The sequence below is a fragment of the Lotus japonicus genome, chromosome 5 (genome assembly GCF_012489685.1).
Source record: "Lotus japonicus ecotype B-129 chromosome 5, LjGifu_v1.2".
NCBI lineage: Eukaryota > Viridiplantae > Streptophyta > Magnoliopsida > Fabales > Fabaceae > Lotus > Lotus japonicus.
In genome coordinates, this window is record NC_080045.1 from 4,845,444 (window position 1) to 4,989,622 (window position 144,179).

General features: G+C 35.2%; 11 protein-coding genes, 2 long non-coding RNA genes and 1 pseudogene across 18 annotated transcripts; 6 read left to right on the top strand and 8 right to left on the bottom strand.

The window, feature by feature from the left end:
* Positions 1-1,160: 1,160 nt before the first annotated feature.
* On the top strand, positions 1,161-12,780 carry LOC130716825 (kinesin-like protein KIN-4A). 5 transcript variants are annotated; one of them, XM_057566833.1, is made up of 27 exons: positions 1,373-1,504; positions 2,267-2,473; positions 2,589-2,620; positions 2,703-2,852; positions 2,999-3,258; positions 3,955-4,136; positions 4,286-4,410; positions 4,728-4,764; positions 5,224-5,315; positions 5,426-5,533; positions 5,730-5,843; positions 5,934-6,021; positions 6,173-6,282; positions 6,599-6,697; positions 6,775-6,867; positions 6,965-7,081; positions 7,165-7,245; positions 7,503-7,574; positions 8,715-8,805; positions 9,052-9,083; positions 9,168-9,265; positions 9,355-9,453; positions 9,566-9,787; positions 10,531-10,693; positions 11,363-11,518; positions 11,598-11,928; positions 12,170-12,780. In XM_057566833.1, exons 2-26 carry the CDS (start codon positions 2,287-2,289, stop codon positions 11,811-11,813), a joined length of 3,024 nt encoding a protein of 1,007 aa, XP_057422816.1. In that variant the 5' UTR covers positions 1,373-1,504; positions 2,267-2,286; the 3' UTR covers positions 11,814-11,928; positions 12,170-12,780. The 5 variants fall into 5 exon arrangements, with proteins under 5 accessions (XP_057422818.1, XP_057422814.1, XP_057422815.1 ...); XM_057566831.1 differs by lacking the exon at positions 2,267-2,473 and having other exon boundaries at positions 1,222-1,504; positions 2,474-2,620; XM_057566832.1 differs by lacking the exon at positions 2,267-2,473 and having other exon boundaries at positions 1,222-1,504; positions 2,474-2,620; positions 12,176-12,780.
* Positions 12,781-13,415: 635 nt separating this feature from the next.
* LOC130716827 (uncharacterized) lies at positions 13,416-14,794 on the bottom strand. Its single transcript, XR_009012204.1, has 2 exons — positions 14,492-14,794; positions 13,416-14,002 (listed from the first exon to the last, which is right to left on the bottom strand). It is a non-coding gene; the product is annotated as an uncharacterized LOC130716827 (long non-coding RNA).
* A 1,936-nt stretch (positions 14,795-16,730) lies between these two features.
* On the bottom strand, positions 16,731-20,780 carry LOC130716968 (uncharacterized). The gene is made up of 2 exons (XM_057567040.1): positions 20,459-20,780; positions 16,731-17,446 (listed from the first exon to the last, which is right to left on the bottom strand). Exons 1-2 carry the CDS (start codon positions 20,600-20,602, stop codon positions 17,084-17,086), a joined length of 507 nt encoding a protein of 168 aa, XP_057423023.1. The 5' UTR covers positions 20,603-20,780; the 3' UTR covers positions 16,731-17,083.
* A 1,361-nt stretch (positions 20,781-22,141) lies between these two features.
* LOC130716969 (probable small nuclear ribonucleoprotein F) lies at positions 22,142-23,828 on the top strand. Its single transcript, XM_057567041.1, has 3 exons — positions 22,142-22,551; positions 22,644-22,834; positions 23,467-23,828. Exons 1-3 carry the CDS (start codon positions 22,546-22,548, stop codon positions 23,534-23,536), a joined length of 267 nt encoding a protein of 88 aa, XP_057423024.1. The 5' UTR covers positions 22,142-22,545; the 3' UTR covers positions 23,537-23,828.
* A 2,346-nt stretch (positions 23,829-26,174) lies between these two features.
* LOC130716967 (uncharacterized protein At4g06744-like) lies at positions 26,175-27,914 on the bottom strand. The gene has a single exon (XM_057567039.1). It carries the CDS (start codon positions 27,683-27,685, stop codon positions 26,420-26,422), a length of 1,266 nt encoding a protein of 421 aa, XP_057423022.1. The 5' UTR covers positions 27,686-27,914; the 3' UTR covers positions 26,175-26,419.
* Positions 27,915-32,366: 4,452 nt separating this feature from the next.
* Positions 32,367-34,776, top strand: LOC130720330 (uncharacterized). The gene is made up of 3 exons (XR_009013039.1): positions 32,367-33,351; positions 33,471-33,583; positions 34,347-34,776. It is a non-coding gene; the product is annotated as an uncharacterized LOC130720330 (long non-coding RNA).
* A 3,115-nt stretch (positions 34,777-37,891) lies between these two features.
* On the bottom strand, positions 37,892-40,075 carry LOC130720784 (probable WRKY transcription factor 7). Its single transcript, XM_057571481.1, has 3 exons — positions 39,039-40,075; positions 38,501-38,626; positions 37,892-38,227 (listed from the first exon to the last, which is right to left on the bottom strand). The coding sequence occupies exons 1-3, from the start codon at positions 39,842-39,844 to the stop codon at positions 38,059-38,061; spliced, it is 1,101 nt and encodes a 366-aa protein (XP_057427464.1). The 5' UTR covers positions 39,845-40,075; the 3' UTR covers positions 37,892-38,058.
* A 19,770-nt stretch (positions 40,076-59,845) lies between these two features.
* Positions 59,846-64,251, top strand: LOC130720890 (cysteine proteinase mucunain-like). The gene is made up of 5 exons (XM_057571594.1): positions 59,846-60,448; positions 61,803-62,038; positions 62,149-62,289; positions 62,741-63,193; positions 63,807-64,251. The coding sequence occupies exons 1-5, from the start codon at positions 59,974-59,976 to the stop codon at positions 63,903-63,905; spliced, it is 1,404 nt and encodes a 467-aa protein (XP_057427577.1). The 5' UTR covers positions 59,846-59,973; the 3' UTR covers positions 63,906-64,251.
* A 732-nt stretch (positions 64,252-64,983) lies between these two features.
* Positions 64,984-67,043, bottom strand: LOC130720891 (uncharacterized). Of its 2 annotated transcripts, XM_057571596.1 has the most exons (7): positions 66,821-67,043; positions 66,682-66,735; positions 66,430-66,561; positions 66,218-66,326; positions 66,048-66,089; positions 65,860-65,916; positions 64,984-65,651 (listed from the first exon to the last, which is right to left on the bottom strand). In XM_057571596.1, exons 1-7 carry the CDS (start codon positions 66,961-66,963, stop codon positions 65,148-65,150), a joined length of 1,041 nt encoding a protein of 346 aa, XP_057427579.1. In that variant the 5' UTR covers positions 66,964-67,043; the 3' UTR covers positions 64,984-65,147. The 2 variants fall into 2 exon arrangements, with proteins under 2 accessions (XP_057427579.1, XP_057427580.1); XM_057571597.1 differs by lacking the exon at positions 65,860-65,916.
* A 1,552-nt stretch (positions 67,044-68,595) lies between these two features.
* Positions 68,596-73,850, top strand: LOC130717280 (mannose-P-dolichol utilization defect 1 protein homolog 2). Its single transcript, XM_057567453.1, has 8 exons — positions 68,596-68,737; positions 68,829-68,987; positions 70,915-70,987; positions 71,081-71,147; positions 71,507-71,566; positions 72,009-72,069; positions 72,151-72,192; positions 73,398-73,850. Exons 1-8 carry the CDS (start codon positions 68,596-68,598, stop codon positions 73,499-73,501), a joined length of 708 nt encoding a protein of 235 aa, XP_057423436.1. The 3' UTR covers positions 73,502-73,850.
* Positions 73,851-82,552: 8,702 nt separating this feature from the next.
* On the bottom strand, positions 82,553-84,666 carry LOC130717279 (F-box protein At1g47056-like). The gene has a single exon (XM_057567452.1). It carries the CDS (start codon positions 84,382-84,384, stop codon positions 82,738-82,740), a length of 1,647 nt encoding a protein of 548 aa, XP_057423435.1. The 5' UTR covers positions 84,385-84,666; the 3' UTR covers positions 82,553-82,737.
* Positions 84,667-103,180: 18,514 nt separating this feature from the next.
* LOC130720309 (phytolongin Phyl2.2-like) lies at positions 103,181-105,035 on the bottom strand. Its single transcript, XM_057570938.1, has one exon. It carries the CDS (start codon positions 103,986-103,988, stop codon positions 103,458-103,460), a length of 531 nt encoding a protein of 176 aa, XP_057426921.1. The 5' UTR covers positions 103,989-105,035; the 3' UTR covers positions 103,181-103,457.
* A 22,964-nt stretch (positions 105,036-127,999) lies between these two features.
* LOC130721065 (uncharacterized) lies at positions 128,000-130,441 on the bottom strand (annotated as a pseudogene).
* A 6,357-nt stretch (positions 130,442-136,798) lies between these two features.
* Positions 136,799-139,373, top strand: LOC130717934 (probable isoaspartyl peptidase/L-asparaginase 2). Its single transcript, XM_057568347.1, has 4 exons — positions 136,799-137,047; positions 137,431-137,664; positions 137,909-137,995; positions 138,527-139,373. Exons 1-4 carry the CDS (start codon positions 136,886-136,888, stop codon positions 139,022-139,024), a joined length of 981 nt encoding a protein of 326 aa, XP_057424330.1. The 5' UTR covers positions 136,799-136,885; the 3' UTR covers positions 139,025-139,373.
* The last annotated feature ends 4,806 nt before the right edge of the window (positions 139,374-144,179 follow it).

Sequence of the window (144,179 nt, forward strand, 5' to 3'; positions counted from 1 at the left end):
GATCCAAAAATTAACATACAATAACTATAAGGGGTGACACAAGTGGTGAATGTGCATTTCCTTAAGGGATTTCGCCTAGGCTCCTGGCCCGGGTTCGATCCCCTCTGAGGTAAAAAAAAATACTCTTGTAGCCAGAAACATCATTACTGTATCCCGAGCCAGATTAGTCACGTGGGGTCCCTTTCCCCGTGGACACCGGTGGTCAAAGGAAAAAAAAAATTTAACCTACAATCAATTACATCATCTCCAATTTCATAACCATCTTTGTCATATTTTTCACCTTAGCCATTATAAAAAAGTTTTATGAAAGTAGGACTCATGCAGCAGGTTGAACTATTGTTTATCTAATTATCTCCACACCCATCCTTAAATTATATGTTTCGATTTCCATTAAAGTCAAGATGAGGTGAACTTTCCATAAAAAAAACAAAAAGATGAGGTGAACTTTTTTTTTTAAACTAGGTGAACTTAATTATACTTCATTCATATATTCTTTTTGAAAGGGAAAAAACAGAATTAGAGAAGCACATGGATGCAATATCCAAAATATTAATTTGTAAATGTAGGATTATATAGAAATATAAAATGGATGGAAATAATGCATCTACGCCAAATTTCCACCTCCACCTAGTGAGAAATAAAAAAAGAGTGAAATTGATGGTAGAGAAAATTTAGTGTAAATATGTCAAAATTGTAAAATGAAAATGAAAACACTATTCATTCATTATAGCATTTCCCTATTTTATTTTTCGGTTAGAACCTAAAAAAGGTAAAAAAAAAAAAAAAAGTAAAGAGTTTGGGGCTGAAATGGTAATTAGACCGAGAGAACCTTTTTCTGGGAGAAGCACAGGGCCGTTGTCAAAAGAAAAAGGGCAGTTTGGGAAAGAGGGTCCCAAAAGAGTAAGAGCACGCAACCGTTTGGACAGGCACAGCACAGTACAGTGAAGGCAAAGAGAAAATGATAGTGTCTGGGAATCATGAAACTAATTCTTTGACACTTAGAAATCGCAGCAGGTCTCTCGCAACAAATATTTCTCCATACACACAAACTGATCGAACCCTAAACTAGATGCGAGTTCAACTATCTACCATTTACGCCACATGGCACGCTATTGGTTAAAATGATAGTGGTGGTTGTTGTCCATACAGTTAGTTATCTGGAGCACGTTGATATTTCCACAACTACCCTTTCCCTTTCTCTCTCCTTCAACTATAACTACTCTCTTTCCTTCTCCTCTTCCTCTGTAGTTACTGCAACAACTCTAACACACAATGAGAACGATTGCACGAGCTCATTGATCTTCTTCTTCTTCTTCTTCTTCTTCTTCTTCTTCTTCTCTTCACACTGATCTTCTTCTTCTTCTCTCGCTCCCTTGCATTGATGGTGATGGAAGCAGGGGAAGATTGTTGCGTGAAGGTTGCAGTCCACGTTCGACCGCTCATAAGCGAAGAGAAGCTTCAAGGTTGCAAAGACTGCGTAACCGTTGTTCCAGGGAAGCCTCAGGTGCGTCGTTACACTCTTCAACAATGTGAAACTCAATTTGCCTTTTTCGTGAATGAACGAACGATTCGCTCTTGCATTGTGTTTTCACTTTTCGTATTATTGATTTTTCAATCCATGTGAACTCAATTGGTGAATCGCTCAATCTAGGAGAGATCTGGATCCGAGATTGCTTGCGTAATTGGAATTTTTTTGATTCTTCTGAAATTAGACTTGTTTTTGTGATCTCAATCTGTTGCTTGCTTGATTGGGAATTGAAATATTTCACTTCTTTCTATTTCGGGTTCCGTCGTGGGAAAATAATTAAGTACTAGTACTGAAAATGTGTTCTTCATGGAAATTTTTTCACTACTACACACTATATAACATTGCTACATGTCCTTATATGGTTAGTTTTTGTGTGTGATTTATTTAGAGGGAAAATGTAACTGTCAATTTATGAGAAAGGGAGCTTCCGAAGACCGAAGATTTGTTTGTCATTATCGACTTGAGAGCGCTTATTAATGCTTGGAAAGCTTTAACTTTAGAACTGGGAAAAAATTAATTTCAAATGAAATGATTTAGGAAATCCTAAATGGTGACATTTAGAAATCTGCATAATCTTGCCTGCCAAGTCAATTTGTAAAATGTAAATGAATGGAATCCATAAAACTGAACAACTTTTGTGATAAATGCACTCAGTTACAAATGAAATGAACTGTATTTTTTGTTTGTATTTTTGTTACTGTTGTTGTTGTTATATTGGAGTTACAAACACCTTGATAGAGAAGGGGAAAGGTTGCCTGATGGAGGATTGCAACTCAAACTTCAACATCGCACCCAAGGAAGCGTTTAGTATCTTTCCATGTAAACCGAATGTGTGGATGGCGACGACTTTGGAAACCTCCCTCTGTAGTTCCAATTGGTTAATAGTATCCTTAGGTAGCTGGAAATTTTGGGTGGGATCATATGCTAATTGTGACTATAATACAGGTACAAATTGGTACTCATTCCTTTACATTTGATCATGTTTATGGGAGTACTGGTTCTCCCCCGTCTGCCATGTTTGATGAATGTGTTGCTTCTCTTGTTGATGGCTTGTTCCAAGGATATAATGCTACTGTTCTTGCATATGGTCAGGTATAGTTATAGCTAAAGGAAACAGAAGTTACATGCCAATAAACTTATTTCTCTGTTACCTGACATTTTCTCTCCATTGCAGACTGGTTCTGGAAAAACATACACCATGGGCACTGGATTTAAAGATGGTTGCCAGACAGGAATAATACCTCAAGTTATGAGTGTCTTGTTTAGCCAAATTGAGACCTTAAAGCATCAGATTGAGTTTCAGCTGCATGTTTCCTTTATTGAGGTCTGTAGCTAACTTTGTTACAGCTTACAACCATGGTTTTGAAAGTCTAATCTTGCTTTAACATCTGAAAGAGTGAAAGTAATAAATGCCATATTTGTGAAGTTGTTTAGACTAAACATCTAACAACAAATTTTAATTGTTAAAAGATTCTTAAAGAAGAAGTAAGAGACTTGCTGGATCCATCCTCAATGAACAAACAAGATACTGCAAATGGAAATGGACATGCAGGAAAAGTGACTATTCCTGGGAAACCGCCAATACAAATTCGTGAGACGTCAAATGGTGTAATCACCTTAGCAGGATCTACTGAAGTCAGCGTTACATCACTAAAAGAAATGGCTGCTTGCCTAGTACAAGGATCATTGAATAGAGCAACTGGGAGCACAAATATGAACAACCAATCCAGGTTTCTTATGCATTTATCATATCTTGTTTTGATTGCACAAATTCATTATCTGTTACGCATATAAATAGGGATTGGCCTTGTAATTGAGATATGTTGAATATTGTTGAGATATGTTGAATATTGTTGAGATAATGAAACCCCTTCTATCCCTTTGTTCTCTCTTCTCTGTCCCTATTCCCTCTCTTCTCCCTCTCTCAGATTCTGGTTATATCATTATCATTCATGAAATGCTTTCTTAACTCACTTTTGGATTCATAAACCAAGTGTTGATAGATATGCTTCGAAATTATTATTAGAGGATGAGTTTTGTACGATAGATATGCTTATAAAAAATTAATTGAGGATGAGTTTTGTAATGTGACATTTAGATAATAAAGAAAAATATACAAAAGATATGATGTTTATATTACTTTTTGGTTTTAAACCCTGCTGATGGTTTAAACTTTAGCAGTCAGACTGAAAATTGTATCATTTCCTTTAAAACCAGTTCCACATCAGTTGTTTTGGATTTCTTATTAGAATGGTTAGTAGATGGAACTTTAGGCATTGCAAGAATGCAGTTTGCTGCACCTGTTGATTTTTGTCATCGAATCTTCCAGAAATTTACTAGTTGTGTCAGTGTTTAAATTCTGTTGCTGTTAATTTTGCTGGACTTCTCATCCATAAATTTTTGTTCTTCTGTTATTGTCCATCTAGTCGCTCACATGCCATCTTCACCATCACATTAGAGCAAATGCGGAAGCTCAGTAGTCCTACCGAGATCAGTTCAAATGATACCATGAATGAAGAGTATCTTTGTGCCAAGTTGCACTTAGTAGATCTTGCTGGATCAGAACGAGCTAAAAGAACAGGTTCTGATGGTCTGCGTTTTAAGGAAGGTTAGGTGGTGGCATTTTTCATTTGCATCTTCTAAAATTGCCTTTGGATCATTATGTATTCCTAATAATTTTCTTTCATTTTTCACTTGCATCTTCTAAACATTCCTTTTGATCATTATGTATTCCTAATAATTTTCTGTTTCTAACAGGAGTTCACATTAACAAAGGCCTTCTAGCACTCGGTAATGTAATCAGTGCGCTTGGTGATGAAAAGAAGAGAAAGGAAGGCGCTCATGTTCCTTATAGGGATAGTAAACTCACTAGGCTTTTACAGGTTTCATATCTATATATGTAGCTTCCTTAATGCAACATACACTCTTCAATATTATGATGATGGCATACATTTCTCGTTTTTTGGAGTTAATCAATGCAAGATCTGGATCATACAGGACTGAAATTTGTGATTTATCTTGATAACTATGTCTACAATTAGAGAAAAAGAAGAAATTATTATTATTTGAATAAAAAACAAATAAAACTGGAAATACATATGAAAGATTTTGTATTCGATTTTTCTTTCTTTAATCATTTTAGTGTAATAATTATTTTCTTTTTCTATTTTTTTACAAATCAAGTTACATAATTTTGCAGGATTCTCTTGGTGGTAACAGCCGTACTGTTATGATAGGTTGGTTGTTTTCCTAGCTTCAGTCCCAATTTTTATACTTTTCTTTCTGCTCATCATTGGCCTCAAAAGATAAGATTCAAGCAAACATTTGTAATTGGTTTCTGCTCTTAATATCCATGCTTGTCAACACAGTTGTGTCTTTTTGTATGAACAGAAGTACCAGGGAGGCAAGAAACATTAGAAACTGATTAAAACATGCCTTGGTAATGCACAAGCTTAGGGTTTTGAATATGGAATTCTCAAATAGTTCTCCCTACTCTGGGAATGATTTTTCAGAATATTTGAACTTCTTGCAACTTCTTTAGTAGTTTATCCTAAATGATAGATGGAAAGTATTAAATGCTGTTTGATTGCTCTCGTTCCCTTCCAAACCTGCCAATATGCATCATGCATCGTAGACAATCTTTTGATGAATTTGTAATTTTTCTTCTTACATAAAAAAATACATTTCTGTTCCAGCCTGCATAAGTCCTGCTGATATTAATGCCGAAGAAACCCTTAACACTTTGAAGTATGCAAATCGTGCACGCAATATCCAAAATAAGCCTGTTGTAAGTAACTGCATAACTTTTATGTTTCCTTTCATTCATTTGGCAAATTTGAGATGCCTGGGCCCTTTATGAATGAAATTGATGCTTATTTTTTGTTTATTCTTCCATAGGTCAATAGAGATCCCATGTCCAATGAGATGCTAAAAATGCGACAACAACTAGAGTGTTTGCAAGCAGAACTTTGTGCTCGTTCTGGTGGCTCTTCTGGGGAAGTTCAGGTAATTGGTTTCTGTTATTATGCACAGTTGGAAATCAGTCAGTGTTCGTCATGTTTGAGATTTAAAGAAAAATATCCTTGTCTTGACCTTACAAAGTGATTTAAAAGAAAGATAATGTTATTTGAATCAATTGCATGTATTGATATGGCTGTATATGTATGCATAAAATATAATCATTTTAGAACTCATCATGTAGGTCCTCAAGGAAAGGATTGCTCGGCTCGAAGCAGCCAATGAGGGTCTTTGCCGTGAACTTCATGAATACCGTAGCAGATGCTCTGTGGTAGTACCAAGCGAAAAGGATGATTATGTATGACTCTAATTTTTCTGTTGATAATCTTTGAGTCAAGTAATCTTTTTCCAAATGTTCAGCACCTAGATATTTGGTTTCATTTTTCAGGATGATAGCACATGCAAAGTAAAGACTGATGGGCTTAAAAGGGGCTTGCCTATCACAACCTCTGATTATCCAATGAGTGAAACAACAGGTAAGACTCTTCAACCTGGATCTAGTAATCTGTTTTTTATTGCCACCTTCTTGCTTCAACCAGTTTTTTCTCTATCACTTTGTCTTCCAATTCTTAAATTTAGTCAACTGTAGTGTAATCATGATACAGATTACTATTACCAATTTTGCAGGGGGTTCAAGGGAAATTGAAGAAGTAGCAAAAGAGTGGGAGCATGCACTTCTGCAAAATAGCATGGATAGAGAGTTACATGAACTGAATAAACGATTGGAGGAGAAGGAGGTTGTTTTATTACATATGTAAAATTAAGCACATCTCCATGATGTATTTATTATGCATCAACCAATTACTCATTTAAATTAACATAAGCACTTATAACTTCTGCTCTAAGATTTGATTATCTTTAGTTACGGAGAGAAATTTATGATTGCAATGCTTGATATTCTTCTCTGCATTAGCATTGAGAATGACTTCATTATTTAGCATACTACTTTACAGTAAGACATGGCTAATCAAATAACAACCATGAAAGAGCATTGAGTTTCTCTCTCTCTCTGCTATTTTACTAATGTAAATATTGGGATTGACATCCGTACAGTCTGAGATGAAGCTTTTTGGAGTGCCTGATGCTGAAGCACTCAAGCAGCACTTTGGAAGGAAGATAGTAGAACTTGAGGATGAGAAGAGAGCTGTCCAGGTTCAATACAAGCTCTGCTAAGTTATTTTCTCCTACAGAAAATTCATATTCTTATATGCACCTGATTTATGATGCAGCAAGAGAGGGACCATCTTTTGGCTGAAGTTAATGGACAAACACAGAAATCAGAGGATATCCATGCCCAAAAATTAAAAGCACTTGAAGCCCAGGTGAAATAGTCTTTTTTATTTCAATTTTTTCTTCCTTTATAAAATTTTATTTGGAACAACCCTGAATTATCGAAAGCTATTTAAACATAAATGCTAGATTCTGGATCTGAAGAAGAAACAGGAGAGCCAGGTCCAGCTTCTGAAGCAAAAGCAAAAAAGTGATGAAGCAGCCAAGCGTCTGCAAGATGAAATACAATCTATAAAAGCTCAAAAGGTTGATTGATTTTCCTTTTCAAATCCATATTTGAGATCACTTAATATGCTTGCTCTCTGCTATAAACTGAATTATTGTTGCAGGTTCAATTACAACAAAGGATAAAACAAGAGGCAGAACAGTTTCGGCAGTGGAAGGCTTCTAGAGAGAAAGAGCTGCTGCAAGTATGTTAAGCTTCCTATCTTCTTATAATTTAATTGACCCACGATACTCGTTAGCTTTATTTTAAGTTAATGAAAGTTCAGCAGTTGATTTCCTCCCCATAATGAAACAAATATTTCATTATCAGTTGAATGCTTCTTGAAATAAAAATGAACATGAATTAATGGTAAGTTTAAAGATTACGGACATAATTTACTTGCCTTCACTGGATATATGCATAATGACATGGTATTCACTATATGTCTTGTCCGCTAAACAGTTAAGGAAAGAAGGAAGAAGAAACGAGTTCGAGAGGCATAAGCTGCAAGCTCTGAATCAGCGCCAGAAAATGGTGAGTATTGGAAAGTTGTTGATGGAATTCCTGCTCTATTTTATAATCTTGTCATAACATAATTTTCAAAAAGAATCTCTTGTCATATTGTGATTGGACTTTTCTGATATCATTGGAGATTTCAGATGAGTGCAAGTCTTTTTTCTTATATTTTCAGTTAACATGTACTCCTATCAGTAATTTAAACATGCCCAATTTTCAGCACTAGTAACTGCTGTATTCCAAAGGAGTATCTTGTGCAGTATAAAAGCTTTGAACCTGAAACTTTTGGTTGATATTAGGGATAAATGTTGTTGATACTAGGGTTTGGTAGGCCGAGAGAGATATGGCAGAATATGCTTTCTGTTATTTTAAAGGAACTCTTCTCACGAAATGAATTTGAAATCTACAGAGAATTGACTATAAATTCCGAAGTCTATACTCTATACTGTGCTTATTGTTCAATTAGTTGTAGATTGGTTACTAAGTTGTATTAGATATGGAAATTGCAAGTGCATGGTGTTGGTTCACACTTCTTTGTCAATTTAAGGAACATTTGCCGGCTAGGTGCTAAAGCTGAATCAAGATATGTTATACCTTTGTTATCCAGACATTATTTTATAAATTGATATCCAGTAATGCATAAAATTAAACTGCGCCTCAAGAATATGTCAAGTTTTCACAAATACATCTGTTATTGAAAGTTAAGTAAAACATTGTTTTATGATGCGATCTTAGGAAGCCAAATCAAAATGACATGTTGTAATTTGTAAATACATATTTTCTGCTTTTCCTACATGCATCTCTGGAAAGGTAAGTGTATGTCATGGATTGTTTCTGGAAACAATTCATGATTCATGTTTTCATAGGTTCATAGCATTTTTATTATTTATCTTGTCAATATAAGTTACATTTACTTCCATGTGTATATAAATATCATAATTTTTTATTGTTATTAGCTGCAAGTCAGGAAGTCTTTTTCTCTAAAATTATGAGGCCCTTGTTCTTCATTCTTCAGCTATTTTGACAGGTTAAAAAAATTGAAGGTTTAGAGAAACACCTATCATCAATTTTATTGTTGACTTTTGTGGTTATTCATTATTGTGAATGATACTTGGTAAAAATAAATAATTATACTTAACAACTGAAGATTTTCTTCAGGTCCTTCAGAGAAAGACAGAAGAAGCTGCAATGGCCACCAAGAGGTTAAAGGAGTTGTTAGAAGCTCGTAAATCTTCCAGAGACACTTCAGGTATCATTTCTTTAACAGATAATGATGTTAAGCTTTTCAGTATAAGGAGAAAGAAGATGCTCACTTTTAATAATTAGCATGCCTTGATGTTTGAGACATAGAAAAATCAGGTGAAGAAAAGGGTGATCTCTTAAAATGCCTTAAGCAGAGGAAAACGTCACTTTGTGAATAAAATGAGGGTTTCAGTAATCAGTACATTAGCTCTTTTTATGTTTTAAAATTCTAAATTATATTTTCATGTTCCAGTTACAATGAACGGAAATGGAACAAATGGACAGGTAATGAACTTTCCTTCCCCTTCTTAGATTTTCTTGATTATCCATTCTATCTTAAATAAGTAAGTTTCTGATTTGATTCCATAGAGAAATGATAAGTCCTTACAACGGTGGCTTGATCACGAGCTAGAAGTCATGGTAAAGGAGCATGAAGTTCGTTTTGAGTATGAGAAGCAGAGCCAAGTGTACGCAACATATCCTCCTAAATTATGTTTGTTAGTCATTTGAACAGTATTGCAAAATTTAACATTTAACATTGTGATACAATCTTCAGACGGGCTGCTCTTGCAGAAGAGTTAGCCATGCTGAAACAAGTAAATGAGTTTGCTGCCAAGGGTTTCAGTCCACCAAGAGGAAAGAATGGATTTGCAAGGTCTGCTTTATACATACATACACATGTATAGAAATATTTGCTCTTTCAAATAACAATGCACGGAATATATAATCTCTTTCTCGCTGCTTTTAACACCTTTTATACTTCTCAGAGCATCCTCTATGTCGGTAAATGCAAGAATGGCTAGAATAGCTTCACTTGAGAACATGATGAGCATATCATCTAATTCACTAGTGGCAATGGCTTCTCAACTTTCTGAGGCAGAAGAAAGAGAACGGGCCTTCACTAATCGTGGCCACTGGAACCAGTTGCGCTCAATGGGGGAAGCCAAGAATTTGCTTCAATATATGTTTAATTCTCTTGCAGACAACAGGTATTTTGTTTTACCTAAACACTTATAATCTTTTCTCCTTTAAAGAGAAATCAGCTTTCATTCTAAGTTGCCAAATTTTGAATATTTTTAACCTGCATATCTGGTTCTATTTAATAAACAATTTTTTCTTTAATTTAATTATAGGAAGTTCAGCAATTCATGCAAAATATTAGACCAATAATTTGTCACTTTGTGCTCACTTTTGTAATTAATGAAATAAGGAAGTAGAGATAAGGAGGAGAAGGGTTCCAAGATCCGCATGTGCACAAGTTTCTTTAATGGGTTTACCATTTACATAATTTGGTCTTGCTCTCTTTCATGTGCATAAATCTTGACTTGAAAACTTTTTAAGTTCAATGGTTTTGTTAGAGTTGTTTTACAGAATAGAGTGGAAAAGGTGCCTTTTAGTGCTTTAGAGTTTTCCTTAATTCCTAGGATCGTGATGGTTTAAATTCAGCTTACATGATGACAGGTTTCCAGAACTTGACCAGCAATGAACAAGCCAGAAAAGAATTACTGCAGATTCTTGATTGTTTTGAATTGTCTTTTTTCCTCCCTGCTAATGTCAGAATATTTAGATTTTGTGGAGTGTGGTTTATTTTCCTCGCCACTACAAAATTAATGGAATGTATGACTATTAATCATGTTAAATTACTATTTATGCTCATTCATGTTTTTACTGTGAGGTATATAATGTGCTAGTAACTTGTAAGTTGCACATACACTTGAAATTTGAACTACAGGTGCCAAGCGTGGGAGAAGGACATGGAGATCAGAGAGATGAAAGATCAAATCAAAGAACTCGTAGGTCTGTTACGGCAAAGTGAGATTAAGAGAAAGGAAGTTGAGAAGGAACTAAAAGTGAGAGAGCAAGCTGTTGCAACCACATTGGCTACACCAATTTCTGTAAGATATTGAGTGCTTACAATTAATCAAATTCAATTGAGATCTTGAAAAAAAATTTTGTGGTGGTGCTCACTGCTATTAGGTCCGACTTGGCCACTTGATAACAGTGATGAAAAGTAATTAAGACTTGTGAACAGAAGAAACTAACCTCAGCATAGCGCCTAGAGACTATAGGTATCGTATAAAAATTCATCAAATCTTGGGAGCCGTGTTGAGTATGAAACTCTTCATTACTCACTGATCAAGTAGACCAAACTTGAAGCTCAAGTTGAATAATTATTATCTAGCAAATAAAATAAAATCCAAATGCCAATGAGCTTGTCCCTCAACTGAATCTTTAGAGTGGAACAGAAAGGTTTGATAATAAAGGATGGAGAATCATAGTATTTGGGAAATTGTTAAGGAAGTGTGTTGGTAGAATTCCTCTTGTTTAAATTGTCAAAAAAGTATGATTCTGAGGTTTTTATATATTATAGTGACCATCTCCTTTAGAGGGAATTCTGTTTACCATTGTCTTTGTTTTCCGTGTAGCTCATATTTTTATGATTATTGTTGTGACATACTTCTGATCAGAATCATATATCTCTTACTTTTGTGAGTCAAAGTAACTGTCATCAGCATAGTACTTTCACTGTCGGTAGTTAATTTATCGTCACTTGATGTAAACAGGGAAACTCTCCAAATTTATTGAAACAACATGTTGAAGACATTCAGGAACATTTATCTCCAGATTCTGTGCCAGTGCAGAAACAGCGCAAATATACACCAGGCATTGCTAATGGCCAACTGAGGGAATCTGCTGCATATATAGATCAGAGTAGAATGGTAATTCATTCTCCATTTATATTAAACTGGTAAATGTCTTTCAATTGGTCTAAGGATTTTAGATTTGCTATCAATGCAGATGGTACCCATTGGGCAACTCTCAATGAAAAAACTAGCAGTTGCAGGACAAGCTTCTGGCAAGCTATGGAGGTGGAAAAGAAGCCATCATCAATGGCTGTTACAATTCAAATGGAAGTGGCAGAAGCCCTGGAGACTTTCTGAACGGATCCGACACAGTGATGAGACGATCATGAGAGCAAGGCCACGTTCACAGGCTTTGCCGCATGTCGTGTGAATCTGATCCTTATTGTGATCAGCCATTTGCTGTGGCTCCCTTTTCATTATTTAACCTGCAATGATCCTAGACACAAGGCATTGGAAAGAACCGGAAACTAGGTGCAGCCGTACAGGTAATAGCCCTTTCTATTTATTTAAACTTCAAACTAAGCCTTGCGCCATTTATACAAGCTTTCCAATTATTTCTTCCATAGCCTTTTGATATAAATATTTATTCACTCATTATTTCATTTTTTTATCGACTAATTCTATGCTAAGTATTATGCGTGACGGGTTTATAAGTTTACAACTATGTTTCTTTTATTGGTGAATAAAGATGCACTGATCTAACATTCTGACGTTCCTTGTTTGTAGCTGCAGTTTGATGTAAATGGTTGCTAACAATACATACATCCCCATCAGTCTCGGTTTATAATGTCCAAATATTGGAAGCGTTTCTGTAGTTACTGCATATGGAGCATCTTGTGAGGTGTGTTAAAATGTAGCCGAAAGCTACGCAAAAAATTAAAGCATAGGAGATAGTTGCTTGCTTGAAGGCATTGGTAAAGATCTTTCCAGACAAATTATCTTGGAAGATTAACTGTCATACATAATACACTGGAAGGGAAGAAAAAAGAGGAAATACTCTTTTGTCAAGTCTTTGTATTGAGGGTTTTCTATTTTTTGGTTTACAGAAATGGTGACATCTCTAGGAAGGAGATGACACCTCTAATCTTATTAGTGGGTAGGGCCTGTATTGAGGGTTTTAAATTCCTTAGTGCAAGTTTTTATGATCTTACTGTGTTTGAGTCAATCATTAATTTTTGTTGATATGAACATTGTACCATTCATCTGTCACATAGCAACAAAAGGAAATTCTCTATTTTTTATTCTTAGGGCTTGTGTGTGAAGAACATTACTTACTATATTGACAGAGGTTGTAATCTACCATACAGATTTTGTAGCAAGAGGGTGATGATAAACAACATCTTAGTTATTTGTACTTATTAATCTTTTTTTTTTTTTTTTACTTTAGCTGGGATATTGTTTTCAAAGAAATGTGAAACTTTAGAGTGTTTGTTTTAAAGTGAAATCACGTTGAACGTTAACTGACCCATGACCATGGATTTGGTATCCCAATGTAAGAACTCATGGAGTCTAATACGATTAAGAGCATCTACAATCATACTCACTAAAGTATCTACACTTCATTTTTTACAATTCTCCATAATGTCACATCATTTACACTACTTTACTAACTTTTTACTCAAACCCAACAACTCTTAAAAGTTTCTATAGTGGATCTCATCATTAACATCACATTTGTATGTTTTATTATTTATCTTCATTTTAATCTAACTAGATTTTCTGCCCGTGCGTTGCACGGCGGAATTTACTATTATTTAATTATATAAGCGAAAATAATATTTATAAGTAAATCAATTTTTTTTTTTGAAAGAAATCCCAATTTTAATAAGAAATGATTAGATTATTTAAAGTCAAACAGAGATATGTCAACCTTAAAGACTCCAAAATAAAACATTAACATGCACAATATTTCAATTCAATTTCTATTAAAATCAAATTGAATGTATTTTAATGTAAAATATTTCTCCCCGTATGAACCTGTAGAACCAATCATATAAAAGTATAAAAGATATGAATCTACATTTTAATATTTCACCCCGTATGAACCTGTAGAACCAATCGTATAAAAGATAGGTATCTACATTTTAACACAAATACAATTTCATATAAAAGTAACTATAAGAACTTAAAGGGGAAAACAAAACGTTGGGGCTCATGCTTGAAGTGCATGTTGTTGTGTCATCTGCATCTCTCATTTCGCATTCCCTGTAGTGTATATCTAGACTGCATCTCTCATTATAAACATACATTATTGGCATTGTTGCTGAAAAAAAGTGATGAAACACCAATTCAATTAAACATCCACAAAATAAGAAATACATGTATTGGTTCCAGGAAGAATACAGCATGATACATTGAAAATCATCCTCAAGAGTCAAACCTCTTCAAAAATCAAAGCAGATTCATAGAAAGGAGACTAACAGGAATATCTCTAGCTTCAAGAGTCAAACCTCTTCAAAAATCCATCAATACTACTCGTCATGGACATGATTTCACTTAGAAAAGAAACTGTCTGTATCAAAATCAGACGTTCAAATAGCAGTAACTTTATTAGGGGGCCTGAAACATTGATCAAACTAAAGTTTCAATACACAAATTATTGACTAAATATATAATAGAAACAAAAAACTAACAAAAAAAAAACCATAATTTGTACAGTCGTGTTCAAATAGTAGAACCATAATTCATCATTGAACCATTTTCTTATCAGGTATTCAACATCAGATAAAAACCAGTAATGAAAATCATGGGTAGAGTCCTATTTGAAAGCAAAAAATGTGTAGAAAGATAACCATATGAAGATTAAGAGTAAATCTAACGTAATATTTGAAACAAATCAGACATAAGACTACAAAGGGCGATATAATAGCAACAAAATGTCAGGTAATGAATTAGATGGAGGATGACAGAAAATAGGAAGCCAAGGTTGATGGTTTCAACAGCAGAGTGGGTCCTTAAATAGGGCAATTAGAGGGAGGATGGCAGCATAAACAAATTCGAATTAGGGTTCAACAAAATCAATTAGGGTTTAGAGTTCCAAAAGCTCACCTTGGGTAAGGGTGAGGGACGACTCCAATCAAATAAATGGCGACCTCGGGTAAGGGTGAGGAGCGCTGCAATCGAATAAAACCAAGGATTTGGATCGCCAGTTCTAGGGAGATGGTGGAGAAGAATCACGCTTGATTGATTTAGGTTAGGGAAAATTGAATTGGGGAAAGGGATGATGATGGGAATCGAGATACGTTTAATGCTGCGTGAGTGAATTATTGTAAGCGTTGGAGAGAGAAACCAAATGAATAGGGGAGTGATTTATTTATCACGTTAAAAAATAAAAGAATACATAAAGGTTTTTTTTTTACGGGAAGGAACACAGAAAGGTTTGGAGAGATTAACTATTATTGATTTCATTTTTTAAAATAAAAAGAATTGAAAAATATTTGTTTATTTGAAGTTCAATTACTAAGTCAAAGTTTTCCAAGGAAGATATAACAAACTATTTTTCAAAAAAAAAAACTCCGTATAGGGTAAGTGAAAAATATGAAATCTGAAGTAAATTTGTTTTTAAAAGATTTTTTTAATTTAAATTGAAGAAGGATTTGATATTTTAAGATGATAAAATAAATTTGAGAAGGAAATTTGTTACATTGAAAAACTTTTAAAAAACGGTTACTAATATTTTATTAATTATTATTCAAATAAAAATTAGTATTAAATTATATTTAATATTTTTAGATTAATTATATTTCAGATTAACAATTATTTAAACTATTAAAAGTGAAAAGAAGGAAAAAAGTGACTTTTTTTTAAAGTGAATTGAAGTAATGTTTGTTGATAATATTATGAGGTTACAGGGGTAGTTTGGAACATATGAAAAAAGAGTCAAAAGGAGAATTGATTGATGGTATTAATTGCATAGTAAACCGAGAAAGTAATAATTTTGGAGCATAATTCACATGTTGAGTTCAAAGGATATAGCAAGCCTCATTAAAGATTTTAATTGAAATCAGGAAGAGGGAGAGAAGAGTTTGTAGAATGCCATGTGGAATTCCACTAAGTCTAAGATTGCATGAGAGAGCAGAATGCTTGTGGTTGCGACACATCAGCATTTAGGTCTTTGAACCTTTGTTCTTTTAATAGTATTATTGATTATATTAATTGTAAGTGCTTGTAATAAATACAAGCTCACTTCTCAAGTCTAGTGTAGAGTATCTATTCCCACATACTCATCTTTGCCATGTTGGAATTGAATATGTACTCCAATAGTAATAGATACTCATATGAGTATGTATTTAACATTAGATACTACCATTGGAGATGCTCTAACACCCCATGAAATTGTGCACTTTGACAAGAAGGATAATAAATACCGTGGGAAATTTCAAAGCTGTTGTATTATTATATGTTCTCTAATGTATTCAAATATAAATCACGTAATTCAATTGAAACTCATTAATACAAAATCGCAAAGAACCAAACCATTCTACACTTATTGTACCCACTGGTGCACTACGAATTGATAGTAGCTAAATTATGAGCATTGTTATATCCTCCTACTCCATCCTCCTACAAATCCTCCTACACACTAAATGGAGAAAGAATTAAGTGTTTTTTACATTTCCAAGATACCAAAGGCAATAACGTCTTACTTCATTTAGTGTGTAGGAGGATAAGTAGGATGATAAAACATTTTATTTTTTTAGAAAACAAAATGTATTAATCACAACTTAGAGAACAAAGCTAAAAATGAGACAGAGCAGGCAATGGTGATTAGTGTCATAAAAAAGATAATCACCCACAGTGAAGGACGGTCCCAAAAAAAGAAACTCAAGGCTATACAATAGGCAAGAAACCACAAGCAACCAAAAACAAAGGACCCCCAATAGAGAAAAACCAACCTAAAAACTAAAAGACCTAAAAGCTAAAGATAAGAAGAACACGAAATCAGAAAAACACAAAGGCCACGAGACAGCCTGCCACACCAACACCAAAGGAAAAAGCAATCGACTCCGACTAGAAACACTAAGCCACCAACCACCACCCCTAAGGAGGCCTCTGTGCACGGATCTGGGCCGCAATTTAGTTCACAACAACCTTTCATATGGACAATCAAACCTCATGCCCAAGTATTTCCCCATCAGCAAAGCACTCCTCGCCCTAGTCATAACACCTTGTAGGAGGATAAATCATTTTCCGCTAAATCATTATTCTCAATACGATACAAAATTGCGAGAATAAAACTTTGTTAAATTTTACCCTTATCTTTCTAGATTCTTAAAAAAGAAACGAGTAAAAATATAAGTATGGTTTTTATAATTATTAATTAAGAAATAAAACAAAATATACTGACCATTACATAAGGTGCAGTTGGCTCCAAATGTAACATTAGAGTCAACATATGGACACCAAGTCCTTACTCAGACTTTTCTGTATTGGTAACTAATCACTATGGTTTACAGCATTCTAGTCTTCAAAGGAGACACTTTGGTAATTCACTCCAATAAGACCATAGCATGGCTAAGGCAGTGAGAACCCAAAAGTTCCCTTGTCGGACCAGTTCATCTTGACGATGCATGGAAAAACACAGCACCACCATAGCAGATGTACAACAAGCTACAACCCCATAGCCAAGCATCAAGATGATTAACAACACCAGTATGCATAGTGCTCGTCTTTGCGATGGTTACTAACAAGGCCTCCACACTTCAAACAGATGAAGCTGCTTCCGTCTGAAACTGCATCCAACACCACTTGCATCCTGCCACTTTCCGCCAGTATGGAGCTCCCATGAACATCTGGGGTAACTGGTTGACTGGAAATGTTACTATTTGCAGATGGTTCCATCATTCCAGGCTGAGCTTCAGCAATGGCACACTCGGCAAACAGAGAAGCCAGCTGATCAACCGCAGCATTCTCTTGCAGCCTACCTCTATACAGCTCGCGAGCACGGTGCAAGGACTGAAAGACAGCTTCATCCCCACCTCTATTCTTCATTGCTACAATCACCTGTTCCAATTATAGGTAAATATCAACAGCCAAAAAGATACACACATATTTAGGGGGTGTTGGGTTTGTTTCCTGATTTCAGCCTTAGTTGATACACATTTACTAATAACTATAAAATGCAACAAATGATTTCATTTTGTTACATGCTTTCTAAATCTTGTGAGGGAAATGGGAAGAAGTTTTTCTTTTTCTTTTCATTATTTAATTTACAAAAAACAGAAAACAAAATGAAGACAAAGATATTAGATGTGTTTTGTTATGATAAGATTAGATATGAGATATGTATTGATGAGATAAGATTAGATATAGTGAGTATGATCATGTACTAGATAGGATTAGTTTTGTAGGTAATATACTAATATTTGAGATTGACTAGGAATTAGGAAACCTATTGTTAAGATGGACTAGGACACTTGTCTATATATTGTACTTCGATGTATGTGTATTACATATAAAATTACTCAAATTATTCAAATACTTTAAGTTTTAATATGGTATCAATCTATTCAAGATCCATTTATTGGGCCACACATATATGAGTCACCCGCAGATGTCTAGTTCTGCAAACTTCATGCTCCAAATATCCAGTCTTAGACGTGAGAGGAAGTATAAAGTACCGCATTGATTATAGATATAGCTAGATTAATCCTTATAAAAAGTAGAGCAATCCTCACGCCTGAGCTAGCTTTTGGGGTAGAGTTAAGCAAGCCTACTCGAATTCTAAGAGTTAATAAAAACATATAAACTAAGATTGAAATCCTATAACAAACCAGAGACTCTTGGCATCGACCAAAGTTTTATCCTTTGGCAAGTATTAAGTATATTGCACTTTCTACAAATATGTTCCATGTTTCAAACATATATTGCACTTCTACAAACATCTTCCATGTTTCAAACATCAGAACCAAAAGATATAACTGTCACATGTCCCCGAGCAGTTCATCGTATTAGAGTATTGGACAAGGTTTCAAATTGCGATTGCGGGCAATGCGATGAGTGTTGTTGCGGGGTGAATTTCACACTCGCAACGTATCTACAAAATTAATAATTATTTGACTTATTACTAAACATTTTATGCATAACTATTGTAATTCTTTTCTCAAAACATTTTCCCATTCCCTCTAATGATTTTATCTCAATTACTTTTTCCATATGGGCATTTCCACAAAATGATGCCATTTCCTCTAATGATTCCCTTAAAATAATTTCTATTCCCTTTCCCATTTAAATAATAGATCCTAAAATCCAACATTAAATGGAAATACATTAAATGCATATCCTCTAACATGAATCACCTTCCTTAAGAAAATGTGAATGACAACTACCCCAACTTCATGTAACTTCCAATTAAATTAATGAAAATTAGTTTTCAAATCCGATACTTAAATCTTTCTCTCTTAATCTCTGTTTCCCTCATCAATAACACAATGACAGTCAATTCATTTTCTAATTTCTCCCAAGACCAGCCAACCCAAATCTTTCTGGAAACACAGATCCGAATCAAACCCAGAAGAACAAATCCCTCTTCCTTGGTTCCTCAGTCCCACGAAACAGAACACTCAGAGAGGCCTCGCTGCACCAACACGACGACACCATACAAACAGCGACGAGCGTGTCCTCATCGGCGCAAAGAGGCGAGGCCGCTCAGAAGCTTACCCAACTACCTGATCGGGAGGCAAATCTGAGTCTGAAATTGGTTAAGAGCTTACCGCTAAGGGGCATTTGGGCTATAGTGGCAGCAGAACAGGTCAGACTTTTGAGAGCCACATCTGACAACTACGAGAACCTCGTTGCGGTCAGAACGGTGTGCTACGGGAGCGCTGCGGTCGAATTGCGGTTTCGTAACAGCTGTTGAGTGTGAATTATACTCACACTGCAATTGTGGTCCGATGCGGATGCGGAGGGTGCTGCGGCCGCAATATTGCGGCTGCAACACGTGTTGCGGTCCGCAATTTAAAACAATGTTATTGGACTGTGTTTATTGACAATGCATAAGGTAATTTTGGGAGTTGTGAGAGGTAGAGGTAGGAAGGAAGGAATCAAAAGAAAATGTTGGGGGAAGGAAAGGAAAAGTACAGGGATTCTAGATGTTAAGATTCCTCCAACCTCCTGAAAATTTTGGAACTTCAAAATGATCATAAAACTTAATGAGGGAAGGTTTTGGGAGTTACATGATAATCACCCATTTTCCTCAAATTCTTATAAAAATTCCCAAACAAGGGCTGTGCAGGTTAGGTTTTGATTGATTTTAAAGAAAATATCACTTCTCTCCCCCCCCCCTCCAATAGCTCTGTTAGTAAGATTTTTTATTAGTAGTTTTAAGATTAAAAAAAATCAATTCGAACACAAACTTAATGTACTTATAGCATTTTTGGATATGTTTTTCTTAGAAGCTACTCACGGAAACATTTCCTCATAATTGATTTCGATTTCGAATCAATTGACAGAGCGGTTTCCAAACTTGAACTTAAAACGGAGTAGACCGCAAATATTTCGCACTAAAAGGAAGCATTCAAAGGAATTTGGCCCACAAGACAAGTAACATATCCGACAAGATCAAACTTCAAATCCGCCGAAAGTTATAGAAAATAAATAAACAAACTAACAAATACAGATCATAGAAACAAAAGAATTTTCAGGCATATGCTAACATTTTCACCAAACTTGCACTGTACTACAAACTGCAACAAATCAATGAATCCGAATCGGGACACAACCATGCAAAGTTTTATTCTTTTGTTCAAATTCAACTATTTAGCAACTGACAAACAAGCTACTCACTTGAATAAACAATTGAAACAACATTGTTTCTTGTTTGTATGCTATGCCAATGAGCCTCAGATACATAACAAAACCATATCATACCAACCATTGAGCGAAAAGCTAAAAACTAAACAACCCAGATAACATTTCAGACAAAAGTTTTCATCTTCAAAACAAAAATCATGAAAAGGGGCGAAAATAAAAAATGAAGATTATGCAAATTCCATGAGAATAGTAATAGAAGATTACCGCTTGAAGGGCCTGTGAGGGTTTCCCTTGATTGATAAGCTGCCGAGCCAATGTCAGCAAATCACGAACGGCGCCTTCGTCGTGGCCGCCGGAGCTAGATGCCACCGTGACCTGCGATGCTTCGGTTTCCATGGCGTCCATCATCGGTTTCGAGTTTCCGGGTAGCAAGAAGTTTATCAATCATATATCAAATCAAATCAAATCAAAGGGTAGAATGAACCGAAAGGAAAGGAATGAATAATTAATAATTGGAGTATATAGGTAACAATGTAATTCTAGTTCTAGCACATTCTTCAACTTTCTCAACTTTCTTTCTGCATTTCTCACCACACCAAACCAATAGAATTTGAAGATGTACTCATGATTTACAAACATTGGGCTGGGCTGGATTTAGACCCAAAGGTTAAGCCCAACAATATTTCTGATCTAGGTTCAACAAAGAACTTTCGTGTAAAAAAAAAAATGTGTAAACTGTAAGACTCCAAATTCAATAAATGGTTTATGTATTTAATCGAAAAATTTATATTTGAATTAATTCATAATTCACGCCATAAGGCGGGAAATTTTATGTGGCTTGTGTAATTTGTGATGATTTTAATTGGGTGAATTTAATTTGACATTTCTATAATTTTCCTGACGAAGAAAAATATGTCGTTGTTGACGTGCTGTTTTATGCACTATGCGTGGGGTGTGCAAATTACACGTGCGTATTTCCTAACCCGGATTTAATTTATTATCTTGTGTGAATGTTATACCATAGGGACACAATAAAGGGATTGGATTGTGTCCATGTAATTCGTTCGCAATTGATTAGATTGTGCTAGACGTTGCAAGATGTTATCGGCAATCAAGTGCTTCGCCTAGAAACACGTTGCACTGAAGACAAAGTAAAGAGATAGGAATCGAACAATGCACACAACTCTATCGAACAATGCACACAACTCTTTTATCCTGATTCACCCTATATCGATGGGCTACGTCCAATTCCTTAGCAACTTCTAAGATTTCCAAAATCTATGTCAAAGACTTCTCCTTACAAATATTATTGTATGTGTCTCTTCATACACAAATAAGTATTCTTAACCATTGCCTCTCTAGACATTGTTGAGTATTATTGTACAAGCCTTTTCAGTCTCAACAAGTATTTTTTTCACTCTGCCTCTCCGGACATAAGGAGTATTCTTTTCGCTATGCTTCTCTAGGCATAGAGAGTATTCTTTTAAACTATATTTTCAGGCATTGTTGGGTATTCTTTGGCATTGTATCTTTAAGTATTGTTGAGTATTCTTTGACACTGCCTCTTCAAGCAAAATAAATATTCTTGAACCCTACCTCTTCAGGCAAAACAAGCATTCTTTTCCATGCATATGTAATATGTAATATGATTCCATCCTATACCTCTCAATTTGGGGTGAGTTATTATTGGTGTCACCTTCACATCTAATTATGTCACTCATAAAGTAGCGAAAATGCGAAAATACTCTTAATGAAAAATAGTCACCTCAATTCCCCACCACTCACCCTCACCACTTGCCATCCTCGTTCATCCATCCTCATTCTACCATCACCCGCACCACCCATACCTATACCTATTTCCATACCCATCTCCACTAGTCATCCTTCCTCTTCTCCATCGCTCTATGTCGCACCCATCAAAATCTTTAGAATCTTGGGCACCCAATCATTTCCATTTCATCTCACCCTTCATTAATATTGCCAAACAATTGAATATAAAATATTTCATCCCATCTTATCTCATCTCACTCTCTACCATGAATTCAAACATAGCCTTTTCTTTTTTGTCAACAATTCAAACATACCTAAAGATATAAAAATCTCTAGCACATCAATCAGAAAAAATAAATAAACCCTTTTTTTGTTATATATAAAAAGATATTTTGGTCCAACCAAAGAGGGTTGTTGGGTTTTGATTACCAGACACACAGGCCCAGTGGTTCTTCCATATTGGGGTCTACTCGTTCCCTTCCATATTTGCCGTGAAAGTGTGAAACCAAACCCTATTTCGTTCCGTGTCAAGCTGAAGCAGAGAGAGCAGAAGAAGAGAGTGTGTCTCCGCGCGTGCGTTAATGGCGGTGAGCTCTTGCATCCCTCCCTCATCGAATCATGTTCTTTACATTCATTGAATTTACTTATAAGGCTGTGTTTGGTTCCTCTTGTTTTGCAGACTATACCTGTTAATCCAAAGCCATTCTTGAACAATTTGACTGGGAAGCCAGTTATTGTCAAACTCAAGTGGGGAATGGAGTACAAGGGATATCTTGTTTCAGTTGACTCCTACATGAACTTGCAGCTGGCCAACACTGAAGAGTACATTGAGGGTCAGTTTACTGGAAATTTAGGAGAGATTTTAATCAGGTAACTTGCATCATTCTCAACTATTCCATTTGCTATGTTTTGAATTTGATGTTAAAGAATTGGAAGCTAGGTTTTGTTTCCCTAGGCATTTGATATTTTTAAATATAAAAAACTATGTGCTTTGTTACATGTTTTGAGAGCTACAAGATGACATGATATATGATTCTGTAATCATGTTAGTTTAATTCAACAAAGTGATCTTGGCGTAGGTGATTTATATTGCCCGAACTGCTTTTTAGTGTTTGTTTTTGTTTCTCTTGTTTCAATTACATGGTTTGAAGCTATTGGATTGTGTCATCACACTAGTCAATTCTGAAAAAAAGGGGGTTTCTACAATTTATGTTATGGCTTTGTTTCGATATCAGGATTTGTAACTAAAATATTATTTGGGTCATATTCCAGATAAAAAATTTTAAAGGCAGTAACACTGGTGGTGTTCTTTCATATTTCTCAACATTGCTGAATGTCTGACCAGGAATACTGTTACACTTTTGAAACTTGAAAGCAATATATGCATCTCTTCTTTTGTGCCTGTTGTGCTTTTATTCTCTTAATTAGATGTAAGATTGTTTCCTTTCAGAATGTCATTTTTTGAATACCATTGTTAAATTTTATTTCACTTATATTTATAGATGCAACAACGTCCTCTACCTTCGTGGAGTACCAGAGGATGAAGAAATTGAAGATGCTCCAGAAGACTAGAATGATAAAAACTGCTATTTTTTATGACATAATTAAAAGTTAAAACTATTTTTTCTGTCATTGTATCTTCACTTAAATGCAGGTTTGCATTTTGTAGTTATGTGTAGAGATATGGATCCATGATGCACTCGAAAACAGCGTGCCTATCTTTAGACTGTTCACATTTCTTGTGGTGATTATAGGGAAATCTGACATTGCTTAATGCTCTTCATATATTTCGGTTAGAACTAGAAAAGAGCAGGTTGGGGCTTGTTATGTTTGCAACTCAAAAAATTATTAGTTTTGTGTGCCTGGTTGTGCTTGTGTTACAAGCTGTAGGGTTGCTCTCGACATGCTTTGGTTTGGTGTGCTAATCCAAAAATGCAATTGGCATGGTTCATGGTTGGTGTTACTGTTAAATCACCTCAAATTGTTACTCTTGGAATGGTTCATACCTTTGCAGAAAAGCAAAAGATTGTCTCCCAAGCAAGCACTAGCCTCTCCTTCTAGAGAAAACGGCTCAGAAAAACACTTTAGAATGCCAAAGATAGGTCAAAATTGCAAATATCCCTTTTGGACTGCAGATGGCGCGGTCGCGCCAGAAACAAAGGAAAAAAATGGCGACTTGTCTTGACAACTACGAATTTCTTCCCTTTTTTTTCCTGATTTTCTCCATTTTTCCTAATTCTTTTGTGAAATAAAATAGCAAAAAGATAATAGAAAGTAGAAAGTAACGACCTTCAATAAAAACTTCTAAACTCTAATCAAACAAATAAAAAGGCCTAACAAAATCTAGAAATAAAATATACTAAATTAAAATAGAGAAAATTTACCAAATCCAACCAAAATAAACTCCAGAAAAATCATAAAAATGCACAATATGCTTGAAAACACTTAAAATGCTAAATAAAACTACACAAATAAAGTAAAAGACATAAAATTACTCTTATATCTCCGGGTCAATAGTCAATTGACAAGGTTTTGTATCGGTCTCGACCACATGCCTGAGTCAACTGGCAGAGTTATGTTTCAACCTCGGTAACATGGCTTGAGTCGGCTGACAAAGTTATGTTTGGCCTCATCCCTCAGCTATATAGCCATGAGTCGGCCGACAAAGTAACATGGTGCCAAAATGGACACCGGAGCAATAGTCCCTCACTCCCTTAGCTCTAGCCTTCACTAAGACTTTATGAGTGATGGCATGCGATACATGGCATGTTCGTTGAGGCTCAAGATGTTAAACCAGACACGGGAACCGTTTGGATCGGATAACACTAATGCAAAATCAATTCTATTTCTTAATAGTTATAAAAAGATCAATTTTTATCATGTTTGTTCATTCAATTGAGAGCTCTGTAATTACTTATAGAGAAAAGTCATAAAATGTAGTTTCCGGAATAATTATGAACAATGCACCCCTTAAACTTTGTGACATTTCATATGTATATATAATTGACTTCTTGAGATTAAAACAACAAAAAGGGCTTCCCACTTGAGTTATCTGCGGCTGCCACTAGCATCTAAAACCTTACAAAACAAGGAACAGTGCCCGGTGACAAGGCTTCTTAATGAATATTATACTGTTAATTATAAAATTATACATTGCTATGTTCTTTTTGAGCTGGAACGCATGCCCATGTATGGCTGCAGTGCAAACCTCCATATCAATAACAGACATCGCTACCAAATTATGGGAGTAGTTGTGTTGTGTCAATTTGCCTTCCCTCTTTTTTCTCTTCTTTTTCTTTTGTCAAATGAGCAGGATACTGTCTGAATGTTTCATCAATCAGTGCGATAAGTTTGTCAAGGATACAAAATCATACAATATATCAATAAATATACTATTTTTATAAGTGATGAACAGTTTTGGAACACCTTATTTCTCTCTTATTATCTCATGTATCATATTAGCGCTGATTTATGTACATTTTTTTTTATATACTAACAACACCAGAAATTTGTGATGGTTATTAACAATTACAAACTACGAGTGAAAAGGCTTTGCCATTTGTGGTGGTGAAAAATCGCCACAAACTACTGGTGTCTCAAAATAAAAAAGTGTGCATGAATCGTTTTTGTTATTATATATCACATATATCCTTCTCTTCTCTTTTTTTCTCCATTCCGGATGTTTGTTGTATATTTGTGTCATTTTCCCTTTTTGATTTAGAAGTCTCATTACGAAATATTGTAAGTTAACTAATTTGTCTTCACTTGCCACATGAGAACCATTTTCTGCATGAGGGGGCCATTTGCTATTCAGAAGCAAGGAGAAGACAGTGTGGTAGCTAAGAAAAACAAAAAAGTGACTTTGGCACCGCCAGTAGTAGCAGGTGCTTACCACTGCATTAACACTAATTTTGGGACCATAAACTTTGTAAAAGTCCCTTTTCTTGTCAATTTAGATTCCAAAAACCTTTTCTTCACAACCTTGGAACATAAACGTTAGCAAAATTATTTGAGTGTGAAAGTATTTTGTTTGTAATATGATAGTTAAGGTAACATCCTCAATATGGTAGCCACAATTCTAGTGGCTCAGTGCTAAGAAATCACCATGTGTCAAAATAATATGCTATATGCATAACCCAATTGGAAAACATAAAATTATGATAAAATGGTTATGTTACATGACTTTGAAGAAAATTTTCATTTGCACACATTGACATCAAGTGCAGAAATTATTAGACAATCACAAAGTTCAGTACAAATTATACATTACAATGAAGAAGGGGAAACAAAACAAAAGGAAGATAAAGAATTGCAACCCAAATGCCTTGTTTGGTTTCATGATTTACACATAATTCAATACACGTTTACTCAGAAGCTAAGACTTCTAGGTTTTGATCGGAAATGATTCTTCAGCATTTCACTGTGGAACCAAACACGTTAAAGGAGAAGGATAATCTAAGGAATTGAAGTAGCTGGGGAGTTTTGATGAAAAGGAAGCTGACAAGGGATGAAACTATGAGACCACATGAAGGGACACATCCTAGGGTGTGCAAAGAAATCTGCACACTCAACCACTGATCTCTGAAATGGAAGATCAGGAACACAATTGTTTCTAACATCAAGAACTCCTCTCTGAATCAAGATCCTACACAGAGGCCCCACATTGGTAAAATAGTTATCTGACAGTGAAAAGTTAACCAAATTCCCCAACTCTCCACACACCACTTCTGGCACCATCCCAAACAAAAGATTACCAGCCAAATTGAGAAGCTCCACTTTCTCAAGACAACTCAAAGAAAATGGTAAAGGACCTGTTAACTGGTTATTTCCAGCATCAAACACTGTGGCCTCTTGAAGGAACCCAATCTCATAAGGCAAACAACCTGTGAGCTGGTTATTCAGAAAAAGCACTTCAGTGAGAGTTGAAAGTGCTTTTGGAAGGCTTCTAGGAATTGGACCCTTGAACTTGTTGTTTGCCAAAGTGAGCAAGAGAATATGAGTGTTGTCAAGATTATCAGGTAAATTCTGAGTGAAAAGGTTGTCATTGATGAAGAGAACTTCAAGGTCCTGTGTGAAAATCTGTGGTGGGACTGCCCCAGAGAAAAAATTAAACCTGATATCCAAGAATGTCAAAGTTTTCATGCCTAGAACAGAATTGGGAAATGGACCAGAAAGTTTGTTGTTGCTAACATCAAGCTCATACAGATAAGGGAGCTTGGTGATTTGAGGGGAAATTGTGCCTGAAAATTTGTTGGAATTTGCATGGAAGAGAGCAATATCAGGGAGTTTATCGAGAAACCCATCAAGGGAAGGAGCACTGAGCTGGAAACCATTGAAGTCAACTGAAGCCAGAGCAATAGCAGAGTTGTTTCCTGGTGGGTTATCACAGAAAAATCCTCTGTAGCTGCATATATCTGAGCCTACCCATGATTTGGTTACTCCTAAGGGATCTGAAGTGATAGTGGACTTGAATTTTTGGATCACTGGGTACACTACTGCAAGTCTTTGATCTGCAAATACCAAAGCATTTGTTTTAGCTTTTGTTGCTTGAACTGTTGTTGATTTTGGACATGGGGTTGTCACTGATGTTGTTTTGTCTACTTGGCTATTGTTGTTGTTGCAACCTTTGTTTTTGTTTGTGTCATGTGCTGACATGAGGAAAGGAAGAAACAGCAAGAGGATGTGCAAAGTTGAGACCAATTTTACAGTGATACTACACATTTTGTTTGCACCTCAATTCCACTCTCTAGTTTTAAAGGCAAGTGGGCAGAAAGCAGTGCAGATATAGGCCAGCTTTTGAAAACTCTCTTTAGTATGTGCATAAGCAAAATGATTGGGGCTGATAGCAGTCCAAAAAAGTGCATGGAATACTATATACTAAGATATACATGGTTATATATCCACTGCTATTGCTTATCTGGATCCTAATCCTCTCCACTTTGAAGCCTCTGCAGCAAGAAATTGGCAATCATGTGCTGGTTTAAATCAATTTTCTTGTGTGCACCAAATGTATTTTCTTCCATGATAGGTAATTATTTTCGAGCAGATGATGTTTACATTATAGTGGGATTAGCTTTCTTAGCAAAATTTTCTTCATCTACAAAACTTGAACTTCATAATTAAATGGAAAGTCAATCAAACATGTATATTTCTATTTGGTATAACCAAGATATCACTAATGAGTAGCCGTTTGATAAACTTTTAGTCTCATAATCAGCGCACTAAGCAGCAGTAGACTGGCCAACGAGTTTTTCTATTGACAAATAATTAAAAGTCGATACTTAAGTGATAAAGTGATAAAGTGCTGAATCATTATGTTGTTAATCAGATATTTACTAGTGTTTGCTATATATATTTTTCTTTTTGAAAGGAGCTTTAATCAATTTAATTTGCCATTAGTCTTTTTTTTATTGACCCATCTTAACAATTTAATATAAAAATTAATGACCAAGATTTTATTGGACAATGGATCATTTTGGTTCTACACACTACATTAGTGTTCGGTTTCGTCACACGCGCATCATATTAGGCTGTCGGCATGATCCATATTTCTGAAACCAAACCATTTGTAAATTATTTGTTGAAAAATAATTGTTATCTAGTTATCGAAATGATAATTTAATCTTGTTCTGGGAAGCCCGAAAGTGCCACAAGGCACAACATTGTTTCTAGTCGCCTAAAAGATCATAATCAAATGAACATGTTGGTACAGTCATTATTTTGGAAGCAATTCACAATAGTCAAACTAAGGTTAAATGTCTTCATTATTGTTTATTTTGAACGACAAGTTTGATATTCTTAAACTTAAATGTTGCTCATTTGCTACATATTATTCTTCTAAGACTTTAAACTTTAAAGCATTCTTTTAAATCTTAAGCTAACTTGCATATCCCCTGCCGTAGAATCACACTACTTTGTCGCCCTCTCCACCTCAATCTTTTTCGTGCACCACCACACTTAAAGCAGGTAAACTTCTTCCTCATTTTCTGGAAGAACAGGTCTCAGTTTATTGATATGATATTTATTAGCTAATAATTTCCATATAGTTTTTTTTTAAAGTTCTATATAGTTAAGAGACATATAAAGGGTATAGAATATGAAAATTGAAAATTGATATACAAAGTATTGATAACAGATCAATATAAGAAAATAGAGACGATATTTTCATTTTTTTTTTTTGAAATGTATATTTTCATATCTTAAAATCTAATTGTTTTTAAAGGTTTTATTTGGAAGAAGAAAATTACATAGAAATTTTTTAAAAATATTATTTTTTGGTACATAAAAATATGTTTTTTTAAAGTAGCCCTTTAGCCCATGCAATGCAATGCACGGGAAATATAATCTTAAAATGATTAAAATATAATTTCAAAATAAATTTATATTATATATTTCAAATGAAATAGATATTAAAGTATAGTTTTCTAAATACATGTTTTTAAAATTTATATATTTCTAAATACATGTTTGTAAATACTAGCCTCATAGTAATAACACGAGTCTCTCAAAGCTTTGTCCTTATTCATGTGTTTTCTGAGAAAACTTTTCAAGAGGTCACTCATCCCAATACTTTTCCAAGTCAAACACACTTTACCTTAGATGTTTTATAAGTTTGACTCCCGAAAAGAGTATGCATCTTGTTGTCATGTGTAGTACCAATCAAATCTTATAAGGGATCCTCAAGTGTTAGTCTCATACCTACAAAGTCTTGAAACACCTCTCGTTCTAGTTCGGGATCGATACAGTCATGTGTCCTACATATAGAAGAAGCTCCTTGTCCATGCTTTCTCATTGCAATACCGGCTACTTCTCGCCTTTCTCGGCCTCGGATGTTACATGTGTTGTTTGGATGAAGGTGAGGCCAGGGTCTCGTGATGGATTTCTAGTATGGGTGGAGGGCTAGAGTGAGGAGGGATGGTGGGAGAGGTTTGGAAGGTTCGATTTCTGGTCTAGTTGGGTTCTTCCGTGATGCAGAGAGAGGCTTGGAAGGTTTAATTTTTGACTGGTAGTGGTCGAGTGGTGAGAATGGGTAAACTGGATGGATGTTTGGAAGGGGTGTTGTGGTAAGGGAGGGCGGGTGGAAGGAAGAAGAGATACGTGAGATGTTGACAATGACATGACAGAGGAAGGGAGGGGTGGATAAGGTGGTAGTGGAAAATCAAGCATGTACTACCTGAACCAATTACTTGAACAAATTACATTCAACAGCTATGAGACTGATCGCTCGAGGCTCTGAGATCATTTTAAGTGCGTATGTCTCCCCAATAAAGTTTTTTCTCCATAAGCACCACCTAGGAAGAGAATCATGGACTAGATGCTTAAGAAGTTTAACTATCTACCAACTTTGCTGGTAGTTGAGTTTATGTCCATTTTATGAATATCTAAAAATATGTCTCCAAATGAATTTCAAAATGAGTTTTAACAATAATCGGTCGGAATTTTCAGAAATTGTTTAATAGTTTTCATGATCCACATACCTCTCTTTTTTCTTTTGGTCCTTTTAAGTTTTTTAGAGTTGAATTTTCAAAAACAAAGTTTTTAGAGTTGATCAAGTTCTTTCTTTCTGATGTACCAAAAAAAAAAAGAGTTGATCAAGTTCCTTAACTTTTGAAATTAGCTAGTCTCTCATTTTAAAAAATTCCAAAAATCATTAAATCTTAATTTTATTTTTAAAGTATTTTAGGGATTTATGATAATACACGACATATTGGATATAAGAAACAATTTTAAAAGAAATAAATTAGTGAGGTATTTGTAAACTTTGAAAGGTTTTGAAGAATATGATGAGTGAACATCTTCAAAAAATACAAAAGATGAGGAATATGAAAGTACTCCTAATATACAAAAATCAGAATTGATTGACTTGTTGCTTATCTTGGTAGGATGAGGATTCTCAAAAGTCAATGAATCTCTTGTTAGGTTGTCCTAAATTCTCAAAAGTCAAACTCATCTATTGGCCATTGCTTTATCCTCTCATTCAAACGCAAATAACCAAAATTGGAATAACGTGGGCTTCACCCATGATGTTTCCCCTTCAACTTTCAAACTTGAAAAGTACACGAAACCTACTCATCAATTCGAAGCAATGCAACATTTTTCTCCTTCTCTTGTCCCCATATTCAAATTTACTCAAGGAGCATATATGACACATCTTATGCAAGGAAAATAATATCCATAAAAACAAAAAAGTACCATGCCTCAAACTCCTTCATCCGAATTCAACGTCTCTATATATGTTGTTCATACTGTCAAATCAATCAATATCAATATATATTAGAAAAGAACAACTTCTAGCATGACATGTCGCTCTCACAGGCCAAGTTAGTGACGTGTCGCTCCCAGATTAATTCTCACCTAATATTTTACATGTAAGCTCTTTCTCCTTGGCCCCACTTACCACATGTGTCCTGATTTATCCTTACCTTATTTCTCCTTAATAAAAAAATACATTTTTAAATTTTAGATTTGATTAGGATTTAGGTTTTTTATTTCTTGATTTTATCTTAATTTATTTTTGATTTATTTTTAGAGTATTAATAAATTTTTATGGTATTTTTATTGAATTTTCGGATTTTTAATTAATTCCGGATTTTATGAGTTTTTATTGTGATTTGCTAGATTTTGATAGTTTTTATCTATTTTTATTTAGTACATTTTTAAATTTTAGATTTGATTAGGATTTATGTTGTTTATTTCTGTATTTTAACTTAATTTATATTATTATTTATTTTTAGAGTATTAATTATTTTTTATGGTATTTTTATTGAATTTTCGGATTTTTAATTAATTCCGAATTTTATGAGTTTTTATTGTGATTTGCTAGATTTTGATAGTTTTTATCTATATTTATTTAGTACATTTTTTAATTTTATATATATTAGAAAAGAACAACTTCTAGCATGACGTGTCGCTCTCACGGGCCAAGTTAGTGACGTGTCGCTCCCAGATTAATTCTCACCTAATATTTTACATGTAAGCTTTTTCTCCTTGGCCCCACTTGCCACATGTGCCCTGATTTTTCCTTACCTTATTTCTCCTTAATAAAAAAATATATTTTTAAATTTTAGATTTGATTAGGATTTAGGTTTTTTATTTCTTGATTTTATCTTAATCTATTTTTGATTTATTTTTAGAGTATTAATTAATTTTTATGGTATTTTTATTGAATTTTCGGATTTTTAATTAATTCTGGATTTTATGAGTTTTTATTGTGATTTGCTAGATTTTGATAGTTTTTATCTATTTTTATTTAGTACATTTTTAAATTTTAGATTTGATTAGGATTTATGTTGTTTATTTCTGTATTTTATCTTAATTTATATTATTATTTATTTTTAGAGTATTAATTATTTTTATGGTATTTTTATTGAATTTTCGGATTTTTAATTAATTCCGGATTTTATGAGTTTTTATTGTGATTTGCTAGATTTTGATAGTTTTTATCTATATTTATTTAGTACATTTTTAAATTTTAGATTTGATTAGGATTTATGTTGTTTATTTCATGATTTTATCTTAATATAAAATCTGTGATAAGTGATTTAAATCAATAATACATCTCATCAGCAAAAACCCTCTTAAAACCCTGCCTACCTCTACTATCTCCTCCATGGAATTCATCTCCTCCATGCAATTTTCATCTCATCTCTCCACTGAACGGAACCACCCCCACAAAATCGTCCCATCTCTCAACGGAACCACTTTGCCATCGACTTGCAATCGCGTCCCTTCGATTTGCTGCCTTGGACTGATTGGGAAGGTTGCAGATGGAGGTTTCAAATTATTTTCTTCCTTTGCTTGCATAATATGTTATGGTTTTTTTCAATTTTATTTTACTTTACCTTTAACTTTCATTCACTCATGTTTGACTTCAAGGTCAATTTCGTTCATCACTTGCCATGCTAATTTCAAATTCTTTTCTTCAGGTTTCTTTTTTATAGATATTCCACCAAAAGAGATTCTTTGGAAGCCATGGATGGTGAGTCCATTTTATATTCTATATGGAATTTTGCAATATTTTGATTTGTTTTTCATGTTTTCTGATTCTCCTTTGTATGTGATTCTATTTTATTTGTTTTTCTTAATTTGCATCTAAAATTTGTGTCCTATGTTATAGGAGGTGAAACATTGATCTGTGTATGTTTTGATTAACCTAATCATTGTCAGTGAAGTAGATTGAGGGAGTGAAAGAATTTAGGGGAGAGAAAGGAGAAGTTGTAGATTTTTTTCCTTGCAACTTTTTTATTTGGTAATTTTTTCTTTTTGCCTGCTTCTTACACCGAGGAAATTAATTATTATTGTTGGTGCTTGCCGTTACAACTACAAAACTACATATTATGGATGAGATTTTACTGCTTATCTTTGTTCGCTCAAGCTATACTATTGAGGTTAGACTTTTAAAACTTGTGCTATCCTTTCTAATATGTTAAACGCCTAAACCAATGTTATAACAATAAATTGATTTCCTTGGCTTCGCTGGAAACATTTGACATGAATTTATCCGTAGGTACAGAACAACAATGAGGTACATACCTCTTTCTGACTACACTCTCTGATTCTCAGCTAGCTGAAGATGAAACATGATTGATGACTCAAGATCTTATCTTGCTCTCATTTCAAGTAAGCCACGAAACATGTGAGACCAGTACTCATGGAGGTTTTTCTCAGTCCATTATATGTATATATTCACCAGATAAGAGATAGAGATGTGTGTTTGGTGTTGCACTACTGTGATGCATATGTATATATTCACCAGATAAGAGATAGAGATGTGTGTTTGGTGTTGTACTACTGTGATGCATATATAGTTTTACTGACTTAGTTCATCAATTCTACATCTATCTATCATCATTACATATATTAAAAGTCACTTTTCGAAGGCAATATTAGATTTTATAATTAATCATTGTTCTACTATGGTTCAATTAATCAAACTTTAGTGTGATTGGAAGTTTTGCTTGCATGAGTGTGTAATTATCACATTACGATTTAGTATCAGCATATGTTTTTTATTTGGTTATTGTACTTTCAACAATAGTGCTACATAAAGCAAAGAGTTGTTTTAGCCGTTCAACAAATATAATGGGTCTAAAATTTCTAGAGGAGTTTTCTTCCATTCATCTTCTTTAGTAGCATGTGATTAGTTTCCCCTTACAAATAGATCTGATTGGTTATGGAAACCACTGGAAGGCCATAGCCAAAAAGTGGCTTCAATTCATTCTTTGACTTTCATATCTGTCTGCAAATTTGATTGCTATCTTTGCACTATCATAGCTAGATTGATGTTGCACATATTGCTATTATGTTTGGTGGTCTTTAGTCTATCCTACTCTAACATGTCTATCAATCTCACTTCATGAGTTCTTGATTTTCTGTTACTTAGAATGCAGATACTGCTGGAAGCTGCTGATTTGGAAGCAAGTTTCATTTGAATTAGCATGAGTTCATATTAATTCATGTTAAAGTTGGACAACAATCAGGAATAGCACCTAGGATTGCTGCTGATTTGAAAGCAAGTTTCATTTGATTTTTTAATTATAAATAAATATTTTAATGATTTAAATTCAAAATGTGATACCTTCTTACTTTATGAAGTGCTTTTTTATGCCAGAGAACAGACTCTGGTTGCAGTGAAAACAAAATTTGCATATGATGTTAGGTACTGTGTGAAATTTGTGAGTGTGTTTGTGGATAATTTATAAGAAAATGGTGGTGATAGTGAGGTAGAGAAATCTGAGAGAGATTTTGATGTAAATGGAGATTTTTCTTTCTTATGAGATTGGACTTTTAACCCTTATCTACACCATTCGAAATTTCCATTACTATTATTTTCGACACTTATGTCACTGACAAATAATAATTAGGTTCTGATGTAATGTATATTCTTTGTAATGGAGAATTAAGTAGTTGTTTTTAATAGTCTTTTATATATAATTCAGATGCAAACAGTATGCACTCAGCTATCACTTGAGCACTAGAGCAAGTAAAGGGAGAATACTACGACTGCTTTACTATTCTGAATTTTTTTATCGCAGAAATGGTCCGGTAAGTACAACAAGCTCAAAAGCAGAATAGCATGATAAAACTACTAGATATTATTAATGAACCAAACCTTTCAGTTCCAAGCTGTCAAAACCTTCGCTAGAAATTTGTTCTAAAGTACGCCCATTAGTACTACTATAAGAGCAAAGCAACATGCTTCTTATATTGGGAGATAGACAAAAGCAGAGGTTGCCTTAGTAAGCTTTCTCACCTGGATCAACAGAAAAAGTAACTGAAACTCGATCGATGAAAGTTGGAATGGCAAGGTTTACTCTTAAAGTCTTCGGCAGGAGGAGGATACAAGAGATCGACTTTGAAGCAAGCAAGGTATGGTGGGTGTCATCATCTTCATCGATATTACCCACCAGATAGACTTGAGAAAAGACTTTCAGGCATCCTGAGAGTAAGGAGAAGCTGGATCTAAATGTATTAGAAAGAGCCTAAAAGCTTTTATATATAGGAAGAATATTTTACATGAAAATACTTCTACATAAAAATAAATGTTAATAAGATTTCATCGGAATTTTTTTTATTACAAGAAAAACATAATATAATATAGTTTGATGTTAATTTTTTACTACATAATAATATAGTCCACTTTAATTTTTTTGTACAAATTATTATAGGAATTAAATTCTCCTACGGGAAGAAATATATTTTAACAAGAAAGTACCTTCATTAAGTATTAATTAATGTATCAAATACAATAACAAATTTCGCGGTACATTCTTTTTTTTTTCTAAGATTAAAATGTGTTCTGAATGCTTTATTGGTGATTCTTCATATCTATAATTTGTGTTATTGTCTTTAGGCTCATGAAGAATGTGAAACGACTTCATGTTGATATAGGTCAAACTTAGTTTATTTTATTGTGTAAAAAATGAACTCGCATAATCACGTACATAAAAAATCTTTTCTCTTTTTTTCATTGTAGATTAAATCAACTATTGTTTATTAGCCATCATTAAACCACATCCCCTAATATGTTTTGCATAATTTGAGATTTGGTTAACCAATTTTTTTTATTAGTTATTCAATTGTACGAAGTTCAATCTATGCAACAAGGGTTTTAATTTAAGACTATTTGTCCACTTTGCTCATCATTTCATACTCTTCTATTTCATCAGTTGTTTATTATATTTTTAGTGATTAAGGTATTAATTGACCTATCAAATATAATAGATGTATTCCCCGTGCAACGCGCGGGTAAAAAACACTAGTAACCACTTAATCCCAAAAGCTTAAGCTGTTGGGTAAGGGCCACTTTAATGGTTTTATATTATATTCTAACACGCTCCCTCACGCAAGAGCCCTTTGGGCTTGAAGCGTGGATAAATGCACAGGCCCACCAACCATGTGCTTAATTAAATTCCACTTTTTAATTAGAAAGTGAGGGGAGCAAGGATCGAACTCTAGACCTTTCGGCCATAGAGACTCTGATACCATATCAAAAAACCACTTAATCTCAAAAGCTTAAGCTATTGGGTAAGGGCCACTTTAATGGTTTTATATTATATTCTAACACATGCTATTTACCCTTTCCTATAAACAAGTCTTAAAAAAAATACCAACTAATACCCTTTGTATATATAGGCATTTCAATTGAATTTTAAAACAACTACATAATAAGGAAAGAAAAAGGACTAAAAGAAAAGGACACATATATATATATACTACAAGACATCCAATATATATCTGAACTATAAGCATTGACACTAAGTTTGAGCATTGAATAATAACATAGCTAATTGAATATATTCTAAACGAACTACTATATGCAATACATGGGGAAAGTTGGGGTTGGTAAGAACAAGGCTTAATTGCACTTTTGGTCCCCCAACTATTACCTTCCTGCGAAAATCGTACCCAAACTTCAAAATTAGCAAAAAACGTCCTCCAACTATACATGTCGTTGCACTTTTGGTTTTCCGTCCAACTTACATCCAAAACTTAACAGATTGCTGGAAAATAAAATAAAAAATTCAAAAACCCAAGTATTGATTGGTTCTTCATCTTTTTCAAACTTCTTCATCATTAAATCTTATAAAACCCAGAATCTTCATCTTCATAAAACAAAACCCATAATTTTTTTTTATAAAAAAATCTACAAATCCATGTTCCCCCACTTCAAAAATCCCTCTTCCCGTCTCTCTTCTCCACCACATCCTCTTCTTGCTCCCTCACCTTTCCTCACCCACCTCCCTTGCTGTTGTTGCCGGAAGTTCGCAGAAAAAGAAGAAGACGGGGTCGGTGGCGAATTTGAACAGTATGATGACGAAACAGAGACTGAAGACGAGGATTTGGAAACAGAAAGAGGCGAATTTGAAGATGCACAAGTTGTTGCTTGCAGATCTACATGCTCCGTCGCAGATCGAAGCAGTATAGGTTCAGATCAATGGATGGGCCGACTTCGCCGAGGAGGTGGGGGACGGCGTTGCGCTGGTGGGGTGAGATCTTGTTGGTTGTGATTTCAGGTATGAAGTTCAAAGTCTTTGGATCTAGGAAAGTTGGAGTCTTTGGACCTGGGAAATTTGATTTGAAAAGAGGAAGAAAAATAAAGGGAGAAGAAGGAAGATGGAAGATGTGAGGGTGTTTTAAGATTTCAGAATTTATGCTTGTTTAATTGTTAGTTTGTAATGAGATTCTTGAATCTGGATTTGATTTTTGTCTTTTCTGAAATTCTCTGGGTTTGAAGGTATGAAGATGATGAAGTTTTTTATTATTTTTTTTATCCACGTTTTCTCACGGAATGGTAACGGCAGACCAAAAGTGCAACGACGTGTATAGTTGGAGGACGTTTTTTGCTAATTTTGAAGTTTGGGGACGATTTTCGCAGGAAGACAATAGTTGGGGGACCAAAAGTGCAATTAAGCCTAAGAACAAAACTTTTGAAGGATCAACAGTAATTGGGATCAACCAATACTTTTAGCACATTAATCTGCATTTGATTCATCAAAATCAATTCTGATACCAAAAACTTCTACCAACACAAGTTTCTCTGCATAATTGAATTTGATTTCAGAATTAATAGTTGAAAGATTTGCAAACATGTACTAAGACGATGATTTAGGAACACCAACATTTGCAGCCACCTCAGATGCTGTGTGCGAGTGATTATGTTCTCCTTCGTAGGTGACCACAAGCATGTTGGAATCGTCTACAGCGCGCTCCACATGTTTGCGTGCAGGGCATCCTCTCACGCTGGTGCACTTGTAATAACCTCTGCATTGTCCATAACAAATTCACATTTCAGTGAACATAGATATTCTCATTTAATAATTTCACATGATTTTTGTAATGTTAAGATTTTACTGACTCACGGTTTTAATGTTAGATACATAGGGAAAAATACGTTCAACCGAAATCATAGTGAACAGATGCAATTTCTCTTAACTTTTGTAATTGTCCATCATGATTTTAGTTGATTTTTCAACATGTACCCAAACATGCACTATAAAATATAGTATATTGTTCTTGCAACATTAGCATATATACCTAGGATGAGGAGAGCCCTTGATGGGTTTCTGTCCATATTTTCTCCAGGAATATTCATCAGGTGGGATATCAGCAGTTTTAGAACTAATAGCTGCCACTCTTATCACTCGCTTCAACTTCAATTTCCTGCATCATTTAAACCTTATATTATATATGTGCCATATGTAATGTAATGTAACAAATAGTGACAACAATACCAAGATTAATTATAATAAAAATAGTGTATTGCTTGAAATACTTCTATGAAGCTAAAATTATTTATGGTGAGTAGCATATGTCACATTAATTTTTTAGTGTTCGAATTGATTCTGCGAATATATTATTATAGGCTAGAGTAAAATTGGTTTCAAACCCAAAATTAGTAGATTTTGCATTGAACATAATCAATTTTAAAATTTAAAAGTAAATTTTACATTACTCAACAAAAATCACTTTACTTTCAACTCACTTGTACTCTAATCAATTTTACTAAATTCAATTTTCACAAACACTAATCCAAACACACTCTAAATTGCATAGTAATAGCATTGGAGCATACCTTTTCTTGGAGCAATGACACTGTGCAGAGGAAGATCCACATTTGATACCAGGAAATTCCATAGAATTGCACTTCCTCTTCATAGAATTTGAAGACAGTGGCGGTTTACCCATATAAGAATTTCCTTGCAGGGACACATGAGTAATCTGGAACCCAGAAGAACGACAGGGTCGTTGAAAACCTTCACTCTCCCCTGTTAACGTTGAGATATACGAGTTAGCAGCAGAAACTGATGGTGAAACCGAAAAATTCACAGAACCACGAGCTTCATTCTTCTCTGGCGGTGGCAAAGGTTGATGCAAAGGGTGGTGGTGGTGATTTTGCAGCGGTGGAGGAGGGTGGCGTATAAGTGGGGTGCGGCAATAAGCCTTGAAAGCAGAGACTTGCTCTGTTTTCCCCTGTTCTGGCTTCACAAGAGAAGAAGAAAAAGGGGTTTTGGGTTTTGAATTTTCCTCCACCGTTTGCTGCAATTGAAGAAGAGGAACAGATTGTACTGTTGGTGGAGGAGCTCTTCTGAAACGAGCGTGACCAGTTCTTGGCTTGTCAAGGAGAGAAATCATCTCTCTGAACCTCTTCACAGCCATGTCAACAACAGTTCCAAGTTCAGAACCATTGTTATCATTACTCTGTTCTTCTTGTTGAGGTTGATCATGATTTTTCTGTTCTGAAATCATATTCATGAGCTTCTCCACGCTATGAATACCAGCAGAAGCTGCTTCTTCCACGGAAATTGCATTGTTATCTCTGACACTGCTCCTACCTTCAAAGCTATCACCCCCATAACCTGTTATAAGCTCAATAGCCATGCTTCCTGTACCATAAACAGATACAGAGGAAAAGGGTGGAGGAAAGATCAAAAGAAGAACCAAGTTACAATCTTTTTTTACTTTCTGAATGACCCTTTTGAGGTTTCTTGGAGATCGGTTGGGGAGAAGGAATAATCATGGGGTTGAAATTGAAATGTTGAAGCTTTTTTTAATGCAGGGGAATGGAGAAAAAGAGGGAAAGAAAGGGATTGAGAAAGAAGAGTTGAAGGAAGGGTGTTGTTGTAGTCAAAGGGATGTCTCATCAATGCCAAAGGGTCAAACTTGAAAACGAATGAGTGTTGGACACGTGGAAATTTTCTTAGGGCATAGACCTTCTTTTAGGTGGGTCCATTTATAACGGGATAGAGTGAGTTGAGTACAAATGGGTTGAGTTGGTGGGAAGGTCAAAAGGTTGTGATTAGCCGTTGGATTTTATGATGGTAGAGGAGGTAAAGGGTCAGTTGAGGACAGTGAGGTATTGAGAGAAAGAGAGAGAGAGAGAGAGAGTTGACCCTTTAACTTCTTTTAATGCAAGATGGGATGGGACCAAACCTATGCGTCAGATTAAAGATTAGATACCCTTCCTCTCATCTCAAGTCACATGGGATTCTTCAATTTTCAGGCTTTCCTTTCACTCTTGTGTGATCAATTCTCCTGAATAACAAAAACATGTTGTTGACTCCTTTACCAAACATAGAAGTTTTGACAGCACACAAGATTAAGAAATTATAAATAAATAAAAATTTTGAATCAAAAGAAATTATAAATTAGAAGGATTGAAAATTAATTTGTGTGGGTTTGCATATCAAGTGAACTCAAAACATACACCCCGTGTTGAAAGTAACATGTCAAAATTGTGATTTTTGATTCATGTTAATTTTCTTTATTGGTGTATTGAGATACATGAAATCACAATAGTGTTGACTCTAACATCAAACCAAACATGGACTTTGTATGCTCTAATTTGAAACCCCAAAATCGGCTTTGAGAAGGAGCTACACTTGCTCAAACTTAGGATTTGGAGGGTTGTGTGCACTTCAACTCAAATTATTATGTCTATTGTCGAGATGCGACAAAACAGATTCATGGTATATTGATTTGGGTTTTATTTTTAACTAGTCTCATTTCGCATTTTCCAACATTGTATCATTTTATGGTCTCCTTCATTGTTGCCTGGTGGTTCTTTATCATCGCATATTAGGTCAAAATTGGTTAAAGTCTAGTGAAATTAAACGATGCACCAACTACTTTGATGTGTTATCACAGACCAAGATGACACACATGGGTGTGGATGTCATTTGTATGAGGAGGAATTACACGTTAAAATGTCAGAGGGTTGCCGGTGCACAAAAAATCAGAGATTAATGCTGCGATGGAGAGGCTACCAGAAACATAAGGAGTATAGAGATGAGTGGGGAAGACTTTCACAACAAATCAAAGTAGATGGGTTTATGGTTATAGGTGGTGTTGTTGGGCGGAGATTTTGATGGCCGGTGTTGTTGGGCGGAGATTTTGATGGCCGGTGTTGTTGGGTTCTAGGGGAATGAGGAAGAATGGGAAGAGAAGGAAGCGGGTGGGGCCGGTGGTGGAGGAAAGTAGGGTGGTGATTGGTGGGGAAGGAGGAAATGATCTGGTGGCGGTGGCGGTGGCGGTGGCGGTGGCGGATGGTGTAGAGGTTGAGGGAATGGAGGTGGTGGAAAGAGAAGGAAGTAAACATATAATTTTTTATATGTGAAAAAATAGTGTTTTTTTATAAGCAAAATGAAAATATAGTGTGACTTGGGAACCTACAATTTTCTTGTGTATAATAAATGAACCGCATAGATATATAAAGTTGGATAAAATATGTTTTTATAGATCTAAGTTACAAAGAATTAGAAAAAAAAAATGATGGATATAATGAATTTATGTTTTATATGATGTTATAAAAGTAAATAAAAATATTAAGATGGTAAAATAAAAATTACTCTTAGTATAACTATATTGTATTTTATGATTTTCTTACATAAAATGATTTTTTTAAAATAATCTTTTTACTTTTGCAGTAATAAAAGCTTCTTCCACAAACTGACTTTTGAAAAGAAAAAAGAATTTGCCACACAAACAATTGCTTTTGCACCTTATAAGCCCCCTAATTTTTGTATTGCTTTTTTTTAATCAGTTGTAACATTCTGAAATTACTCACAATAGCTTTCCATCATAATATTTTAGCTTTATGATTAATGGCAGAAATATTTCCAAGCATGTTAATGGTATTTTACTAACTGAAATGGAATTCTAGCAGCTTTGCAAACAGAAACTTAATAATAGGAAAACGATAAGAGTACACGAAACGAAAAATATTACATGATTCAAAGACATCCTATGGGTGTCTTCCTCTGGTAAAAAATAAAAAATAAAAAAGACATCCTATGGAGTATGCACTATGGATGTTTCTTCCTTTTTTTGCTGAAATTTTGAGCATCTTTTTTTTTTTTCATTGAATTGTGAATGAGGTGAATCCTTGCTTTTGTTTTGCATCAATACAAAATAATCCACGCCTTTTAAGACACCAAAATGATTGTTTAGACTTTACACTAAACATAGTTTTGACCACTTGTTTTGAAAAGTTTAAAGAAAAAACGAAACACAAGAAGAAATTTTTTATACTGCCTTTGTTTCATAGCCAATTCAATGTACTATAAACGTAGTTTTTCATTTAAATTTGTACCTCAGTGTTTGGTTGGGCTGATTCACAAAAAAAAAAAAAAAAAAAAAAACTAGGTAGTCATGTAGGTGGGTTGCGAAACTAATGTAATGATTCTTTAGTCAAGCGATTATTTGAGGAAGAAACTTTGTTCTTCAATGCAGGTTTCTAAGACACTCCAACAAGTTCTTACTGATCGCTACTGAGAAGTTGTGTATGGAACAAGGCTATTGAACTAAGGTAAAGACTAAAATGGAGGAATAAAAGGCTTAAACGGCTAAAGATAAAATGGTTGAGGCGATTGTGAGGGGGTGGTGGAGTTGGTTGTCGTGGTGGTGGTAGCAGTGTTGCAGGGTGGTGGTGGCGGCAATGACGGTATTGGTAGTGGTGGTGAGTTGTGGTAGTAAAGTGTGGTGGTGTGGTAGTGACGATGAGGTTCTAGAGGCATGGTTAGGGTGATGGTGGAGTTGGTTGTGGTGGTGACAGTAGTGGTGGTGGTAGAAACGGTGGTGGTGGCAAAAGTGGAGGGTGGTAGTTGTGCCAGTAGTGGTGGCGGAGATGACTGTGAGAGGGTGGTGGAGTTGGTTGTGGTGATGGTGGCGACGGCGGTGGTGCTAGTGTTGTAGGGTGTGGCGGTGGTCCCAACAACATTGGTAGTGGTGACGAAGGGTGGTGGCGGCAGTGGTGGCGGTGGTAGTAGAGTGTAGTGGTGGTAACGATGGTAAAGGCGTGGTGATGGTGGTGGTGGAGTTGGTTGTGGTGGAACAGTGGTGGTGGTGGCGGCGACGACAGTGTTGTAGGTGGTGGTGGGTGGTGGTGATTATGGTAGTGGATGGCAGTGGTAATGGCAACAATGACGGTGGTGGATAATGGTGTTAGTGGTGGTTGTGACGTGAATTAAATAATTTCAAGTAGCTTATACGTCACAATTTTATCAAACATTATCTATCCTCTATATGCTAGATTAAATAATTCATCATTTTAATGTATAAGAGTGAATTGATGGATAGATCTATAATACAATGTTAGCAACTTAGCATCAAACAACGAATAAACAAGTTTTTACTATCATGTATAATACAACGTACCAAACAAGTCGAGAAGATAACTTGAGGGGATGTGAGTGTATTAGGGTTTTTTGTGGGCTAATATAGTATTTTATTGCTAGGCTTTATTATCAATGAAGTTGCAGAATAAGGAGGTCCTAATATGACTCATCCTCGAATGGTCCAGTCTATTCATCATTTAGTTGTTGGGTGTGCCTAAATATCAAAAGTCACTTAGTTTTGTTTTAGTCAAAACACTTATAATATAATATAAACCATTAAGGCGACTATTACCCTTGCAACTTAAGTTAAGTATTTGAGATAATTGATTGTTTGATACAATATTAGAGTCTCTATTTTATCGGTCTAGAGTTCGATCCTTTTTTTTAGGAGAGAGTTCGATCCTTACTCCTTTCACTTTCTAATTAAATAGTGTAATTTAAGCACATGGTAGGCGCGTTGTGCATTTATCCACGTTTCAAGCCCAAATGGCTCTTGCGTGAGGGGACGTGTTAGAATAGAATATAATATAAACCATTAAGGTGACCTCCACCCAACAATTTAAACTTTTGGAATAATTGGTTGCTCGACATAATTTTCTTAAATGTAATACTAATTTATTTTTATTTTTTTGTCAAAAGAACTTGATTTCCTTTTTTTTTTTGGTCAATAACTTGATTTCCTTTTGATTGATAACAAAAGAACTTGATTTCATTTTGATTGATAACAGGGTTTTGTAATTACAGTGTTAATTTTTGTTGGGCTTTTATTGTTTGTTTGTTGGGCTTTTAAATTGTAAATGTTGTAAAGTTTTTTTTTTTTTTTTTTATTATAACAAAAGAAATTATAGAATCACTTTCAACGTCTCCTTTTTTCTATAGGAGAAGAAAGGCTCGTTTCTTACTCTGCTAGGGCAAACTAACAGCTGCGCCGTCTCCCCCCCTTTGGGGGTTTCTTCCCCCATTGGGGGGTTTTCTCTTCCTCTAGGATAGTTTTTCAGCTTGATAGAAGCTTGTCTTCCCACATCAGGTGGGTTTTCTTCCACAATAGGTGGATTTCTACCCAAATAAGTGGGTTTGTTTCTCTTGCTTTGTCTGGGTTTTCTCCCCTTTCCTTGGCCTCTTCCATCCTCCTCCACCCACCACCACGCTTGCCTCCACCTTGGCCACCTCCAACCGCCACCATCTACCACCGGGTGCTCAACAGCAGATCAATGTTCGGTTTGTCTTTTACAGAGGATACTAGAGCTCGGTTTTAGCCTCTGTGTTTCTAGTTGCTAGATCTGCAGCCGTGATGCTCGCCGCTACCCAAGCCTGTGGCCTTATTCCTCATCTCTTTATGGCGGCTTTTTAGGGTGTAAGAGAGTGGCTTTTGGACCTGTTCTGCAGCTTTTGGGGTTTTGGCCTGGCGCTTCACCGTCGTCAGCAACAGCTCCGATCGCCTCCTCAGCTCCGGCTACGGATCTGCCTTGGTCGCCACCCGTTGGACTCCGCGCTCTGTCTCTGCTCCATTTGGCATCCCGACCACTTCCACTGCTCCAGCGTTCCTCTGTCAGCTTTTGCTGCTGCTGTTTGGAATCTACAGAAGCTCCCATCTTTTCCCTGCTCTCAGAGATGCTAGTTTGACCCCTATTTGCGCCTCCGAAGCCACGCCGCTGGTTTCCTTTTCGTCGCACTACAACTCCGGCAGAGCCGCTTGTTGTATAAAGGGAGCGCTGGTTAAAGCCTTTCATGATCTTCTTCGCTCAGAAGTTAATTGGCTCTCTGTCTTTGGGATTTAGGGGGTTTTGTACGTCCCTATGGATTTTACTTCATGTTTTTAGCTGGTGTATTCAGCTGAGTGGCATGCTTGTTCTTCATTTGTTTAGGGTTTTGTGCATTGTGTAACACTCTTATAGATTATATCTCGCATGTTGTAAGTGCCGTGAGGCAATCCTTTGGGTTTTATTCCATACATCATTGACAAAAAAAAAAATTATAGATATAATACTTTTATTGTTAAACACTATTTAAAAACTTTAAAATATTATTTCATTACCACTAGTTTGACCATGATTCATTCGCAGTATGATCATTGAATCTTGAACCGGGGACTCTACCGCTCTAATGATCGATTCAGCTGAGAACATTGTTTGTACGTGAAAGAGAGGGGATTATATTTTAATATTTTACTAGAAAAGTATTTATAAACTTAATGAGATTTGTGGGGTTCGCAACAAGTATTATATGCACGAGCTAACTCAATTTGAGCCAGAAACATCAAAATCATGGTGGAGTTAACTCCCTCAACCAAGAAAAATCATCCATAAGTCTTGAACCCCAGTTTTTGCTTAACAAAGAGAAACATGCACAATAAACCAACCTTTTTTATTGTTTTTTATGGCATCAGAACTCAGAACATACATTGAAAATTTAGGGAAAGTAAAACTAAATCAAAACCTTTTATTAGGAATTCAATAAATTGTCATTTTTTATTTTGTATAAGTATTAAAAATAATAAATATGTTGTTGTCAGATGATATAAATATCTATAAAGAAGAATATAAATATTTTATGACTTTATTTTGATGCACATGTTAGTGTAATATTCAAACTTGAAATATGCAGAAGTAAAGTTAACAGCGATGATATAGTGAAGGAAAACAGAACTGCAGGTTGTGGTGGGGTTTTCTGAGATGAGAATGGAGGTTGGATTGCTAGGTTTTGCAATAATCTGGGCACCTCAAACCCCCTTCTTACTGAGCTTCCTGCTATCTCGACCACAATTCATCTCTTTCTTAAGCGTTCCTTCCCTCACGTTATAGTGGAAAGCAACTCCTTGGAAGTGATTTATCTAATGTCCTCTAGTAGCAAGTCAACTAAGATCATCTGTACTGATGTACTTGGCCAAATAGATAGGGGAGTTGTGTTTCATGGCAATGTTAAGTTTTCATTTTTCTCCAAAGACTGCAATGTTGTAACGAATTGGTTTGCAAGCAACTTTTTTATCTTTTGTTTTGGAGACCTATGTTTCCCCTTTCCCTTTTGGGGTTATCATCGTCGTCATAGGATGGATGCCGAGGGAGGTTATCCTCTTGTCTGTTCGAACTTGGTGCCTAATTTCTCTATCAAGTCTTAGCCCGTTATAATTTATTTTTTCATTGTACAAAAAAAAAGTGCATACACATTATATTTATATTTTAACATTTTATTATAAGATCTTTGATAAAAGATCCATTTCTGTCTCTGTGTTTTTTTCTTTGTGGGGATCATGACGCCTGTCTCTTTCTTGAAATTGCGTTGGATAATGGACACTATAGCGTATTTTAATATTTTTGGTCGAAATGATGAGTAAGGTATAGCCACCAAGGGTCCACATGGCATGGACAGATCCGTTGATTAAGTCCAACAATATGAAGGCCCATATCCTATGCCGTTAACAGGCTTAATTAGTTTCTGTGGTGACCAGTGCAATAAGTGCTGTTGGAACCCAAAATATCCTTGAAAGAAAAAAAACTAAAATATGCTTCCTAATTGTGTGATCTCTCATGTAGCATTGAGCTACTACCCACAATCTAATTGTTTAAGCTCTTTATTTGGTATACATCACTGATTCATGTGTGATAGACATCATACACTAATATAAAAACTACCACAAGTTACTGGTGTATGATATGTGTCACTATATTAGTGTACACAGATTATTTTTGTTAGGCATATAATGGCAACATGTCTTAGCTAGCTGCTTAAAATTTGAAACTCCTACCCCTTAAAAAAATGTTAAGAGTAGCTTAATTATTGTTGTAAACCGGATAATATTATTTTTTCAATGGCATGGTAAAAATGTCAATATATTTCGTATCGTATATGATAAAGTGGATCCCACAAATTGAGTGGTGGTGTTATAATACAAGTGTGTATATGTATATATAATTAGTGGGAATCAAGAACATGACAAGGAGGTGAGGAGGAAGGTTCCCTCCCATACTTGTTTGCTGCACAACACAACAAACGGGAATCTTTGGAATCCGAGTGAGTACACATCATCATCTTCATCATGTCATAGCATGCTATTGTTATGGCGAACTCAACTTCAAACACCTTCCGTGTATTTCTGAACTTCTGATCCAATATCCATCACCATTCAACTGGTTTCAACTGTTTACAACCGTACATATGTTTCTCATACTTCAACCACATTAGGATTTTTTTATTACATTTTATGACTTATTATTTCCTTTAATTCTAAATTATATAGATAAGATTTTATTTTTTTGTTAAATTGAAGTTATAGTAGAAATAATTTATGTGTACCGTTCGTTTAAAATTTCTCTACCCAGACATCTAGTAATTATTTGTCACATTAGAAAATAGGTTTTAAACTTAATTAAAATAAAACATATTGTAATTGTTTGAATATGTGTGTGACGTTAAATAATTGAATGCCTGTGTAGAGATGTTTAATTCTTTTTATTAACCAAAACTAAATAATAATGTATATTAATTTATAAAATTTAAATAACTTATTATATTTTTGCATTAACTTGCTTATATATAATTTCTAAAATTTATATTACTTTGATCAGTTTGATGTGAAGGTGCAAAGCAGAAAAGTGGGAAAGTGCATGGCAAAGTCAGAAAGAGACACAGAAAGAACCAAATGAAAAGAAAAGGGTAGCAACCATTACGTAAGTGCAGGCTTCTTGTTGCACGAGTGTATTTACAATATTTTTAAATTGTTTAAAAACTATTATACTTTGAATATTAAAATAAATTTTAATTGCAATTATTATTAAACTAAAAATAATTATCTTGAGACATTTTAATAAATATTATTAGAGTTCTCTTTGTGTAAAAAAAATATATACTCAACTTTAATAATTAACATTGAATTAGTTTTAATATTTTTTTTTCGAAAATAAAATATTATATATATATATAAGAAGTTGAGATACATCCTCTCTCAACATTGGTACAGTAACCACACCAATAACAAGCAAAAACTCAGACCCTACGGTAATAACCTCCCAAAAACCTCTCAATAGGCAGATAGGAAAGTCATACCAAAAACCTACCGTCTACTCCGCTAGTTTTAATAATTTAATAATTCTTTAATTTTTTTATATTTACAATAATTATGTAAATTTGAAATATTTTATATGAAATAATAAGTTTTTAATATCATCAAATAAGTTCTAGTAATATGTGTGCTTTTTATAAAAAATTCTTTTAAAAATAAATAAAAAAGTAACTTTAACTTTTAAAATTATAATAAATTATAAATTTAATAGCTCTTTCAAAAAAACTTTAATAACGTAAAATATGCATTCTCAAGTCATTTGTAATTTATTCAACATTTTTGCATTATTTTTCTGCATTCTCAAGTCTTTTTCACTAATATATAATAGATCGAAATTTTTTTCAAATAATAAACACATACCTGATGGCGAAACTTTTTTGAATTTTAAAACTACCTTGTCAAGATTAGTTATTACTTTTTCATATTTTATTATTAATTAATTTTTATTCTTAATATTTGTTCACATATGAAAACATTACCTAGTTTCATTTTAATTATAAGTGTCTAATTTGTTTACAAAAGTAAATTTTAGTTTTTTATTATGAAGGATAGTGAGTAATTTCTATGAAAAATGAAAAGTCATGACTTAAATTTTTTTTCAAGGGGGTGAATGAGGGTCTTTATTTCTACTATTGAATTTAATGCTATATGGTTCAAGATTTCATACGGGTATATAGATAGATTAACGTTAACATCAAATTTCATACTAAAATAATTTCAAAATTAAATATAATGACGTGGACCCCGAAGAAATCACCCATTTTCTTTATGGGCTGTGGACCCAATGACAAGGGCCATACGAAAAAAATATTAGATACCATCATAACATTAGGAATCCATTGACCAAAAAAAAAAAAAAAAACATTAGGAATCCTCACTCAATAATCCAACGATCAAGTTCCGTTTCTTCATTGATAAATAAATAAAGGAGGTTCTGTTTTTTCCTTCTTCATTTTTAATTGTTTCTTTGCCTTTATTGTCTCTGTCAATGTCAGATTTGCCCTTTATTGGTACAACTATAATGGGTCCAGCCGTTGGAGAAGTTCTTGGACATTTTGATGATAATTTGATCAATTTGCATCATTTGGGATGACTTGCCAATTTGAATTCCTTTAGCAGGTCTTTTTCTGTTGTTGTTTCTTCTAAATAATCAGGGATTTCCACACTTTAATTAAGAAATGGTTGATGAATATAAGATATTCTTACCAAACTTTCAAAAGAAAATAACTGGTTAAGGGTATATGTTTAGATACTTCTTACCGGTGCTAATTAGTGTTAACATTCACATAAAAATAAAGAGATTAATTTCTATGCACTGACGGTGTAAAAAGTTTTACACTATCATTCAATCACAACCTTCCATTTTCTATTTTAGATATTATTAAATTTAAAATTAATTATGAGATAACAAAATGAAGGGATGTGATTGAATGATGTTGTAAAACTTATTTACACCGTCGATGCATAGAAATTAATCTAAAAAATAAAAGGTGAATTGAACTCTCTAAATAGATCGATAGAGATAATATATTCAAACACACAATGGACTTTGTTGATAAAAGTATATCAATGAATTTTAAATTTCAATTAAAATCGCACACAAACTTATCTGAACTTTACTTTTACCATTTATATATAGTTTTCTCGCAAACAATACATATATGAAATTTATCTGTTTTGCATTGTCGTGAAGATATCAGGTTCTTGTGATAGCTGAATAGTTGTTTGTAGTGTTCAAAGTCAAACATTGCGTCTCTCCAGTATGAAGAAGAAAGCGATTTGAAAAAGATGCTTTCATGTTTGGCACTGTTAATTAGTACTACTGATTTATTTGGATTAGCATTGTGAGGTTTGATTAATTTTGAATAGAATGGATTATAATAAAAGTGAAAATGAACTCATTTATGTTTAAATATATTTATGGAAAAAACATTTTATGCACATAATATTATTAAATCTAGTTGTGATTATTGTCTTTTTATAAGTTATATGGGTTTTGTAATGAAATTGATTTTGGAGCCAAAGTTTATTGTGAAAAGAAAATTATTGGACTCATAGCAAGGGTAAATAGAAGAAAAGATATATACTAACAATGTGTCGGTCTAGTGGTAAGCAAGCAGATCTCATAAGGATGAAATTAAAGTATAAATTTGAATTTCGACCAAGAAAGACATTTATTACGAGGGACATACAAATGTTTCCCAAATAAATAATAATATCCATCAAAGAAAAAAAAAAGAATAAACAAGAGAAGTAATAGAGAAAGAATGGAAGAAAAGAGATATTACCCGTTTCTTATTATTAAATGTATATCTCATACAAGACTTACACTACACATGTTAAGGTTGTAAACATTAGGAGACCAAGTTAGAATATGTTGGTTTCCAAATAGATTTAGATTATGTAGCCGTGTAGATCTGTTGAGAAACCAACGTAACGATTTCCTAATCAAACGATTACTCGAGGAAGGGATTTTGTTCCTCAATGCAGATTCTTAATGCACTTTAAAAAGCTCATAGTAATCGCTATTGAGAAGTTGTGACTAAGGTAAAGCTGTGAACGACTAAAATGGCTAAAAGACTTAAAGCGATAAAAATAAAGAGTTGAAGTAAACGAATTAAAATGTTGAAAGGTAAAAGCAGGAAAGTAAAGACAAAAAATAAATGCATGAAATTTGTAAATTTGATTTATTGTTTGAATTGTGTCTACAAATGAGGCTTAAACAAATATTTATAGAGGTAAACCACACTAATTATAGAAGTTATTTTCTTTCCATGAAGTCTACAATGTTCTCTAGGCACTAAGCATGTGTACAAACACTTAAGATCATCCTGTCAAAACCTCAAAATCGTCATATCAGCTAGTGGGTCTCCCTACCCAAGTTGATCGGTTGGCTCCACTACCTCCATTTGACATGAAACTCTTATATTTGTGGCAAGTGGATCCACTCTGACTTTCTCTTCAAGTATTAGACGAAAATGTTACTTAAAGATTAATTAATTACAGTAAAACTCCCAGTATTATGTAATATATTCCTTCCTTAAAAGTACGATTTGTTGTTATCAACAAAAATTGCATTAACTCTTTTAGCATGTGTTTTATCTGGGAATTTTAAACAGTAATGAATTTAGGCTACTGGTCTTCGACATTTCAAGGTCCAAATCAGTTAACGACTGACTGACAGTTGACCTGTCGGCTAATGACTGATTGACAGTTGACCCGTAACGACTGATTGACAACTGACCTGTGATTGTAAAGAATTGTATTACCTTCAAATGTATTTAGGACTTTTTTATAGTATTTTTTATTATTTTAGGCGTAACTTATGTTAAATTGGCTTAGCTAGGCAACATCAAAGTAATTCCATAATAGGAATAACTTTTTAAGATAATTTTCAAACCAAGATAAATTAAACCTTGGCGAGTGTCCGATTGACAATGAGTAAAATCGAAGAAGTCTAATGCTTCAATTTTTTGAATTCTAGAAAATTTTCATTTGTTATTTTTATCTTTTAATTATAATGGGATGATTAAAATCAAAATTAAAGTTTTTTTAGATGAAAAAAATAATAATTAGTACATCACAAAGATAAATTGCATCTTTTAGGAAACGATCTCTAGACATTTCTTTTCTCGGACCCTATGCCCCCAAATTAAAGTTAAAATTAAGGATGAGTTAAAGTTTCTAAAGTAAACTGAAAATTCAGATTTAATTAAAGGATTTGGGCAAAATTTAGTGTTCACAATGAAAAAAAATGGTCATTTTTGTTTTACCAAATCCCAAAATAATTGATTCAATACACAAAAGTGGACCATCGACCCAGTGGGTCCCTTTATTAATATGAAACGTTTTTTTTTTTAACTCAATTAATATGAAACGTTAGAAGAAGCAAGTTGTTGACAAAAAAATTAAAGAGAACTGAGCAAGCAAACAAGAAAATTTTAACACCAGCATTTTGCTTGAACTGTTATGTTAGCCCCCAAAGATTAAATAAACATTAAAAAGTCGCAGCTTCCCACACCACTACTAGGGGGAAGACGTGGCACCTCGTCATTCGCAATTTCGCATACCAATAGCTACCACATCATTCATAGTTATTATCGATTTATCGCTAATTCAATAAAATTAAAATTTTGCCTAGAACTAGTTACTAAGTTTTTTTTATGGAGAACTAGTTACTAAGTTAAGGAGAGGTTTTAAGTTTATCTGAATGAAACGGCATTAAATACTTGTTAAGAAAACTAAAAACTTAGTAGTAGACTAGTATCCAACTCCAAAAATATTTGAAACATGAGATGTGATTCTAAGGCTTCGAACTGTTAGTTCATCGCTGCTTGTATGCACTAAAAAATGTTTATTTTTACTAATTACTTCTAAATCGTTATTCGAGTATAATTACAAAAATATTAACTTGACTATTATACGTATGATGAACAAGCAAATAAATTAATTTTTTATTGGATCATTTTATATATGTTTTCTGAAAAAAAAATGCAGTAAAGAGGTGTTGAACGGAAAATATTTAACAAAGATATTTTCGGGAAGAAGCGTATTCAATTGCAACTAAATGAATAAGAAATGCTTTCTTCTCACGAAATGTATACACCGAGGCCATTTGCCCATTTCCATGGAAGATATTTCCCCACGTGAAAGCCGGATATTTCTTTACAAAAAAATCAAAGATTATTTTAGTCTTTTAATAAATTTAAACAAATTTAGTTCGTCAATTTTTTAATTATAATAAGGTGGAGACTAGCATGAAAGAGCAAATGGGTCTTCTATAGATGAAAGACCTTATTTTATCATAGGATTTTACATATTTACCCTTAAATTCATTTAAAAAATCAATTATGTCATAGATGTTATCTTCCCCCTTTTACCAGTTTACCCTCTTCTTCACCAACAAACCTCTCTGCACCCACCAAACACAATATTAACAACAGATCCAACAAAATCAAATCTCACACTTGGATTGTAATTTGCACTTGGATTGAAATCCAAGATTGATTAGAGGATGGATTAGAAAACATGGCTACAACGGGTAATAGAAACATAAATTGAAGTGAAAAGAATGAAAGGGAAAATCAAAATACCATGAAAGGGGAGGGAAGCGGTGGGTGGGGAAGATAAAAAAATCAAATTTCATGGTTTATGATTGATTGCATATGTGTTGATATTACAAATTGATCAGGGGAGGAACCCAAGATCGTACGGAGAACGGAGAAGAGGAGTCGCGGCCGGTAGAGGAAGGTTGGGTGGAGGTCACCGTCTCGGGAGGGGGCCCTGCAAAGCACTCCGAAGCTTAAGTTAGTTGAGAGCAACCTTGGATATATTTTGCGTGTGAAGAGGGTGAGAGATAGATACCTTGACTTCTGGAAACTTGAGGCCTTTTATACTCCTGGAGTTCTGAAGGGAGGGCCCCAACCTGTGAAGGGACGTCATGAGTGCCTCGGGCATTTGGGTTTCCCCTCGCCCTACCACTGTTGGATCCACCTGTGGCGCCTGTCACTCTCAGAGATCCTACGGCTCAGGGTTCCTCGTAACCCACTACCTAACCTCGAGATGTGACCTCAGCCCCCAAAGTACTGGTTGTGGAGCCCGCGATGGGATAGTCGACTAGATCTTTCTCAAAGTGTCACAGAGTCACTTGTTCTTCGATCGGCCCGTCTCGGTCGGGTGGGGGACCCGTCGTCCCCAGATGCGGTTTCGTCCCTGGTGGTTTGATCGTCCCAAGGGGTGTCCTTCACCCTGATCGTCCCTGTTTGTATAGTGGCGGTCGTCTCCGTAATCGGTTGTGCGGGATTGTCGATCTTGCGGAGTGGTCTGTACACCTCTCGTGGGACGGGGGTCGTCCTGGGTGTTCGTATCAGGGAGGGTTTCTCCTTGGCCCAGAACACAAATATTGCAAAATGATCGAAAGGGGAATGCTGGGGAAGGAGGAGAGCGTGAATTGGGGGAAAGAGACTTGGTGGAGAAGGGGGGACGTAGGGGATATTCCAGTAATTGTCACAAATGGTATTTTATTTAATTTTTTCATCAGGTAAGGTGACTTGCTACACTAGGTTTTTTTGCTCTTTCATGAGTGAAAGACCTATCTTTCTCTTTCATCCTAGAAGCCACCTTATAATAATAAAGATTCCCATTATTTATATTTTACTCAAATTCTTGAAATAATTATTTTTAAGTAAAATATTCCTGAATTAATAAACATTTTAAATTGAGTAAAAACATTAAATGTTGAATTTTTATTACATTCTTGAATATCTTTAAATTTTAAGATTATTTCATATTCTTAGAGTAAATTATAATTTTTTTTTTGTTAAAAGAAGTACTTAGTCCCGAAAAAATAAAAAACTACACACGGGTAGGCCGAGGGAACAACACACCTGAAACATAAAAAACGAAGTAAATTAGAACAACTAGAGGAGGACGCTCCAGAATATGAATGTCCAACTCAAGATCATGTGCCATATTAGCTAGCTTATCCGCAACCCGGTTGGCCTCCCGACAAAGGACACACCAGAACTCCCAAGCTCTATCTTTCCACATGTGAATGTGATCAAGCCACCATAGGGATGAAGATAGTATAAAATTAAGAAATTTAATAATATGAAAATAGAAATATTTTATTTAAATGTTAAAATAAAAACTTGGTTAATTTTGAAATAGCTAAGGTTGTTGTTGTGTTAAATACTTTGTAAGGAGAGCTTTTGTCCATCGTTAGCAATGCTACTTAGCTCGACCATAATTGTCTTATAAAACAATACATGTGATTTTTAGTTTGAACTACATGTTTGATCATGTTCAAGCCGAATAGGACTAATACAAGTGGCAAAGCTCTCACTTCCAAAGTTTAACGCAATCGTATTCATAAGGACTCAAACTCAAGACCTGTGCTTAAGAGGCAAAATAACTACTTAACCAATTGAGCTACATAGAGAATTGTTATATTTAGCAACATAATTGTATTTATTTTATTTATCTTCTTCCCTCCCCATCACCATGCGTTTTTCTTCCTCTTCTTCCCTCACCGTCACCATGAAACGTAAGGACAACGTTAATTATAGCAAAAACTTTCTTCAGCTCGAACGGTCCTTCTCTTAGTTGATGGTGTGATGACAAAGCCTTTCAAATTCATTTTTTGATTGAACGAATTGGTTGATTTGATGAGAATGTTTTAATTTTGAAGAAAGGGTAAATTGAAGAATTGGAAGCATACCTCATGCATGTGCCACAAGGAAGCATGCCAAAGATCTTTGTGAGCCCATCTAGCCCAAAACTCCATACTCACTTGAAATTCAGACATACCTAGTTGGATTTAGCACCCAAAGTTACCAAATTTCACATTCAAGAGCTTCTCTATGCTGAATTGGGAAAAAGGCCGGAACTTACAACAACACTCACTAATAGGGCAAATGTGCCAAACATATATATATTTCAGACATGTGTATCTCTCCACCTATACCAATATCAACTCCCACTATTTTTCACGCTCGAACCAACCCCAAATTACCATGAAAATATTGTCTCTGTTGTCCCAAGCAAAGATGAATGATCCAGAAGGCCCGAGAGCGAAGCATCAATGAGAACTGAGAGGTTCTCCGGCGAGCAAAACCCGACCTGCAACTGAGGTGTCCAAACAAACGGTTGAGCTTTTGGAGAAACGGACACCACCATCGTGTTCCTGGGATGAAGACCCATTATCCCTTATACTGTCGTGAACCGTCACCTCCGGTGAGTCCTTCGAGCCCTTCACTAGAAAACCTCTAGAATTCTCCCAAATTTTATAGAATTGTTCTTTACTCACCAATAAACGTTTTTAGTTTGGTGTAGAAATACAAAGAACTAAGGTTGAGCAAATGATGAAGTTTGAGGGTGTGATGACTCAGCTATGGTAGCTAAGACTTTTCAGCCATGGAAGAGAAAACACGATGGAGAGAGGTTTACTGGTTGTTCCATGGCGATGGTGAGGAGAGAAGATGAAAAAGATACATGATATAAATAAAATTATGTTGATAAATATAACACCCCTCTTTCAAGTCTTGAGTTCAAATCTCCCTTCATTTTGATTTTTGTTTAATGACGTGTCACGTCACGTAGGATGCTGATGTGACATTTAACGGTCACGTTGTTCATTTTCAAACGTTACAGTGATGGAGGGGGCGGGGGACATTCGTTGCACTTTTGAGAAACATAGAGAGTACAAATGTAGACGGAAAAAGTGTAAGAACGACTATTACACATAGTTGAAACATTAAGGGCAAAAACCGTTTTTTAGCCTAAATCTTTCACCAACGAAAGACCAAAATTTACCTCCTATATTGGTCACCCGTCGCCATGTCTTGTTGAGGAAATAAAAGTAAAACAACACTAGTCACAATTATCAGAGAAAATTGGTGAAGAAGATGGTAAATTAGTTAAAAAGAAGGCATATATAGCATAATTGATATATTTTTTTTAAATAAAGACCCACATAGTCAATTTAGACAAGACCATAACATTATATTAATAGTCCAAATTAAATGAAGGAAATCAAACTTGAAATCTTTGTTGCTTCTTTAAAACTCTAAATGCATGTGAGAATCGTAAGGAGGAATCATTTAAAATAAAACAAAAATTATCTGGATTCCCTTTTATGTAATTTGAAGTTTACTTAGAAATAATATTTAATTCAATCCTCAAGAAATAATTGTGCGCGTGAGACAAGTGCCAAATTGAGAACGAGATTCCAAATTCTGTGGGTACTCTTTCGTCCCTACCCACCCTATCAGCTTCAATCCACATGCTTTTCCATCTCCTCTCACTTCCTCTTCCTCATCTCTTTACTTGCATGTTTATCTTGGGGTTGATTGCAATTTAAGTCCCACATTGCTAATGAAGGAGAAAAAAATCAAGTTATGCATCTTAGAGAAGTCCCACGTCGCTTAGATTAGTGAGGGGTGAGAGGGTCCAAGACTATATATAGGGATCTCAGGCTCCTTGTTTCAACACACCAAAACACCAAGATGTAGCACCTGAAAACACTTTAAGTTTATTTTGTGTTTTCTTTTTCTCTTATGCTCTTGTTTTAGAGCATTGTGAGATGTAGTTCAAATATTTACTTTGGAGAGTGTGGGTGTACTGAGGTTATGGGGTGGTTGAGAGTGAAGTTTATGTGTTGTAACAATTTTCACATAGTGTTTATTCTCTGGTTGTCGGTTTTGACAACAGCCGTGGTTTTTTCTCCGGTTTTGGAGTTTCCACGTTATATTCTTGTGTTGTTGATTGCACTCCGGGTTTATTTTACTTCTTCAGCTGTGTTATTTCCTAACAGTGGTATCAGAGCTTCCGGTTCGATGGATATCACTTGGTGTGATATTGCGAAGGTGCTGAAGAAGTGGTCTGCAACTGCGATGATACTGTGATGGAGGAGTTGATGCAATCATGATTACACAAGGCGTTCTGGGCATGAGATTGTCCAGGTGACACACGGACATTGGTTGATATAGATGCAAGGTGTGTGGTGATAGCGTGCGGGCATTGGTTGGCATTGATGCAAGGTACGTTGTTATGTCGATGGCTGATGAACTTCCAGAGAAAGCCAACGTGGAAGTTGCACCATAAATTTTCAGCAAGGTTTCGGCATGTGGAAATTCTTGCAATGGTTTAGTTCCAAGTGAATAAAATTCTTGGGATGGTTAAGTTCCAAGTGTAGTGTACTCTTTTATGGTGGAGTATGATAATTTAATTTGTCGGTATATAGACAATGAAAATTATGTTTGTCGGTGAAGACAATGATTGTCGGTGTAGACAATTAACATTGGAGACCATTACAATCAAGGTGGAGATTGTTGGGGTTGATTGCAATTTAAGTCCCACATTGCTAATGAAGGAGAAAAAAGATCAAGTTATGCATCTTGGAGAAGTCCCACATCTCTTAGATTAGTGAGGGGTGGGAGGGTCCAAGACTATATATAGGGATCTCAGGCTCCTTGTTTCAACACATCAAAACACTAAGATGTAGCACCTGAAAACACTTTAAGCTTATTTTGTGTTTTCTTTTTCTCTTATGCTCTTGTTTTAGAGCATTGTGAGATGTAGTTCAAATATTTACTTTGGAGAGTGTGGGTGTACTGGGGTTATGGGGTGGTTGAGAGTGAAGTCTATGTGTTGTAACAATTTTCACATAGTGTTTATTATCTGGTTGTCGGTTTTGACAACGGCCGTGGTTTTTTCTCCGGTTTTAGAGTTTCCACGTTATATTCTTGTGTTGTTGATTGCACTCCTGATTTATTTTTACTTCTTCAGTGTTATTTTCCAACAGTTTAAAATATCTCTCTCAGATTGTTTAGGGTAGAAATGATTATTTTGATCGTTTTTTTTCTAAAAAAATTGGAATTTTTTGAAAATAACCTAACTGATTAAGAAAAAACACTCATACTGAATAAAATAAAGAAGATAATATAAAACAGCAAAATTTTGTGGGTTGTTTAAGGGTAAAAAAACTTGGGTCCGACTTCTATGAAGGGAGAGAGTCACTTTTATCACACACAACCCTTAATTAGCGTGCTTTGTTGACTTTTTAAAGTAAATAATTACTATTAATTGTTGTGATGCTTTACTTTACTTTTTAAAGTGACTTGAGCCAAAATTCTCAAAGTTTTATTCTTAGATATAAAATAATCTGAAAAGAGTATTTTTTTAGCACATCAAAAAGGTAAATTATGTTATTCATAATCGATTCCTGGACCTCCCCTCCCCAACCTATATGTCCCATAACTCTTACAACTTGAGTTATCATTTAAGGACATTAAAAAATATAGCTCTTCACATTAACTTTTAGTAGAATTTCACTTACATGCTTATATTTCATATTTTAATAATTTTCAATAATCATTTTTAAGAAAATTATTAAATATTAAATAAATAATATTTAAATACTTCTACCTTTTAAAATAATATTCTTAACACTGGTAATTACATTATAGGAAGTTGCAGATTATGGAATAAATGCCAATAAATAGATAAGTTAAAACAAATGTCACATGCACTTTCATCCTCTCACCCACCCCACACCTTTTTTTAATTTTTGTTTTCCTATAACCATATAAAAATTTCCTCATTTGATTTATTAATTTATAATATTCTAAATAATTCACCATTGATATCATATCCCACGCTGATATTCTTTTCCTACCTAAGCTACAATGATTATCCGTTAATTATTAATTAACCATTTAAACATTTTTAATTTAATCCAATCTCTTACCCCTTCCGTCTTTATAAGGTCCACGTTCACTGCACCATTTTCTCCACTCCCACCTTCTTCTTCTTCCTCCTCCCAATCCCATCTCCCAAAAATGGGTTCAGCTACCATGGCGATCGTCCTCATGTTCACTCTCCTGGCGGTTTCCTCCGCCATGGACATGTCGATCATCTCATACGACAACTCCCACATGGGAAACTCCAGAACTGACGACGAGGTGAAGAACATGTACGAGGAGTGGTTGGTGAAACACGGCAAGGTGTACAACGCGCTTGGCGAGAAGGAGAAGAGGTTTGAGATCTTCAAAGACAACCTCAAGTTCATCGATGAGCATAACAACGCTGATCTGAACCGGAGTTACAAGCTGGGTCTGAACCGGTTCGCTGATCTGACCAACGAGGAGTACCGGTCTAAGTACTTTGGGACCCGGGTTGACCCGAACCGGAGGATGGCGAAGTTGAGGACCAAGAGTGACCGGTACGCGCCACGTGTCGGTGACAAGCTGCCGGAGTCTGTTGATTGGAGGAAGGAAGGTGCTCTTGTTGGAGTCAAAGACCAAGGAAGCTGCGGTATGTGCTTTTTTCACTCTTGTCTTCATTCATTCACTCTTTGCCCTCTACTTTACCTTTTGAAATAAAAGAAGAAAAAATCTGGAAAGTTTAATTCTTTGCTTCTTTTATGATCATCATCGTTGATTTACTTTTTGAAATTAATCCCGTTTTATAATTATGAGCAGTACTTTTTTATGATTTTATTTTTGATCTGTTGCTTTGTTGTTGCTTGATCATCCACATGACCTAATAATATCTGAAAAAAAGTTTTTATTTGTTTGATTTAGTATTTAAAATTTCATACAATATAAATGATCAATCTCTAGAGGATGCAATTTATCTTTACGATGTACTAAAAAAAAGTTTAATTACTAGTGTCAAATGTCAATCAATTAGAATTCATCATGGTATAATTAAATTTAAATTTAAAAATATTTTAAATGATAAAATGAGTCATTATGATTAGATATATGTATTAAACTCAAGTTTTTTTTTTTGAAATGGTATTAAATTCAAGTGAACAAAAAAAAATATGTATTGAACTCTTTACATACTGTCAATAATTTAGATATCTCATGTAGTAGTGTTATTTTTTTGTCGTTGTTCTTGTTGTAAATAGTGATGAGTACCTAACTGATTTTATCGTATATTTTTAAAATAAAGTAATATGAAATATAAAATTATATACATAGGAAAGTTTAATTTTTAAAATGTTTAGTTTATCTAATACTTAGTAGTTATCATCATGGACTCATGGTGTTGATATTATATGGTTCAATCATTGAATTCACAATAAGAAGTAATTAAATTAAATAATTTTGAGAATCATCGCTAGTGGATCTCCACTACTGGAAAAGGATTTTTTCTTTTTGGACTTAAAACTCAAATAAAAGGCATGATTCATTAAAAATTCAATTTTGAGACTCCTTTAAAATTTTCAGGTTAGTTCCTATGATTTCATAATTCTGGCATGATTCTTAGCTGCTACTTGACATGAAATATCTTGTTTTGGACTTTTGGGTCTTTGAGTCTAACTTTATTTAGGATGCCCAACTGTATTTCCTTGTGAAAGGTGAAGCTTTTATAGTTACAGCTCATGAAACTTGGCCAAAATAATTTTATTGTGAAAATAATTTTTTTCCTTTGTAATTAAATCTATTATTCACAGTCCCATTTGTACTGTAATCAAAATCTTTAGTAGTTTGGATTTTGGTCATGAAAGGTGTGATTGTTGACTATTCTTGTCGTATTCCTTTAATTCAATGAGTTTCTGGGCAGAATTGAGTCTAAAGAATCTCTAGTTTTTCACGAAATTTCCTATTATGATATAATAGATATGGTTAATTAAAATGTCTGAATTTTTTCAATGAAGGGAGCTGTTGGGCCTTCTCAGCTGTCACCGCCGTGGAATCAATTAATAAGATAGTAACCGGCGATCTAGTTTCACTATCAGTACAAGAGCTAGTAGACTGTGATAGATCATATAATGAAGGATGCAATGGTGGTCTTATGGACTACGCCTTTGACTTCATCATCAACAATGGTGGCATTGACTCCGAAGAAGATTACCCCTACAAAGGTGTTGATGGTAGATGTGACCAGTACAGGGTTAGCCCCTAACATAATCATTTGCTGATAGATTCATGTGAAAATATTGTTTCTTATCACTTATTCTTGCATTTGTTTTTAATTGATTTGGTTGTGTTTTTTGTGTGCAGAAAAATGCTAAAGTCGTTTCAATTGATGACTATGAAGATGTTCCTACCTATGATGAGATAGCCTTGAAGAAAGCTGTTGCCAATCAGCCTATTAGTGTTGCTATTGAAGGAGGTGGCAGGGAATTCCAGTTATATGATTCTGTAAGTTTTCTAAATTCATTTTGTTCTCTACAATCACGTAAATCCTAAAATCACTCACTCAAGAAATCTGAGTTAGTCAAGAAATCTGAGTCGTTTTACTAAAATCGGACAACTTAAATTTTGAGCTTATCTCTGTTGTCCGATCTAGATGAAACATGTGTCGTCGGATCTTGATTGAACGGCTCAGATTTCTTGACTTTGTGGATTTAGGATTCCCCGACCGGAGGATCCGAAATCACTACATAGCATAGGAGAAGTAGAATTGTAAAAGTTAAATGTCCATCTATTTTCATTGTTGCCCTATGCATTTGATAGAGACCAAGATACCATATATTGTTTTTGAATTAAAAGTTAAAACCATGCATATTTAGAGTTGGTTTACCAAGATTAGTGGTTGCTGTTGTATTGGGCAAGTTTTCTTATTTTGGGTGTCCAATTTCTCTTTTGTTAGGGTATATTCACTGGGCGATGTGGGACAGCATTAGACCATGGTGTTGTTGCTGTTGGGTATGGCACAGAAAACGGTCTTGATTATTGGATTGTGAGGAATTCATGGGGTGCTAGCTGGGGAGAGGGAGGTTATATCAGGCTTGAACGTAATCTGGGAAATGCTAGATCAGGCAAGTGTGGAATTGCAATTGAGCCATCCTATCCCATCAAGAATGGTCAGAACCCGCCTAACCCGGGGCCATCACCCCCTTCACCGGTGACTCCACCGTCAGTGTGTGACAATTACTACAGTTGTGCTGAAGCCACCACTTGCTGCTGCATTTATGAATATGGAAACTCTTGCTTTGAGTGGGGATGTTGTCCTCTCGAGGGTGCTACCTGCTGTGATGACCACTACAGTTGCTGCCCCAGTGACTACCCTGTCTGTGACACTTATAGAGGGCTCTGTCTCAAGGTATGAGTTACTTGTCCAACTAATCTTTTATTTGGTTGCATCTTCACTTTGAACTAAGTGCGTGTTTGGATGTCAGAATTACTTTGCATAAGCTTGATTTTTGCAATATTGTTGAAGGTAAATGTGAGTTCAGAGTGAATTGATTTTTGTTTACATAATTATTATAAGAAAATTGATTTTAGTAGGGCAACTATGTGCAATCTCGTAATAAAATCTCATTATTTATTATGTTTGTTGCAGAAACTGAGATTGGTAGGTTTATCTCCGAATTGATTTTTGCACTAGAATTATTTGTGAAAGAAAATATCTAAATACCTAGGAGTTAAGTTTGATAGTGGTGAATCCACTCTATCACTTGTAAGTGCATGATTGTAAACTTTTACAATTGATTCAAACGTCAAATCAGTTATGGGGAGAAGTTATTGTGAGGTTCTACCTGGTTTCAAAATTGATTGTGAGGAAAGAGAAACTGATCGATATAGTCGACCCTACTTAGTTCGATAAGGTTTTTGTTGTTACTTTAATGATACGGTCCCTTTTCATTCTCAGTAACATTTTCATGAATTGTTTGCACTCTTGCTTATCTGAATTTTCTATGCATTATTTATGACAGGGCTCAAACAACCCATTTGGAGTGAAGGCATTGAAGCGAACTCCAGCTAAGCCCAACTTGGCCTTTGGAGTGAAGAAGAAGAAGATCAGCGATGCTTAAGCTGTTAAAAAGCGAATGTGTACATGATGAAGTTGAAGATAAGAAAGTCAAAGGGAGGACCAAGAACTGAAACACTATACTCTTTCCCTTTACTTGCAGCACATAATAACATGTACATCTTCGCATTATGATACACAAACAGATACATTCTGTGCCAAATTTCAGTCATGCATTTGACTGTGTACATAGGGTTATTATTTATGTCTGTCCTGTATTTCTATTCTAATTCCAAACAATGAACATATTTTCATTATTGTACTTAATTTCCAACCTTGGTAGATTATGTGGTCATGGCTGGATTTACCCCATATTCATATGCTATTTTATAAGCATGGTTAATTTGAAATTTGTGTTGTGAAGATGTCTTGATTTAATAGCGTAAATTTGTGCAGAGAATATATGGACCAAAGTGGTAACACTAAACACATTAATAAAATATTAAGTTAGTGGATGATTGACTTTTTTTATCGGGCAACAAGATGAACAACATCTGAAGTTTTTTTTTTTGATAATCATGAACAACATTTTAAGTAAGTAGGTAAGTTTTATCCTCTTTGTAATCCAATTTTTTTTTTTTTAAATCTAGAGTGAGAGGTATATTTTATGCAACTTTATTTGTATGGGGAGAAAATGAAATAAGTAGATAGGTGAGAGCGGTTAGTGGTTGCAACATTTATTTTTTAAAAGCTCAACATTTCTCACTTAACTTGTTAAAATATAAACCAATTATAATGAGTGGGTTGAGGTATTTCATTAAAATAGTGTGTTGCTAACACTTCTCTTTGAATTTAAATGAATGTTTTGTTTTGGGTAATTAAAATAGGTATTTCATTTAAAGCTTGGGGTCTCCCTCCAAAATTTAAATAATGTTGATGTTAGAAATATAATATAAAATCATTTATGTTTTTTCATTGAAGAGCTTAAACTTAGGAATAGTTAGTTGTTGACATGATATTAGAAAGCCTCCATGACTAAGTGATTTAGAGTTGAAGTATATGTGCATTTGCACGAGAAACTTACTAGTAAAAATATAAAATATTGTGCAAGGTATGTGGGCCTACCAATTATATGAGAGGCAAGTTAGAAAGATAATATAAAATCATTGTGTTTCTTCACCCAAAAGCTTAAGCTTGGGGATTGATAGACAATATAAATATCTCTCTTACATAATTACAAGCAAACTACTGAAATTATGAGTGGTTATGTATATGCACTTATGCTTCTACCCAAATCAAGATTCAATTAAATTGATCTCCCTGCATTTCCCTTTTGATCTCCATCACCAGCAAGCTGTAAACTGCAATCCTCAATCTTCACTTTCTGGCCTGAGCTGTTGATCCAATTGGTTTTAGGAACTTGAGGGTGATAATGGGGTGGAGTAACAGAGGGAAGCTTTGACAGAAGATCTCCAAAACTGCAAGACATGTTGGGCAAGGAAGAAGGAACTGAAAGGGGTGGTCCTGTTGTTCCATTTTGAGGGTGGTTTCTACCCAAATTGATGGCAATCATGGAAAAGAAACTTGGTCTTTCTTTATGCAGCAATCCATTGACATGAGTTACTTGGTTATTGTCATTGTAGGTTGATTGAGCCATTTCATTGGTTTCCATCATTTGGAGATTGGATTTGGCAATGCATGGATGTTGGATGGCTTTGTATGGTCTTTGAATGGTCAAAACACCTGGTATGTTCTGGAGGTAGATGAACTTCCTTTGTAAGCTGAGCACTAAATCAAGATCTTCTGCAATCTGAAACAAGTTGTGATTTAGAGCATGTTTGGAAATCCTTCTAAATTTGATTTTAAAGTCAAAATCAATTCTGGGGAGAAGTGTCTGTGGGTGGCTGAGTGCCAGAATTGATTATGAGAAAAAATAAGCTGATTCTAACATGCTATTGATAATAAGTAGAAATTTTGCATGAAATGTGGAATATTTGGAAGGTAAAAAGGAGAAAGACCTTGTTAAATGAACCCAATTGTACTAAGCCTTCTTTAACAGCAATGACAGCAATAGTCTACCAGAATGAAATGAACAATAATTTGATAGCATTAGTTAAATCAAATTCAATGAAAAAATTGATATTAGCTTGCTATTTACACATGTTTCTGAAGGTTTTTTTCCCAGTGTTTGAAGGAGTATACTAACCTGAATACCAGAATTTAACTGAAAATCCCAAGCCCTTGGTTGCTGTCAAGATTAAAAGCAATAAGGCACAATTATAGAAAGAAAAGATAAATAAAGTATTTAGATTTTACAGAGGGACATGATGTGAAAAACTTGTGCACTTATTTCTTTGAAACAACTACTTCCCTTACATGATCAATTGAAGCATTCCATGAACCATTGTAGCTAGGTTTACACCCATTTTGAGTATCATTGTAAACCCATCTGTGACTATTTTCTGCAGCCACTTTCCCCATTAGTCTGCAAAATGTAATATCAAATAAGGATGTTTATTTGCAGGAAAAGATAATTTTTTTTTAAACTTGACAACAAAATGTTAAGGTGGATCAATGCCATCTCTCACCCTTCTCCATAACTGTAAACCTCATGAGACATTTTGAAGAATACATCAGTTCCAAAGCTGTTGTTCAAATATTCACTCCTCCTTTGCTCACATTCATTAAAATCACAAAACCCATCTTCCCACACAAGGATCCTAACAAAGAAAACTCACTGTTTGCTAAAATACCATCAAATATACTTTACATGTAAATTTGCCAATCATGTGTTCTTGTTTGGTAAAAAGAACTTCTAATTAAAATTCCATGAAAGTTACCAGTTTCTATGATTCCCCTTTGAGAGATCAAGAGCACTCCCTCCAAATTCCCACCTGCAAAAGAGAAAACTACAACATTCAATCAAATTTTCTTTAACATGTAGATTGCTTCTACTGAAAAACAATGTTCTTTACTTACCTTGGTGGAGGAAAATTTCGTGGTACTATCCTCCAGAATACCGCGTACACCCACTTGGAAGAACTTGAAGAATTTGGTAATGAGCATATGCTTCTCAGAGTATGGTGTAAGGGACATTGCAGCAAAGGTAATCCAGTTTCCATGGTCCAAAGAGTGAGGAGAGTGTAGAGAGTAGCTAGATTTTAAAAAGGCCAGAATGTAAACAATGTCAATGGTACCCACTAGCAGCTTGCAGGCACTAAAGAGAGTTGTGCTCCAATGTGTATCAAGAGTTGTTGTAGTTGTAATTTTAGATGGGACCAGAACTTTCCCATTCCACTTTGGTGACTGGTGAGGGACATTAATAATTCATATCTCTCTAAAATGCAATGAGAAGATGAATCCCTATGGTACTATTTTTTTTTATAAGCCCTTATGGTGCTAGTGATAAGAGCAGAGTACACTACAGTAAATTAGGGAACCTCATATATCAGAGACTGAAGATAAGAAGCAGATCACATTCTTGATCAACATCTTCTCGTGAAGATTGAAAATTTTATTTCCCAATGGAGTTTATTTTCTTCTTTTTTTTGAACGTCAACTACTTTCATTAAATAGCCAAAGGCAAAGAAACATTACAGTTTGAAGCATCATGGGAAACTAAGGAGGAGATACCACGTTTCAAAAAAAAAGGAGGAGATACCAGGTGGCTCTCGCTCCAACCATACATGATTATGAAAATTAAAAGCTAGTTTAGCAATAGCATCAGCCACTTGATTATTTGTTCTCTTGCAATGGTTCACTAAGCAGGAGTTTATTTACTTCTATTTGTCTTCGAAACTGATTTTATTATACGTAACTTTAGGTTAGGGAATGATTGACCCTTTTGTTTTTCTATGACTGACTGAGAAATGTTATAGTCATAGATCCAATTGTGCAGTTTTATCTAATTCAAAAACCATTGCTGTAGTTTTTTTTTTAACAACATTGTTGTAGTTGAAACTTGAAACAATAGTTTTTGAATTACACCCTTTGTTACAAGGTTGAGAAATACATTCCCCTTTTCACAAAAAGAAATACATTCCCGGAAATATGGAGGTTGGAAGTGCATATTTATGTGTTTGTTGGAAATTTGATGTCTGGGTATAAATAATTCTTAAGAATAAAATAACTTTCATAATTCTCGAGATGAGAATCTTGCATTCCCATGGGAAAGTGAAGATAACACCACACTACTCCCAAATTTCATCACATTTTTCTTTTCTTTTCTATTTTCCAGTTTTGAATTTTAAGATTAAATAAAATTTAAAAATATTCTCGAAAATATTAAATACTAACCAAACACATTTATAAGTCTATGTCTGCGTAGGATAGCTCAAGTGGTAGAAGTTAGGGGACATATGAGTTGACTAAGGGAGGTCTAAGGATCGATTCCTGACGGATGCAATTTATCTTTCCGATGTACACAGAAAAAACATATTTATAAGTTTTACCTAAGAATAATATTCTCAACAATCATATTTTCAAGAATGTATTCCTTATCATAAAAAAAAAAGAATGTATTCCTCAACTTTGTATGTAAAAGTTTGATCCTATATGGGTAATGTGACCGTGCATGTCCATTAATCTCATTTTTTTATAAAATTAATTCATATTTTTATTGTAATCCAATCCTAAAATAAATCAAAATATTATGACTTCAAGGACACTTCATCGTCCGGTACCTGGCGGCAGTTGAATCTAGCAAAGAAGTTGGCGGTGAAAGAAAGGATTCAGAAGAGATCAGAGAAGAGGCGATGGAGTATCTAGGGATTGATGTCACTTGCGCCGTGAATTCTCTCCGCCATGGAAACTTCCCTGACAAGGATTGCTTGCTCCCTCTCATTTCCAAACTCCTCGGTTACGCCATCGTCGCCGCTTCCACCACCGTCAAACTCCCTCAGGCACGCTTAATCAATCATCTGATCGCACTTCAATGTTTTTTTCTTCTAATTGTGAATTGATCAATGATGATGTTAATCTTGTGAACCGCAGATTTTGAAGATTCTGAAGCATCAGAGCGTGAGAGGTCTCAGCATGCTGTCTTTTGAGCTTGAAGTTGTTGGATATACCATTGCTCTGGCTTATTGTCTTCACAAAGGCCTTCCGTTTTCTGCTTATGGAGAATTGTTGTTCCTCTTGATTCAAGGTGCCCTAACTCTTTGTATTTGCTTATTCTTATTTTTGTTAAGCATATATTCTTCATCATTGTTTAATTCAACCAATGTATTGTAGTGACTTGTATCAGTTTTTTGTTTGATTTGTTAATTGCTTAAAAATGGAATAAATAGATCAAATCTGTAAACCCTAGCTAGGCAGGTTCAATTGTTTTTATTGGAATGTTACACTGCTTAATAGCATAAGCTAAGTGTTGCAAAGATAAGAGTGTTGAGGTGGTTGAATAGACATAGAAGATAAGATAGGAATGGATGTTTTTGAGAGAAAATGGGAGTATGAGTATTGCCCAATAATGACAAAATGACAGATTCGAACCATGTGAGAAAAAGACCAATTAGAGACCTAGATAAGAATGGTTGATCATATGGAAGATAGTCCAAAAGACAAAACTAGTGTCGTAATTTAAATGGCCTTTCTGAAAAATTGGCTTTTGATATAGCACAGTAGCATTGATTGATCCATGTAGTCGTCTCTGCCTTGTGGGGAAAAGGCTTTTGATGTTGTTATTACATTGATTGAGTCATGCATGGTTCACGTATGGTACTCATAAATAAGTACTTGCCCAAGTTTCACTATTTGAGTCTATCTTAGAACCGAATCACTGATCAAGAGATAGAAAGAAAACTGTGTTTATTGCCAAAAAATATATGTTACACCCCAGGTATCTAAGAGATATGGTTTTTCCCTCTCTTAGTTCCTCTACAAAACCAAAAGATAATCTTTCTTTCTAGTTATTTATGGCCTATCATCTCTCACTCCCTAACGTACTCCCCCAACTAACTTACTATTATCTAACTAACTCCCCAACTAATTAAGGGGTTACCTGCCATTCTAACTAGATTTGGACCTAGGATAAACCAATTATCATGTTCATTTTTAAAACATGTTATCACTCATTTTGTGATGCTGAGGCAGGTGAAAGGTAAATTAATAGCAGGGCTGTTATCATAACCCTTAAGATTACATTTCCACAGTTGTTTTCTTGTCAACTTGCATTCTTATAAGTTTCCTGTTGAAAGTTACAGTTTAATAAAAGTAATTTGGAATAACTGGGAGATGTAGGCTGGAAGACCATGTAATCTGAAAGGTCTTAGCTTGTGCCATTAGTGCTAAACCTTAGCTTTTGTATGAAGATGTTTTTATTGATTATTTAATCCACATTGTTAGGAGTTTTTTCCCCTGGTTTGTTACACCAAAAGAATCAATCCATTGGCTGTGTTTTCATAAGAAACTGACCTGAGGAGAGCCATTCAACAAAAGCTAGCCCCAAGGCCTTGTAAACCCCACACCTCAATTGAATACTTCTAATGCGGGACTCGAGTCTCATACCTTACAATTGTATCCCAACATCCCACCACGCTGTGCAGCCTGGAAGACCACACGGGCTGGCTGTGCAGTGTGAATAAGCCCTTTGGCTATTATCCGGAAAATACTGCAATGTTGGCATTACCACCCACGCCGCGCGTCTGTGGCTTAGACTTGAGAGACATTGTGGAAGACTCTGATACCAGTTGATTAGAACCTTGAGAGAACCATAGCTTTAAAACTAGCCGTTGTAGTTGGAGAGTCCAAGACCTTATAAACACCACACTAGAATCCCATACTTCCGAAGTCCCATAAGTTGCAACTGAATCCTTAACATTTTTGAACCTTTCTTCTCTTAAACCCTCTCTGTTTCTTGGTAGAATCCTATCAAATATTTTTTCCCTGCATGGCTGCATCATTCTGGAATGATTTTGACTAATATTTGGTGTTCTAAAATTCGTACTTGCATGAGCATCATGGGCTTTTAGATCACGCAACTTGTACATTTCTATCTTTTGTTAGGTATAGCTTTGTTGTGCTACCATTTTTTTGAAACAATCTAACTTCTCTGTTCCTCTCTATCTGTGATACAGCTTTAATATTGGTTGCCATAATCTACTACTATTCTCGACCTGTGCGTACAGCAACATGGATCCGGGCATTACTGTATCCTACTTTCTGAAGCACTTAGTTTTTATTCTTGCATTATACAACATAATTGAGTATTCTCTACTATTTCCTTGATATATTGGATTTCAGATATTCTGCTGCAGCACCCACTATCTTAGCCGGTCAAATTGATCCTTTCCTCTTTGAGGCTTTGTATGTGAGTAACAACTTTATCCTCAACATGCATTATGCTGCTGATATTTTTCTCTAATCGTATTTTCTTGTATGAATAATGGATAATGGGTGTTTCACCCATTATTCTTAACACCGCATTACCATACACCCATGTAAATGTGTGTTATAGGAAGAGAAGAGAGGCATGTGATTGAAAGGGGGGGGAGGTAGGTAAGAGTAAGATGCGAGTGTGAAAAAAGGGGTGTGAAAAATCAGGACTCCTTTTGTATCCCACCTGTCCATTCAATGATGTTGAGCATTTATTGCCTTTATTTTATAATTACGTTGGTTATAAGGTTCTCTATATCCAATATTTCTCAATGCAAATATGATGTTTTGCAGGCATCCCAACATGCAATCTTTCTTTGTGCAAGGATCCCACAGATATGGCAAAACTTTTCTGTAAGTGGAAACATAAAGACCTATTTTGCATTCTGTTTATATTGGAGAATAACTCCTAGTTGTCATGAATTTCTTAAACATGTAATTGTAGTTCTTACATGCATATATGATATTTGGTTCTCCAGTCTAAAGGGCTATTTATTTCTCTTAGAATTTGGGTTAGGCCTAACTCTACCCCAAAAGGTAGTTAAGGGGTGAGGGTAGCTCTACCTATATATTGCTATTCTGCCTGCACTTATAAGACAAAGTAGAGCTTTTGCTGCTTGTATGTAATGACAGGCTAGAATGCTGTCAACTCCGTTGGTGTGGATATTCTAAAATTTTCAAATTATGCCTCTAGATTTACTGCAATATTTTTGCCAGAACTTTCAATTAATGAAGCATGTTGACTCATTATTCAACATTCTTATTTGACACTGGTAACTTACTTTGGTCTGAGCAGAACAGAAGTACAGGGGAGCTCAGCTTCTTAACTTCTTTTATGAATTTTGGAGGTTCAATGGGTAAGCCAGTTTGCCTAATAAATTTTAGGTTACAGTTTGTGTTTTATTGCATACTAATATTATTATTTGTATTTTCTGCAGTTAGGGTATTCACAACCATCCAAGAAAATGCACCAAAAAGTGGTATCCTTGCTTCATAATTTGTTTTCTTCTTCTCGTCTTCTGTTGTCATCATTGTCATTGAATATTAAATCCGTTTTTTGGTATAAATAAGTGTGCTTCTTTGTTATGAGAAGGTTAGGAACCGTTCACTTACTGCTTGTTGAAATTTTATTTGTTTTAAAGACCAAAATACATTGCAAGATGTCTGTATCTCAATTTCAACAACAGAACATGGAAAGAATTTGATGATATTTAGAGAAAAGAAGTGTTTTTGAAACAATGTTTTCGTAACAACTTTGTAATCAGCCTAATTCATTTAATGAAATCTTATTGTTTAGTGTAAACTTTCCTCTTGAATTACAGTGACAGATAGAACTTAATAGCTATATTTTCCTTATCAGTAATTAGCTGGAGAAATCCTGATGACATTGGGTTCTTTTTCTTAGTCTGATTTTCGTACTTCTTAGATGTTCTTTAACTTTTCCCAGCTGTATTTTTGTGATTTTGGATCTGATTTTATATTAAATCTTGGAGTTAAGCTAATAACCCAAAGGTGTTTTATTTGACACTGGAGAAAGAAGTAGCCTGATTTCCATGCTTTGATTATTTTTTTGGGGGGAGCAGTTTTCATGCTTTGATATTGGTAATATTGGTAATAGAGAAAGGTGGTAGGTATTGTTAAGTGGTTTACATCGTACATATACAGATCTCTTGACTTGTCTAGTGAATAAGAGGGTAGAGCTCTTGAGAACTCAGGCACTCTATATACCCACTTAGCTCTTGAGAACACAGGCACTCTATATACTGACTTTTCCATAAGAAGCAGACAATCCAAATTTCATGTTTTGATGCTTATATATGCTTCTGTAAATGTTGTTCTGTGGTGTAAAGTTCTAATGTATGTTAAGAAAATTACGACTTTTAAGCAGTTTACTTTTTAAGTAGGTAACTACTGTTACGTTGTCTATTGCTTTGTCGAGTTGTGCTAAGTGCTAACTAGTCGTAAGAAATTTCTGGGATTTGTGTCTTCTTGTGCGTGTTTTGTTAGCTAACTGAATCTGATGAAAATTATGTCTTCCATTTCCTTGACCCAACATTTACAAAGTTCTATGTCCATTTCAAAGTCTTCATTGACTATTTTATGTCTGCATTTCTGTTTTGCCCGTGTTAAATTTATTCAATAGCTATTTCATATAATTGTGGTTGATTCCTTAACTCTTTTGAAGTACTATTGGGCTATGCAATTGGTGTTGCGACAAATTTTACCATCTTAAGTCAGATAGTGTTATACCAAAAGCCTCGAGCTGAGAAAGAGAAGAAAATGGAATAGAAGAACTGTATCGGGCTGTGTATATCTCTTCATCTTGTTCGACTCTCCACAGGTGCTGCAGCATACAGGCCACTCAGAATTTAAAGCCCTGGATTGATTCCCTGAACACTACCATCTTAAGGTAGCCAACACTGCATAAGTAACAGATTATTATTATCAATTTTATTTTGGACACCGAGACTCTTGCGCTTGTTTGTTTTTGTTATTGTCTATCAAGCTAGAATTTAAAGGATGCATGCAGTTCTTTGTACGAATTTCTTCCTTATCCTAGATGTAAGGCTTAGTTTAACTTCTGTTTTTTCAATTATAAAGTTGAGGTAAAAAAATTAAAGACCTCTCTGGTTTCTCACCCTATTCTTACATGTACACTACACTAATGTGCTATATCGCTTAAGGTTGCATCTTCTGGCTTCTGTTATGAGTGCGGGGGTAGCACACGAATCTATCATTTGTTTGCTGGGTTTTCTCCATTTCTGGCCAATCTATCAGAAAGTGGTACCATGTGATATTTGTTACTCATTCAAGCTTTATTCATGGGGGAATGAATCACCTAGAGATTGTGGCATGTGTTGTTTGAATTCAAATTGAGATCAACTTAAAAGCACATTCAAGCTAATGGAACTTAGGTGTTGCTTTTAAGTATGCTTCTTGGAATTTTTGCTTGAAGTTAACACATGTGAATTGCAAACCAAACATGTACAGTGTAGAACGCAGTGCTTGGGTTTTTGCTGGGGCAGCTTACACACCCAGAACAAGCCAAGACCATCATTTTCATGTTGCTGCCTCAGTGAATCACCTGTGCTCATGACTTGCTTTGGATGGCTTTTTACATTTACATCACGTTCAGCACCAGTTAATATTAGTCGAGTCAATGTTTCATAGATCATGTGTATATAAAGATGAAGGGAATAATACAAAGTTTAAAACATTTTTAGAAAATTGATAGACAAAAATAGGTACACTTAAAGAAGAAATACAAGAACGACAAAAATATGCTGTAAAATGAGTTGAAAATAAAATTTGGTTGCGGTCATTGTTTAACTTCAAAATTAATTGTGAAGGATTTCAGATTTCTTCTAAATATTCACATAAAACTGTGTCTATTTAGTTTTACATTTATAGTGTATAAGGATCTCCCATAATCAATTAGTCAGAATTTGTTAGAGTAGCTATTTAGAGATATAAGAATATAACATAGAAAAGCCATGGTTAATGTTAGGTACCAGAAAATAACACTGAACTGAGAATGCAAATGTATTAGATAGCACTGAATCCTCTGGAGAAATTCCAGAAGCAGTGTTTAGGGAATTTGCAAATAACAGAGGAAATGAAAAGACAAAGATGAGCAAATTCGAGAGTGCTCCTTCTCTCCTAGTCCTAGCCAATTCCAGCCTAAAACAATACTCTCTCCATAACTAACTTATATTCTCTCAGCTGGTACAATGGTCCCCCCCTTCCCCTCTTGATTGCTGCCACCTCACCAGGAGGTTATTTAGGAATACTACATTCTAGAAGAGTGATCATTAGGTGATTCTGCTGGCATCATCTTGGGCCTCCTATTGTAGACGTTGCCAAACCTGGGCCTGGTTCTTGGGTTTGCAACATCTCTCCCTCCTTGAAGAATCAGCTTGTCCTCAAGCTGATGATCTGGGAATTGTTCCAGTAGTTTGTTGAAATCTTCCCAGGAATCCTCAAATTCTGGCAAGTCCTTCCACCTCACTAATACCTCTAGGTCTCCATCAGTTTTTGCTCTAGAGTCTTGAATTGATTCTGGTTCAACCTTGAGCTCCCAGTCTTCAGTGAGAGAGACAGGTAGTGGTTGGCTGGTGGCTCCTGCATTCAAAGCCTTCTTGAGCAGGGAAATGTGGAAAACTGGATGCGCTTGACTGTCCTCTGGTAGCTTCAACTTGTAAGCTGCAGGATTAATTTTTTCTATGATTGGAAAGGGTCCATAATATCTAGGGCTCAGTTTCTGGTTCTTCCTCCTGGCTAAACTCTTGAGTTTGTAAGGTTGTATTTTAAGATACACCAAATCCCCAACCTCATACTGCACATCCCTCCTATGTTTGTTGGCCTGCTGTTTCATCCTATTCTGTGCCTTCTCTAAGTTTTCCTTCAATTCATCAATTATCAAATTCCTTTCAGCAGTCATTTTCTCTACTTCATCCACTGAAGTCAAGGAATCATTTCCCCTGATGATTACAGGAGGCTCCCTCCCATATAAAGCCTTGAAATGAGTGGTTTTGATTGCTGAATGATAGTTTGTATTATACCAGAATTCTGCCCAGCATAACCACTTGGGCCACTGCTTGGGTTTTAGCCCTGTCACACATCTCAGATAGGTCTCCACACAACGATTGACCACTTCAGTTTGCCCATCTGTTTGGGGATGGTAAGCTGAGCTAAATTTCAGCTTTGTTCCTGCTAGTTTGAACATTTCTGACCAGAAGGTGCTAAGGAAAACTCTGTCCCTATCAGAGACAATAGAAGTGGGGAATCCATGTAATTTCACCACTTCTCTTACAAATAACTCAGCTACTTCCTTTGCATTGTAAGGGTGAGCAAGTGCAAAGAAGTGTGCATATTTTGTGAATCTGTCTACCACAACTAAGATAGTATCCTTTCCCATAGCCTTAGGTAACCCTCCAATAAAGTCCATAGAGATATCTGACCACCCTTGAGAAGGAATAGGTAATGGCTGAAGGTAACCAGCTGGTTTTAGAGCCTCATATTTGTTCCTCTGGCACACTTCACACTTTTGGACATAGTTTTGAATATCCAACTTCATTCCTTCCCAGAAGAAAAGGGCTGAAATCCTCTTGTATGTTCTGAATATACCTGCATGGCCTCCAATAGCAGAATCATGAAATTCCTGGAGAATTGTGAGAATTTTCCCAGATCCTTTAGGGATGACTATTCTGTCTTTGTATAACAGCCTTCCTCTGTGCAATTTATAACCAGCTGTAGTGTGACCTTGGGTGGCCAACTCTTGCATGATCATTTTGTACTTGTCATCTCCTAAGATTTCAGCTTCCAAATCTTCCCATTCTGCACACTGTACTGATGAAATTGCTGAGAATTGCATCTTTCTTGATAAAGCATCAGCTGCCTTATTTTCAATTCCTGGTTTGTATTTTATCTCAAAATCAAACCCCATCAATTTGGATACCCATTTCTGTTGTTCCTCCCCCATTAGCCTTTGCTCTGCTAAAAACCTCAGGCTCTTTTGGTCAGTGTGTATGATGAACTTGCTGCCCAGCAGATAGTGCCTCCATTTTTGAACAGCAAATACTACAGCCATCAGCTCTCTCTCATAGACTGATTTGGCTTGGGCTCTGTCTGATAAGGTTTTGCTCATGTAGGCTACAGGCTTTCCCTCTTGCATGAGGACAGCTCCTAATCCTTTCCCAGAGGCATCAGTTTCCAAGATGAATGTTTTATCAAAATTGGGAACAGCAAGCACTGGTACTGTTGTCATGACCTCCTTAAGCTTCTCAAAAGCTTTGGTTGCTTCCATACTCCAGCTGAAACTATTTTTCTTTAGTAACTGGTTTAGGGGATGAGCCAATTTACTATAGTTCTTCACAAACTTCCTATAGTATCCAGTCAATCCCAGAAATCCCCTCAACCCTTTTACCTCTTTAGGGATTGGCCAATTTAGCATATCTTTGATCTTACTTGGATCAGCTGCAACTCCTTCTTTAGAGATAATATGTCCCAAGTAAGCAATCTCACACTGCCCAAAAGAACACTTCTTCCTGTTTGCCACTAGGTGATTGTCTTTCAGTACTTGCAATACTACCCTCAGATGTTCTGTATGCAACTCTTCAGTCTTGCTATAGATTAATATGTCATCGAAGAATACCAGAACAAATTTCCTCAAATAAGGTTTCAAAACTTGATTCATGAGGGCTTGGAAAGTAGATGGTGCATTAGACAGCCCAAATGGAAGAACCAAATACTCATAATGCCCTTCATGGGTTCTAAAAGCTGTTTTTGGTATGTCTTCTTCCCTCATCCTTATTTGATGATACCCTGATTTTAAATCTAATTTAGAAAAGACCATGGCTGACCCTATCTCATCTAACAATTCATCAATAATAGGTATTGGGAATTTATCAGGAATTGTTAACTTGTTTAGGGCTCTATAGTCTACACAGAATCGCCATCCACCATCCTTTTTCTTTACTAAAATTGCAGGACTGCTAAAAGGGCTAGTGCTAGGTCTAATAATCCCTGATTTCAGCATGTCTTTAACTAACTTCTCAATTTCATTCTTTTGGTAGAAAGGATACCTGTAAGGTCTGCTGTTTGGAATAGTGGCTCCTTCTTGTAGTAAAATGGCATGGTCAGTGTCTCTCTTTGGGGGCAATCCTTGTGGTTCTTGGAACACAACAGGGAACTCAGCTAACACTCTCTTTAACGCACCTGATGTCTCAACTTCTGCTCTTGGTTCTTCACTCAAACAGCCATAAGAGTAAAAATACCCCTCAGCCTCTCTCTGTTCTGTCATTTTAATTGATTTCCAGTCAGCTGCAACCCCACACCAGGATGGTTCTCCTTGTAGTGCCAACTTCTGTCCATTTGACTCCCACTGAATTATGAGTTCCTGGAAGTTTGCCCTGATGTTCCCCAAGCTTGCTAGCCAGTCCATTCCCAAAACTAACTCAGTTCCCCCCAATCCGAGAATGAAGAAATGTTGGGTGATTTGTATGCCCTGAACTTCCAGTTTCAAGTTCTTGCACACCCCAGAGTTTCTCTCCTTGGCACCATTTCCCACTTCCACCACATACTCAGAAGTTGCTATGACTGGAATTTCTAGCTCTGCTACTAGTTCCTGGGAAATAAAATTACTTGTGGCTCCACAGTCAATAAGGATCAGAATTTCCCTGTCTTTAATCCTTCCTTTCACCTTGAAGGATCTGTTTGAAGTCAGTCCTTCCTTACTGTTCAGTGACAGCTGTAGGACCTTGCCTTCCAGCACAAATTCTCCATCTTCAGCTTCCTCAAACACCTCTTCTTCTTCTTCTTCATCTTCTACTTCCACCAAAATCAACTGGTAATTTTTCTTTGCACAGATGTGCTCTTTTCCCCATTTTTCCCCACATTTAAAGCACAACCCCCTCCTGCTTCTCTCCTGCAACTCAGATTGGGAAAGTCTCTGCCCCCCATTCCATCTTCTCTCTGGTGGTTTTCCCTCCTGCACCTGATTCCCAGTATTCCCCTTGTTCATAGGATTTTTCCCTTCATTATCCTGATTTCCAGCTCCTTCTTTACCCTGGTAGCCCACTGCAGTACTAGGAAATCTTCCCCTGTTTTCCCCATAACTAGAGAGATTTCTCCCTCCCCCACCCCCTTTTTCCTTCCATCCCCTTTTGTCATCCTCTCTACTTTTACCCCCTTTTACTGCCAGATTTTTCTCTTCCAACAGAAGAGCTCTGTCCATTAGCTCTGCCAAATCCTCTGCAGGATACAACTTCATCTCTGCCTTAATCTCTTCTTGCAACCCGTTCAGGAAAACGCCTTTCAACACCTCTCTATCAGCATTCCTCATCGGTGCTGCCAATAGCTCAAAGCTCTCCCTGTATTCCATCACGCTTCCCTTCTGATTTACACTAAGCAAAGGTCCAAAGGGATTTTGAACCAAAGCAGGTTGGAAACGACGAATCAGAGCTTCCTTGAAGGGTTCCCAAGCGCGCACAGGAGCTTGTTCCTCCCACCATTGGAACCAACTCAGAGCTCGCTCCTCCATAGCAATCATCACGAGTTCGATTTTTTCTCCCTCCTCGATTCTGCTGAGGCGGAAAAATCTCTCAACCTTGGTGAGCCACCCGTAAGCGTCTTCACCATTGAACATCGGAATGTCTACCCTCCTTCCAGTCACCGCTCTCAAATGACTACGATGATGGTGGGGTTCGAAACGCTCGCGACTCCGTGTTGTAGAACGCGACCCGGTTCGCGACCCGGTTCGTGACCCACCGTGTGTTCTTACGGCAGAAACGGAACCCAGATCTCGCGAAGTCCTCCTATGACGAGGGGTTTTGGAGCGTCCTCTGGTTCTCCTCTGGTCGCGGCTCATGAAGAGTCGCCGGAGTTCCTCAAACTGCTCGTGAGCCACCTCCTTCATCTCAGTGATGGTGCGTTCAAGACTGTCAACTCGAGATTCCATGGCGCTGCGGGTAAGCACCATACAAAGCTCCCTCTGGATCGGGAGCTCTGATACCAATGTTAGGTACCAGAAAATAACACTGAACTGAGAATGCAAATGTATTAGATAGCACTGAATCCTCTGGAGAAATTCCAGAAGCAGTGTTTAGGGAATTTGCAAATAACAGAGGAAATGAAAAGACAAAGATGAGCAAATTCGAGAGTGCTCCTTCTCTCCTAGTCCTAGCCAATTCCAGCCTAAAACAATACTCTCTCCATAACTAACTTATATTCTCTCAGCTGGTACAATGGTCCCCCCCTTCCCCTCTTGATTGCTGCCACCTCACCAGGAGGTTATTTAGGAATACTACATTCTAGAAGAGTGATCATTAGGTGATTCTGCTGGCATCATCTTGGGCCTCCTATTGTAGACGTTGCCAAACCTGGGCCTGGTTCTTGGGTTTGCAACGGTTAATGTGATAGAAAAATAAGAATATAACATAGAAAAGCCATGGTTAATGTGATAGAAAAATATGAGTGAAAATATGTAAAAAGTGTGCATATATAAGCTGATTCTTCTATCACTTCACTTAAAAACGTTTGACGTGAAAAAACATGCTGCACAGTAATTTAATGTGTTTGACAATTCTGGAATTCCTTAAAAGAAAAATGACAATTTAGAACTTTTTAAAATTCATTGTGTTGAATTTAAAAAATAAATTTAACCCTTTTCTAAATAAAATTAAATCTGAATATAGAACTCAATTATTTTTTTGGGTGCTTCAGAAAGCTAATAAAACAAACAAATGACAAACTAAGGGATAACAAAAGAATCCTTCAACATGATTAACTCTAATTCAAGATCTGACTTATCCACAACTGTAATGCCGAACGAAGGGGAGTAAACTCCGTTTTTCGCTAACCAGTCGCCTCATTACTATCACGATGAATGAGAAGTTGTTTGACATCGATAAGCACTAGGTACACTATATACAAAGCTCATAAATAATAATACCTATAGAAAGCTCATAAATCATAATATTGTCATCCTCCAATGTAGCAATCGCATCCGCGCAATCCACCTCACAAACCACCTTCTTAAACCCGCATTAAACCACCTTCTTAAAGCTGCAGTTCCAAGCAAGGGCCAGCCCATAACGAAGAGCATAGACTTTAGCAAGAACAAGGATCTCATTATTAAATTTACAGTCAGTAATTTTATTTATTTTCAAAATTCATTTTTTGGATATTGTATTTAAAATAAATTGATTTTCTTACATCTCAATTTTTTCAATATAAATTTTATAAAAATCAAAATTGAAAACAAACAAAAATATATGGAGGGAGCAAAAGCAAATAGGCTTAGGAAAATTCAGCACACATTCTCTACACCGTCCAACTTTTTATTTCTGTACCCAAAAAAAAACAAAATTGTATATCTGACGTCTTAAACTCTTAATGGAAATTTAGGGGCATCGATTTGGACCAGTTCTCCAACTGGAGGAAGAATGAAAGGAAGAACGAGTCAGCTCAACTCCATAATTAATGAATTATGATAACGTATGGTATGACACACTTTCTCATTGATAGTGCCAATTGCATGTATCCGAATCCTAGAGAATCTGTAGGCCACTTAAAATAATGCCAGTAAACCAAAGTCTTCATATAACAAGGAATCAACTACAAGGTCTCCTTGGAGTATAACACCAAGTGGGTAATTTAAGCTAGAGAGGAATTGCAACAAAATGAATAAGACAAACATAAGAGAAATACATCAAGACATTTTCCTTAAACCGAAAGTCTTTCAAACAAAAAAAGAATACAAGCATGCATCACACTTCCCTTGCTCCTATCCGCTCAACTGACAAGGGATCAAATAAATTGTCACCTACTTGCTGCTAAAGAAATCAAATTAATTGAACTTATCTACTAGAAATTGCATTAAATAAGTTCCTCCAATAAGTGTCCTTTGGTTTGCATCTCAGACTCGAACAGCATGTCAAACTCAAATAGAAGTCTTAGAATCATTTGATTAGATTGGATTCTCATTGCACCATCAAAGAGCCAAACAGAAAATCATAATCTAAATTGGAGACAATTAAACAAACCCTTCATAGTTCACAAGTTATTATTTTTTGAAAATAAAAAATTGTAATATTATGACCATAAGCTGCTATTTCAAAAAGCAGAATGAGCCGTGTCTTGAACAACCATCTGAGTCACCCAAAATAAGCAAAGCATCTGCCACTCACTATCAAACATCCAACACAAAATGCTATATACATTGAACCAACCATAATCAGCGTTGTTAATTGCGGATGGCGGGTCATGGAGGAAAACCAAATCCCACCATACATGACAAATAATGGCGGAATATGGCAGCCATATGGCAGGTTATCGGCCATGGCGGAAAGTCAAAAAACTGCCATGGCACTGCCATGACAGATCATAATTCATCAATCGTGTAAAAGCCAGTCATCCTTAACCTCCATGAACCTCCACATTTTGCAGGTGCCACTCACTATCGAACATCTAACACAAAATGCAATATACATTGAACCAACCATAATCAGCATTGTTAATTGCGGATGGCGGGTCATGGTGGAAAGCCAAATCCCACCATACATGACAAATAATGGCGGAATATGGCAGCCATATGGCGGGTTATCGGCCATGGCGGAAAGTCAAAAAACCGCCATGGCACTGCCATGACAGATCATAATTCATCAATCGTGTAAAAGCCAGTTATCCTTAACCTCCATGAACCTCCACATTTTGCAGGAATCCAAAGGAACATTGTCATCAAGAAGATACACACGAAAAACAACATATGATATGCACTGGATGAGTGAGAGTACACAGAAGTGAGTTTATCAAAAAATGTATAGAGCACACCAACAACAGTTGTTGAGAATGAAAAGTTGTCCATTGTCACTTCAATTCAACCGTGAAGATTCAATTCCAAAGGCAATAAACATCACACGGCATAAATTTCAAATTCAAGTACAAGATATAGAGAATCAAATGATACACACAATCATGAAAAATGTCAAAGACGCAATTTTGGTTTAGTTTTGCTTTGTTTGTACCTAAGCATGGCGCCCACTAGTGCTACCACCTGACCATCTTCTCAAGGTGCTAGCCACTAAGCTCCTCCCAGACAAAAGTCCCAACCTCGACTTGAACGAACTAGATCGTCCAGCACCACTGATCGATGCACCAACATTGGCCGATGAAGATGCTGCTGTTTGGCCAGGCATTGGAGGAAATTCTAGGCCATTTTCTTGTGCTCCACCATCACTAGCACTCGCATCTTGAAGTTCTGCTTCATTTGCATCTAAATTAACAGAAACTGAACCCCTTGTGAGCCTCAACCAATCCCCACCTTCAGAGGTGACACCCTTGCACTTCTTCACCTTCACCTTCACCAAATTGGGACACCCACTTGCCAGTGCTTCCATTCCTTGATCAGAAACAGGACAACTCTTAATGCAGAGTTTCTTCAAAGCCACACACTTCGCGGCAATGCAAGATAATTCAGGATCACCAACTGTATCGCTTCCACACAGAGCCAACCGCTCTAGATTCTGGCAATTAGATGCCAACATTTCCAAACTAGCCTTAGTGGGGTTCACCCCAATGAGCACAAGTTCCTGCAAATTAGGGCAGAACTTGGCAACCGCTATCAACCCTTCATCACCAATTCGATTCGCCTTCCACCCATCAATATGAAGCTTCCTCAACAGCTTGCATCGCTCCGCAACCGCAACAAGCCCTGAATCCGTGCACTCAGGGGTCTTCACAAGATGCAAAATCTCCAAGCTCGAATAGTTCACGATAGCTCGCAACCCAGCATCGCCAATTTGGAGCCTCTCCAGGTGAATCTCGACCATGCTCGTGGCCCTTTCCGCAGCAACGAGCTGAAAGAGGCTATCCCAGTCACCAGAGCACCGGAAAAGCTTCAGCGTCCTCAAGTTCTTGGCACCGAGAATCAACGACCTGAAGCATTGCCCGTTGTAAAGCTCCTTCAAGCAAAGCGTCTTCAGCGACCCCGCCGCAACGCCAGCACCAATCGGCTCCGCCGTCTCGGTGATTCCACGGAGGCGCTTCACCGATAGCTCCTCCAGGGAAGCACAATTATCAAGCACAGCGTTCATCCCTTTAGATCCAAACGTGCACGATCCGCACGAGAGCTTCTTCAAACCCTTACAATTCTTCGCGAAGGCCTCCATCCCGGAGTCAGTGATCTCGCGGCACGCGCGGAGCTTGAGGCGCGTGAGATTAGGGCACCTCTCAGAGATCATAGCAAGCGCGTCGTCGCGGATGCTAACCGATCTGCGATCGCATTTCAGAGCAAGCTTCGTCACAGAATCAAATCGAGAGAACAGAGAAGTGATTACCGGAAGCAGATCCATCTGCGCGTTGAGCGAGAGACGATGCCGGCTCTGTCCCTCAACCATAAGCCACCGCCGGCAGACGAGCGAGCACCGGTTCCGATCAGCCGAGCTCAGCGACTGAAACACCACAGCCAAACACTCATCAGGGAGATCGGAGATGTAATCTGTTTTTCCTTCAACCACCGCCCGGCCACCGCGGTTAACATCGGCGTCTTCCTCGGCGGCGAGCATCGGAGATACCGAGGCAGTGGATCTGGTCTTGGAGATGCTGCCGGAGCGGTTTGCTTGACAATTTTCGCGGCGGCAAGCGACGGCGGCCGTGGAAGAAGCCTGGCCCATCCACGGCGGCTTGAGAAATGAGCGGTTGAGATTTAACTACCCTGGGCGGTTACTCAGTCTTTCCGTTACTGCAACAAAATCAAAATCATCACCATCACCATCACCATCACCATCTTCTTCTTCTTAGGGTTTCAGTAGCGGACGTGAAATCGAGATTCATTCCCACTTTTTTTTTTTTTCTCTTTCAGAGCTCTGTTTGGTGTGACGCGATAAGGTGGACACTTTTTTTTTAATAGAACGGCACTATCCATTGTGAAATGTTATGCTACCGGCGGCCTCACTGGATTAACGTGGGAAGGTGATTCGCTTTTGTGGCACGTGTAAATGAGACGAAGCGATGCAGGTGGATGTGGTGAAGGTTTATAGGTGAGTGATAGGGACGAACAGCAGGCATGGAACGGTTATGTCCCATAAGGCCAAAGTCTTAAGGGGAATAAAGCATGTATTACTTGAACCAAATGTTCGTTGGTCTTCATTTCAAGTTCTTTGAGAATAATAGAAGAAATAAACGTTTTAACTTCATCTCACAATGAAAAACTTGGAATGAAATTGAAGTAAAAATATAGAGTTATTGTTGATTCAAATAAATATGGGTCAAGGGTAGTCGTGTGAGTCGGCGGGTGGAAAACCAACCAACGTTACGATTCCTTATCAAGCGATTACTTCAGGAAGGGACTAAGTTCCTCAATGTAAGTTTTTAAGCCACTTCGGAAAGCTATTAGTGATTTCTATTGAGAGATTGGTGATGAAATAGGTCTAGTTAACTAAGGGAACAACTAAAGTGAAAAAAAATAAAGACTTAAGCGATGGAAATAAGGTTGAAAAACGATAAAGAAAGCTAAAATAAAGTAAAGTGCTGAAAGTTTAAAGGCAGAATAGTAAATAACAAAGGTAAAATGCGGAAAAGTTGTAGATTATATTGATTATTTGAGTTGTTTTCTTTACAAATGTCACTCCCATATCTACAGGGAGTAAATCGGCTGACTACAACAATTAACAAACACCTAACCACTAACCAACGTTATGCTTCTTCCAAGTTCTCATAAATTATGGGGTGCTAGTACTCTATCTCTCCTAGTGAGCCTAGAAGCTTTTGTTAAGTCGCTCTTCCTTATTTCGGCTGGTTCAATAATGGAGAACCACTCTCCGTATTCCCAAGGAACTGAACATGTGGTTATTTTGCACATGGAAATATTATAGAAAATCCAACATATCTTCTTTCTTTCTTTCTGCCAAAGTCTCTTAATTTGTCCATAAACCTTGTTCTAATACACGCTTGTCTCTATTTTGCCGCTACATCATGTTGTGCCAACGAATCTTCTGCCATCAAACATTCCTCTAACGGCTAGCTTTTATATGATACGCTAGCATGTCTCTTCAGCATCCCAAAGTAGTCGTTACGAGTTCCAGGTGCAAATATCTGATGAAGCTTTTAAAGATGCACAACTAAACTTAAATAATTTACTATCGATAGAAATAGTCATCAGGCCAGTATAACTTTGTCCGGTGACCCTTTTCAACAAAATGAGAAATATATCTAAAATATTTCCAATATCAAATTAACTTTTTTTATATAATTGGGTCAATATTTGACAATTAAAATAATCTTTCACGTCATTATCATTAGTATTCAATGAAAAGAGAAAATTATAATTTCATAAAACTTCAAGATAAACAATCATCATTGCAAAAAATAAATGGTAATTTGGCACCGTGTCTAGCATATTTCACAAGTTTTAGCCCGGTGCAACCATCGACTTATTGCTGTGGCGGATTGAACACTTTAGTTCAAAGGGCTGACACCACTCAAAATCTCAGGGACCAATGTGACAGTTTAAAAAAATCTTTTGTACAATTTAATGTTAATGCTGACAAAAAGAAACAACTCTTGCAACTCTTCAACATCTCCATTCCATTCTCTTTTGATCTCAAATTGATGCAACACGTAAGTCTCTCTTTATCATTTGCACACGTGTATGCTTATTTGACTATATTGATATTGCATTAATTATATGCAAGATTCATTGGTGCTTCTTCAAGGCTTGGTGGAAAAACCCGGAAGAAATAATACGACAAAAATATAAAGACTATACATATACGGATATGAAAATGGGAAATGTAGAATCTCCTTTAATGTTATATATGTCCATTGATTTTGTGTAGAAATATACACTCTACAAATTTTTGTATCCATTTTTTAATAAAAGGTTGTTGATTAGTTATGAGATAGTTCTTAAAATATAATAAAATAGATGCATGTATATGCATGACTTGGATATACGTAAGAAAATAAAAAATAAAATAACCAACCCGAAAAATGAAACATGTTGTGAATCATGTTATGAATCATAATACAAAGTTTCAATTATAAAATTTTAACTTAAGGTAACACAATCAATCATTTAATTCATATTTCAATATAAATCAATTTTATTGGCTTAATTGCACTTTTCGTCCCTGATCTTTAATCCTTGTGCAATTTTGATCCCCTTTATTTAAAATAAGCGATTTTGGTACACAGAAAGATTAAAACGTGACAATTGGGTCATTCCGTTAGTCTGTCGTTAAATTGCTAACAGTGTTATAGCTTATGTGGACGTCCTAAATAGTGTGGAATTGCTATTTTCACCGCCAAGAAAGCCACACCATAAAATTAAAACAAAATAAAACAGAAAATATCACTTGTATGCCACTAAATTGCAATTTTCCCCTTTGTTTAATTGTAGTCTAATTACCGTAAAAAAATTGTAGTTTAATTAAGTTGATTGAATTTTCCTAAAAAAAGTGATTAAATTAATTAATCTTCACCAAAGTCCAGCCTCCTTCTCCTCCATCATCTTCTTCTTCCAATCACACCCAGAAAAACCCAACCCACCCACCCACCCACACTCATATCATCTTTTTCAACCTTCCATTCTCTATTCTCCAGTTCATTCCCAAATCGAACCACAATTGCCATGTTTCCCTTTCCATGTTCGCGACCCTTACTCGCCTCAACCGACAAAAGCAGAAAGCTCTCTGTCAGGTCGCATACCACTGTCGCCTGGAAGGTCGTTCCGCACCCGACCGCGAGCTCCCCGCTGCGAGCCCCCTGCTGCTAGGTCTTCTACGCTTCTCCTTCCCCACCAAAACTACCCCTCTATTCTTCATCTTCTTCTCCAAGAATCTGAACAAACCCAAATCTGGAACCCTGAATAAATCCAGATCTGAACAATCCTCAATCTCACACACACCTTCAATCGTGAAACCCATTTTTTTTCAACTGGGTATTGTTGTTTTGGTTGGATTTTGATTCATGGAGGCTGAATTTGGTGCTAAATCTGAGTCTAAAGATCGGTATGTGGGATGGGTTGAGTTTCTGTTCTACTCTGTGGTATGAAGGATGGGAAAGTTGCAGGTGATGAAGGGTTGTCCATGTTGGAGGAAGGGAGAGGATGGAGGAGGGTTCGAAGGTGGTGGTTGAGTTTCTCCGTTGTTTGGCTATGGGGAGAGAGAGAGAGAGAGAGAGAGAGATGGGGATGGGTATGATGTATTTTTTCTGGATTTTTTTTCTTTCTTTATTTAGAGATTGGGGAAAAATTGGATTTGGGGCTGAAAGATGAAGATGATGGAGATGAGGAAGAGATGAGAGGGAGGAAGAGCTGAAGATGATGATAGATATTTAGGGTTATTTTTTTAAGTTTTTAATTTTCCATTTTGTAATGTAATATTTTTTCAATTACGTGGAATCTTAGTGGCATTAGTAACAGTGACCGGGGGCGGACCCATTCATAGGCTAGGTGTGGCTATAGCCACACTAGTTTTTGTGAGAAATATTTTCAAAATATGAACTTGGAAATGTGAATTTTATCATTGATTATATTAATTAATGTTCGATAATTTGATGATGTAGTGAAACGCGTAGGTGGGGTTTGAACTCGCGACCCCAAGACAGTCACTTCTGCTACCAGACGCGTGCCAGATGAAACAACATAGCTGTTGGTATAAATTTTGAACATTAATAATATATAACAGCTTTCTGACAATTGTTTCTCCAAGTGATGCTTCTCTTCACCAAGGGATATTAGAATATCTATATAAAGAGATATTTGGGCAGAAAACTGGACAAACAAATGTACGAAATTGAACTTCATTTTTGCTAATTTCTCTTCTATTTACCTTATCCTAAATCATTTTTCACTTCACTAATGCATGAGTGAAGTGTGAGAATCATACTTCTATAAAATATTATCAAAGATAGGCTTGGTGTGTTAGTGCAAATCACATCAAGGTATTCAAAGTATCCTGAAGGGAATTCGCCGATTTTGTTTTTTAAAAAAAATCATCTAAGGTTATGAGGAATGATGGATGGAAATAACTTATATCTAAGGTTATGAAAATTTGCAATACGCATCACATTGATGTGCCTGATTTGGATGCACCGTATGTACAAGGGAAGAAACCTAGATGACATGCTATCACTTCTAGTGTTTCTAATTTGCATCGTTATAAGCATGATTGTTTATTTAGTGTTTTATATTTGCAGTTACATGAGCTCAATGCTAGGTTTGATGAAGAGAATACTAAACTTTTACATTGTGTTTGATGTTTGAGTCCCTCATCATCATTTGAAGCTTTTGATGTGAAAAAATTATTGAGGATGGTTGAACTTTATCCAAATGATTTTGTAGTTGTGTCATAAGTGGTAGTGCGACATCAGCTTCAGAATTATGTTAGAAATGTTCGATGTGATCTAAAATTTGCAAAGTTAAAAGAACTTTCAGATCTTTGTGCAAAACTTATGGATACAAAAAAGTGCAATAGTCTTACCGGTAGCAATTGCAAGCGTGGAACGTGATTTTTCAGCTATGAAATTTGAAAAGAGTCATTTATGTAACAAAATGGGTGATTAATGGTTAAATGATCGTCTTGTAACTTTTATAGAAAGAGATGTTCTTGGAACAATTAACAATGATGTTATTTTAGCTCATTTTCAAAAAATGGATAATAGACGATTTTCATTATAAATACACTTCATTATACTTTCAATATATTTTAGTCTATACTTTCTTTTATGTTTAGCCACACTGGTATATAAGGTCTGGATCCGCCCCTGACAGTGACACGTCATTAATAAACGCTACGTAAGTCATTTTAACAGAGAACTGACGGAAGGACTCAATTGTCACATTCTGATCTTTGGTGTACCAAAATCGCTCATTTTAAACAAAGGGGATCAAAATTGCACAAGGGTTAAAGATCAGGGACGAAAAGTGCAATTAAGCCAATTTTATTTTTTACTGAATTTGACAATATTATACATTAATAAATCAATTTCTACTTACTTTTTTAAAGAATACTAAATATTGAAATAAATCAAGGAAAGAAATTGAATAAGGATTGATTCTTAAAAGTCAAAAGTCATATTCTACTAATTATTGCATACTGAATATTTGTTGTTTTCTTCATTTTAAGTTCTTTAAAAATAATAGAAGAAATAAACACTTTTAACTTCATCTCACCATGGAAAAATTGAAAGAAATTTGAACTAAACATAAAGAATTATATATTTGAGGAAGTTTTAAAGTGCACTACCAAAATTATATAATTTGCAGTCGATTGAACTCGTCCATGATTCAATATATTTGTTCAGTGAGCCTAGTCAATAAAATGAGAAATATAATAAAAAATTAAAACATTTTTTTTGAAAATGAAATATATATTAATAAATCAAGGTGTGAGAGCATGTTTCTCAGATAGAAAACTCAAATGCGGCTGATTTGCTATAGTGGAAGAAATAGCAAATCATAAGAAATATAATACAAAAATTAAAACAATTTATATACTAGAATAAATATTTCACAATGAAAATAATCTTTCACGACATTATCATTAAATTTTTTTATTTTTTATATGTATTTATTATTCAATGAAAACTATAATTTCATAAAAAATATTTTTTTTGGATAAACATCCATAATTTCAGAAAATAATATGGCATTTTATTGAGTTTAGTCTTTTATAATTCAAAAATTATATCTATGATTAATTTTTTTTCTACTTTCTATCAATTTTAATTAATTTTTCTTATATTTGTGTTTCTGAAAGTATTATTTAGTTATTTATAATTATGCTTGGCTATATGTTTTGATGGCAATAATAAAAGTGCAATATTTTAACAATTACACCATATGAATGCTACAATTAGTGACTTAAGGCTATAAGGATTAAATTTCCAATTTTAAAAGTTTCTAAATATTAGGTTTGACTAACATTTTAGGGACAAGACGTGCTGCATCAATTATCACATTTGGTCTTGTAGATGGAAGACAACATTTAAGTCTCATATCAAAAGTATTAAGGAAATAATTAAATATATAAGATTTCCATAAAATTTCATTAGAATTTTCTTATAAATTGAGGCACTCTCCACACTATTGATCATATCTTCAAACTCTATAGACAAACACACACACACACACACACACACACACACACACTCATATTTGCAAATTAAGATGCAAGGAAAGAAAATGGTGTCCATTTTTGTTCCTTTTCTGACATTATGCCTATTGTTAACCTCATTTGTTTCAAGCCAAATGGATGAAATCTCATGCTTTGAGGCTATACCGTATTTGGCACCGTGTCTAACATATTTCACAGGTTTTAGCCAACCATCGACTTATTGCTGTGGCGGATTAACTTCTTTAGTTCAACGGGCTGACACCACTCAAAATCGTAGGGACCTTTGTGACTGTTTTAAAAAAGCTTCCATACAATTTAATGTTAATGCTGACAAAGCGAAACAACTCCCGCAACTTTGCAACATCTCTATTCCGTTTTCTTTTGATCCTCAAATTGATTGCAACACGTAAGCCTCTCTTTATGATTTTCATCTTATTCATGTGCACATGTGGATGCTTATTTGACTATATTGATCTTACATCAATTATGTGCAGGATTCCATGATGCTTCTTCAATGTTTGGTGGAAAAAATCGAGAAGAAATAATAGGAGAAAAAGATGAAGACTATACAAATAAGGATATGAAAAAGAGCTAGCTCCTCCAATCTCATATGTGCCCACTGATTTTGTAAATAAATATAGGCTCTAAAATTTTTTGCATCCAATTTTAATAAAAAGTTGTTGATTAGTTATGAGATAATTCTAAATATGTAATAAAATAAAAGGATGTATATGCACAACTTGGATATACGTAAATAAGATAAAAAAAAGTCAAATAACTCACCTAAAAAATGAAACATGTTATGAACAATAATACAATTAAGTTTCAAATATCAAATTTGAACTTAAGGTAACATAATCAATCATTTAATTCATATTTCAAGATAAATAAATTTTTATTTTTTACCAAACTCGAACAATATTATACATTAATAAATCAATATCTACTTACTTTTTTAAAGCATATTAAACATAGAAATTAATTGAGTAAAAAAATTGAATAATAACAAATTCTCAAAAGTCAAACTCCCATATTCTACTTTTATGAAAATTTCATTTTTCTTTCCACATATTCGTTCACACGAGATTCAAACTTCTGACCGCATGATCAATTTGTATAGCAACATAATTTAATCGTTTCCTTATCACTAACATTTTCTAATTTGTGCTTATTCTCACGTGTAACATCTTTATTTGAACATTATAAACATGTAAGGTTTAGAATCACAACAAATAAAAGAAACTAGTGTTAAATAAGAGATCACATGTATTTGAAAGCATTGAGGCAAACTTAAATATTTTACACTCACAAGATTTTGTAAAGGAGTAAATTAGGATTCAACATTTTTTTCTTCTTATATAAAACTTCGATTCTTTCTTCTTAAAAGTAGTTTACATTGTCGATATTCATGTAATTATTTTATTTTTATTTTAAAATCAATAATTTATCTCTCTCTGTTCATTATTTTCTTTCACGTTTTCTATCATCTTGAACATAGTTTAGAGTCATTTTTGCTATGCATCTCACAAGTAGTACCTCCATTGCCACTTTGATGTTCTCCTTCACGTCTGCGTGTGCACGTGCAGATTCAAGAGGGTTACCCCCACTGAGCTTCATACTTCCTCCTACTCTGTTTTGATTAGAGAGCACCTTTATCGTTGCTTTGGAGATGAAAAAAGATACTCATTATTAATTTTGAAGCAGTGATGAAGATGATACTATGCAAATAGAAGACATTTCACTATAAGTTTTGGGAATTTACGAAATGTTGTAGTAGCTGCAAAAAATTGCAGTAGTTGCAAATTTTAGGTGAATTTGCGAAATGTTTAAAATAAGAAGAAATGGAATTTAGTTTTATTGTGTACCAAACTAGAGGAAAAAATGGTGGGAGTTAACAACAAGGCTTTGTAGGAAAGAAAACAATTCGTAGAAGAAAAAGAAGCAGAAGAAATAAATAACATTTTGAAAAAATTACAATATAATTACTTATTACCCAATAGGTCAAATTCCTTTTTAGAATAAGACGCATGATATTAATTTTATCTTTAGTTATGCTCCCCTCAATTTTAGTTGTTCTTCCCTTAAATTTTCTCATGGGTGTTCTTCATGTTTGTTAGGTATTGATGTTTCTGGATTTAGGGTTATTTTCTAGATATATTTCTTTTAGTTTCATTAATTAATTGGGGCTTATTTCATGTCTAATTATATTTTAAAATTAATTTAGTATTTTTATATATTTATTAGATATTTTTATGGGTTCTCTTGTGTTTTGATAAAAGATGAGAAGATGTTATTGAATGAAAGCTTAAGTGGTAAGAGCTGGTGGGCATATGAGTTGGGGAAGCGGAGGTCCAGAGATCAATCCCGGAGAAGATCAAAAGAAGAGGTGGATTTAGAAGATAAATATATTTGAAAAGAAAATCAAAAGAGATTTGAAAGATAAAAGTATTTGTAAAGAATATCAAAGATAGATTTCACTCAAAGATGTGGCTTACGTGGGCTGGTTCTCATAGCACATATTTTTTTTTGACAAACCAACTAGTCAGATTGAAAATTAATGTGTGGTGAACAACATATCAAAATTTCAGCTTCATTCAACAGTTAACGAGTCTGCACCAATCATTTTATGAAAAGAGGCAGAAGTTATTGGAGAGCGGGCACAGTTGTGACAGGAATTGCGCTGGGGCGGCCAATGCAGTTGCGCCTAGAAGACATCAAAACCTTTTTAAAACTCATTTTTAACCTATTTTTTTAGATATCTTTTGTCATGCTAAACCTAATTGAACACCTTTATGAGGCACTCTTGAGCTGCAAGAGGCTTGCTTGATGGAGAGGAAGGTTGGGCATTTGGAGGTCGATTACAAAGCACCATGGAGGAAGGTCACAACTTCCCTGGATGGTCATGGTTCTATTCTATCTTGTATTCTACTTTCCTCTGTACTGCCCTTCTTGTAATAAACTCTATTTTGGTATTTGAGATTATGAAATTGACTTTACTCTTGCCCAATACATCTTTATTCAATTATAATTTGTGAATTTTCCTTATTAGGGTGTGATTCTCTACACACGGATGTTGATTCTCTTGTTGATATGTGTACTCTTTTTCCTTAGTAGGGTTTTTCCCTTAAGGTTTTTCCTAGTAAGGTTTTAACGAGGCACTTTCTTCAGAGATGATCATCCTAGGGGTAGGCGGGTAGCGGCGTGGTACATGGTGTTAGGCATGGCGTTCAACGTTTGGTGGTTGTGTTTGGTTGCTTTGTTTCTAGGTTGTGATAGCAACAACTTTCGTTCTGATCTCGTTGTTTGATAGGCGTATGTGCACGCATAGTCCTCCGGTGGTCGTTACTGCTGGAGTTGGTCATGAAGTTGTTGTTATTGCCCATGAAGCTAGGTGCTGAATGCAACTGAGAGGCATTGCGTTGAATGCTTTCGTTGTTTGCGGTCTTGTCGTTGTTAGCGATCGTTGTTTGTTGTTGGTGTTAGCGGTCGTTGTTAATGGTCATTATTTGCGGTAGTTGTAACTATTCCAAAGTCGAGAGGATTGTTTCTCGACTTCTTATTCAATAAATATTTTGCTTTCAAAAAAAATTGTGAATTTTCATTATTTAGTGTTGTGAGCACCCAATTTTGTCCTACCTTAATAACATTAATTTAATATAGTTTATATGTTCAAAGTACATAAAAATTAACACTTTCAGATTTTATAATAATAACTAATTAATTAATTCCAAAAATAATAATAAAAATAATTTCAAAAGATTCAAAATTACTTAAGAGATTTTTTTTCTTTGTCCAATATTTGATCTTCTACAAGAATAATTGGGGATGGTTCCAAGGAATAATTAGAATATGCTATTTAATTTAGGAAATGAGGAATAAAATCTAGGATAAATCAGACGAAGACTAGAGGGATTGACCCTAGAAGAACGACTACAAATAGAGATGGATTTGTGGTTAAATGGGGGGAACAACTTGCGATCTCCTCATTTAAGGATGACAACAGGTCGGGTCGGATCAGATTTTGCCTATCACAAACCCAAACTCTCATATAAACCCAAACTCCAACCCATGATGGTTTCGGGTTTACTCAAACCTGTTGTAGCTCTCAAATTCACATTCTAACCTTATTTGATGTATAAATTTTTTTGCAAAACAAAATGCAACTTGTATGATTTTGTTGTGAAAAAATATATTATATCTTTTTTGCCAAAAAATATGATACCTTAATGTTCAAATATGATGAAATTGTTAACAAATAAAGTTGTTAACATGATACGTAAGAGTAGTTTTGCAATTTCATATATAATGTTCGGGTTCGGGTGCGTGTTTCACCAATACCAAACCCAAATTCAATCATATCGGGTTCGGGCGGGCCCCACGGGTTCGGGTTCCGTTGCCATCCCTCCTTAACGACACAACCCGCAACTCCACCTTTTTATTCTTCCGTCCAACCTTCTTCTTCAATTTCAGCCACCGCATACACACCCACGCCATGCCATTTCTTTCAATTGTTAGTAGTTCTTAAAAATATAATAAAATAGAGGCATGTATATGCACGACTTGGATATATGTAAAAAATAAAAAATAAAATAACCAACCCGACAAATGAAACATGCTATATGAATCATAACACAATTAAGTTTCTATTATAAAAATTTAACTTAAGGTAACACAATCAATCATTTAATTCATACTTCAATATAAATCAATTTTATTTTTTACTTAATTTGAACAATATTTGTTTTTTTGAAAGTGGAATGTAATTTATTATAAATAGAAACACTAGAAGGGGGGGGGGGGTTTGAATAGAGTTTTTAGCTTTTAGAAACTTCCCTCTAAGATTAAGGAAAATCTTTTCGGACTAAAGATCACAAGATGTAAGAGTTAAGGGAAGGAGAAAAGCACACGATGGTTTTATCCTGGTTCACTTGATAAATCTCTCAAGCTAATCCAGTCCACCCGTTAAGGTGATTTCTTCCTTCTTAGAATGAAGACAATTCACTATTCAATGATTGTTACAACTGCACTAGCAACCTGCTCAGTGACTAACAATACAATGAACTAGTAGCACTAAGACAACCTTGTCTTAGTCTTCTCAAGAATTATGACCTCACTAGTCTCTCAAGGAACTACAAACAAAGTTTGTGAAAGAGTTCGGTTTACAAAGGGATGCTTCTTAACAAGCAGAAGTAAACACAAAAAGAACAATGAAGAAAAATTGCTAAGGTATTCGTTGAAAGTATTTCACGTGTATGTGCAAAGTTTCTTCTTTGATTTCTTCAGTCTTTAGCCTTTAAATACTCCAAGGTTTAGAATGTGTATGCGTTGGATGAATCTGTCCGTTGGAGGGCAGTTCTGGAATTTCCAGAGCCTGCTGTGGCTGATCGTCGTAGGTGAGGCAGTCAGAATAGTACATTAGCTTTTGTACGAATAACAGTGACAATGCCTCAGCCTAGTTGACTCTTGATCTTGGGCGTCGCTTCGTGTTGGAACTTGTGAAGCTTGTGAGATCAGAGTCAGAGCGAAGCTTGGATCTTCAGATCATCAGAACTTAGCTTATGGACCGTTCATCAGAACATCTGGCCTTCAGAGCATGAAGTGCTTCTGGTCTTGAGAGCCAGCTTACTCTTTGACTTCAGAGCTTCCGAGTCTTCAGCTTCTGGACCGTTCCTCAGAACATCTGGTCTTCAGAACTTCAGAGCTTGGATCGTTCGGAGTCCACATCAGAGCTTATAATCTTCAGAGCGTCTGAAGCGTTTGCTACCGTTCAGAAGAACTTAGTTAAGTGTAGAAGTGTTGTGCTGGTTACTCTTGGTCTTCAACTTCTGATTAGTATATCATCTTTGAATCAGAGTCAGAGCCTATTTGTCACAACTTAAAAGGACAAACGTTAGAGTACCACAATTGTTCATACATAATAATAAACTTGTTATCATCAAAACATAGAGTTGTACCACCTGACCAAATCTTGGTCTTACAAAACACACCAAGCAAGATCCAAGTACAACCGAAAAGGCACAAACAAAAGCAGCAGAGAAAACAGAGCTGTGCTAAAACCCACCACCAACCCACATAATGACTTAGGCGGAATCCCAGGAAAGAGCCTCATTAAAACCTTACTTGGAAAAATCCAGTGGGATAAAAACCAAGCAAGGAAAAAGAGTACCACAATCCTGGAATAGTCATTCTGCACTAGTACAAATAAGTAGTACAATCCTTGAAACAAAAGTATAACACTAGCTCTAAACCATGAACCTTTACAACATAAATTCTTCTTTAAAAATGCAATCAGCCCATGTAAAACAGTAGCAGCAGGGCATCATCAGGCCTCAAAATTTTTAAGAATAACAACAACAATCTCAGGCACCAGCAACAACAGGAATAGACAGCAACAGGAAATCAGTAATTTTCGTAACAGTACAACAACACCATAATAAACAACATCAACGGCAACCAGCAAAAGAAAACAACAGCAAGACAGCAACAGCAGTGGAAACGCATCAGCAACATCAGCGACAGTATCAAATACCACGACAGCAACATCAGTGAAACGCATCAGCAACATCAGCGTCAACAACAAATACCACGACAACAAAACAGTGGAGTAAAATGCAACATAAACCAAAACAGCCACTCGAGTCACTCTGCATACGAGTTAAAAATAACAAAAAAAGATGTTTCATAGACCTGTATTTCCCACATAAGACCACATTGGCTCCACACGGAAACACCCTTCCTTGAACAATATTATACATTAATAAATCAATTTCTACTTACTTTCTTCAAGAATACTAAATATTGAAATAAATCGACGAAAGAAATGGAATACAAATTGATTCTTAAAAGTAAAAACTCATATTCTACTAATTATTGCATCCTACATATTTGTTGTTTTCTTCATTTCAAGTTCTTTAAAAATAATATTATAAATAAACACTTTTAACTTCATCTCACAATGGAAAATTGAAAAAAAATTAAACTAAACATAAAGAGTTATATATTTGAGGAAGTTTTAAAGTGCACTACCAAAATTATATAATTCGCAGTCGATTCAACTCGTCATTTGTTCAGTGAGCCTTGTCAATAAAATGAGAAATATAGTAAAAAATAAAACAATTTTCTTAGAAAATGAAATATATATTAAAAAATTAAGGTTTGAGAGCATGTTTGTCAAGCAGAAAAGCCAAATGCAGCTAATCTGCTATAGTAGAGAAAGAGCAAATTATAAAAAAAAAAACCAAGGCAAAAATTAAAACAATTTATCTACTAGAGTCAATATTTGACAATTCAAATAATCTTTCGCGACATTATCATTAACTTTTTTTTTTTCTGTGTATTTACTATTCAATGACAAGTATGTGCACCAAAATTTAAATTTTTGGATAAACATCCATGATTTCAAAAAATAATATGGCACTTTATTGAGTTTAGTCTTTTATAATTCAAAAATTTATATCTATGATCATCTGTATTTTTTTTCTACTTTTTTGTCAGTGTTAATTAAGTTTTCCTATATTCGTGCTTCTGAAAGTATTATTTACTTATTTATAATTATGCTTGGCAATATGTTTTTATGGCAATAATAAAAATGCAATATTCTTACAATTACACCATATGAATGCTACAATTAGTGACTCGAGGCTATAAGGATTAAATTTCCAATTTTAAAAGTTTCTAAATATTAGGTTTGACCAACATTTTTGGGACAAGGCATGCTACATCAATTATCACATTTGACCTTGTAGATGAAAGACAACATTTAAGTTTCGTATCAAAAGTAGTAAAGAAATAATTAAATATATAAGGTTGCCATAAAATTTCATTAGCATTTTCTTATAAATTGAGGCACTCTCCACACTATTGATCATATCTTCAAACTCTATAGACAAACACACACACACACACACTTTTGTAGATTAAGATGCAAGGAAAGAAAATGGTGTCTCGTTTTGTTCTTGTTCTGACATTAGGCCTATTGTTAACCTCATTTGTTTCAAGCCAAATGGATGAAATCTCATGCTTTGAGGCTATACCGTATTTGGCACCGTGTCTAACATATTTCACAGGTTTTAGCCAACCATCGACTTATTGCTGTGGCGGATTAACCACTTTAGTTCAAAGGGCTGACACCACTCAAAACCGTAGGGACCTATGTGACTGTTTCAAAAAAGCTTCAGTACAATTTAATGTTAATGCTGACAGAGCGAAACAACTCCCGCAACTCTGCAACATCTCTATTCCGTTCTCTTTTGATCCTCAAATCGATTGCAACACGTAAGCCTCTCTTTATGATTTTCATCTTATTCATGTGCACATATGGATGTTTATTTGACTATATTGATGTTACATCAATTATGTGCAGGATTCCATGATGCTTCTTCTATGCTTGGCGAAAAAAATCAAGAAGAAATAATAAGAGAAAAATATGAAGACTATATAAATAAGGATACGAAAAAGTGAAATGCAGAAGCTCCTCCAATCTCATATGTGCCCACTGATTTTGTAAAGAAATATAGGCTCTACAATTTTTTTTATCCATTTTTTTAATAAAATGTTGTTATTTCGTTATAAGATAGTTATATATATAATAAAATAAAAGGATGTGTATGCACAACTGGGATACACATAAGGAAAATAAAAATTCAAATAACCAACCTAAAAAATGAAACATGTTATCAACAATAATACAATTAAGTTTCAAATATCAAATTTGAACTTAAGTTAACACAATCAATCATTTAATTCATATTTGAAGATAAATCAATTTTTATTTTTACTGAACTTGAACAATAAATTAATAAATTAATATTTACTTACTTTTTTAAAGCATACTAAAAATTGAAATTAATTGAGGAAAGAAATTGAATAAGAACTCATTCTCAAAACTCAAACACTCATATTCTACTAATGATTGCATTTTATGAAAATTTCATTTTTCTTTCCACATATACATTTACATGAGAATCAAACTTCTGACCGCATGATCAATTTGTATAGCAACATCGTTTAATCATTTCCTTATCGCTACACTTTCTAATTTGTGCTTATTCTCATGTGTAAAATCTTTATTTGAACATCATAAGCATGTAAGATTTAGAATCACAACAAATAAAAGAAACAAGTGTTGAGCATTGAGGCAAATTTAAATATTTTACACCCACAAGTTTTTTTGAAGGAGTAAATTAGGATTCAAATTTTTTTCTTTTGTATAAAACTTCAATTCTTTCGTCTTAAAAGTAGTTTACATTATCGATATTCATGTATTTTATTTTATTTTTATTTTTAAATCAATAATTTCTCTCTCCTTGTTTATTATTTTCTTTCACGTTTTCTATCATCTTCAACATAGTCTAGTGTCTGTTTTGCTCTGCATCTCACAAATAGTACCTCCACTGCCACTTTGATGTTATCCTCCACCGTCTATGTGTGCATGTGCAAATTGAAGAGTGTTTCCCCCACCGAGCTTCATACTTCCCCCACCGCTCTGTTTTGACTAGAGAGCACCTTTACTGTTGCTTTGTTTGTAGATGAGAAAAGATACTCAAAATTAATTTGGAAGCAGTAATGAAGATGCTACTATGTAAATAGAAGGCATTTTGCCATTAGTTTTTGGGAATTTACGAAATGTTGTAGTACTTGTAAAAATTTGTAGTAGTTTCAAATTTTAGGTGAATTTGCAAAAGAAAAAATTGAAACTTAGTGTTATTGTGTACCATAGTACAGGAAAAATGGTGGTCGTTAACAACAAGGCCTTGAAGAAAAAGAAGCAGAAGAAATAAATAACATTTAGAAAAAATGACAATATAATTACTTATTGCAAAATAGGTCAAATCCCTTTTTAGAATAAGACGGACAATATTTTTATCCAAAAAAGGTATTGAATGCTAATTTTATCTTTTAAAAAATCGAGTGGGTACTATAGAAAAACTCTATACATAAAATGTGTGTTTGTCAACACACACACACACACACACACGCTCTCTTGCAATTATATCATCATTCGAGTTTGAATACTCTCTCTTGCAATTATGTCATCATCAAAGTTTTGAGGGCTTAGTCACAGGTAGAGCAGTCTCCACAGTGGCACGACCTGTATAGTGTTGATCAACCACTTTGTATTTCTTTTTGGGTTAGGGTAGGTTCGGTACATTACTTCGCGTGTGGCTTCCCTACATGGTGACAGAAGAGAGTATACCGGTCTTAGGAGCGTCATGCCTTGAGCTTCATGTCAATAGTATATTTCCATTGTGATGAGTTGTGGAGTAATGTATCTTTTTATTTATCTTTATTAGTTCTCATTTATGCAGTCGATTGACTTGATGTCTGACAATTATGTTTTATGTATGGCTATTTAATTATTTATGCATTGCATAGTGTTCTATTATGTTGGAAAGAAAAGGAAAACAATATTCCACATTTTTATGTTTTTGAAAGATAACTTGCATATTTATTTGAGAAAATGTTACTTTTATGACCCCTGAAAATCAGGCGTTACAAGAAGAGACACAAACTTGAAGACAAGACAATTTGTGGAATCTTCTAGGGATATAACGCACAGTAAAAATGCTACTATATCTACAATTTGCAAACTCAGAATCTCATCATCAACAAAGATGTTGAAGTTGATGAAAATGCATCTTGAAAAAGCGGAGAAGAATATCCCTAGACCAACTTAACTACCTCAAGATGAAGTTGAAGAAATAATAGAAGACTCAGGCGAGCCTCCATCACCTTCAGCACAACATCAAAGAGTTTTTCCTCACAGGAGTCTACTGCGAAACGAGCAAGATCATTGGTGGACATATATGAAACATACAACTCGGTCATACTTGAGTTTGAAAGCTTTAAAGCAACATCAAAGAAGAAAGCTATAGCTGCACAATCAATAGAGAAGCAAAGACAACTAAATAGATCAAACTCGACTATTGCATTACCTTGAGCAAGATGCAAGGATTTGCGCACTCTATTGGAGTAAGAGAAAATTGCATCAAGGAGGAGTGGTGATAAACCTGATGCAAGTTCTAGAATCTCTTAGATGATTTAAGCTATTGCAATGCCAATTTTTCCAAACTATCTAGAACTATCATGATATGTCTTCATCTAGGATAGTCTAAATCTAAAATATTGTAAATCGACATACTAGTGAGGCCTATAGAGAGACACAATCTACAAGCCTCGGATAGATAGATTTCTCTACCACTAAGAACACACAACAATACTCAAGAAGAACTCTAGCTAAGCTAATAAATACAATTTTCAATACTCTGGTACCCATTCATTGAATTCAGACGTGAATATAGTTAGAGTGGAGGCTCTCCTCATCAGTGAGGTATAGCCATACATCTTTCCTCATCTCAACATTTAGGGAAGGTTCTAGTACATGGGCTTAAGTAAATATAAACTTGATGTAATGACTTAAATAAAGTCTTTCCACCAACTAGGCCTTTTACTAACTCTCTTCTCCTTTGGCAGGTCTGATGATGTTGGCCCATAGTCCAGCCCACTAACTCCTTGCTGCGTATCACCCTCCGGCCTGTAACCTTTCATTCCCTATTCTAATCAAAACTACCACACGGTTCCTTTGGCCTCTATATCAAAACTATTTCCCAAAATTATCTCATACCAACTAATCAAAATACTAGTTTCAAAAAAAAAAAAAAACTAATCAAAATACTAACATGGCTAGAGCTGCCCTTTTCTGTTGGGTGCAATTCTTTCTCTTTATCCCCACTTCGCCCCACTTTGTTTATTGAAGATTGAACCTTTGATTAAAGATGTAAAAGGATGAATTGGAAACATAAGAGGGGAAAAAGATGAAAATAAGAGAAAGTAACTTATCATAGCAAAAAATTAACTCTACACGCCTCTGTCTCAATTACTAGGCTACATACACAGTGCTGAATTTGCTCTCTGCACATATTTTTTTTTTCTGAAAACTCTGTTATATGTTCAGAAAAAAGAAAGAAATTTCTCTGCCGGTATAGAATAACTTTGGTGCTTGACCCCTGCTTATATTCAAGGGCAAATATGTCTATGGAAGTAGGAATTTTATATCACTTTTAATAGGCTTAATACATCAGAAGACCCCTGAAATTGTAAAGAGAATCAGTTCCAGGGCCTGTAAAATTTTCGCATCAAATTGGGTCCTTATGAATTTTTTTTTTTAATTCAATGTTTCTTCCAAATGATGTCAGACCTCAATTTTGTCCAAGTCATCAATTACACGTGGTTTTTATAATTTTTTTTAATTAAAAAAAATTAATTTCAACTCAATTATTTAATCAGAAAAAAATAAAAAACTTAATAAAAACCTAATCTAATAATCCCTTAACTAAACAATCTAATAATCTAAATAATAAACTAACCTAATAATCTAATTATAACCAATCCCTAATTAAACCCTTTCATCCCCAAATTGAACTCAATTACAAATATATCTTCCCCATCCCCAAATTGAACCCTGACAAGAAATCAAACTCTCCTTCTTCCTCCATCACCAAGAACAACAACCAATCTCAAAGATTCCCTAAATCAACATGATCACTAGCATGCTTCACTTCATCTCCAAGATTCCCTTTTGCCATCAACATGAGAGTATATCCAGCTTCTTGCATAAGCGAATCAAACCCTCAAAATGGCTTCTGGGTTAGCGTTTTGACGAACGCCACCGCCGTCATCGAAACAAGGTCATCGTTGACATCAACCATCGCCGCGGCGGCAGCAAGACCCTTGGCGCTCGTCCTATTGGCAATGACGGTGGCGGAATCCACAACCATCTTCTTCTTCAACCCCTCGTCGTGCGAGATCCCAACAACAGCCGGCGACGACCTGTTCCCGTCATCGAGATGAAGAATCTCCTGGAGAATCAAATCGAACGGCGTCTGGAGCGATAGCGGCGGCGGCGCGGTGGAATCATTGACGGAATCGAGGGTTTCCTTTAGGGAGGATCTGATGCGGTTGAGGAAGGTGAGGGTTTGGGATTTGGTGTGGCGGTGGTCGAAGATGGCGAAGTAGATGAAGGGAGGGTCGATGAGGAAGGTGTAGGTGCGGTTGTTGACGGTGTGGGAGAAGAGGGAGTGGGTTGGTGGGGTTAAAGGCAAGCATTCAGAGGCTAATGCTTCCATGTTAGGGTCGTTTGAACCTTTTTTTGGATAAGCCATAGTTAATATATAAAGCACAAGAGGTGCTGCTCAAACAGGTACCAGTTACAAGAGAAATAAAAAACAAAGACAGGGGAAAATGAAACAGGGGAAAAGATAGACAAAATTCAAATCAAAATAAAAAGATGTGCAGGTTCACGCAGCAGCATAACAAGCAGCAAGTTTAGCATATCAGTAGGCACAGGTTTGCAGGAGAGCAAAAGCAAATCAACCCCCCATGGTCGTTTGAACCTGAACCATGGTGTGCGAGGATGGTGCTTGATCTTGCATTAGTGATTATTATATTAGGTTTCTATTTAGATTATAGATTTTATTAATTTTTTATTTTTTATTTATGCTTCAATATATGAGTTGGTATTAAAAAATAAAGTTTTAGAAATTTTCAGGTAAAAAATAATTCCAAATGCCACGTGGAAAAGCTGAGTAGGCTAAAATTGAAGCCACTTCAGCATCAGACACACTTTGTCCTTAATTGAATTAAAAAAAAATTCTTAGGGACCCAATTTGATGCGAAAATTTTACAGGCCCTGGAACTGATTCCCTTTACAATTTCAGGGGCCTTCTGATGTATTAAGCCCTTTTAATATTAGTCATGAAAATGACTTCGGCCAAATTAGGGTCTGTTTTAATTTGAATGAAGTCTTATATGGTTCCATGTAGGGGTGAACATGAGCCGGGTAAATCCAATGAACCCGCCCAACCCAATCCGATCAAATAGAAAAAATGCGGGTTGGATCGGACAATCAGGTTAGTCGGATGGATTTTACTACAACCCAACCAAGTTCGGATCGGATTTCGGATTCAGTTCAAATCCATCCAACCCAACCCAACCCAAAATCCATACATATAATAATAATTTTTATAATTTTACTCATACTTGGAGTGCTAGTGTCGGAGTGATGACTTTTTGAAACTTTGAGACTTAAGTATTTGTAGTTATTTGTCATATTTGAACTTAGAGTATTTGTTCGTAGTTATTTGTTACATGTTTATATATAGCTATTTGGCATGTTAGAGAGACATCTAAGTTCTAAGTGTCATGGCATGACATTTAGTGTTGTTTTTCACTTTTTAGATACTATTTATATTAGATTGTTTCATGTCATTTGGTAATGAAGTTTTATATTTTCATGATATTTGACTATATGTCATTTATGTGGTATTATTTCTATAACTTTTTGTGTCTTTTTCATGCTATTTAGTATTATAACATATTTAATACTTTTTATAACTTTTTCTGAATTTATAACAATCTTTGCAAGATTTTTTAATATTTCAGATATATTATTATTTTAATATAGTGACCCAATAAATCCATCAACCCCAATCCAAACTTCGTCGGGTTGGTTCGGGTCGGGTCCGAAGAAGAAATTCGTGAAATCCAACCCAACCCAACCCAGCCAATTTTGATCGGTTCGAATTTTATTTTGACCAAAATCCATCCAACCCAACCCATGTGCACCCCTAGTTCCATGACACAAAGTCTTACCTTTTTTTTTGGTCAGTACACAAAGTCTTACCTTTTGGGAGGGTGAGGCCCAAAGGAGATGGTGATGGGCTGGTGGCGGCCTCAAAGGGATGGAGAAGTGTTTGAAACATTAATTTTTTTTCTTCATGTTTATCCTCATTTTTAACATAAAAGTAATAAAGTGATTTGAATTTTTTTTTAATTGCAGTTCAATATATTAGTTGTGGGGAGGTCTAAAGATCGATTCCTTGAGGGTGCAATTTATTTCTTCTTTCTTTATTTTCCATATATTTAATAGTATTGGATATAACTAGGGGTGGCAATATAGGTTAGTGGGGTGGGCATGCCCTAACCCGCAACTAACTTGCCAAAATGCGGGTTGGGTTGGGCTAGCGCACTTTTGACATTTGGGTTCCAAGTCTCACCCCAACCCATATTATGGCAGGTTGGTGGGTTATCACACTTTGAAAATGTAGTGAAATAAAAATAGATGTGCAATGATAAATTTTAAGAAATCTTTCACTTTTCGTATGTTGGCTCATGAAAAAAATCAGAATTATACTTATTATTTTTCTTTAAAGGTTATGAATTCAACTAGAAAGTCTCACCAATAACAATAACAAAAAAATATTTATCATGCGTTGTCATTAAAGTTGTAACCTCGGTAGCAACTATCAAGTGTAAATGTCAATAACCTTCATCAAATCATTGGTAATTGTCATTTTTTCTTTGATACACACTCACTTAATATTACTCCCTTCGTCCCTAATTATAAGCTAACATAACATTGAGACTTTTGTGGTGTCACTAAATATAAGCTAACTATATAAAAGCTAATATTCTTTCCATATTTGTCTTTGCATTTGTTGATTTTTCAATTCCAAAATTTTGAAATTGAAACTCACTCTTATTCTATTTCCTCCTAGTACTACCCACTTAAATAGGGGTAAATATAGAAGATTGTACCATTTTTAAAAAAACCAATGTATCAATTAAAGCTTTCTGAATAAGCGTGATTTTTACAACTTTACCTTATAATTAGGGACGGAAGAGTACTCATCAATAATAGTTTACTTCAGCCAATAATAGTCAACCAACTATTATAAACAATAGTGTCAAGCATTCATGAAAGTTTTAGACAAAACATAATATAGAAATAAAAGCCACAACTTATATATGTGAATCCATTGAGTTTTCAAAATAGTTTTTTTTTAGTTTAGATCAGCTGTAATATATGCGAGTCTTACAATAATCTACTTAAAGAATAAAAATAGAAAGAAATTTTGAAAATTTTCAAAAAAAAAAAGGTGAAAAATGAATTGACAGACTGACCTAACTCAACCCATCATTAACCCGTTAAAATGCGGGTTTGGTTAGACTGACCGACTTTTAAAATTTAATTTCAAAGCCCCAACCTAACCCGCAAAAAAGATGGGCTAAACGGACTAACCCAACGGGCCAACCCTATTTTGCCACCCCTATATATTAACTTAATCAATCATAATCATTCTTCTGGCTGGAAAGGACTTCTTTCATTGTCAATTTTACCGAATTTATCTAAAGAAGAGAAACATAAATCATTTTCCTACCAAACCTGTGATGCATGAAGGTTCGTGGAATCGGAATCGGAATCGGAATCGGAATCCAAGTTGTGTTGTTCCCTAGGATACCTGGATAGCATAACACAGGAAGTCCTCTTTCCAGAATCCTCCTCCTACTTTTCAAAGTCCCGCAAGGTGTCGCTGTTTCCTCCACATGCATATGTGTGATGAGAACTACACGCACGAAACCCTGATAATGCTATTTCCAAATTATATTTAGTATATTTATAATTACATTCAGCTTTATATATATTTCGTTTCAAAGACTAATCAATTTGGACTAATCAACTAAAAAACAAGAGTTCAATAAAAAAAAACTAAAAAACAATATCTGATACCCTGATTGGTTATTATAAATTATAAAAGGCCACATATGTCGACAGCAAGCAACAGCTTAATTTGTCTTGATGTCCTTCATATTTTATGTCCTGTCAAATTAGCACAGCTTAATAAATTAACTGCTTTTTTGACTGGTTAAGTTTTCTAAAAACCTTATTTTAAAATTTATGATTTTCTTCTTTGAAATCACGTGTAATCTTTACAATGTATAGTTGTAGACTTGTAGCTAGTAGAAAGTTATGTTTTTTCATATGCCGACAAGTGTTTAATTTTTAATAGTTACAAGAAATTAAAAAACTTTGTCAAAAGAGACAAAGTTTTATGTCACGAAGGTATTAGGGAAATCCTTGACGAAAAAAAAAATTAATCTTTGTAATTGGGATGGTAAAGCACATTCGCCTCAACTCATTTTCAACTCGGTTAAAGTGGGGCGGGTTGGATGACCAGAAGAATGATTTGGGATACTCTGACCCACCCCGTTTAAAGGCGGGTTAATTAAGTTGGTCAATAAGCTGGCCTATCGAAACTCACCAAAATAACTAAAAATATTGAAGTTTACACTTTCAATAAAAAGAAAATTGACATGACGATTCACTCACAAATCAACCCACCAAAACATTGAACGACATTAAAATTTACATTTTTTCAAAAGAAAAAACATGCCCTAGCAGGTTGCCCCGCCCTGCTTTGTTAGTGTGTTAGGTGGGAGGGGTGGGCAGGTTGAATCTCCTAATCTGTCTCGCCTGTTAGGTTAAGTGGACTAACTTGCTGACTCGAACTCACTTTTGAACAATAAATAAACAAATAGTCCCATTATGAAACACTTTATAAATATTTTAAATGTATACATAGTGTATACAAAAATTCTTCTACAATTTAAAAATTAAAATCAATTTAGGAAAAAAGCTTCTATAAATATAGGTTTTGAGTACTATTAAATTGATTTAAAGATAACAGAATAATTGATCCAAGTATACTCATAAATTCAGAGATCTCATTGATTTGATTCAACTCCATGCTTGTCCCTATTGGGCTTTGGCCTCTTTCGTTATGTATGAACTTTGAATAACAAAATCCCAGCTAGCAAATCACGCGCGCATAACAATAGAAAATGTTGATAAAAGAATTTGAAAAGGAAGAAAATAATAATATTTTGAAATTGGTGTTGTCTAAATCAATTAACCCAAAATTTAGATTAAATCCCTTTAACCTTAGGTAGTCCAATAAAATATGAATTTTTTTACTCATTTATGTTATTGATCGACCTAGCTAGAACTACAACAAATTAACTCAAACTAACTTTGTTCAAAAACGTTTAGTGTCTGTTGGGTTTTCAATTTAAAAGTATTTTCACTAACAGAAGTCTTAAGTCTTTTTCACATTTGGGGTATTGAATGTGTAATTTCGAATTTCAATATTGCAAATGTACTTTTAAACTGAAAATCAATTACAACCTTAAATAATCCATTGAAATTTGAAACATATGTGTTTTTCAAAATTTGCAAGATAAACAAAAAAAAAACGGTGACCATAAGTTTTGCATGGATCGGAAAAATTAAATTAAAAGGAGACACTTTTTAAATTAAAAAGTGAACATGCAAGAGGGGGGTGGGTAGTTGATGATGACAAGGAACAGTGACAGAGTGAAAGACAGAAAGCACGTGAGGCGAATCCTTTGAAACGCATGAAAACAAATGTTCTTTTGAAGTGGTGGGCGAGAAAGGCAGGGTCTAGTATCTTTGCAAGATTCTCAAACGAACAAGTGCGTGTGTGTGTGTGTGAGTCGATGCGACGTCGTCTATCAATCTCATCACGTTCATGCTGGTTGCTTTCATGACCCACTGTACCTTCAAAATTTTCCCTACTCGTGCCCTTTCCTCTTGGCCCAGCAGCTTCTAACGTGGAAGGACTGACCAATCTAAGATCTGGAATCTGCATCCTTTCTCGATTCTTTTCTTTCCTCTCTCTTTCATTCTCCAAATGCAGTGCTCTCAACACACTTCAATTTTATTTTGACTTTTGGTCTTGTGATCATGTTAGTGTATATATGACTATGTGTAAGTAATACTTTTCTCACTTCAATCAATGTAGGCCACAGATCTGACCAGCTCAGTGAATGGCCGTGAAGGACGGAAGCTTCACGCCTGATTATAAGCTATGGATTTGGGTTCCAAGATGTGAGTCAGCCAAGCTCAAGGGCGGGTTGAATTAGTAAAAATGCAATTTGGATAGACATTGGGCAATGGTCATACTAATCCGACTCATGGGTTAGCTCGCAGGTTCAGAGGATTAATTTCACATCTGGCGTCAACAACACATTGTTCGACTTACTCTCCTATTAAATCAATTAACTGCATAAGAATCAGCAACATCCTAAGACATGCAATTTAGCCCTAAAATCCTTCTAATGCAATAAATCACAACAAAATTTGAATCAACACATAAACATACCTAGCAGTGGCGGAACTTGAAGAAAAAGTTTGGGGGAGCTCAAATAAGATGATTAAATATTTTATTTTTAAAAAAGCTTTTTTTACTCTAATGGGTAGTTTCTTGAGAAAATTTTATCACATTTGTATGTTATTTTGATTAAATTAATCTCTCTCACACAAGCAAACACAAACTCTCATTTGTCTATAAAAAGAAAAACAAAATATCATGCCATTACAAGATGTCCAATATTTTGGTGACAACAATTTGATAATTATGAATATTTGATAAGTATAGTTTCCACCATTTACCAATATACTTTCTCGTTCTTTTTTATAAGACTTTCCAGAGATATTGTTGGTGTCCCTCAATATAAACTACCTATTAAACTGTAGAAATATTTTTTTTTTCATATATACCCCTTTATTTAGCTTTTATAATCCTAAGTATCAACTACCACTAATAACTAATTATTTTCTGCACTACCCAATACATTAATTAAGGAAAGCGTGAAAAATTGTATAAAATTTTTAAAATCCAATAATTAATTGATCTAATTAAACATTCTCTTAAATAAGCACAAATGTTTTAAGAGGGTCTTATAAATAGAAAATCAAAGGAGTATTTAGTTTTTCTTTTTTAAGTTCAGGGTATCAGGCCGACAACAACAGCTAATCGCTTCACCGCGAGTGATCACACTAAGTGGTAAACGGGTGACCACAATACACGCTCCACTCCCACGGATGGAGATCAAACCCCAACTTCATGATTAAGAGATAAAGTGAGTTAACCACTGCGCCACACCGTATGATTAACATAGTTTTTTTAATTCCCTAAATAAATCACTATTATTTTCAATAAATCATATTTTAAATATATAAATGTCTTTTGCAACTATATAAACAGTTGGAGTTAGCATGAAACTTCTTTGTAGTTGCAAAGTAAAATACCTTACCTTTCAATTTAAACAATTTTTTACTTTTAAAAATAATAAAATGAAATGAAAGATGACTCTGCTTTACAAGCTCAAGTAAGCATTCACTAATGTTAATGGAAGTTTCTTCGTTTTGAAATAAAATATCCCTCTAGACGAAACTGGTCACAAATTGAATAAGATAGAAAACATTAGACTCTAAAATACTTTTCCAATTGGCCTAGTTCATTAAACTTTTTTTTAAATTTCTATATGTCTAGATTTTGTTTACAATCATTCTCAATTGACACTCTCTGTGAAATACACTTGATAATGAATTTTTTTAATCATAATGTGATGAGATAAGCATATAAGAGGAAGAAATTAAAAAATATGAAACAATAATTAAAGAAGAGAGAAATAAGAATATACACTACAAAAAAATTATTTTTTAGTGGCGGTCTGTTTTTCAATTTGTGGCGGTTTACAACCGCCACTAAATGATTACGTGGCGGTCACTTGCCCGCCACCTTCCCGGATGCCACAAACGTATTTGTGGCGGTTTTCACTCGACTGCTGGTTTTACATGCCACAACAATTTGCGGCGGTCAATAGACCGCCACAATGACCGCCACAAAATATTTTAACGACAAATGGGTTCTTTTGAGCTGAAATTCATGTTCTTGAATCATATTACCATCACCTTAAAAAGAGGAAATTTTATTCTTTATAAATTTCATATGATAAACTTATATAAAAGTCAAAGAAGTCACAATTAAATTCTCTATAATACAAAAGACTCATGAAATTTCAACTACTTTTAAAAGTGATCATTAAATTCTCTATAATATGAAAGTCTCATAAGTAACCATTAAATTTCAACAACGCAATTACCACAAAATGCTAAGAACACCTTGTTCATAGTTTTCTCTGAGTATGAACTACGGATACATAGGAATACTATGTTCTATAAAAGTTTAAAACTCAAAACTATGAAGAGCTCCTACACCTAGTCCTCGCACACATCCGGAATGATCTGGCCCCAAAACTTTGGCAAGGGCGTCATTTTTTAAAACCTAAGAGGAATCAAGTGTTTGGCTTAGCTCTTACTCAACCAACACCTGCATATATTTTAAATTAATGACATTAAAGTACAGTTGCTCAATTCAGAGTGTCATACTTTAGAAATTGCAAAATCAGCAGATGGAAGAAATCACTAGTTGGTGTAGGAAAAGAATAAAAAATGAGCAATCAGAGAAAGCAACAACACAAGCAATGTTATTCACGGGTACAAGGGAATCCAAACCAGAACCCAGCATCCGTAAGAGACCACACACGAAGACCTCCCCCTCTACAAATACAAAAGGTCAAACAATGAGGAACACTTTCAAGAAAAAAGAAAGTAAAACATAACCAATGTCACATCAAAACAGATCATCTCTAACAAGGATTCAAAGCACGAGTAGATTCATCTCATACAAAGAGAAGAAGCACAGCATCAATCTAAGTTAAACAGAATCAGTAAAATCAATACAAAGAAAGAAAACAAAATCAGCTCATATAGAGTATAAATAAAGATCAGTCTTCAAGTAGAAGATAGAATAGAGTCTGAGGTTCAAAACTAAATGTACATGTCAGATCCTTTTTAATTGTGCAACAAACCTTAATAGATGTGGATTCTAGAGCTTCCTGCACTTTGGAACTTCTTGACTCCCTGCAAGAGATTTTAACATTTTATCAACAAAAAGAAAAGACCAAATATAAGAAATTGAAAAGGAAAAAAATCTGAGGAAGGTGATAAAATTGAACTTGATAAATTCATTCAACTTATAGAATCAAAGAACAAGCTATAGCTATCATCGGTAAAGGAGTGCTGCAGCTTCTCCACAAGCTTGCATTTGCCTATCAAATATGTTAATGTCAGAACACATGAATACACCCTACACCAAGCACAATCAAAGACAAAGAGACACAGATTAGAACAATAAATTAGTTTGAAATTAGTTGTAAAATTGAAATGGATATATACATATTCAATTATTCATATACCATAGAGGAACTTGTTATTAGATTGAGATTCAGGGTTCTCACTTGTGTGAGATAGAATCATGCTAAATTGAAAGAGGAATGGACATTGATACAAGGCAGATTTCAGGGTTTTCATTGTACTCTAACTTCTTTTTTGTAGTTACCTGGTTCTTAATATTTACCAAAACTAGATGATTCTTCGTTCCCCCAGAAACAAACTCATAGCTCCAATGTACCTGTGGAAATTTTGCAATTACTGAGAACTTACTCTTGATATGCTCTATTGTTATTTATTACCAACAACATGTGTCATTACCATCTCCTAAAGCCTTTTTCTTACAAAATAAATAGTCCAAATTTTATAATTGCACAACTAACATACCTCTGCTACTTTAATTTTGTGTTCCACCTTGATTCTAACTCATGACCAAATTGCATCCGGGAAATCAGCATCATTTAGATGAATGTCATGAGTCTGCATGGAAAAAAGAGTGACTATGTCCCCTATGGCTAATGGCTTGTAATACAATTGGTAAATATGCTAAGCTTATTACCCAAAAATGATCAACATATTTACATGATGCAGGGTAGAAAAGTCAGGAAATCTATGAATTGACACTTTCTTGACAGAACCCGGTTCTATAACTACTATGCAGCACAATGCTATTGCAAATAACTGTTTATAACAACAAATGACATTTTAGTCACACCAACCATGGCATAAAATTGTAAATGTAAAGCTAGCAGGGAAACTGAACCTGGATAAACAATGAGTAAAGGTTTTTCGGCTTCGTTCTGCAGGTTATAATGGAAGCATTCCTATAAAAGAAGTACAATTTTAAACAGTCACAAAGATATTAGAATATATTATAATCCTAGCACATCTTGAATAATAGCACATAGAAAAATTATATGGAAACAATCAATTTGATTTCTACAAACTGCTGAAAAATAAACTTACCTCCATTCCAGAGTGCACAAAGACCCATATAAAGCCTCTTCACGTGTCACACTATGTTGTTATCACAATCTATCAATAATGGCCACATTAAAAGCACAATAAATTAACAAATTTTGTGACCTGAACAGATAGATTGAAGACACATAACAAACCTCATTTTTTCCTCAATCTACACTCCAGTTCCAGTTGAGATCAACTCCTCTCTGCCTGCAACATAATATAAACTCAGGTTTCAAAGATAGTTAACTATTACACTAAACATTATAAAGGAGGAAAAAAAGACCATTTCTTCTCTCGCAAAGATCTCCAGCCTCAACAAGTTTGCATCCATTCAAGTTACAAATAGTTTCCTTCAAAATTGATAAAAAGCACATACTCAACATGTGGATTATGTTTTCCTGATTCTGGTAGAAGGTTCATTCTAATGGACTTATAGATATTGGGCTTTATGCACTTTATCATTTATTATCTATAGTTTATCAATATAAGTTTAATGTCCAAACTTTTATTAGGTGTCAACTTCTAGAATATTCTCTTTATTAGGATGATGACACTTGTTGGTTATCTAGAGAATTATGTTTAGCTATAAATTGTATCTTTTACTCTTGAATGGATAACAAGAAAATTGATCAAGTGTTTTATTTCTATCCTTTTCTTATCCTTTTCTTAGTTTAGATTTTAGGGTTCTAATGTTCTTGCTTGATAGGAATTAACTTCCTACCAAATTGGTGCTTTCATTCTGATCTCTTGCTTCCCACACGGTTACATCCAGTGATGTTTTCTCCAGATCTTGCACCGTTTCACTCAGAAGTGCTTCATAATGAAGGTTTTTCTGAGCAACATTCTACTGATTCTGGGTTCTCATATCCAGTTGCCTACCAGCACAACAAGCCACCTTCAATCCCACCACAACCCCCACCGTATCCCCATTACCAAACCTCTTCCTACACCCAATCTGCCACACACTATTCCTACAACCCCAAACCATTTTCCCTTCCCCACGTATCACAAAACAGTACCCACTTCCAACCATACCACTACACCCATCCAAACCCAAACTTTGAATATGCTTCACCTTTCCCACCCTATTACTCACACTACCCCCAACCGGTTATAGACACTTACCCCCAGATTCACCAGTACAACCCACAACCTAAGCCACATTATTACCCAAACCATAACCCACAAATTTCACGAGTTCAAACGCACAGGTTCACGGGTAGCTGTGAACTTCCCTCATTCGATGGAGAAAACCCAAGTTCTTGGCTATTGGATGCTGGACTCTTCTTCCTTCAAAATCCTTACCCATGGGAAACCCGTTTGCAGTTGCTTGCCCAGTGCATGAGAGGACACGCTTCCACTTGGTTTCAGATAGTGCATGATCAGATTGATTCCTGGGAGAAATTTAGGGATGACTTCAAGTGGCAATTTATAACAAACGGTGTTGTCTACAACAGTGGAAACAACCGATCAAAGAAATCTAACGCAAAGCCATTTACAAATTTGTTCCAATACGCAAACGTGGTTCCAACTTCAAGCAGAACTGAAAACTCTTACAAATCTGGGTTTCAAACCACATCAGAGGTTGCATTTTCCACCACATCTGAGCAAGCTATTCCTCAGCGTATTGATCTTTGCAATGAGACTCTACAGGCACCTGGTTCTCTCTCTAAATCTGTGGACATTTCCCAAGATGAACCTCAAGTTAAATCTGCAATAGTTACATCCCCAGATTTGGTTATGGAGAAGTCTACAGTTATCTCTACTCAAACCCTTACACAGGTTCTTTCTATACCTTCCCCGATTAGGTCTGCTACTATTTTTCCTATATTGGATACTGTTTCACAAACTGCACCCCAACTGCTTGATATAATGCATGAGAAAGAATCTGAAAAGAAAATTGTTGCTGCCTATACTGACGGGTCGTTTATGCAACTATACATTACTACAATTCCTGCCTCATGGCCTTTGTGTCAAGATAAAGAGTTGTTTAGACGGACATTTGACCCTGGAATAAATGCTGCTTCCATTTTACCCTATGGTGACTACTCTAAATGCCAGGCTCCTGACCTGTTCACAGCTAACCACGAATTCAATTGTTTGTCTCTATCACAACTCTACCATGTATTCAAGTTGGGACCAACATCCCATGCATCATTTACAGCAGGACGCACCCTCCAGGGGAGACATTCTGCACTGATGCTGGCATTGACCTGTCTGATTTCAGCAATTACTTCCACAAAAACGACATGTTTTATCAGCCAGAGCATGGTACATTCAGAAACCTCATGTAAAGGCCAGTGGTATTATTATGAGAGTCCTCACTATTTGAGCCTGTTGATATTGGTTATTACACCTTTAACTAGTAGCATACCTAAGTGTGATATTGGTGACTTGTTTTCATGCATGTTGCTTTTACCTGGTCAATCCACTCCTCCATGGCATGTTAATCGATCTCTTCCGGAATCACAAGTCCATTTTGGCCTCACCATATTCAATGATCGTTTGGCTACTCGAGAGTTAATCTACTATGTTCTTATGGCTGCTGAGTTGAATCTATGGGTTCTCTACCATGTGTCAAAGGACTCATCATCTAGTGATTGTATCAGTGCCTTTAAAGTAGGATCCCTGGTTCTCATATTGGTTCCCTTTTCCACTTTCTGCCATTGGTCATACCTACAAAAAGAAACCAAGGGCTTCATCACACGGCATAGCATTTGCCAGCTCAAAGAAAAAAATGACATAAAGCAAAGAAAGTTTCAGCAGTACTTCCCTTGTAAAGCCTTCTCTCATGTGTTCCCTGTTGAATCAGCCACCAGAGTTTGTAGTGTCCTTGCAATACTAATTGAACCAGTATATTTTGGTACTAAGCTAAAGAAGGTTGTGTGGAGGGAGCTTCTTTCTGAGGGGCCCTTAATTTCCAATTCAGGGACTAAGCTGCTGCTTTCTCACTACAAGAGTAAAATTGCTTTTACAAATGAGAGAGGTGCCTATGCTGTTGTGGGTCAAGAAAGCTTACCAGTGGCCTGGAAGACTAAGTTTAGTCAGTCTGGAGGAATTCTTAGAAGTGAACATATTATTAGCTCTCATCAAGCCAAGTGCTTAACTCGATTGAATAAGCCAATGAGGTCCACCAATAAGGAGAGTGTTTTGACTGATTGGGTGAGAAACTCAGAACCCTTCTCAACTAAGTTTTATATCATTTCGAAAACCACCAATTCCAAAGAAGTGTCTCTTGCAGCTGTCGTAGCCAAGGTCCCATCCAAAGCTACATTGGAACTCATATTCGGGCTCTCCCAACTAGCTTCACACTACTTTTTGGGGAATTCAAAATTTGCACTATTAATTGTTACTTTTGTGCTTCTTCAAGGACCTAACAATCTACAAGGTGTGTCATTTTCCCCACCATTGGCTTCTTTTCAAGTGGACCCAGGACCCATGGTTTTTGGCTCCCTGTCAAGTTGTATTCACGTGGAAAGACAAGCCTTGCATAACACTATGTCCACATGGCGTCCAAAGAAACTTGCTCCCCATGTCCAACATTCTGTCAATTTGGTCTTGCTTATATTGGGCTGGTCTTATGAGACTCCCCTAAGGCCACCACTTGAATTGTCTCTCCCACAAGGCAACACACTCCCCACTGAATTTCCTTGTGCTTTGGACAAAAACTCTATGCCGTGGGATTGCCAAGTTACACCCACTCAGCTTCCTTGGCAAGTTGCACACCCTCTGACGTTCAACTTCTTTCACTTTAATTTGTGGCCGTTTGATCCTGGCGTGGAAGCCAGCCATATGTCCCATATCCAATTTACCAAGGCAGGAGCTGCTCCAATTGCACAGGAACGTTTCAAGTGCCTGCATGCTCATAAAGTAGTTGACATTCCCTACCTAGTTTGGCTTCCTTGTGGCTTTAAAGGTATTGGATATTATTTATTTGGGCCACACCATGTTGAATCCATTACATGGCTACTCACCATGTATACCACTGGATATTCACGTGGACATTGGATTTGGAAGATGCTGGACCACCATTTTCTTGTTTCTTTAAGCCGTAGCTATTTTACAAACAGTGGTGATCCTATATTGGGCTCCAGCCAAGTTCACAGCTCTTTACTCTCTTGGATCCTTCTCATTGCTTGGATAGCTCAATTGGTTTGTTTTATCTTGGGTCAGCCCATTTGGACCATCCTTTTTTTTCAACCCATCCTTGAGGACAAGGATGCTCTTCCAGCGGATGGTAATGGTAGAAGGTTCATTCTAATGGACTTATAGATATTGGGCTTTATGCACTTTATCATTTATTATCTATAGTTTATCAATATAAGTTTAATGTCCAAACTTTTATTAGGTGTCAACTTCTAGAATATTCTCTTTATTAGGATGATGACACTTGTTGGTTATCTAGAGAATTATGTTTAGCTATAAATTGTATCTTTTACTCTTGAATGGATAACAAGAAAATTGATCAAGTATTTTATTTCTATCCTTTTCTTATCCTTTTCTTAGTTTAGATTTTAGGGTTCTAATGTTCTTGCTTGATAGGAATTAACTTCCTACCAGATTCACATTTAACAGTCACACCTATCTTCCCTCTTAGAAAATTTGAGGTGCAAATGAGACCTGAAGTGAATGATAATAATCAGGATCAACCACAGTGAATGAAAGACTTAAACACAAACCCATTGAATTTTTTTACAAATTAGGGATTACAATTCAAGCAAGGTTTAACAATTCAAAAAAAAAGAGCATGAATCAAATGTGATAAGAAAACCTGAAGATCTTCCAGAATCAGTTGAACAAAACAGATTTAAGGTTCGAGAAAGCTAGATAACAGAAGGAAAAACCAAAAAAAGAGATCAAATTAAAGGAAATCTTAACCAGAAAAACAATTAATCCACTATTTCTAATATATATGCATCAAGATTAATATAGTCACACACTTATCTGTAAGTGATCTCAGCTTCAACTGTGATTCCAAAGAGAAATGAAACTCAAAAATCAGAATCAGAGATCAAACAAAGAGAAACCTAATCAAAAAATCTAACAGTCATTGAAGATGGCTGAGCTACAACCGAAGCAAAAATAGAAGAAGAGACTTCCATTGCAGATTCAAGAGCTAGAAAGGAAAACAAATCGCAAATCACAAATCACAAAATGGAGAGAAGACATACATATTTAAGACGAGAATTGCAGAATGAGCGTCGATTGAGAATCACAAATCGCAAATGGAAGAACCAAATCACAAATCGTAAATGGAGATTCTGAGAAGAAAAGGCGCCAATGGATGAAAGAATTGCAAAACGCAAATGGAGATTCAGAGTAGGATTCTATTTCAGAGAAGGAGAAGAATCGCGAAGGTGAAGTTGTCAATGGTGAAAGGCTTCGACGCCACAGTGAAGGTGAGGCGAGAGAGTTGAAAACCTTTCACGACATTTCTCTTTGAAAAACCTAATAAATTTAAATTTAAAAAATGAAAAAATTACTAATAGTGGCGGTCTTTGTAAGACCGCCAGAAACTGCATGCCACTAAAAATTACTTTTTTTGTAGTGATAAACATAGTTTTTAATGCATATATGGGTAATTTATTATTATCAATATTACTATTACTTTTTCCATATGGATTAATATTCCATATTATTAAAAATTAATATGGATTAATTTTTCATATGAATAGATTTTGATAATTGATTAATCAACAATATTATTAATAATTAAATAATATTAAAACCGAAAATTGAAAAATAAAAAAATATAAATTCTTATATTACGATATTTTGAACCGACGTAACACACGATAATAAAAAAATTACAGCGGCTGAAACCGTTGCTATATGTTAAACATTACGTCGATTTTGACCACATTATTATCAAGCTAAAAATCGATATGAATATATTGTGGCATTTTCAGCCGCCGTTTTTTGCATATATAGCTCGCAATTTTATTTATTGTATAATACGTCGATTATTGTGGCGGTTTACTATTAACCGTCATTTTATACCAAACGTCATGGGAATTACGTCGGTTGTCAGAACCGAAGTTTATGTAGATTAGTCGGTCGAAACCGACGTAATTAACAAAACTTAACTACCACAATTGACACATTTTTTAGTCGTGACAAATTAGTGGGATATTCCATTTTATAAATTTCATGCATAGGAATATGCTCTAGCTTTTTAGAGTGAAATGGTAAAACCATTAAGATACACGTGCCATAGGCTTCTAAAAGAAAACCTAAATTTCATATATAAATATAATAGATAGATTAATAACTTGTTAGTAGACCCTATAAATTAATTATAAGAGTGTTATCCGTGCACTCTTTTAAAAGTATTGTGATTGATTTAATTTCTAAAAACAAACAAAATTTTTAAGTAGTGGGTAGTGTGTATCAATTTTTTTAAAAATACTTCCTCCATTCTAAAATGGTTGTTGTTTATAAGATAATGCATACATTTTAAGAGCTCATTAATTGATATAACATTTAACTATAATACCCTTAATAGTTAAGTGATTTGTGAGAATTGTGATATATAGGTGAATCTTTAATATTAAATAAGGATATAAATGAAAAAAGATGTGACAAATAATCTTGAATATATAACAACCATTTTGAAATAGATGGAGTAAATCAATTATAATCATTAAAAAAGTATCTTGTTAACATTTCTCAATTAATTATACACAATGTCGTAATCATCTTCCTAATTAGCACACGGTAATCGTGAAAGTTGAAAGTCTTGGTTTATATCCATTGAAAATTTGCAAATTGTTCGCCGCCAGGACCCTTGGTTTGACGAGCTACCGGAAAGTTGGCCACCTTGACCATTTTAATTTGGTTAGGAGGAGCCACGCACAAACTCACTCTTTGTCTTTTACTCTTTTCCTCTTTCTTTTCAATGGCTCTGCCCCACATGTATATTCTTTTCCCTCAACTATGGAAATTAGAATTACTAAACTCATTTAAGTCATGCATTAACTAGGGGGGTACAAGATCCGGCCTTACCCGCCAGCCCGTCCCGGCCCAAGCCTTTAGGGTCGGGTTGAACCCGGCCCGATCATTAAAAGAGACCGGGTTCGTGTTGATCTTTGAGTTACCCAACTTCGGGTAGGGTCAGGTTCGGGCACCCGGCCCGTCCCACATATATATTTTATAAAATTTTAATTTGTTATAATGATTAAAATGTGATACATGGTCCTCAAATTTATCTTACCATGTAGATGAGATTAAAATGTCTAACATCTACCTTATGAATTAAATAAACGTTTGTCAAACTATACACACTTTCATGTTCTAACAAGAGAAAATCATGTGTGTATTATGCATATGTGAGACAGGTGAAGAAATGATCAAACAAAATGTAAACCTCAAGTGCAATAGATTATGAAAGAATTTGATCCTTTCAAGTTCTTTCTTCTAAAAAATAATTCCAACTTATAACTTTCTTAGTATGTTATTATCTTTAAATTTTAACATTAGTATCAAATAGTCTTAAACTTATTGTCTCTCGGACCAACCCGGTCCCGTCCTACATAGACCCGTTCTAAATTGGACCCGCATAATGTCGGGTTGCTTCGGGTCTAGGGACGGGTTAGGGTCTATGAATTGATCCGATCAATATTTAGGTCCGGATTAGAGTTAACCAAAACCCGTCCCAACCCGTCCCTTGTACAACCCTAGCATTAAGAATACAATTCCACAGATTCATGAATCTAGGGTATAATTTAAAAAAAAAAAACACTATTACAGTCGGCACGGCAAGTGCAACTTGTTTTATGACTATTACTGACACTGTATTAAACTATTCTATGATTTTTACTCCAACCTATGTTTGCTAAATAGTTATATATCTCTAAAAAATAAGTAGTTTTTTTTATAGAAATTAAAACAAAAGCACCTTAAATTAATTTTACTTTCTACTATATTCTTTATTATGTTCTTTACTATATATTATTTTAAAGTTTCCACACATATATTAATTTTGTTTGTATTAAAATTAGTATTTAACTTTCTAATGTAGCTTTACTCTCTTATTAATTTTGACTATTCAATTTTTCTATTACCATTAGAAATTAATTAAGTTAGAAATTGTGAAGTGATAAATATAAAGCAACGAGTAGAAAAATAATATATGATTAAAGAAATTCATTTATATCGAAAACAAAAACATCTTACCTATTGGCTATTAACAAAATGTTATTAAAATTTGTTTATTATATATATTCTAGTAAAATCTCTAATTTCAATTAATAATTTTAACATCTATTTTAAGTTGAAAATTAAGTTTTTAGTGCAAAATAATTGTAGTCAGATATTTATATCCAATTTTATTTATTTTGAGTTTAAAGACAAGCTGTATTTAAAAATGTTATCATGTTATAAATTAAAGTTTGTTATATAAAAATAAATATTTACCCCGTACAGGTACTACAATAAATAATTGAGTAGCCGGGCTACAGTTCCAATAGCAAGATTCCCTGATTAAAATAAGATCCTGCTAGATCCTCCTTTAATTGAATTTTCTAAAGAAAGGCCAATTAAATATGAGGAAGAGTTCAAATTGAACATTAGGCTCTTGATATTTTTGTGGAAAAGCTTGTTTATTTAATCACCAAACCGCAGCACGCACTAGCCCAGCAGAATGTGGTAGTAAAGGACACAAATGTTGAAAATCTCGAGGGATTCATCATTAATTAATTAATTTAGAATGCAGCCACCACAGTGCACGAGATTGCATCACGCAAGTGAGAAAAAAAAGATTCAAAAGAATGATGTGGATGGCAATGGAGTTTTGTCTCATTGTAGCAGCATTCATGGTTGTCCTCTGTGAGGAAGTAACGGTGATTCATTTACTGGCAAGAAATAAAATAAATGATGATTCCTTCAAAGGTGAATCTTTTGTCAGATATGGACACGAAAGCAATTAAAATAATGTTAGGTGTAGTAATTAAAAAAGATTCCCTGTTGTCAGGGAAATAAATTATAAAGACACGCGTTTCGGCACAAGTTTTGGTTTGGCTGTTCCTGCCTACCTGGGAAAGCAGGTTGTTTTTTAAGTTTTGTTTTTTAAAAAGGGTCAATAAAGAAAAGTAGAGTGGGGAGGGGGGCAATCAAATATTTATGCATAATGTATTAGTAATGATACTCAGATATTAAAGATATTAAACAGTGCAAATATCAAATGCCGATATTGTATGTTTGTCTTATGTGAATGTGAATATCTACAAAAATTATTGTAAATATGAGATTGAGGATACATAATTTTATTCATGAAATATTGATCCAATTCTATTTCCTACACTTGATGCCTGAATCAAAATTAGTTTCAAGAAGTTTCTATGTGTTGAAATGAACTTTGAGGAAATTTTTTACAAACATGATATATAGTATTATAAATGGGGAATGCTAACTTACTCCCACTTGATTTTGTGAAGGAGTAAGTTAGCAACCAACGCCTTTTTTTTTAGACAAAAAATACCCCCACTTTTTATTTTTAAAAACACTTAAACTTTAGGTGTTTCAGTAATTTTGCCTTTCCACCCCTTTTCTCTTTCCGGCTACCCATTTCTCTTCTTAAATTTTTTGTTTTTTTCCACGTTCTGCTCACTTTCTTTCCTTCACCATTTTAACCTCCATCACTTAAATTGACAAAAGATGCAATCTATCTCTTTCCTTGCCAAGAACCAGCCATTGTTAGTCCGTTTCTATGGTTTTCTTGCATAGATTAAGTTACGTGATTTAAGAGGAAGGAAAAAATTGCACGAGAAAATTGGTGGTAGATTAAACCTCTCATGACCTTCAATTAATTATCCCTCATGGAGTCAATAATGTTCAGTTCCAAAATCCAACTTGTAGAAATCAAATTTGTAGAAACAAGAATGAGCAGAGGAAGGGGTGTCACTTTATGCCAATAAATGTTGAAGAAGATGAAAAATGAGGAGAGGGGCCGTTACTTAATTTCACAGAGAAAGGTGGAAGAAGATGATAAATGAGGAGAGAGAAAAGTTGAGATTTAAAATTAAAAAAGTTTGAGTAAGCAAAATTACATTGGTAACCTCACTTTATTGTCTTCAATGAGAGAGAGTTTTGGAGTTTTTTGTCTAAAAGAAAAAGGTGTTGGTTGCTAATTTACTCCTTCACAAAATCAAGTGGGAGTAAGTTAGCATTCCCCATTATAAATTTGTTATGTTTATAATTGGGATGCAAAATATTTTTGAATAAAGTTTTTATTCAATCCAAATGGTTACATTTCTTTGATTGATTTTTCAATATATGTTAAATTTAGCTTTAATAGCATTATTCACATATTATCTTGTCAAACAAATATATCACAAAAAATGAGGAGATGATATTTAAACTAGAGTGATGGTAATGGATTCGGCTATATATGTATATATAAATATCCAAAGGGTAAAAGTATTTTACTAAAATTAGTAAATTAGTACTGACGAGTGGAGTTTTAACGGTGCATGTTGAGTTTGTGGGAGCTCTTGAGTTCAACTTCACATAATAAATTTTTGGGAAGAGATGAAGGATTTCAATTACGATTAAATCTTCAATTTGAAAATATGTTAATCAAATACTAGAGTACTGTGTTCATAAACAAAGTTAGGTACTAAAATTACTATCATGTGAGTTAGGGGATGAATATGACTATATGAGTATTGTTTTACAGTGTAAGTATGAGAATGCATACTATATATATAAGTATATATAGTACCGACTTGCTCATGTGGGGGAAATGTGATTAGGGAAGAAAACCATAAGTAGAAAAAAGAATGAGGTGAACTTGTGACCATGTATTAGCTAGCTAAGAGCATCTCCAATGCATAGTTGCTAGTTCGGTTACTTAAAAACTATTTCGGTGGGTCCAGACTGACACATAGGATTTAAGCAACCCAAGCAGAATTCACTCCAACCACGGTTGCTTAGTTTACTTTTAGTTGGGTCTCATTATACCTCTTATATTTATATTATTTCATGGTAATGACACTATACAAGTACATGAATGAAAAGAAAATATGATTTTTTAGTCAAAAAGTAAGGAGAGAAAATAAGCAACCGTTGCTTAAATAAGCAACCGTTGCTTAAATTTAAGCAACCCAACTGCCACGTCATGTTGCTCCAGTGGTGCTCCAAAATAAGCAACGTTGCTTAAGTTGCCAACTAGATTTAAGCAACCCCCATTGGAGATGCTCTAAGAGAAAAGAAAAGAAAAAGCAAAAATGTTAGTGGATCCCACCAAATGAGAGAAGATAGCGCTTTTACAAAGAAAAATGTGGTGCCCACTAGGGTGGACAACCTTTAAAACTGGTCCACCGGTGGACCAAGGCTATTTTGGTAATTCACAATATATTAGAAATTAAAAATATAAAAAATAGAGATGTTGAGCTCCATGAGCCCAGATTCCTTGAACAACCTCCATTAAACCTCATTGAACCCAGACTACCAAACTCACACCACCTCCATTGTGCTGCTGCCGCCGCTGCCATTGTCTTTAATTCATCCCGATTATCATATCAACTCTTGATTAATCTTTTTTTTTTGAAAAACTGCGCTGGAATTGTTCCATATTCAACTCATTAATCTCACCAGAGCCTTTCATTGTCATCTAAATAATCTTGTTACAAGCCTTCATTACAATTAAGCAGACTGATTAATTTCAAAAGATTTATCTTGTTATTCAAAAAAAAAAAATCGTATTTGATATCTTTGGGAGCCCAGGCTTCAACAACAGATTTATCTTGTTATTCGAAAAAAATTGCCATCATCTGGTTCTCATTTACAGATCCATGGCTTTGGATAAAGGGTCTTGTATTATGTTTTTGAAGAGAAAGATAAATTTCAATTGAAGAAGAATCACAACATTTGCAAGGGAAGGTCATCATAGAAGAGAAAAAGAACTTGCAACTCAAATCACAAAATTTACAACTCAAATCACAACATTTACAACTGAAATCATTAATTTTACAATTGAAGATGAGGGGGTTGGATTCTCTCTGATTTATTGCTTACAAAAGATGCGGTGGTGCCTCCGATCCGTTTGGCTTCTTGCATGTGCCTTACAGTTCCGTTCTGACGGCAGCACCTCTTCGATCTGGTTGTTCAGACTGTAGATCCGTTATGATCTGAGGGTTGGCGACACGAACAACACTGATTCGCTCTAATTTGAAGGTTTTGTGAGTGACAAACCAAAGGAATAAGAAAAGGGAGTGAGAAAGATGGTCGACGACATGAGATCAACGCAGATCGGAGGAAGAAGGGGAATAAAGGGGTCGAGTGAGGAAGAGAAAAATGGGGAAGATGAGAGAACAGATCTGAGAGAGGGAGACTGAGAGCTGTATGCGGCTGAGGGAGAGAGAGGAAGAGAACAGTTAGCTGATTTTAGGGTTGGAAGTTGATTTTACTTTTGTACCCTGTGTTCATCAATTTAATCATAACCATCCACTTATAGAATATTCCGAGAATCTTGAATCTAACGGTATTTAAGAGTTGGTGCACCGGTGGACCAGTTTTAAACTTGCCCACCCTAGTGGGCACCGAAAAATGTAAGATGATAGCACTTTATATTTCATTGCCTGTTGTAGTATCTCTAATGAGAGAAGAAGAGCTCACCATTCATTTTCTTAGCATATATATTTTGTATTTTGGTTCATATTTTTCATAAAAAACCATAGAGTCATTTTTCATTGCCTGTTGTAGTAGCTCTAATGAGAGAAGAAGAGCTCACCATTCATTTTCTTAGCATATATATTTTGTATTTTGGTTCATATTTTTCATAAAAAACCATAGAGTCATTATTCTTCAATATTCTCATCTCATTCTCGTGGCTGAGACAAAATAATAGCTAATCACAAGATAAGAAACAACAATGATGTTCTTAGTTTGAGACATTGGCCGGAAACACTTTTTGTTCTTTCAAGTGGATATAACATGGACCGTTAATGAGAATGATAGCCCATGTAAAATTGCAATAAGGTGTGGTGTTCTCTTACATTGAAATAAAAGTGCATACAAAAGTGTAACGACATGTCGACATGTTTGATCCTTGTTTTATACTCCCTCCGTTTCTGATCTTTTGTTGTTTAAGGTTATTCACATTGTTTAAGAGTGCAATTATTGATAAATTTGTTGACATAAACACCCTTATTTAATGTTGAGTTAAAGTGAATAAAGAGAATGATAGTTATTGGTTAAAAAACTTGTTATGATTTTGATTGGTGAAAATAAGATGTGATAGATGAAAGATATAATATTAAATGAGGGTATACATGAAATAAATTGAGAAAAAATGCATTGAGTTTGTAAAACAACAAAAGTTTTGGAATATAGACAAAAAGTTAAAACAACAAAAGATCATGAACGGAGGGAGTACAATAGTTTTCTTTTTTAAAATAGAAAAAGAGGGGAAAAGTGTGATATTAATTATTCTATAAAACTTTAAAATAATTATCGTTCAGGTCAATATCAGAGGTATAGGATCAAATAATAAAGACGTGAGATTGTTACTGTAATTAGCTCAACTCCAAAGCCGTGTTTATTTACTAGATCAGCAGTGCGTGTAGCACTTATTCCCCTTTGCTCTTTTTTTCTGTTTTGTCTTTTTATCTTCTTCTTTGTTCCTTTATTTACTATATATTCATTCATTATTTTTGGCTTTGCAAAAAAAAAAAAAAACTCAACTCCACCGTACAACTAGATGGTCCATCAAGCGTCCTTCATCGTCAGGCAAAAGATACTTGCAAATGCACTCAACATCTAAGTCGGGTATAATTTTGACAAGGTGCGTAATGTTAGGGTAAATTGTGCGTACCTGATGAATAGTGTCATGCAATGGCGGAGTCAGGATTATTTTGAAGCCTGAGCAAAAAAAATCGAACCGCATAAAGAACTAACATTAACTAAATATGTCAAAAGTGTTGAGCTCCTGCAATTTTCTCTTGGCATAAGGGAATAATATCTTAAGAAAAGAGAATAATATATTAGATAAAAAGCAACCAAGAGAACTACCCTCTCAAGGTAGGAAAAAGGAAACTAGAGTCACCAAAAGAAGAACAAAAGAACTGTAGCAATTTGTTTGACTCAGGACACAATAGAACTGTAGCAGCAACAACCTAAATGTGATAATGCTCTTGCACTTCACTCTTGGCAGCTCTTGAAAGTTCACTGTATCAGAATTCAGAAATAGGAGGATCAAAAGGAATTATAATCAAACTTTACAATGAAAATTGAGAGTTTGAAAAAAGAGAGATGGAACATACCAAAAGTGTGCTAATTAATAAAATCACGAGGCAAATGCCCTTTGCGAGACTTATTTGTGGTAAATGTTCGAATAATATCAACATCTCTAACTGACTTGAATATCTCCCGCTCGATGTAACATATCATCAAGTCATTGAACCACTCATTCTTGATCTTGTTGCACAATTTAGACTTGATAATCTTCATTGCTGAAAAAGCTCTTTCAACATATGCTGTTGACACCGGCAAAATCAAAGCCAACTCAATAAGTTTGTAGACCAATGGAAATAACAAATGTTTCTCAGTTTCAACCATCTTCAAAGCTAAACTTTCAACATCATCACAAGTAGAAAAGGAAACATGTCTCCTCACATGAAGTATATAAGTGACAAGTTGCTCTCTTATTGTTCCACGGTCATCATAAAAAAAGCCAGCATGATAAATATCAGCAAGATGGGCAAGCTTATTAACATCAAACCTGGAGAAAGAGTTCTTGGGATCAAGACATGAGAAACAATTAAGCACAAAATTACTTCCTTCACTAAAGCGGTGATCCATCTCCACACATATTTTGTCAATTGCAACATAGAAAATCTCAGCACGGTAATGGTGAAGATTAGTGATAGTCCTCCCTTCTAGCCTTGAACGACCTCGAACCGGTATTTCTCCATCCATATTTGGCAGCGAAATACCTTTATCAACACAAAATTCTTGGACATCACCAAATAAATTATCCCAACCACTCTCTCTCAATGTGGTCAAACGAACTTTGACATCATCAACTAAATTCATGGCAAGTACAATATTAAGATCATTTATTTGCAAGACTTTTGAAAGCTCGTTTGTGATACCAAACAACTTCAACATAAGCTTCAAAATGAAAGCAAATTTAAAGCTCTCCATTTTTTCTATCAAACCCGCTGCTTGAGATGGTCCACGTCCATCTTCATCAACCATACTAAGCACCTTTAGCACGAAGGACCACATGTTATCCAAACGAAGCAAGGTAGTATGATGTGAACCCCATCTAGTATATCCGGGTCTAGCGAGACTAGATGATTGGTGCAAGCCCCTGACTGTAGATATCTCACCACTCTCAAGTCTATTCAAAATATCTTTGTGTTGTTCCTCCGTCAATGCATCTCGTCTCTTGCATGATGCACTTGTTGTGGTCACAATCAAGGAGATGTACTCAAAGAAATCATGAATAGATGAGCAACTACTAGCAACAGACACAACCACCAATTGCAAACGGTGAGCATAACAATGGACATAGAAAGCATAAGAGTTTTCATCTAAAATCTTTTTTTGCAAACCATTATATTCACCTCTCATATTTGAAGCCCCATCATATCCTTGCCGTCGTATCCTTGAAATAGATAACTTGTAATAATCAAGGATACCATAAAGAGCAACCTGTAGTGCCTCAGATGTTGTATTTTTTACATGATGTAGAGCAATAAATCGCTCCACAACCTTCCCTTTGTCGCTCAAAAACCTAGTAAGAAAAATAGAACAAGGTTAGTTGGCGGCATGAAAAATAATAGGTAATGGAAAATACAACTACTAACCTCAACATCACCGCCATTTGCTCTGTGATAGATATATCACGTGACTCATCAATAAGCACGGAGAAATGTTTATCACCAATCTCTTTCATAATCACCTTAGTAACTTCTTGTGCACAACACATTACAATCTCCTTTTGAATGTCACCGGAAGTCATTGTGCAATTTTTTCCACCACGGTCAAAAGCATCTCTCACTTGTTCATTGTTAGATTTTACCCAATCTACCAACTCTCTAAAATTCCCCTTGTTTAGAGAAGCAGATGATTCATCATGACCACGGAAAGCCATGCCTTGTGCAATGAGATATCTTGAACAATCTACAGAACAAATCAAGCGGATCTTATACAATTCTTCAGATTCTCTGGTTGCTCTAGCCAACAAACTTCCCACACTTTGTCTTTGATTAATAAAATCATCATATTGCTTCACACATGAATTATGCCTACTATTACAACTACCAACATGATCTTTCAAGGCTTGAGATGCATGCTTCCAATCTGTAAATCCGTCTTTGGTGAAGACTTCAAAACCAAATTGTTCGGCCCTCCCGGATTGCTTAAAGAGAAAGAAATAGAAACAATAAGTTGCATTCTTGAACTCACTATATTCTAACCATGTGTACTGCTCATACCATTTCTTAGAAAATGCTCTTTTAGCACTTCCAAATTCGGTTCGAGGAAATTTTGTCAAATTTGGTCGCATTGGACCCTTCGTGACATATGCCCTCCTCACATCGTCTTGAATCCCCGGAGCATACTCATGAATTTGTTTCCTACGACCTGGATCACGCACAATCTCATTTGGATTAAACTCATTGGCAACATTAGGCGGTGGCACTACTTCTCCGGTTGCACAACATTCACATTCTCAATAGTTGCTTTACTAACCAAAAACCTCCTCATCTCTGAAATTGAATGATCTAAAGTTAATAATGAAATTTAATGATCTTCAATGGTCACAAAATGATATACATTTACATCAAGAAACAACAAAACAAAACAAATAGATACAAGAATAAAATCCACAAGCCAGCAACTCTAACCAACACAGTATACGAGCAAAACCAAAATAAGGCCAAAACCAACCAGCGTAGAGGTAAATAACGCATGCCAAAGTGCATTGAAAAGCCATAATAAAATACCCTGCAGAAGACCACTTGTCCACTTCAAATGCCTGAATTTTTTCCCAAACATAGGGTGCTGTACAAAATGCACTAAAATCCAGAGAGAGGTAAATTGCAATAGGAACATAGTATATTGAAATTGGATAGAACAACAACAAAAAAACACAAAAATCAGCATCACCATTCACCAATGAAACACAGTAAATGTTACAATACCCAATTAAGAATAAATGCTGAAAATTTCCTTATCATATAAAGCAAGTGAAATAGAACTAGAAAGAGACAAATCCAGAGAGAGGGGAAGCAACATAATCAACAAAAGAGACAAATTCAGAGAGAGGGGAAGAAGCAAAATCAACATACCTAATAGAACAACTGAACGAGAGAGAGAGAGAGAGAGAGAGAGAGAGAGAGAGAGAGAGAGAGAGAGAGAGAGGAAGAAGCAGGCAAAATTACACAAACAGGGAAGATTCAAGCTGAGCGTGAGCGTCAGCGGTGAGCAGTGAGCGTGAGCGTGAACTGTTTTTCTGTTGTGTGCAAGGCCAAGGCAGAGTCATTCTATCTTTGTTTTTGCCCATCTGAATTTTTTTTTTTAAAAAGGGCCTATGGGCCAAGGAAATTTTTTTTTTGGCAAGAAGCCTGGGCATGTGTCCAGCCTTGTCGGAGCCTAGCTCCGCCCCTGGTGTCATGCACAATTTGTATAGTGACATACTGACATCGACTATTAGTCGCCGTTGTGTAACAGTAATGTACCCTGACAGCACGACGTAGATGAGTAATCGTTGGATCGTAGTAGAGAATATTCTCATTCATGCCTCGCTAGACGGTATAGATGGATTCCTTGGATGGTGCTTTTCTATATTCCTCTACCACGCCCAAGGTTTTAAAATCTTCTTGTGTATATATCTCCAGTGAGCAGGTGGTTTGATTTTGGATCATTCTGTGAAGAATTTAACGGTGAAAATTGGCATGGCCAGGTTGAAATTTGCTAAAATAGGTCAGACCTAATTAAAGATTCAAGGTTTCACCTGTGAGCCCTTCGTCTTTCCTAGAATGACATCACGACATGAAGAGAGAAAATCTTCCTCCTCTCATCAACCAGTGCAGAAAAGCAACTCGCCTTCTTGAAAACTAAGGGAACATTAGGTGCCTTAACATCGGATGCTGAAATATCCTTACGGGGAGATCTTGTCAACACCACATAAAGGGACGTTCCACCATCCAAAAACTTGATCGCCACAGAAGCAAACTTCTATGATGTGAACGCACAAACCCGAAAAAAAAACGTCTTCCAAATATTTTCTTTTGTTGCACAAAGACATTAACCAACCTCACATATTGAAAGAAAAGCTCTTTGATCTGGAGAAAGCTAATTGTGATAGCTAACCAACTTCGCTATGCTATCTATGAAATGAGAAACGCAAGGCCTGGAATAACCATTGTACCGTTGACTAGAAAAGGGTCAAATTCTCTTCATCAGTTGCGTCACTACCATCTCCATCGCCTTCCTCAACCTTCGACCAGAACCTAGTCTCCAAAACGCATCAACCAAAAATAATGACAACTGCCCCCAGGGACGGACCCACTCTCATGGTGGGCGGGGCAAATGACCCCACGTTATTTGAACATTTCCTTGTAATAATATATATGAATACAAAATTGCCCCCATGAATTTTTCATATTATTTAAAGTGCCCCAATGTCCAGATCATTACCACTCAATCGGCCCACTACTCCAGTCTCTATATAGTTTCTACAATGTAAATAAAAATTTCCTCTTCAGCCCAAAACATTTTCTTCTACCCACTACACCGAACTTCATGTTATATAAATAAAATTTGGCTTATATACAAATTAAAAATTATCAATCTCAAATGTATTGAATATATAAAGTATATGAACAATGGAAAAAAAAAACCTTAATTGGGTCCAAAATGAATAAATTATTTGTTGTTAAAATTGATTTTCATGCATTTTTCTCACAATTGTTTTTTTTTTGTCCCTGTGCTCATTTTTATAAATACTCTTATAAAATTAAGTCAAATAATTCAATCAAATGCAAAATGACATATTCCCCATGCAAAAATTTAGAAGAAAATTACAAGCACCCAATAGGTATTATCAACATTTATGGTAATACCATAATTGTTCTTGTGAAAAAGAAAAGATATCATTGAAATTAAACATAATAGTATAAAAAATATTAGTTTCCTTGGTTTATGTGCGCTGACCGTGGGGCGAGAGATTAGTCTTAAAGTTGTCGGCTGTAGGAATACCTTGGTCAAGACCAAAAAAATATAAAAATTTACCAAGAAAAAGTATAATATATAGTCCTATTTATAATGATAATATTTTCAACAAAAAAATATTTTTAGTTAATAATGGTATGTTACAATGTTATAAATTTATACCTATATTTGCCCCCACAACTTAATGTTTCTGGATCCGTCACTGACTGCCCCACTGCTAGCTTGTGTAGGGGGAAACACCTGCAGAGCAATTTGAAAATATCCCCTGTTTTGTGAAGAAAAAGAACAAGACCACAAAGAAAAGGTTTCGAAAACAGTAGATGAAGGGTGAGAGAGAACGTTTCTAGTGAATGCTCAAGAAATTTAAGAAAGAAATCAAGAATCCCCAAGCCATCAACAAAGCAGATTGGAAGACAAGCAATGTTTAGCAGTGGAGCGCAATGTTGACGATAGAGAAGTAGTATAATTTTAACATAATTATATAATTTTATGAATTCTCTATTTCCAATTGATAAAAAATTCAAAACTATAATTTTATGAATTCTCTATTTTACGATTCATGTATACTAGTGTTCTTTACCCGTGCGTTGCACGGCGATTACATTTATTGTAAAGATGAATCAGTAGAAATATGTTTTGACTTAGTTTAGGCTCTTTTTAGTAAGTAGAACAAATATGGAACCGATCATATGTTACAAACATGTAGATGAATGAACCACACTAAATATATTAATTTGATGAGGTTGTATAAACCTCACAATGTCAACATTTAAATAGTAATAAGAACCAAGTTTTTAAGGAATGCATTACATTGAAATTGAAATAAGATAAACATAACAATGACAACAACATGAACCCTTAGTAGAAGTTGTACTCCATGATTAATGACAAAAACTTCATAATCGATCTTGTTGTCAATCAAGCATATTTGAGCTATAGAACCTACAAAGGAAAAAAATTATATAAGAGTAATAATCAGTAACAATACAAATATAAACGGTGTATAATTTGAAACTATTAAACGGATCTTATAGAAACGTCAATAAACCTTCGAATTAGATGATCAATAAACTGCTTGACATCTTTTTATGCTATCAACAATTAAAAGAATAATCATATTAGTTTTCCTATTAATAAAATTTAAATTAAAATTAATTGTAAGATAAATCAGCACTTACATGTCAAATATTATTGAAGACTTCTTGATACACCACGTTGCGTGTAGTGTTAGACAAAACTCCTTCGTCATCTATGATGAACATCTTCAACCATTTTCTAGATTTAACTCTCGAAAGCGCAACATATAGAACGAAATCTGATATACACGTCATTCACTTAGCAAAGATTGGAATCAGTATATAAGACTCTTCCTAACCGAAGCGTGAATCTTATAACCCTGAAATTCAATTAAAAAAAACATAAGAGATTTACCGATCTAAAAAAAAAACTTAAAACATGGTGATTATGTGAAAAAGTGATATACCTTGTCATCCATAAGAATCATGTCCATGGAAAATGAAAGCTTGGAGCCATATAAGCTCGGACTAAGCCATAAACGGTTCACCTTTGCAACAATAGACCAGTTCTCCTTCGAGGCATCGATGGTGGCGAGATCGTCGATTGCCATCAGAACAAAGTATATTTCAAAACTAATAGTTGGTAGGAAATGGAAGGACTGATGAAGTTGAAGAATAGCATGAGGTGATTTATATAGAAATTTCAAAATTAGGGTTACTAATCAATGCAAGTTAAAAAATGAAGGAAAATTAGGGTTACTGCTGCACGTTATTAGAAATTTGCAGGAGCTATTTTTTTTCACATATTGATTATTTGACAAAAATTTCAACTTATTTTTTTCAATCTTAAAATAGGAAGTTCATTTACTAACATTTAATATTGACTTCATAAGAATGGAATGATTGTATGTTGCACGGTATTTGAAATTTGCAGGAGCTATTTTTTTTTCACACATTGATTATTTGACAAAAATCTGAACATTTATTTTTTCCAATCTTAAAATAGGAAATTCATTTACTAACATTTAATATTGACTTCATAAGAATGGACTGATTGTATAAATTATGATATTTATTAAAATATTAAAAATGTGGGATTCAATTATTATGAATGATTAGTTTATATTTATTTATGAAAATGAGTATTTATATGAAATAAAGGCTAAGTTTTTTAAACATCAAAGAAACGTCACAGAAAAACGCATTATTAATGATGTATTAATATTTATGGAAAATGCGTAATTATAGAAAATAAATGCTACGTTTTTTATAGTACAAATTCTACGAAATTATAGGAAAAATTAAACATCATTGTCAACGGAATTTATAGAGAATGATAACCACACTGGTGTAATGAGAAAGAAATCGTGAAAACTTGATATTTATTTATGAAATTTTGCGAGAGAAAATTGATGGTCGTTTAATTCCGGTGGTAATTCTATTTTGAATATTTTTGAAAAATGGTAATTCTATTTAAACACATGGATCTGGTTTTAAAAACATCAGTTATTTGTAATTAAATAGTTGAAATAGTCAAAATGTCAATCAATCATTAATGTGCAAATTTTATGTTAGCAATTAATGAGGGGCTAAAAAAAATCAGCATTCAAAAGGCTTTCAATAATGGGCCTTCATACAAAACTCGAATAAAAGTGGGTTTGTAATATTTTGGTCCAAATCAATATGAATGTGACACTTGTCAGGCAAAGAGGGGGGTTGGGTGAGAGTTATTCTTAGAATGCCAAATCAGTTAGGTGGGGCTCACAACGTTCCTCTTTTCTAAAGTATATAGATATAGATACTATCTCTTTCTTATTTACCAAAAAAAATATACTACATTTGCTTCTAATTAACTATTCATAGAAAGAAAAAATACACATATTATGGCGTGCAATTAATTTTGTAAATTTTCATAAAAGTATTTATTGCTTTCCTATTTTACCCTTTAGAATGCATTAGATCTTTTCTCATTTATTGCTCTCACAAGTACATTACTTGAAAAAACATCATTTAATATTTTCCGGAAATACTAAGTGAACAAATATATAAGAATATTTTTTTTATCTAAATGAACAATTAATAAGAAATAGAAGGGCGTAAGCATATACAGTGTCACTGTAGAGCAATTTTACACTAATAAGTAATAACTTATCACAATATATATGCTATGTAGGAAGAATGTATAACTACTTTTTAATATAAAATTTTAATTAAAATAAAAATATATTTTTTGATTTTTCGAAATTTAATTAAATGACTGTATAAATAAAGTTTACATTGATTTACTCATCGGATTTTTGTTCGTTAAGTTTTAACTTTTAACAGCTTTTTGACGGTAACTTTTAATAGTATGAACAAAATTAGATCCTAATTAACTAGAATCAAATTGGAATATTGAATTGCACAATTTTTAGCGGTCCAGTCCAATTTGGATTCTGATTTAGCAGTTCAACATACTATAATTAATTAATTAACAAAACTAGTAAATGACAGACAAATAACACCTCAACAGGTTTAATACTAGCTGATAATAATAATCTCTCTACCCACCCGAAAGAACTGGCGGCGAGTAGTCAAATAACAATGATTCATAGATCATCAAATAGTATAGATATTTTAGGACACTTTATTTTTTTCTATCTCTTTTATCCAACCATATTAAATTATATATTACGCTTATCACTTATCTTTTATCTCTTTTTATCTTTTTCTAATTGTCTTCACCTTTAGGTGTACACTAATTTTTATTCAAAGCCAAACCCTCCTTATTTCTTATTTAATTTCTTAAACGAGAGAGAGAAGCAGAGTCCTAAATTCCATTCCAACACATAAAAATTTGAAGTCCGTATTTGCCTATAAAACCACCCTCCTAATCTCAAGGTTGTTGCAGCCTCCACACATTTAAAGGGAGAAAGAAAGAGACAGAGAGAGAGAGTCACAGAAAGAGAAAGAGAGGAAAATGGGAAGGTGGGCAATCGCTGTGCATGGTGGTGCTGGTGTTGACCCAAATCTCCCTCTCCAGCGTCAGGAAGAAGCAAAGCAACTCCTCACTCGCTGTCTCAATCTTGGCATCTCTGCTCTCACTTCCAACCTCTCCGCCATCGATGTCGTCGAACTTGTGGTACATAAACACCTACCTCGTACCCATGCCACACACACCTATCTCTCTGACATAAATTGATAATGTCAAGTAAAATATTGTGTTTATATCTCTAAATTCTGTGTTTATATCTCTAAATTCATAGTTTTGTCACGGCTACAATTTGTACGCCCTTGACACATTCTATCTCTAAAATGACATTAAATTAAAAAAAAATCAAGAAAATAATGCTAACAGAACATGAATGTTGTTAGGCGAGTTCATGCATGTAATGTCACCACAAATGTGAATTCTATCTCTATTTTTAAATGTTCATGAATTAATATTACAATAATTTAATGGTTCCCAGGTGCTTGGAATTTTTTATATTAATTGTTGCAATTTTTGTTTGTTTCTCATCATAGGTGAGGGAATTGGAAACAGATCCAATCTTCAACTCTGGTCGTGGATCTGCCCTGACAGAGAAAGGGACTGTGGAAATGGAGGCTAGCATCATGGATGGCCCCAAGAGAAGATGCGGTGCCGTTTCAGGTGTCACCACCGTCAAGAACCCCATCTCTCTGGCTCGCTTGGTCATGGACAAATCCCCACATTCCTATCTCGCATTCGACGGTGCTGAGGATTTCGCCAGGAAACAGGTTGGTGTGTGCTTGTATTTCCATTCAACTCAATGTTTCTTTCATTAGAACATTGGCTGAAATTTTTTCCCATTATTTCGCACCTGCTCTTTATTTCCTTCTTTTAAATAACCCTTATTAAATTAAAGAGAACTTAACTGGTGCATTCACATGACATGACTTTTTTTTTTATTTCAATTATCTAGGATTTTATTTGAAATTTAATTACCGTCAATTAAATGATAGCGGTGTTCGTTTTTTGTAGGGTGTGGAGCTTGTGGACAACGAGTACTTTATCACCCCTGACAATGTTGGCATGCTCAAGCTGGCAAAGGAAGCAAAAGCAATCTTGGTATAAATCTTTTCTCCTATTTATTGCTCTACTATTCCTTTATATAATAAATACAAATTATACTTTTCTATATTTTTTACACATTAGTAAATGCACTTATTTTACACTCAAAACTTTCTTTCTAAAGTGATGAATTTTGAAGCAAGAATAAAAAATGTATTGAATGTCTTTTTAAAATATATTTTCGACCCACTAAACAAATTTACATTTTATTTAATCTTTGAAGGAAGATTTATTAAAATACTAGTAGAAAGTTTTATTAAAAATTATAAATATATTGGGAATATAAAATTGTAATTAATATTTATTGGTCTAAAATAGCTAACTAAAATTTGAATTGTTTGAATTAGTCATGAAATGCACGAGATAATGTTTGAGAATGAGTGTGTGCTTAGAATGCATCCTACCTCATAATTTTATGGAATGGATCATGTCAGAATTTATGTGCTTAATAAGACCACGTTGTGATGTATATATAGTTTTTAACAAAGTTCAATTAATATAATGTTTGGGAAATGTGTGATGATGCAGTTTGACTACAGAGTTCCAACAACTGCGTACGAGACATGCGGTGCAGGCGTTGAGAGCCCACTGTACATGAACGGAATGCCAATCAGTGTGTACGCCCCGGAGACAGTGGGGTGCGTGGTAGTGGACCGCGAAGGGAGGTGCGCGGCCGCCACATCAACCGGTGGGCTCATGAACAAGATGACCGGTCGAATCGGTGACTCACCCCTCATTGGTGCGGGGACCTACGCATGTGACGTTTGTGGTGTCTCATGCACCGGAGAAGGCGAGGCCATCATACGTGGCACGCTGGCGCGTGAGGTGGCAGCTGTCATGGAGTACAAGGGCTTGGGCCTCCAGCAGGCTGTGGACTTTGTCATCAAGCATCGTTTGGATGAAGGCTTGGCGGGCCTCATCGCCGTGTCCCACACCGGTGAAGTGGCTTATGGTTTTAACTGCAACGGCATGTTCAGGGGCTGTGCCACTGAGGATGGGTTCATGGAGGTTGGAATATGGGAATGAATGAACGAGTGAATAGCATGTTTGATTCCACACTTGGTTAGAAGCTACAAGTTTTAACTTCTATACCGATCGTGAAACCAAACATGCATGCAGCGAATCAAGACATGGGCTGACTATCTTTTTATTTTTTCTTCTTTGCTTTAATTTGTTTCAGTTTAGTTGGGGGTGGGTGGGGCACACTTAGTTGTTTCATTGCAACTTGTGTTCTGTTTGATTTGAATTGGTACAAGGTCCCGGTGCTGTAATTATTTAGTTCTTTTCAGGGGATAGAAACATGTGAAATAATAGTGGAAGTAACTGTTTGGTTCTTTTGTTAATAAAAAAGCTAGTGACAGACCCCCCAAAACAACCGTGTAGCTTTTTGCTTCTTACCCTTTTTAACTAACTTCATTTTCTCTCTTTCCTTCCTTTTTTCTTTGGAGAAAAATTGGAATTCTTGTGGTTGAGAATCCCTACATTAATCATGCAATCACTAAATTTGAGCCGTTAATTCAATTTTAATGAAAAATATAAGTGGCTTGATTTTAATTGTACTGTCCATATAAATGCGTGAATATAATGTAAACCAGTGTTATCAGACTCGGACCGGTGATCGACTCGGTCGAGGCACTGGGTCAATGAGTCAATGGTTCAACCACTGGGTCACTGGTTGAACCGTTTGACTCGGTCGACACTAAAAAAATTAAAAAAATTTATAATACCATATGAAAATGTCACAAATACCATACACACAAAAGCAACAAGGAATGTTTTACCACAACAAAATGTCACAATTCACAAATAACTTTAGTGTAATTGAATTTTATTTATATATTATTTTGATAGTGTTACAATTAAATCTATTACATAAAATAATAATGATAGTATTACAGCTTATTGTAACTAACTTGATGTAATTATTTTGATAGTGTTACAATTAAATTTTACTTATTGTAACTAACTTGATGTAACTAAAATAGTATATATGTATCCACATAAAATTTAGACAATATATGTTATATAACATATTTTAAAAGCACAACAATGGATTTATTTTTACTCTGCATACATCTTTTTTGTCAATTTTTTTACCGTATATGGGTGTATATTTACTCACAAATATGTATGTATTATATCAATTGTTTGCTTAATTGAAAGAAAAAAAATCAATTGTTTTTGCTTTGACCCAGCCCATGGAGTACGCAGCCTACTAGGCCGTAAAAAATGGCCAGGGCATTAGTTTTTTCTTTAAAAAATTTCAAAACCCTAAATACTCTCTTGTCCTTTCTCTTACTCTATTTTTCTTCCAGCGCCGTGATTCTTCTCCACAACACCTCTTTCAGTTTTCTAACTCTCTTCTGCACAGCACCACAAATCATCTCCCCATGTCCCTAGGGATGGCAATGGGTCGGGTAGGGTGCGGGTTTTGCCAAACCCAAACCCGAAATCAAAAACCCACACCCGCACCCGAACCCGAAATGGGTGGTGAACTTAAACCCACACCCGAACCCATTGGGTTTCGGGTTCACCCGACCCGTACCCACACCCGCACACAACCTCAAACAAACAGTTGAACTCGGAAATCCGACCTGAAAAAGACTGTGAAGAGAGCTATATTATGTAATGTAACATTGTAATTGCCATGTTACTGTTAAATTATATGCAAGATGCTGCATATATTGTACTGCACAAGCAGAATACTTAGGTTTCACTTATACAGATCCGGGTTCGGGTAGGGTTCGGGTGCGGGTTTGGCCAAACCCAAACCCGAACCCGAAAGTGATCGGGTAAAACCCGAACCCGAACCCGAACCCATTTAACTCGGGTTTTCACCCAAGAAATCGGGTCGGGTCGGGTCGGGTGCCCATGGGTTCGGGCTTCTCTGCCATCCCTACATGTCCCTGCTTCCTCGCTCTCTCTCCCCCAAAATGCCCATACGGCGTTCAAAAGTGTTCCTGCGAAGGAGCAGCCTTACTCTCATTTGAAGACGGAGCCAGCCACGGAGCCTAGGCAAGTGCCCAGGATCACCGGGCGGTGGCTCCGCCACTGTTCTTGAGATCACCTCTTTGTTCACTGATGATGGAACCAAGTGAAACATCATTGACAAACAAGCTTTGGTAGCAGAAGCCCCAAACTGAGTTCCACTGTGCATTGTTCTGGATTTTTTTTTTTCCAACTTTTCGGTCCAACCGTAGCTCCGGGTCACCGGTTTTTATACCGACCCGGACGGTTCAATCCGGTTCAAGACGAGCCGATTACATGCCCGATCCGTTGCTCGACTCGAACCGGTCAGGGGTCCGGTTCCCGGTTAAACCGGTCGAACCGGCCGGTTCGAGCCGAGTTTAATAACACTGATGTAAACGATTCCTAATTAGAAAAAACCAAATTATTAATTGTACGTGATGCTGCCCCCACCAGAATGTGCCTCTATGAATGGTATCTCAAAATGGAAAAATGGTTCTTGGTTGCTCACCACTACTTACTTTCCCTTGTGAACATTCTAAGAACAAGAAAATAAGGATCGATGCATTGGAAGTGCTTTTGGTGTTGTTTTTTTCAAGATCTAGTTTTCAGAACTTGTTTAGTTGTTAGCGGCACTACAACCGCAGAGTGGAGTTGCAGAAATACAAGATTCTTAATGTGTGTTTGCAGAGGGTGCCAGGTAAAATTGTGGTTCATGTTGTGCCAAAATAAATAAAACAAGAAAGTAAGGGTTGGCATATGATCAGGTGATGATGACTGAACATGTGACTAAATGTTGTACGACAATACAAGAGCGTGGTGGCCAATTATTATTATTATACTATCAAGAACATTGTTAAATAAAAATGATTGGAATAATCCAACAACTTATAATATCGACCATCTCAAATTGAAACAATATTGATGATCCAAGCATCTTGTTCAATAGAAAATTGAGAAAATAGAAATGCCATATGGGCTTGTGTGTGTTAGCGCTAAGAAGAGTTATTGTGTGGAAAACGACGGATTAGAGAGATTCAGGTTACTGAGGTAACAATTAATTGTGATTTATAATTTCTAAAATATGTGTATACATTGATACGGGGTTGTCTAAATGACCCATGGTGAAATTTGGGTTAAGTAACCCATAATCTAAATGAACCAATCACATTTAAGATAATTAGATGAAATTTTTACATTTTATTTATTAATTTATTTAGGGTTAAATATGTTTTTGTCCCTAACTTAAACACATAAATATAAAATGGTACCTGAAAAAAATATAAAGGTTTTAGTCCTTGAATTTTTTTTATTTAATCTAAAATGGTTCCATGTGAATTTTCCATATCTATTTTGATCCCTCCAAAATTTCTTCCATCAAATTAAGTCATTTTTTCCTCATAATTTTTTCAAAACCCAGAAATTCATATTCATCCCAAAACTCAAAATTCATCTCAGAAAGGATGAGAATCTCATGTTTCTATTGTCTCTCCATGTCCCTTCAATTAAGAATCACCACGTGACTAAAATTTACAAGTCACTTTTTTCTAATTTTACGTCGTGAATCTGTCTACCACATACACCTGCTTGACAATGGAGCACATAAGCAAACCCCATCCAGCAAGTCTAGAGACTCATGTGCGGAAAAGGATTGTAAAATTAAAACTAACATTCCCATTTAGCCCAATTAAATTGATGAACAATAAAAGAGTGGTGGTGGTTGAATAAGAAATTAAAATTACTGTTTTGATGAATAATTATTGTCGTAGATGAGGTTTGTGATTGTAAGAATTTGGGTATTTTGCCATGAACAGAACTTGTTGTTGGAGGACCATGGAGAGCAATTGTTGCTGCTGCTAATTGATTCTGGGTGGGGGTTTGGGTGATTTTTTTTGAAAGGCAAATTAATATACACACACACACATATATATATATATATATATATATATATATATATATATATATATAAGCACAAGAAGTGTCGTGTCCAGTACATTAATAAAAAGGAAGAAAAGCCAGGCTAAAAAGCCATGGGACAAGAGCAGGGGAAGAAACTTCCGAAAAGCACACAGAGGCAAAACAGGCAGGGCAAGCTTGCCTCCTCCCAAAATACGAAACCCAATCCAGGCACCAGGGCAACAAGACTAAATAGAGCGCACCGAGTCCAATCCCAGGCATAGACCAGGAATCGATTCCCATTCTACAAACGGGGCAAGAGAAGGGAGTTTGGGTGGTGATGGTGGTTTTGGGTGGGAGAAGAGGAGAAAGAAGATGAAGAAAATTTCTGGGTTTTGAAGATGAAGATGGAGGAGTTTTTTAGATGAATTTCTGAGTTTTGGGATGAAGATATGAATTTCTGGGTTTTGAAATAATTATGAGGGAGAATGACTTAATTTGTTGGAAGAAATTTTGGAGGGACCAAAGTAGATGTGAAAAATTCATATGGAACCATTTTAAATTAAATAAAATTTCAACGACTAAAACTTTTGCATTTTTTATTTAGGTACCATTTTAGATTTATGCGTATAAGTTAGGGACCAAAAACATATTTAACCCTGAATAAATTAATAAATAAAATATAAAAATTTCATTCAATTATCTTAAATATGATTGGTCCATTTAGATTATGGGTTACTTAATCCAAATTTTACCATGGGTTATTTAGACAATCCTCATTGATACAAGACTATTTATATAACCCTCTAACTAAAATATCTCTATGCCGTGGTACAAGAAGCTCCATCATGTAATTCAAGCCAATCCAAATCGTGCATGCTCAGCTGTAGAGACAAGAAGAACTTCCAAGTCTGATTCCAGCCTCCAGGAAGAGCATAATGCTTCTAAGTTTTTTATTTGGAATTCAAAGATATACTTTAATTAATTATATTGGTATAAAATTATTTAATGCTTCTTTATAGTATATGTACTCTTTTTCCTATTCTAAGTTTTTATACCAATTCAGTTTTTCTTAGAGAAGTTTTAATGAGGCACATACTATTCCTAAAGAGTTGGGGTTTCTTTTTTTAAAGAGCTTTTTGCTGGGTTTTAATGAGGAACATCTATTGTTCTCATGAAGTTTGGCTTTATTAATAAAGTATTTCATTTTGCTGTCATTTTTTTTATTTAATGATGTTTTATAAATGTTTCATTTGATTCAATATTATTTACATATGGTTGCAAAAACTTTCACAAAAGTGGGTGTATAGAAATTTAA

Excerpts from the sequence above, each read along its gene's own strand:
- LOC130716825 (XM_057566831.1), top strand. The coding sequence starts at position 1,382 with ATGGTGATGGAAGCAGGGGAAGATTGTTGCGTGAAGGTTGCAGTCCAC. Across the intron at positions 4,765-5,223 it reads CAGCCGTACTGTTATGATAG|CCTGCATAAGTCCTGCTGAT; the intron begins GTTGGTTGTTTT and ends TTTCTGTTCCAG. Across the intron at positions 9,788-10,530 it reads AATTCTCTTGCAGACAACAG|GTGCCAAGCGTGGGAGAAGG; the intron begins GTATTTTGTTTT and ends TTTGAACTACAG.
- LOC130716968 (XM_057567040.1), bottom strand. The coding sequence starts at position 20,602 with ATGATGGACGCCATGGAAACCGAAGCATCGCAGGTCACGGTGGCATCT. Across the intron at positions 17,447-20,458 it reads CCTCACAGGCCCTTCAAGCG|GTGATTGTAGCAATGAAGAA; the intron begins GTAATCTTCTAT and ends TAATTGGAACAG.
- LOC130716969 (XM_057567041.1), top strand. Across the intron at positions 22,835-23,466 it reads TTAGGAGAGATTTTAATCAG|ATGCAACAACGTCCTCTACC; the intron begins GTAACTTGCATC and ends TTATATTTATAG.
- LOC130716967 (XM_057567039.1), bottom strand. The coding sequence starts at position 27,685 with ATGTGTAGTATCACTGTAAAATTGGTCTCAACTTTGCACATCCTCTTG.
- LOC130720784 (XM_057571481.1), bottom strand. The coding sequence starts at position 39,844 with ATGGCTATTGAGCTTATAACAGGTTATGGGGGTGATAGCTTTGAAGGT. Across the intron at positions 38,627-39,038 it reads TGTCATTGCTCCAAGAAAAG|GAAATTGAAGTTGAAGCGAG; the intron begins GTATGCTCCAAT and ends TAAATGATGCAG. Across the intron at positions 38,228-38,500 it reads AAGGGCTCTCCTCATCCTAG|AGGTTATTACAAGTGCACCA; the intron begins GTATATATGCTA and ends TGGACAATGCAG.
- LOC130720890 (XM_057571594.1), top strand. The coding sequence starts at position 59,974 with ATGGGTTCAGCTACCATGGCGATCGTCCTCATGTTCACTCTCCTGGCG. Across the intron at positions 62,039-62,148 it reads GTAGATGTGACCAGTACAGG|AAAAATGCTAAAGTCGTTTC; the intron begins GTTAGCCCCTAA and ends TTTTGTGTGCAG. Across the intron at positions 62,290-62,740 it reads AATTCCAGTTATATGATTCT|GGTATATTCACTGGGCGATG; the intron begins GTAAGTTTTCTA and ends CTCTTTTGTTAG.
- LOC130720891 (XM_057571596.1), bottom strand. The coding sequence starts at position 66,963 with ATGGAAACTGGATTACCTTTGCTGCAATGTCCCTTACACCATACTCTG. Across the intron at positions 66,562-66,681 it reads AAGGGGAATCATAGAAACTG|GATCCTTGTGTGGGAAGATG; the intron begins GTAACTTTCATG and ends TTTCTTTGTTAG. Across the intron at positions 66,327-66,429 it reads GTTTACAGTTATGGAGAAGG|ACTAATGGGGAAAGTGGCTG; the intron begins GTGAGAGATGGC and ends TACATTTTGCAG.
- LOC130717280 (XM_057567453.1), top strand. The coding sequence starts at position 68,596 with ATGGAGTATCTAGGGATTGATGTCACTTGCGCCGTGAATTCTCTCCGC. Across the intron at positions 68,738-68,828 it reads TTCCACCACCGTCAAACTCC|CGCAGATTTTGAAGATTCTG; the intron begins CTCAGGCACGCT and ends AATCTTGTGAAC. Across the intron at positions 68,988-70,914 it reads GTTGTTCCTCTTGATTCAAG|CTTTAATATTGGTTGCCATA; the intron begins GTGCCCTAACTC and ends TCTGTGATACAG.
- LOC130717279 (XM_057567452.1), bottom strand. The coding sequence starts at position 84,384 with ATGGGCCAGGCTTCTTCCACGGCCGCCGTCGCTTGCCGCCGCGAAAAT.
- LOC130720309 (XM_057570938.1), bottom strand. The coding sequence starts at position 103,988 with ATGGCTTATCCAAAAAAAGGTTCAAACGACCCTAACATGGAAGCATTA.
- LOC130717934 (XM_057568347.1), top strand. The coding sequence starts at position 136,886 with ATGGGAAGGTGGGCAATCGCTGTGCATGGTGGTGCTGGTGTTGACCCA. Across the intron at positions 137,048-137,430 it reads TCGATGTCGTCGAACTTGTG|GTGAGGGAATTGGAAACAGA; the intron begins GTACATAAACAC and ends TTCTCATCATAG. Across the intron at positions 137,996-138,526 it reads AGGAAGCAAAAGCAATCTTG|TTTGACTACAGAGTTCCAAC; the intron begins GTATAAATCTTT and ends GTGATGATGCAG.